This window comes from Furipterus horrens, unplaced genomic scaffold (genome assembly GCF_987537825.1).
Source record: "Furipterus horrens unplaced genomic scaffold, mFurHor1.1.pri manual_scaffold_12, whole genome shotgun sequence".
Lineage (NCBI taxonomy): Eukaryota > Metazoa > Chordata > Mammalia > Chiroptera > Furipteridae > Furipterus > Furipterus horrens.
Window position 1 is genome coordinate 38,922,306 of NW_028327182.1, and position 144,179 is coordinate 39,066,484.

A 144,179-nucleotide genomic window follows, 5' to 3' on the forward strand; every position below is an offset into this window, starting at 1 on the left:
TGAAAATTTTTGGCTATCCATAAATCAATTTTTTAAAAAAATTAGTTAAAGTGAGTCTATTGCTATACTCTCTATTCTATTCCACTGACCTGTTTCTCTATTATTTTGCCAATATTAAGCTGTCTGATTATGGTAGACTAATAGGAAATCTTAAAGGTGGATAGTGTCACTTCAGCTTTGCTTTTTCTCAATATTGTGTTGAATATCCAGATCTTTTGTTATTCCAAATAAAATTCATATTCAGTTTGTCTATATTTAAAAAAAACAGGAAAAAGAAAATATAAGAAATCCGTGGCTGGGGTGGCTCAGTTCATTAGAGTCGCATTCCAGCAACCAAAGGGTTTGATTCCCGGTCAGGGAAAATGCTTGGGTTGTGGGTTCAGTCCCTGGTTGGGGTGAGTATGAGAGGAACCGATCGATGTTTTTCTTCCTCATCAATGTTTCTCTCCCTCTTTCTCTCTTTTCCTTCTCCTCTCTCTCAAATGAATAAGAATATTATCAGGTGAGGATAATAAACAAACAAACAGATAGATCTAAGTAAATGAATAAATAAAAGGTTACAGGAATTTTGACTGAGATTGCCTTAGTGTGAGTTTTTTATTTTAATCTGGCTAAGAGTTGCATTGTGTGTTTTTAATATTTTTTAATTGCATTTGAAACTCAATATTATATTAGTTTCTGGTATACAGCATAGTGATTAAACATTTATATGATTTATGGAGTGATCTCCCCAATAAGTCTAGTACCTGCCTGGCACCATACATATTTATTAAAAAATCATTAACTATACTCTTATACTACATTTACATCCTTGTGACTATTATTTGTGGGGGCATGCCCTGGCTCAGTGGAAACTCTCTGTGCAGCAGAGGTTTCAGAATTGTGGATAAGGAGAAATGAGTTGACCCAAACACTGATTTCTGTCTGGGAGGAAGAGGGGTTGCAGTTCTCTCTAGAGGAGAAAAGCCCCAAACTCTCTTTTCCTGTGCCTTTTATTGAGAAAGGTATGTACGGGAGTGTACATTCAGTACATGTAAATCACCAATCACCTTCAAATGCTTGGACTACTATCAACAACTACTAATTATAGATAACAATGCAAGGAACACAGTGAACATTCTAGATCAGGATTCAGTGAGCATTCTGGCATCATATGACTACCAGGTGCAGGATTTCATTTTTTTCGGGCTTTGATCTCAGACATTCTATTTATGTTAAGCAACTGATAAGAAAAGCAGAGCAAGCTTCAAAGCATAGTATATATTCTTTAAGTCTATTTCCAATGGGAACCCTCAGAGTAGTTATTGGGTTATGCCTCACTTCTTTTTTTTTTTTTTTTTAACGATGAAATCTCATATATTTCTTTTATTTTTTTTTTAATTTATTATTTGTTATTCAATTACAGTTGTCCCATTTTTCCCCCATTGCTCCCCCCTCCCAGCCCATCCCTTCTCCCACAATTATATCCCTCCCCGTTGTCCACGTCCATGAGTCATTCATATACGTTCCTTGATCTGACCCTTCCCTTACTTATCCTTCTTCTCTCCCTCTCCCCTCCCCCCTTCTGACTACTATTCTAGTCTTTGCCTGTTTAGTTCGTTTGTTTGTGTTGCTCTTTAGTTTCCTGTATTGGGTGATATCATGTGGTATTTTGCTTTCTTTTCCTGGCTTATTTCACTAAGCATAATTCTCTCTAATGCCATCCATTTTGTCGCAAATGGCAGGAGTTCCTTCTTTCTTTCTGCTACATAGTATTCCATTGTGTAGATGTACCACCGTTTTTTGATCCACTCATCTACAGATGAGCACCTAGGCTATTTCCAGCACTTAGCTATTGTAAACAGGGCTGCTATGAACATAGGGGTGCATAAGTTCTCTTGAATTAGGGTTTCAGGTTTTTTCGGGTATAATCCTAGCAGTGGAATCACTGGTTCAAATGGCAGTTCCATTTTTAGTTTTTTGAGGTAATTCCATACTGTTTTCCATAGTGGCTGCACCAGTCTGCATTCCCACCAACAGTGCAGTAGGGTCCTTGTTTCTCCACATCCTCGCCAGCATTTGTTGTTTGTTGATTTGTTGATGATGGCCATTCTGACAGGTGTAAGGTGGTATCTCATTGTGGTTTTTACTTGCATCTCTCTGATGGCCAATGATGTTGAGCCTTTTTTCATGTGCCTATGGACTTTCTGTATGTCCTCTTTGGAGAAGTGTTTGTTCAGGTCTTTTGCCCATTTTTTAATTGGGTTGTTTGTTTTCTTGATGTTGAGTCGTATAAGCTCTTTATATATTTTGGAGATCAGTCCCCTGTCTGTGATATCATTGGCAAATATGTTTTCCCACATGGTTGGTTTCCTTTTCATCCTGCTGATGTTTTCTTTTGCTGAGCAGAAACTTTTTAGTTTGATGTAGTCCCATTTGTTTATTTTTTCCTTTATTTCTCTTGCCTTGGGAGATGTATCCGTGAAGATATTGTTATGTATGATATCTGAAATTTTCCTGCCTATGTTTTCCTCTAGGACTTTTATGGTATCACGGCTTACATTTAAGTCTTTAATCCATCTTGAGTTTATTCTCGTGTGTGGTGTAAGTTGGTGGTCTAGTTTCATTTTTTTGCACGTCCCTGTCCAGTTCTCCCAGCACCATTTGTTAAAGAGGCTCTTCTCACTCCATTTTATGTTCCTTCCTCCTTTATCAAATATTAGTTGACCATAGAGGCCTGGGTTTATTTCTTGGTTTTCAATTCTGTTCCACTGATCTATATGTCTGTTCTTATGCCAGTACCAGACTGTTTTGATCACAGTGGCTTTGTAGTATTGTTTGATGTCTGGTATCGTGATTCCTCCTGCTGTGTTCTTCTGTTTCAAGATTGCTTTTGCTATTCGGGGTCTTTTTTGGTTCCATATGAATTTTTGGAGGATTTGTTCTAGGTCAGTGAAATATGTCATTGGTATTTTAATAGGGATTGCATTGAATCTGTAAATTGCTTTGGGTAGTATGGCCATTTTGATTATGTTGATTCTTCCCATCCAAGAACATGGTATTTGCCTCCATTTATTTGTATCTTCCTTAATTTCTTTCTTCAATGTTGCATAATTTTCAGTGTACAGGTCTTTTATCTCTTTGGTTAAGTTTATTCCTAGGTACTTTATTTTTCTTGTTGCTATAGTAAATGGTGTTTTCTTTTTTGCTTCTGTCTCTGAGATTTTATTGTTGGTGTACAGAAATGCCTTAGATTTCTGTATATTTATTTTGTACCCTGCTATTTTGCCAAATTCACTTATTATATCAAGTAGTCTTTTAGTGGAGTTTATAGGGTTTTCTAGGTATACTATTATGTCGTCTGCAAATAGTGATAGTTTTACTTCTTCTTTCGCAATTTGGATGCCTTTTATTTCTTTGTCTTGTCTGATTGCTGTGGCTAGGACTTCCAACACTATGTTGAATAGAAGTGGGGAGAGTGGACAGCCTTGTCTAGTTCCTGATTTCAGGGGGAATGCTTTCGGTTTTTGTCCATTGAGTATGATGTTAGCTTCAGGCTTCTCATATATAGCCTTAATGGTGTTAAGGTATGCTCCCTCTATTCCCATTTTGTTGAGTGTTTTCAACATAAATGGGTGTTGTACTTTATCAAATGCTTTTTCTGCATCTATGGATATGATCATGTGATTTTTGTCTTTCATTTTGTTTAGGTGATGTATTATATTTATTGATTTGTGAATATTAAACCATCCTTGCATCCTTGGGATGAATCCCACTTGATCATGATGTATGATCTTTTTGATGTATTGCTGGATCCTGTTTGCCAAAATTTTATTGAGGATTTTAGCATCTATGTTCATCAGTGATATTGGCCTGTAGTTTTCTTTCTTTGCTGTGTCTTTACCTGGTTTTGGGATGAGGGTAATACTGGCTTCATAGAAAGAGTTTGGGATTTTTCCCTCTTCTTGGATTTTCTGGAATAGTTTGAGGAGGGTAGTTGTTAGTTCTTCCTTAAATGTTTTGTAAAATTTGCCTGTGAAGCCATCCGGTCCGGGGCTTTTGTGTGCAGGGAGATTTTGGATTACTGTGTCAATTTCCTTCTTTATTATTGGTCTGTTGAGACTTTCTACTTCTTCTTGATTCAGTTTTGGAAGGTTATATGTTTCTAGAAATCTGTCCATTTCTACTAGGTTGTCAAATTTCTTGCCATAGAGTTGTTTGTAGTAATTTCTTATAATTGTTTGTATTTCTGAGGTATCAGTCGTGATTTCTCCTCTTTCGTTTCTGATTTTGTTTATTTGGGTCTTCTCTCGTTTTTTCTTAATGAGCCTGGCTAGAGGCTTGTCAATTTTGTTTATTTTTTCAAAGAACCAGCTCCTAGTTTTGTTGGTTTTTTGGATTGTTCGTTTCGTTTCTATGTCGTTTAATTCTGCTTTGATCTTGACATGCCTCCCTTTTAGCCTTCCCGGTTTTCTGGTTGAGACTTACAGGCCTGGCTGTGGAGAGGCTACAGTTCCTGATACCACAAAAAGTGGTCCCCCACAATTGTTTTTACTTTTTTATTCATTGAATTTTTTTTTTTTTAGAGAGAGAGAGAAACACATCAGTTTGTTGTTCCACTTACTTGTGGATTCCTTGGTCGATTATTTGTATATGTCTTGATAGAGATAGAACTGTCAACCTTGCATATTGGGATGATATTCTAATCAACTGAGTACCTGAACAGGGCCATGTGAGTATATTTAACTGCCAATTTTTACTTCTTAGTCCCTTGCTTTTTTCACCTACCTCCCTAACTCCCCATCCCATATGTTCATTTTGGTTTTACTTATTCAATTATTTTATTTTTTTTTTAGAACACACATGTAAATGAAATCATATGATATGTGTGTTTCTCTGATTTATTTCACTTGGTCTAATATCTTCTAGGTCTATCCATGCAGCGGAATATGATAAATTTTCATTCTCTTTTAATGCCAAGCAATATTTCACTGTATATGTGTATTTTACCATTGTTATTCAACTATCTATCAGTTAACACTTACGTTGCTTTCAGATCTTGGCTATTGTATATGAAATGTTCTTCTTTGTCTCTTGCTATAGACTTTGTATTAAAGTCTATTTAATATGATATAACTATTAGTTCCCCAGGTTTCTCTTTATTTCCATTTACGTAAAATATCTTTTATTAGCCCTTTAATTTTAGTTTCAAGATGTCTTTTGATCTGAAGTGGGTCTATTGTAGGCATCATATGTATGGGTCTTGTTTTATTCTCTATTTAGTCACTGTATGTCTTTTGATTGGAGAATTTAATTTATTTACATAAAGTAATTATTGATAGGTATGTACGAATTGCCATCTTTTTATCTATATATGTATATTTTCTTTCTTCCTAAGAAGTCTTTTAAAAAATGTCTTGTAATACTTTTCTGGTGGGCTAAACTTCATTAGCTTTTGCATATCTGGGAAAATGTTTATATTTCCCTTGATTTAAATGATAGCCTTGCTAGGTAGAGTAATAATGGTTATAAATCTTTGCTTTTCATCACTGAATATTTAGTGTCAATACTTTACGGCCTGAAAAGTTTCTGTTAAGAAATCACCTAAAAGTATTATGGGAACACTCCTGTAGGTAACTAACAACTTTTCTCTTACTCCTTTTAAGATTCTCTCTTTGTCTGTAACTTTGGCATTTTAATTATGATGTGTCTTATTATTGGACTCTTTGGGTTTATCGTGTTTGAAACTCGCTGTGCTTCCTGGGCTTATATGAATATTTTCCTCACCAGGTGGGGGGTTTTTAGTCAGTATTTATTCAAATAAATTTTTAATCCCTTGCTCTATCTCTCTTTCTGGTACCTCTATGATGAGGATGTTGGTATATTTGATATTGTCCCATAAACCCCTTAAACTATGATCATTTTTAAAAAATTCCTTTTTATTTTTACTGTTCTGATTGGTGATTTCTGCTACTTTATCTTCAAAATTGTTGATTTAATCCTTTGCTTCAGCTAACCTACTATTAATTACCTCTAATGTATTGATTTAAGTTTTTACTGAGTTCTGCTACATCTCTTAGTCTCAGCACAGTGTGGTGTTATGTAGCAGGTGTTCTGTGGGGCTAAGTTGCATAATGTCCCTGGTCACCTGACCTAGGTGCTCCAGGTTTACCCCTTGTGTGGGTTGTGTGTACCTTCCTGTTGGAGTTAAACCTTGCTTGCTATTGGCACAGCAGTGAGTGGGATTGACACCAGACTGACTGGCTGTGAAGACTGGCCACAAACCAAATGCACAAGCTAAGGTGAAGGGCCTGATATCACAGAATGGGATTTTCTGTTTGTGGGATATTGGAGTCTGCCATCTCCACCCTTTGAGGGTGTCATAGTGAAGCTAATTGGATGGTGCTCTGGTTTTGTCTGAAGCCAGCCACCAGTGTGTTGGTTCTAGGGACTCTTGGGAGGCACTTTGGTACAGGCCCAAGTCAGCTACTGACTGTGCTTGACTTTGGGCCACCTGGTAGGAGCTACAAAGTGATCTGCATTTGGTTGCTGCCTCTGCTGTATCCAGAGTTGTCTGGGAATGGCTATGCTGCAAAACAAGAATTACTGCCCTTAATATGAGAGGCTGCTTTGAAAGAAGTATGGGGCATGCCAAGGCCAGCTGTTGCTTGTTTGGTGTTTTTGGATGTTTGAGAGATTTTAGGAAAGTTCACAGTGTGGGCCAAGTCAGGTGGCTTGTGAGGAATAGCAGCCGAAAAATGTTTGGGTCAGTGCTTGAATTGAGTAAGGAAGGTTTCTGAGAATCAGCAGGGTGGGCAAGTTTGACGAAGACTCAGATTTGGTGCCTGTCTGCACCTGCTGGCTGGGTTAGAGGAGGGCTCAGCAGTTTAGTCTGAGAGAACTGCCCTCCAACCTCATCATGAAAGCTAGACAGTTCAGTTCTTCCCTTTATGTTCCTGGCACTTTTTGACCTACTGTTACAGCACTGGAGCTCAGAGTGAGTTAAGTTCATCAGGAAGGAAGTCCATACATGGGCCCTTGCAGGGGAGAACCCTGGAATCCAGTTGTGCTCCACCTCACCCAGACAAATCCCTATTGATTTTCACAGTCAGATGTTGCAGGGAATACTTCCCTGGCACTGGTGATCTGGGCTAGGGAACCTCGTGTGGGCTGGGACCTATCACCCCTCAGGAAGGACCTCTGTGGCTAAGATATCTCTCCAGGCACTCAACTGCCACATTTGGTCTGGGACCAACCTGTTTTACATCTGTGCCCTTCCTGCAAATTTCAGTGTGGCTTCTTCTGTACATTCTTAATTATAGGAGTTCTGTTCAGTAGTCCTCAAGGTTTTTTGTTTTGTTTTGTTTTGTTTTTTAAATTTATAATTTAGTTGTAATTTTGATGTGGTCATATTAGGAGGTGAGTACAGCATTTACCTACTTTGCAATCTTGACCAGAAATGGCTTGAGTTGGATTGTGTTTAATGTTTATTATATCTGTAGGTGGCAGAGCCTTAACTTCCACTTGTGTTCTGATTTTTCTAAATCCCCTTTGTCTTTGAATTTTCCTAATTCCTTTGCCTCCTCAGATAGTCTGTCTTGCAGGCCTTTTAGCTGTAATTCAGTTATACCGAAGCCCTGTAGATGTGCTAGTAAATTGTGTGGGGAAATGCAGTGTTCTATAACCTTATGATTAAGTCTCAGTCTTCTAGTGGTTGATATCACTGAGTTCTTTCCTTCATGAGTATTTCACATAATTTGTTTATTAGCTTACTTAAAATATAAAGGCACCCTATCCAGATGGATAAATTGGTTGGAATGTCATCCTGTACACTAAAATGTTGCAGGTTCAATTCCTGATCAGGACATATGCCTAGATTACAGGTTCAATTCCTATTCAGGGTGTGTATGAGAGGCAGCTGATCAATGTTTCTCTCTTATACAGCTGTTTACTTCCCTTCTTATCTCTCTAAAATCAATAAACATATCCTTTGTTGAGAATTTAAAAAAAAAAGGAAAAAGAAAAAAGAAAGGCTAGCATGTACTGAAATAGAATAATTTTCTTTTACCCAGGTTGAATAAGATTCTGGCTAAGTCTTAGCTCTTACTGATTTGGCCTTTGTTAGGAATAATGATCTAGAACTATTTCAAAATGGTTTTTGTCCCCCTCCCTCCTTTACCCCAAAGAAGAAGATTTTTTTTTTTGGCTCTTTGACTTGAAAAACTGGTAATACCTGAGAAGATTACCTGCTTAGCTATGGGTGCTCAAATAAGACATTTAAATGTTCAATTTAAATTTCATGACTATATTAAATAAAATTTCTGGCAACAGAATACTAAATTTTATTACCACAAATCCTTTGTCTTATAAATTAAAATTCTGTTTTTATCTTAGACTTATTTTTAAAACTTTATTTAGAATGATCTACTTTTGTCCTCTTCACCTGGAATTTTCAAAACACTTATAGTACTTTATTTATGCTTATTTAATGGTGTAGAGTCTCCCAATTTGAAATATTTCTTCACAATACAATATTTAACAAAAGGCACTGATGGTGTACATTGGAACACCAATTTAAAAATTCACTAAACTAAAATTTCTATAATCAGGGATTTCAGTATTAGTCATTAAGTTAATTATTCATTTTTATCATTGCTCATTTATTTTTCATTATCAAATGTGTGATAATACAGTTTTAAACAAAGTTTTATTTCTATTTATAATCTCATATACTAAAGCATTTCACAGAAGAAAAGAATAGTGTGTCAAGTACTTTTCCAAAAAATTTGTATATGTTGACATGGTCATTTGCCACAACAAATCCGTAAGTATGCAATTTAAAAATGTAAAAATTGTGAAACATAGACCAATGGTCCTCCAATATAATTTTCCCAAACTAGACATTTGTTTAGCTAAGTAGTAAAACATCAATCCTTCTTTGAAAATAGTTACATGTATGTCTATGTAATTATGTTCTAACTAATGGAATGTAATTATTAGTAATGTGCTAAACTTGCTTAAAAGGAAAATTTTTACTATCCCATTGTTCTTTCTAATTCTTTCTGCAGGTTAAAAGCAGACTATATCAAGTCCAGTTTTGACCATGAAGAAAGGGGCAGTATCAATGTGAATAAAGGAACAAAAAGATCTTGGTACTGTGAAAGACCATATTGAGCAGATGTGCCATCATATGGACTGCTCAGTACTGCTCAGTTCTAGAATACTATGTAACTGAGAAATATAAACATTATTCTTAGTTAAGTCACTGCAATGGTTTTATGTTTGTTACCATATCTTAGCTTAGAGCCTAATATATTGCTTTAGTTTACCCAGCTAGTGAGAGAAGTGCAAATGAAAACTCAAAACACAGAAGTTTTATTGTAAAACTGGATATCTTAATTAGTACATCATCTTTTCTAAAGGGTTGATGAACAAATGATAATTCTTCTCACACTTTATCAAAGTCTGGCTCCTTCCTATTCCACTTTCATGCATATACTGACTTCTAAACAGATCTTAAAATGGATCTTAACTTCTAAGCAAAACGTGGTGTCAAAATTATAGGAGTTTGGGAAAAACATATTTCTTATAATTTTAGAAATTCCTAAAATACTTCATTGGTGGGTATAAGTCAATTTCACTTTAATCAGCTTCTCTGATTATATGACATTTTTGATTATTCAGGAACTATGAAGAGGTCTGTGGTTTTCTCACAGTGATAAAACTAGTACATCCAAATCAATTTATTGCTACAAATGTGGAAACTTAGCAGGTGCAAAATTATCTTTAAATTGGCATTATTCTTAAAGACTGGCAACATGATACATTATTTTTGAACAGATGATAAAAATAATCCTTTGGCAAATATCAAAACTTTACAATTCATACCAAATGCTTTTGTGAAATATGCCAAACTTTAACAGAAAACTAAGATTATGTTTTTATACTTTTAAGTTGAAGTTTATCTTTTTTATTTCACATACTTCTGAATATAAACAAAGCTGTAAATTTTATACAGATTCCTGTGAAAATTAATGAATAAAAATACATATTATGATTCAAATTATTGATATTATGTTCTTTGAACTTTTACAATAAAACATATTTTTCTTTACTCTTTCCTTTAAGAAATGTTTACATGTAGTTATTATACTTAATCTATGTTTTTATTTTGTTAAGACTGTTGTTTAGATGGCAATTATAAATATTTTAGGCTGTGCAGTCCACATGATATCGGTTGCATCTACTTGATTCTGAAAATAGTGTAAAAGCTTCTGTGGACAATATGTAAATGGATAAGCATAGCTGTATAAGTAACATTTTATTTACAAAAATAGGAGATGACCTGTGGATCACAGAACCCTTGATTAAGACCAGTGCTGTTCAATAAAACTTTATGCAAATTTTTTATATGTGTATTGTGCAATATGAAAGTCACTAGCCACATCTGACTGTTGAGCACTTGAAATATGGGTGATGTTACTGAGAAGCTAAATTTTAAAATTGATTTAAAGTAATTATTTAAATGTACATGTAAATAACCACATATGGCTAATGACTATTAAACAGCAAAGTTTGCAATATGTATTTGATATTAATTAATAATATTGAATGTAACTAAATAATTCAAAGTATTTTTACATTGTTTTTATTACTTACTCCCTTTTTCAATGCTTGAATTAATGAAATATTGCACATGAGATTTTTTTTTTTTTTTTCAAGAAAATGCCTGGAGTTGTGGAGATCCCTGCAAGCCTTATATTTGTATTATTTAAGGTTTAAAAGACATTTCTCTTAAAAGATTTTCTGATGCAAGTCAACGTGTCAGAACCTTTGAAAGAAGAGGAGGATATTTATATCTATCAATTCTCCATTCTTGATGTTGTTTTCTTATACTTTTAAATTTTGGATTGCAATTTTTTTGCCTAATATGTGTACAGTTATATGTATGTTGACCTTTTTTGTCCATTTAACTAGCCATGTCAACATCACTGAGGAAGCCTAAATAAATGCTACGTTCTATATTCGTGGCAATTATAGATAATTGAAGAGTTTCTTGAATTTCTCATTAACTTATTTTATTTATTTAACAGTTTCTTACATAGTGATTGCTTACTATATGTCTGGTACTGTTATAAATGCTTTACAATATCTTTAATATGGATAAAAGTTATTCTATTTATATTTAATGCTAAATAGCATTTTTCATTTATGACATTAAAACCTTTCACATTGCCTCATGCTCTCTCTAAACTAGACAGCTTAGGTTTTAATAGTCAGTTGCAAAACTGCTGGTGCAAACTTTTGAGCCCTAGGTGACTAAAGACACCATAGAATTATTACACTGGCCTGAAAACTTCAGGACGTTTTTACATGAAAAAGAAAAAGTTCTATTTTCTTCAACCCACTATTGTAATAACTCATTTTTTTCTGTTGTTATATATGGTGGGAAGAAGTAGGTTTACAGTTGTTTGTATGGAAAATAATACACTTTCATAAATCATAATATAAAAATAAACTGTTTTATGTATTCACAATTATAAACCTATTTTCCCCATCCTCTATGCAATAAAAAGTAATAAAATCATACACTTATGTAGGAAGGAGTGACTGTTCAAACTCATACAACATGCACACCACAAAGTCAAATGAATTTCAAATTCAAATATTAAAGAAATAAACCTTGAAATATGCCTTATTTTATCACATTTTTTTACTTCTAGTGCTTGCCAAATAGATATCACTAAATTACATCTTCTTTCCTAAAAACACACAAACATGTTTTATTTATAATTTAGCTCATTTTTTTGGTAATTTGTATATTGTTGATATTATTATATAATGTTTAACAATTCTCAAGTTTGAATTAACTTAAGAGTTTTACTCTTCTTGAATTAAAATATGTTATACCTCTCTTTCTGACCCACTAGTTTCTCTGTTCAGCACACTCACTGGTCTGTAAATATATTACATAATCATCTTATAAAACAACCACAATATGAATAATGCATAGAATTGTGAAGAGAGTTAATGATGAATCATAACACCACAGGGGAAAATATGATACCAGTTTCTGTGTTGGTACCACTTTTCACTCACTGCCACAAGATTTCATGTTTGTTCTTCAGTATGTTTTTCTTAAAAACAAACAAACAAACATTTAAAAATAATAACAGTATAGGGCATGGCTATGGGTATTTTACGAAAACTTTCAATTTTGCTTGTTTTGGTAACTTTTTGTTTGAATAATATTAAATATAGGTAAATTCAATAATATTTCAGGGAATTTGTATATATGTCTTACAAATTACCTTTTGTTTTTTACATTTTGCTCTATTTGCTTTATCTTCTAGATAGGTAGATAAATAGATGAAAGATACATAGAATGATAGAACTAAACATATAATATGAGGTCTATCCAGAAGTTATCCAACCATGTAACATATATTTTTTAAAAAAGAGACTTATTGAAGAAGATACAAGATACAAGAAACATTGTGTATAGGTCAATGATGCCTCAGTCCCCTTCAAAGTAGCCACCTTGGGACTTCACAAACTTCTCTCAATTGCCATTAGCTGCCCTGTCATACATCCCTGAATTCCGTCAATGGTCTGAAATTTCTTCCCTTTCAAAGGTAATTTTAGTTTTGGGAAGAGCCAGAAGTCACAGGGTGCCAAATCTGGACTGTTGTGGGGCTGAGTCACCTGGGTGATTTGATGTTTTGCCAAAAATATCTGTACAGGATGTCATGCATGAGTGAGCACATTGTTGGGATGAAGTTGCTAATCACCAGTTGCTCATAGCTGTGGCCTTCTAAATCGTCTAGATAGTTTCCATGGAGCAGTGTTCAAGCTTAATGCAAAATTTAATGCAGATTTGTTGCTCTGCTCACTCAGTCATTATGAATGCAACAGCTACACAGTACACGTGCAAACTGAATGGTATCTACCACCTCCACTGACTAGTACAGTGGAGTTATCATTGTTCACACATGCACATTTTCTGTCTACTCTCCTTGGCTGCCAGCTTACATCAATGTTGTGCAAACCATCCCCTTTATATTAGCAATGGCTGCACTTTTTCCAGACAGCTCATATTTTCAAACTATTTGAGAGCAATTTCCAGAAATTTTACCCATTTATCTTTAAATACTTTTCTGTGGATTTGCTAAGAGCAATCTTATTATTGATATAATATCATCTAATATATAGTCTATTGAAATAGAATCAAGAGTCTGAATAATTTTCTTTAAGCTATTTTTTTCTCTTCTAGAATCTAAGAATAAACATTGCATTAATGTCTCTTTGTTCTCTACTTTTTATTTTTTATTTTTCATTATCAGTTAGTCCCCTTACACTCCCCTTCCTCCAGAATCATGACACTGTTGTCAATGCCCATGAGTATTTTTTCCTTTTCCCTCAACCCATAAACTCCCTAACTTCCCTTCTCCCCTAGCTGTCATTCTGTGCTCCATCTATGAGTCTGTCCCCATTTTCCTTGTTAGTTCAATCTGTTCATTAGATTCCACATATGAGTGAAATCATATGGTATTTACCTTTCTATGACAGGCTTAATTCACTAAGCATAATGTTCTCCAGGTCCATACATACTGTTGCAAAGAGTAAAAGTTTCTTCTTTTTAACAGGCAAGTAGTATTTCATTGTGTAAATATCCCGTAGTTGTTTTATCCACTCATCTACTGATGGACACTTGGACTGCTTCCATATCTTGGTGATTGTAAAAAACACTGCAATGAACATAGGGTTACTTATGTTCTTTTGAATTTGCATTTTGAATTACTTCAGATAAATTCCCAGAAGAGAGCTGGGTCAAAAGGAAGATTCATTTTTAATTTTTTGACATATCTCCATACTGTTTTCCACAGTGGCTGCACCAATCTGCATCCCAACCAATGCAAAAGGGTTCCCCTTTCTCCCTATCCCCACTACCACTTGTCATTTGTTGATTTATAGATGACAGCCATTCTGACAGGTATGAGGTGATATCTCATTGTGGTTTCAATTTGCATTTTTCTGAAGATTGATGATGTTGAGTATCTTTTCATATATCTATTGGCCATCTGTATGCCCTCTTTGGAGAAGTGTCTATTCAGATCCTTTGCCCATTTTTTAATTGTTTTCTTCTTGGTGTTAAGTTTTGTAAGTTATTAATAAATTTTGGATACTAACCCTTTATCAGGTGTATCAGTGAATGTTCTTCCATTAGCTGAATTGTCTTTTTATTTTGTTGATGACTTATTTTGCTTTGCAAAAGCTTTTTAGTCTGATGTAGTTCCATTTTTATTTTTTGTTTTGTTTTCCTTGCCTGGAGATATATATCTGATCAAATATTGCTATTAGCAAAGTCCAAGATTTTGCTGCCTATGTTTTCTTCTATGATTATTATGGTTTGGGGCTGAACATATAAGTCTTTGATTCATTTTAAATTTATTCTTGTGTGTGGTATAAGAACATAGTCTAGTTTCATTTTTCTGCATGTTATCTGTCCAATTTTTCCATCAATATTTATTGAATAAATTATTTTAGCTCATTGCATGTGCTTGATTACTCTGCTAAATGTTGATTGTCCATAAAGGTATGGGATTATTTCTGAGTTCTCTATTCTGTTCAGTCGATCTATGTGTCTGTTTTTATGTCAGTACCATACTGTTTTGATTACTATGGGTCTTATAGTATAGTTTGATATTAGATAATTTGATTCCTTCAACTTTGTTCTTCTTTCTCAGGACTGCTGTTGCTATGTGGAGTCTTTTGGGGTTCCATATAATTTTTTGAAATATCTGTCCTAGTTCTCTGAAACAAATCATTGGAATATTGATAGGAATTGTGTTGAATCTGTATCTTGCATTTGGTAGTATGGACGTTTTAAAGATGTTAATTCTTCCTATCCATGAACTCAGTATGTACTTCCACTTCTTTGTATCTTCTTCAGTTTCTTTCTTCAGAGTCTTATAATTTGCTGAGTACAGGTCTTTTACATTCTTGTTTAGGTTTATTTCTAGATATTTTATTATTTTGTAGCAACTGTAAATTAGATTTTTTTCCTTAATATCCCTTTCTGTTAATTCATTATTACCATATAAAAAAACAACTGATTTGTGGATATCAATTTTGTATCTTGCTACTTCGATGAATTCATTTTTCAGTTCTAGTAGTTTCTTGGTAGAATTATTCGGGTTCTCTATGTACAGTATGATGTTATCTGCCTATAATGACAATTTTACTTCTTCCTTTCCAATTTGGATGCCTTTTATTTCTTCTTCTTGTCTGATTGCTACAACTAAGACTTCCAGTACTATATTGAAAAAGAGAGATGAAAGCAGACATTTCTGTCTTGTTCCTGATCTTAAGGTGTCAGTTGTTATTTCTTCTCTTTTATTTCTCATTTTGTTTATTTGGGTCCTTTTTTTTCATGATAAGTCTGGTTAAAGGTTTGTCAATCTTGTTTCTTTTCAAAGAATCAGCTCTTGGATTCATTAATTTTTTTGTATCATTTTTTAGACCTTATTTTGTTTAGTTCTGCTCTGATCTTTATTGTTTCCTTCCTTCTACCCACTTCGGGCTTTTTTTGCTGTTGTTCTTTTTCAAGTTCCTTTAAGTGTCCTTAAATAGGTTCTCAATCCTTTCCTCACTCTTTTCTCCTTCTGATACTCCCGTGATGCAGATGTTTTTATGCTTCACGTTGTCCAAAACGTTTTTTAAGCTCTCATTTTTTAAACTCTTTTTTTTTTTTTCTTCTCCGCCTGGGTGTTTTTTCCTACCTTGTTTCCAAATCACTAATTTGATCCTCTTCTTCATCTAACCTACTATTTATCTCTTCCAGTGTATTATGTATTTCAGATATTGCATTCTTTATTTCTGATTGGTTCTTTTTTACAGTTTCTATGTCTTTTTTCACACTGTTGAGTATCCTGATAATCATTACTCTAGACTCTCTATCTGATAAATTGTTTGCCTCCATTTTATCTAGCTCTTTTTCTGGAGAAGTCTCTTGTTCTTTTTGGGGGGAGTTGTTTCCTAGTCTTCCCATTTTGGCTACTTCTTTGTGTTTTTTTCTTATATTAGCTAGATCTACAAAGACTCATGTAGGCCTTTGTCAGGTGCTGCTTGTGACTGCACCTGGTCAACCAGTTTGGAGTTATCACTCCCTCAGCTGGGCCTATTTGTGTGCAGAAAGAATAAGGCTGCACACCAAGTGCAGATTTTATTAAAACTAGGACTGGGGGAAAGTTACCTGAAGTCTTCTAGAGCTCCCATTGATCTGTTTCAGTTGTTAAACAAACCAATGATATACCCTTAAGCTATAATCAGCAGTCTGGTTTAAACTCCACTATATCAGACAGGGTAATTCCTGTGGGTAGGACTATTGTTTCCCCTTTGGCTGATGCCATTCAAGAAGAGAGCTCTGACTGAGAAAGACAGCTTCTGCTGTATGGGGAATGACTCAGCATAGGGGTCCTGAAGGTTGTCCCCTGAGTTCTTTCCCCAGGACCACCAACCCCAGACTCTCCATGAGCATCTCTAGTCCACTCTGCTCTGCCTCTGCTGGAGCCTATGCTTTATGCCTACAAATAAAATTTTGTGTGTTGGTCCTTATTCTCTAAATCTCTGTAATATTTCTCAAGCTTTCTCTGAAATTTTTGAGCATATATTTTTAAAAATAATGCAAACCATTATTTTATAAAATTTCCATCAACTTGGGTTCATTTGATATTTCTCATGATTAGATCCATAGTGTATATTATTGTCAGAAGAAACACAAATGTAATGGTTTATCTTTCTCAATGCATCCTCAGGAAGCACATGATGAAGATTTTTTTCAGTATTTGTAATGACAGTGTTAAAGTGGTGCCTCCCAGTCATCTATTGTAAGGTTATACTTATTTTTTATGATTGATAATCCCTGGTATATGCTTAAGTCTAATTTTTCTTTTTATTAAACTTTCATGTAATGGTTTTAAAGTTCATTGATTGTTTTTAATTCTATATTTTAATTTAATATTTGTCAGGCAACTCTCAGGAAAAAAATTGTCTTTTTATTTCCATTTCCTTGTTGATTCATTTATTTATCTCATTTTAGATTTATGGATTTTAATTTTATCCTGAGTTTGTAATCCATTAATTATTTCAATATAATCAGTGAGGGACTCCTCAAGCTGTCACTGGTATCTTTTTGTCATGTCCATTAGTCTCTAAGACTTTGTATTCTTTCTGGTGTTATAGGATGTTGCAGGTTTATATGTTATTTTTATCTTCCTCAGTCTTAGAATCAAGTCTTTTATTCAAAGATCTCTGTTGTGTGACATATTCTAGGCCTTTACAGTGAAAATATTATATTACATACAATATGATTATATACATCCATTTCAGTACCACTGTTATGGCTACATAAGCGAGATTGAACACTCTGGAGCAGTGGATTAAAGCAAGCAAAGTTTTATTAAGCCGGCTGTCGGGCGGAGACCCTGTCTCAATAGTGCACCGACAGAGACTGGGGTTTCGGGTCAGGGTTTATATAGGATTTGGCTTTCTTTCTTTAGTGAGATGCAGTTCATTGGGGAGGGGGGGTGGCAGGACAGGGCTGCAAGAGTGTTAAACAGAAACAAAGTTCTCAAGGCCATAGGTTCCGCAGGGCTAAAAGTTATCTCCGGCAGCATAACTCTTCAGCCAGGGAGTGATTCTCTGTGAAGCAACTTATCTTCAAAGGGCTGGTTATTCTGTAAAATATAACTTTTCACAACAGTTACAAACAAGACACAAGCAAATGGAAGGTGATAGAGGCTGTGGTGCTTTTAGCTTGTAAATCACCAATTGCTACTCCTCCCCACATTCCTCTCTCTAAGGCTTTTTAGCAAGTCCCTGTTACATCTTACAAAGAATATCTGAAGCCCCTACATATTTACATATTTAGCAAACCTCTGCAACTTTCTACAAGGAATAGCTGATGCCTCTACATTTCCCCCCTCTAGTCCCTGCTAAACCTAAAAGGGATGTCTAGGGACTATAATTAGGGTTATTAAATTTTGGTTTCTGGGAGGGGCTCAGTAGCAAGGATAAGGAGTTGGGTGTCTGCAATGCTAGCTTTTAGACGCTGAATAATATACCGAAATATACAAGGGAGGACAGTTACTGCTCGCAAGAGAAGCAGTAAGGGCCCTATGAGGCTGCTCACTAAGGTGGTCAGCCATGGATTCCAATTAAACATATTTTGGTACCACAAAGAGTCTCTTTTCCGGTCCCGTTCCCGCTGCTCTATGCGGTCCTTTATGATCTGCAGAGTGTTTCGGATGACACCAGTTCGATTTGCATAGAAACAACAGTCTTCTCCCAGGGCAGCACAGAGTCCTCCTTGCTTCATAAGGAGGAGGTCTAGGCCTCTTCTGTTTTGCAGGACTACTTCAGCAAGGGACTCTATTTGAGTGGTTATTTCTCCAATTGTTTCATACAAGGCTAGCAGGTCCTGGTCAACAGCGGAAGATAAAGCTGCGAGCCCGGTGTGGCTGGTGACAAGTCCAGCCACTCCGGTAGCAAGTGATCCTGCTAGGGCAGCTCCAGCTAGTATGGGAAGAACGACTGCCCTTTTTACAAGCGACCTTTCAGAGGGAAGGAAGAGCCTGCTACTTTCCACCCCTCCATAGACAGTCACTCGGGGAACAATTTGGGCGAGTACACACGGCCCCGAGGTCAGATCATTGTTGGAGAGGCATGATAAAATACCTGTAGGGCAAATAAATCTGGAGCCATTTGGGGCTTGGAAGTAGCGGCCTGAGAGCTGGATGGTTTTAGCACAGGCAGATGCATCAAAGACAACCTGAGAAGCCCCTGAGGTCCGAGAGCTAGGGGTGTTAATGCAAGTCCCATTTCCAAGGACCTCCTCTATTAAGATAAGAGGAGCAGTGTCTATTTTTTCACATCTGTTGGTGCTGGTTAGGTTGAGTCTCACACCGATAGCAGAGTAGAAGGGAGGCCTTGCCTGGTAACAAAGCCAGCAGTCTGCAGTAATTTTGGGCTGGCTTTGGTTTAAGGCCTGGTGAGTGCCCTTTACAAGTCCAAAGAAGCCGAGTGGTTTCTCAGGAACATTTGGGGGTGATAAGGGTGACTTATTTGAGGTACTGTTATCAAGAGTTGGGCCCCGCTTCCAGAGAGCTGGCGCTTGATCAGTCTGGCGGGGCTCGTGCTGGGCTGGTTGTAACCCCAAGAGCTGCGGAATTATAAACCGAGGTGGGGGGGATCTTGCCTGGATTGTGAAAAGGAACCCAGGATTCCAGGCTAGGTCTCGCCAAAGTCGCACACCCCAAGCATGTCCAGCTCCAGTCCAGGTATCATCGGCTGGATTTGTAAGAGTTACTGTAATATAAGGATCCCAGGGCATGACAGGATGGGGTGTGTAGCGCAGGGCTACTTGAATGAATCTTTGGTTATGTTTCCAAAATCCTTTTCTGTGATTCCATAGCCCTACGTCCTCACAGCCCCAGTGAGGACAAAAGAATGCCTTTTCATCGCGGCAATTTTGGCTTGGATTTTTGCCTGAGCAAAAGTAATAACCCTGGTCTAGGTCAAGCCGGTAGTGGGGTCAAAGGTTATGAGCGATGAAAGAAAAGGTTACCTTTTGGCTTGTGGTGTTCCAGTCCTGTTCTGCTAATATGCGGCCTGATCTTGTCTCGAGGAGGCGGAATTTCAAAGGCGGCGGGGCTGCAGCAGCAGGGAGAACAAGAGTGATGATGAACCAACCCCAGACAGCCAGGACACTAGGGCGGACTTTTATTTTCATGAGGATATTTGCTGCAGCCTCTTTCTGCTCTTTCCTGAGGCGCTTTTGCCGCCAGGGGGGTCTGGCTGTTCTAAAAAGCTGGATGGAGGGCCGGCATCCTGGGGATGTTCTTTGATTGTCTCCTGAGGTGGGCTGCAAGAGGGGCTGGGCTTCACTCCAGTGTGGTGGATTCATGCTACAATGCCGGTGATATTGACTGCAGTGAGAATAACAGTATGAGGACCTTCCCATAGTGGCCCTAGGGGTTGTCTTTTCCAGACCTTAATGAGGACCTGGTCCCCAGGTCTGACAGGATGCATAGGGGTCACTATGGGAATGGGACGCCTCTCTAAGACCTGCTGTTGGATGGAAGTAAGGGTCTTCTGAAGAGCCTGTAATTGCTGAATTAATGTATGGTCACCCCTAACCTGCAAATCTCCTATTCGAGGTGTTAATGGGGGTGGCCTTCCAAACAATATTTCAAAAGGAGTCAGTCCATCAGCGTACGGAGTGCACCTGGACCGGAAAAGGGCTAAAGGGAGAAGATCTGGCCACGGAGAATTAGTTTCCTGGTGGAGCTTTCGCAGAGTCTGCTTTAATGACTGATTCATACGCTCTACCTGACCGGCACTCTGAGGCCGGTAGGCAGTGTGGAGGTTCCACTTGATTCCTAGAGCCTTAGCTACTGCTTGAACTGTCTCTGCTATAAATGCTGGACCATTATCTGACCCTATGCTAATAGGTAATCCATATCTAGGAATAATCAAGTTTAATAGGGCCCTGGCTACTTCCCTGGCCTTCTCTGTTCGGGTGGGGACTGCCTCTACCCACCCAGAATAAGTACAAATTAAAACTAATAAGTACTTATAGCCTCTGGGGGCCGGCCCTACTTCTGTAAAATCTACCTCAATGTCTTCAAAGGGAGTAGTTCCCTGCCGGCGCACCGCAAGTGGTGGGACCCTGCCAGTCTTTGGGTTATTTTTAGTACAAGTCAGGCATCGTTTTGCAACTGATGCACAAACAGTCCAAAGATTGGGTATATAATACTCTTTTTCTAAAGATGCGACAAGTGCTCCTTTTCCAAAGTGTGTGGTCTGGTGCAGGGTGGTGGCTAGCTGCAGGCCAATGCTGTTTGGAACAAAGATTCTTCCATCTGGCAGAATTAACCAGTCGTTTTTCTTTGTGGCATTTTCAGTCTTAGCCCAAGCTTCTTCAGCTGGGGAGTAATGTGGGGGCTCTGTTGGTTGTATTAACACAGGAAGAATATTTCCCCCCTCTGAGGCAGAGGCTTTACCTCGCAATGCAGCTTCTTTAGCAGCCTGATCCGCTAGCCGGTTCCCGGTTTCAATTTCCCCGGTGCCCCTCTGGTGGCCCCTGCAATGAACAATGGCTACCTGGGCTGGCTTCCATACTGCTTGTAGTAAAGTTAGAATTTCCTGAGCATTTTTAATTGCTTTTCCCTCAGCTGTAAGTAATCCTCTCTCTCGATAAATTGCCCCATGCACATGAACAGTGGCAAATGCATACCGAGAGTCAGTATATATAGTGGCCCGTTTGCCAGTGGCTTCCTCTAGTGCCCAAGTGAGAGCGACAAGTTCTGCTCTCTGGGCCGACCAGCCCTGCAGAAGGGGCTCAGCGCGGACGACTTTTTCAAGGGTGACTACAGCTGCTCCTGCATAACGTGTACCCCCATGAACAAAACTACTTCCATCTGTGAAGAGTACAATGTCTGAATGTGGGAGCAGAGAGGCCTGTAGTCCAGGCCGAGATGAACATTCCTGGTCAATGGTTTCTTCGCAATCGTGCTCTGGCCCCCCCTCCTCAGCGGGTAGGAGCGAAGCTGGGTTTAAAGCCCGGATGGCCTGCAGGCAGATCCGGGGGTCCTCAAGGAGAGTGGCCTGGTAGTGGGTGAGGCGGCTACCAGTGAGCCATTTTCCTCCCGTGCCCCTTAGGAGGGTCTCAACTGAGTGGGGCACGTTAACAGAAAGGTCCTGTCCTAGAGTGAGTTTGTCAGCCTCCTTGACTAGGAGGGCCGTAGCAGCGACAGCTCTGAGACAGGCAGGCCACCCTCTGGATACTGGGTCCAGTCTTTTTGAAAGATATGCTACTGGCCTTCGCCAAGGCCCAAGGGCTTGAGTCAGGACTCCCCTGGCTACTCCTTTTTTCTCATGGACAAAAAGGCTGAAAGGCTTGGTGACATCTGGCAGGGCCAAAGCCGGAGCCTGGGTGAGTTCCTCTTTCAGCTTTTGAAACGCTCTTTCCTGATCCTCTCCCCAGTCTAGCGGGGCACTGGGGTCTCGAGTGGCCTCATGGAGGGGCCGTGCAATTGCAGCAAAATTGGGAATCCAGAGGCGGCAAAATCCTGCCGTCCCTAGAAACTCACGGAGGTCCTTCTTAGATTTTGGGGTGGGAAGTCGGGTGATTAACCCCTTCCGCTCGGCTGACAATTTCCGGGTCCCTTCTGACAAAATAAACCCTAGAAATTTTACCTTCTGGGTACAAATTTGTGCCTTCCTGCGAGAGACTCGATAGCCTTTTTCCTCCAGCAGGGTGAGGAGGGCAGATGTGCCCATAAGACAATCCTCCTTAGTCTTGGCTGCTAAGAGGAGATCATCCACATATTGGAGGAGTGTCAGATGAGGATTTTCTAACGAAAAAGGGCTGAGGTCCTGCCCTAAGGCCTCTCCGAAAATAGTGGGGGAGTTCTTAAATCCCTGAGGCAACCGAGTCCAAGTAAGCTGCTGCTTTCTATTTGTCTCTGGATCCTCCCACTCAAAAGCAAAAATGTCTTGTGACTGTGGATGCAAAGGAATACAGAAAAAAGCATCTTTTAGATCTAATGTTGTATACCAAAGTCTATTAGGTGGCAGGAGACTCAGGAGAGTATAAGGATTTGGCACCGTTGGGTGGATAGTCTCTGCTACAGCATTTACCCCCCTCAGGTTCTGAACCGGCCGGTAATCATTGGTCCCCGGTTTCCGGACCGGCAAGAAGGGAGTGTTCCATGCTGACTGACATTCCCTTAGTATGCCTTCCTGCAGCAGTCGGTCTATGTGGGGCTTAATGCCTTTTCTGGCTTCCCGGGAAATAGGGTACTGCTTGATGCGAACGGGACTGGTGTCACTGAGCAGCGAGACTATTACAGGAGGTACATGGTTTGCCAACCCTGGAGGATTGTCTTCTGCCCATACTTTAGGAAACTCTGCCTGGAAATCCCTGGGGAGAGACTCAGAGTCCTGTTGAGGAGATTCAAGCAGTCGATATTCTTCTTCTAAGGGCAGGGAGACAGACAAAATCATCCGAGGATTTACTTGAAGCTCTGCAGCCTCAGGGGAAAAGGAGATTTGGGCTCGGAGCTTTCTGAGGAGGTCTCTCCCAAGCAAAGGGAACGGACAGTCCGGAATGAGAAGAAATGAGTGGGTGGCAGTAGCTTTTCCTAAATTTACCTTCTGAGCTTCACAAAAAGGATATTCTGCAATTTCTCCTGTTGCCCCCTGTACTCTCATTTTCTTCTTTACAATAGGTCCTGTAGGTTTTGTCACTACTGAAATCTCGGCTCCTGTATCTACCATAAAAGTCATTTTGCGGCCCCCCACAGTCATTGTGACCATGGGCTCCCGGGGGCCTAAGGAGAGGGAGCCCTGGCCCCCTCAGTCACTATCCTCCCCTGCAGCAGCCATTATTTTGGGAGCAGGACGTTCCTTTAACTTGGGGCAGGCATTTTTCCAATGTCCCTTCTCTTTACAGTATGCACATTGATCTGAAGTTAATTTCTTTCCTGGTTTTCCTTCTCCCTTCTTGCGGGACCTTTTGCTGGATTCTGGGCCTGGTTTAAAGGAGGTTTCTTTTAGGGCTGCGGCTAATATTTTAGCCTGCCGCTTCTCTTTTTCAAGTTCCCTTTTCTCATCTCTGTTTAAGTACACTTTTGTGGCGATTTCTAAGAGCTGGCTTAAATTCATGCCTCCAAATCCCTCTAATTTTTGTAACTTTCTTCGAATGTCAGGTTCCGCCTGAGTGACAAAGGCCAGATTGAGGGCACGGGCATTTTCTGGAGCCTCAGGATCAAAAGGGGTATACATGCGGTAGGCCTCTCACAGGCGCTCAAGGAAGGCGGTGGGGCTCTCAGTGGGGCCCTGAATAACTTCTGACACCTTATTCAAGTTGGTGGGTTTCTTAGCTGCCTTGATCATTCCTTGAAGTAAGGCCTGATGGTAAGCTCTAAGGGCCGCCATTCCCAGCACGGTGTTGGGGTTCCAGTCGGGTGGCTCGGCAGGTACTATTTCCCTCACGGCTGCCTCCCTTTCCTGTTCTGTCCCTATAGCCTGACTCCTGGCATTTTCCCTGGCTGCCTTAAGAATTGACTCTCGCTCTTCAATTGAGAAGAGGGTTAGTAGGATCTGCTGGCAGTCATCCCAGGTCGGTCGATGTGACCGACAAATAGATTCAAATAGACTGGTAAGGGCCCGGGGCTGCTCGGAGAATGGGGGGGTCTGGGCCCTCCAATTATATAAATCACTGGTGGAGAAGGGGACATAGACAAGAGTAGTCTGGTGTCCTGGGCCCGGTCCTACAGCTTCCCTTAATGGGAGTACGGGCCTAGCAACCTGAGCCTCACTGACACTAACAGAACTAGGAGGAGGCCTAGGACGCAGCCGAGAAGAAGGAGGGCTACTGGGGGGCAGCGAAGGAGGGGAAGCCCCGCTCGTGGAGTCTGGTTCCTCTTGGGGAAGCTGGGGATATAGGGACGCAGGGGCCCCCCGATAAGGAGGGGGCTCTAAGAGGTGGTCTTCCTCTGGGGCTGATGGGAGAGGAAGGGGATCTGGCTGACGCAACTCAGTAACTTTTGGCTTGTCTCGTTCTCCCTTGTCCTTAGGCTGGCGGGCTAGGAGGACTCTGCGGGCTTCTGACCCAACACACTTTCGGAGCCAGACAGGCGGGTCCTCAGCTAGTTCCTGCCAGCGATCAATATAATCAAACTGATCAGGGTGGCCAGGCTTCCCTGTGACAATGAGGTGGATGGCCCCGATAATATTTAGATTCAAAGTACCCCCAGGGGGCCATCCAACCCCAAAAGCAGGCCACTCTGATCTACAGAATGTTTCTAGAGTGTCAGAGTCCATGGAGGGGTTTTGTCCCCTGAACTTAGGGAAATTCTGGAGCATACAGTCAAGAACTGTATGTGTAGACTTGGACTGACGTCCACCCATGTTGGCTAAGGTGCTTCTGCACAGATTTACAAATATATTTCTATTCTGGATTACAATCAAAGGTGGGACTTTAAGGCACAAGAACAATTCCCCCCCTCACGGCGCAGACAAACACGGGTTGGGAGCTCCCAAAGGAAGCCACTCAGATGCCCGCCTGGCCTCTCCTCCGAAGAGAACTTGAGCTTTGTCTTAGCTAAGGCTGCCTGAGTAAATTCCAGGTTATATCCAGCCGTTATGCCATATGACAAGCTGAGGAACCGCAGGTTAGGGCCCACTCAGACTCCGTAGACCGAAGTCCGTGGAGCCATACACTTGCACACACACACACTCAGAGGTTAAACAATCCCACCCAAAACCCCGCCTAGGCTACTGTGGTCAGACGAGCAGCGTCGGCCACAGGCAGCACAGCTCGGAAGCAAAACAAAAGAGCTCTATACGATCCAAATGAAGCTAGCCAAGCCGGCTTCAACAAAATCCCTGTTCGGGAACCTCTGCGTCCAGAGGACAAAAGAGACCAAGTCTCAATGGCAGTGGCCCAGGCCTGCTGCCCAAATGAGCTGCCACTCACCTGTCACCGAGGCTGTCCGCTGCCCTTTGCTTGCTCTAGCCTGGGCCGTCAGGGCTCTCGGCAGCTTCCGAATGTCCGCTGAAGGTGCAGGGAATTGCTCCAAACTGGAGCGTGCGGCCGCTGTCCTGCCACAGTCAGCTAGACACACGGGACCGCACGAAGCCCCGGGGGCTCACCGAAGGCGGCACTGCTCTACAGAGGCATCTCGCTGGGGCCTCCAAAATGTTACGGCTACATAAGCGAGATTGAACACTCTGGAGCAGTGGATTAAAGCAAGCAAAGTTTTATTAAGCCGGCTGTCGGGCGGAGACCCTGTCTCAATAGTGCACCGACAGAGACTGGGGTTTCGGGTCAGGGTTTATATAGGATTTGGCTTTCTTTCTTTAGTGAGATGCAGTTCATTGGGGAGGGGGGGTGGCAGGACAGGGCTGCAAGAGTGTTAAACAGAAACAAAGTTCTCAAGGCCATAGGTTCCGCAGGGCTAAAAGTTATCTCCGGCAGCATAACTCTTCAGCCAGGGAGTGATTCTCTGTGAAGCAACTTATCTTCAAAGGGCTGGTTATTCTGTAAAATATAACTTTTCACAACAGTTACAAACAAGACACAAGCAAATGGAAGGTGATAGAGGCTGTGGTGCTTTTAGCTTGTAAATCACCAATTGCTACTCCTCCCCACATTCCTCTCTCTAAGGCTTTTTAGCAAGTCCCTGTTACATCTTACAAAGAATATCTGAAGCCCCTACATATTTACATATTTAGCAAACCTCTGCAACTTTCTACAAGGAATAGCTGATGCCTCTACACCACAGTGTTTATTTTAGTTCTCAATTTTATATCTGTAACTCAATTCTCCAAGTGTGGGGAATCTACCTGTCATTTTCCACAATACATTTATTTCTTAGCTCAAGTTTAGAATACAAAGAAAGTAGTTTCAGAATTTAGTACAGTATTCCCTCATTGATCATGGATATTATGTTCTAGACCCCCCCACCAAGTAGAAACCTTACATTTATTCTATACTCTTAAACCTATGTAACTTTAACAACATACATATACAGTACCACAAAATCCTGTGATATAGCAAAAAATCCATGATAAATAATTAAGTATAATATTTTTTTTAAATCCCGCGATACATTGAGGCCACAATAAGTGAACTGCGATATAGAGAGGGACTACTGTAATTAGATAAAGCTCAATTTTTTTTTACAATTATCTGTTTTAAGTAAAATTTTATTTAATGAAATGCGCAAATCTCAAGGTACAGTTTAAAATGTATTGGAAATTTTATAGGCCTGTAAAAGTATAGTATATTTTAAACACAACATAAAGTTCCATCTTAGCCTATATCTATCAGAGGATCAACTACTACTTACTTTTATTTGTTTTCAACATAGATTAGTTTTGCCTATTCCAAATCTTTATGTAATAATCATTCACTAGGTACTCATCTGTGTTTAGCTTCTTTCCCTCAGGTGTAATATCCATGAGATTCATCCTTGTGGCTGTATGTATCATTAGTTACTTTTTATTATCTATTTACTATTCCATTTTCCCCCTGGCTGGTTTGGCTCAGTGGATTGAGCGTCGGCCTGCGAGCTAAGTGTCGCTGGTTCGATCTTCCAGTCAGGGCACATCAGAGAAGGAAAACTCTGACTCCAAAAAACCTCCGCTGCCTTGCGGCATACCTCTTCAGGGGAAAGGCTAAGGGAGTAAACCCCAACAGAAAATCCGGAGCCGGAGTCCCTAAGGCGGTTTGACATTGTATTCAACACCGGCAACTCCTGCGGCGCACCTGAAGCCAAGCTGTATTGACTCCGTCTTTCCCTTGGACCCTTCAGCTGCGAAGAGAGGGGGGGTCTGCTGCATGGGCAACAGCAGACCCTCCATATCACCCTGCCCAGGCTCTGTAGCTTCAGCTTCACTGGAGAGGACACTCCAGCGTCATTGCAAGATGTCGATTCAACACGGGAGGAGACAGATACCGTGTCACTCCTGAGTCGGACTGCACAGCCATTCTCGGCGGTGCAGATAAGACTCTTAAGAAGCTACGCCATCGTCTCTCGAGACGGACGGTGGCTGCTGACTATTCCATTTTATAAGACCATTGGTTTATTCATTTTCTTGAGGACATTTGGTTTATTTTCAGCTTTTGACTTATGAATACGGTCACTATGAACATTTATATACAGTCTTTTTATGGAGTTTCATCCTTTTTATTTGTCTTCAATAAATCCCTAAAATCTAAATTTTTAATTTTTATCTACAATGTAGGTGTATACTTTACTATGTAAGAAACAAACAAACAAAAAATGTATAAAGTTGTGCTGTTTTATATATCCATTCTCTAAATATATGAGAGTTCCAATTACTCTATATCTTTACAGTTGTATGGTTTCATTTTTAATTTGGCCATCAAAGTTGGTAGTGGTAACCCACTTAAATGTAATTATAATTTCTCACAGGGTTAATAATGCTGAGTATTTCTTCATGTAAAATGCTTTGTAAAATGTATTTCAATTTTTTCTCTTATCAGTTTGTTATTGCTTTCTTATCTTGTTGAGTTGTAAACATTTCTTGTACATTCTGGATAGAAATCTTCTGCCCATCTTATGTTAAGAATATATTCTCTCAATCTTTGAATTGGCTATTCATTTTCTTATTGGTGCCTATTTAGTTGTTCATTTCAAAAATGTCTAAATGTTCTTGCTTTTCCTTTGTGATCATTGCCCACCATGTTCTAGTTAGATTTTTTGTTTACTCTCAGGGAGTGAAAATGTGTTCTTTTATGGTTTTTACTAGACGACATTGTTTTAAATTTGTCTACTCATATCAACTCAAATTTTTCACATGATATGAAGTAGAAGTCATGTTAATTTTTTTCCCTCAAATATATACCTAGTTTTTCAAATACAATTTTTGAAAACGAACTTTAGATTTAATATCATTTGGTTCTATAATACTTTAATCTTGTCTGTTTTAACTATTATTTTTTTGTAAATACAGTTTAAGGTATTGTTAATCTGAATACACCTTTCCTCAATCATTATGGTTCTGTACCCAAAATTTATTCCATTCTTCTCTCACTGTAGTTTCAAGCAGTTTAGGTAAGATGCATTCTATTTACTTTTCCAGCATGGGCCACAATTGGCCTAAATGAATAGGTTAATATATATTGACTTCCGGCCAAGATGGAGGCATAGACAGACACGCTGTATCTCCCTTCACAACTAAAAAGGAATACAACTACCTAAAAACTAGAAACAACCAGAAGTTCCAGAAAATCAAAGTGCATGGAAGTCCAGCAAACAAGGATATAAAGAAGAAATACTCATCCAGACAGGTAGGAGGGGCAGAGCCCAGGCGGAGAGGACATGGTGTGGTGATGGCAGCAGTGGCAACAGCAGCAGCAGGGTGGTGAAAAGAGCAGTTACACATTTTAAAAAGTCAGGAGAGACACGGTCCCAGCAACAAGGAAAATCAAGCCTCATTGCTTTTGACTGTGCAGACCATTGGGAATTGAGGTGGAGGCAGAAACTTCCAGCAGAGTCCGCTTGTTTAAAGGGCCCTCACAGACCTAGAACATCCACAGACCCAACTACTCTGGGAACCACGGCCAGGGCAGGAGCTAGAAGGGCACCAGTCCGGTGCAGAAGTGGGAGAAGGGCCTAGAAAAGGAGCGAGTGTTGGGCAAGCAGCATTGTTCCTCCTCAGACCCCTCCTCCGCATATAGCACCACATCATAGTGAAACAGGTTGCCCCTTACTGATGAATATCTTAGGCTCCACCCCTTACAATGTAGTAGGAGCGACAGCTTTCCCTGGAACATGGAAGGAAACACACACAGGAGACTTCTGGATAAGTTGGAGGCCTAGATTGACATGTTCCATCTCCTTCCACAACTAAGAAGGAATACAACTACTGCAAAACGAGCAATAACCAGAAGTTCCAGAAAATAAATGAAAGTCTAACATATGAAGTTATAAAGAAGTGATGCTCGTCCAGACAGGTAGGAGGGGTGAAGCCAGGGAAGAGAGGTCAAGCTGTGCTGTCTGCAGCAGCAGCAGCGATGGCGGCAGAACAGTGGTAAGCACAGACACCTGTATTTAAGGGGAGGTGAGAAGTGCCTGGGGAGCACCCCTGGCTGCAGACCAGACCCATCAGCTTGTGATTCCAAAGCTGGGGAACGCAGATCCCCATTGCCTTGGACTGTGAGGCCTGGTGGGGGTGGGAATGGAGGCAGAGACTCCCAGTCTCTCAGCGGAGATTGAACAGCAGGAATCCATATTGGACCCCCCACTCCCACAGAAAATGTCCGGTTGTGATGAGTGCACAGGGCTCACCCCCTACAGCATAGGAGGTGTGACAGCCCTGCCTAGGAAGCAAAGGTAAACACAAAACTGTTCAGGATAGCACAAATCATGATAGAGATCCCAGTGACACAGCTTACCAGATGCAAATTTCTAATCTAATGAAGCAGCAGATAGGAAATCTTTCTGAGGCACAGTTTAGAGCTTTGCTTATAAAAGTGCTTACAGACCTAACAGCAGAGCTTAAATAAGATGGGGAAGGAATGAAGACTAGTCCTGCTGAAATGAACAAAAACACACATGAAACTAGTGGTGAGGGCAAGAAAACCAGGGGTCAAATCAACAAATCAGAACATAGGGGAGGAACAAACAGTCAACCAATGCAGAAGGAGGAAACAAAAAGTGAGGAAAATGAGGAGAGGCTCAGAAACTTATCGGACAGCTATAAGCAGGCCAACATCCGAATCACAGGGTTGCCAGAAGGTGAAGAAGAAGAACTAGAAATGGAAAAATTATTTGAAAAAATAACGAAGCAGAACTTCACTAACTTGGGGAAGGAAATAGACTTACAGGTCCAGGAAGCACAGAGAGTTCCAAATAAACTGGACCCAGGGAGAACCACACCAAGACACATTATAATCAAAATGTCAAAAATTAAAGATAAAGAGAGAATCTTAAAAGCAGCAAGAGAGAAGAAGAGAATTACATATAAAGGGGTCCCAATAAGACTGTCAGCTGATTTCTCAATAGAAACTCTGCAGTCAAGAAGGGACTGGCAAGAAATCTTCAAAGTAATGCAAAGCAAAAACCTACAACCATGATTACTCTATCCAGCGAAGCTGTCATTTAGAATAGAAGGACAGAGAAAGTGCTTCCAGGACAAAGTAAAACTGAAGGAATTAATTAGTTCCAAACCACTGTTATATGAAATGTTAAAGGGACTTGTTTAGGAGAGAGAGGATCAAAACTATGAACATTAAAATGAAACTGTATCACAACAACCAACAGCAGAATCTAGGGAATCGAAACAAAGGCATACTAAGTAAGCAAAAATAGTGTAAAAAAATTATAGGTATGGGGAATATTACGGGGGGAGGTCATCAGGGAGAGGGAAGGGGAAAAGGGAGGGAGATGGTACAGGAATTAAGAAACATAGTAGGAGGGAGTGGAGTAGATAGGAAGATGTTGAGAAGAACTATATGCACAACCAATGGGCATGGACTAAAGGGGGGGGACAGCTGGAGTGAGGGGAGTCACTGTGTGGAGGGGAACAAAGGAAAAAGAAATTGGGACAGCTGTAACAACATAATCAATAAAGCATATTAAAAAATATATATAGCCACATTTTTCTTCTGCCACATATATTCTAGGGTAATTTGTTCAGCAATGAAGAGGTGACAATTTATTTAAAGTGCATTAAATTAGAACATATGTTGGATGAAAGAGGAGAGAAACTTTCTCTTTCCCATTTGGACCAAAAAGCATGTAGTCACAGAAGACATGTTAGGATTATGTCAATGTTCTGAGAGCAGATATAATAGGCAGGGAGAATCATGGTTTTTTATTACAACGTTGAAATAACAGATGAACTCCTACCTGAAAATGATGCCATTATGCTAAGTTTTCCAATCACATAATCTAGATTCTGCTTGCTTTTTGATTCTTGAACTTAAACCATCCTGAATGATAAAACAGACCTGCATTTCTTCTATTCAGGTCCTAGTTTCACATTATAGAAAAAAACTTATTTACATGAATACATGAACACACACACACAGAAATGGTGAGAGCTTTTTTTCCTGTAAATACTTTTCTAATGGCATAGACATTTCAGGGAGGACTGAAATGATTAACATGAAACATATTATGTATCTCATCACCTTCTTTATATGCTTTTCTTTGTATAACAGTATTAAAATGTGGCTATGTTAAAAATTGAGTAACTCAGCTTCTCTTTTTTCCAAATTAGCATCTAGGCTCACTTGAACTTTGAAAATTATGAGTTTATATTCATATCTCATCAAATGTGGCATTATCTTTAAAGCATAAACCCTTTTTGTTCTTGTAAATATTTTAGTTAATGACAGGAATAAACTTCTGAAATGAGATAATTGACTTTAAAAATAAAAGTGTAACAGTTCTAATAACTCTTCATTATAATTTAATATTGCTGGCTACATTTTTAGGTTAGAAAGATATGATCTAGAAATAATTTATTTCCTCTGATGAAACACTGACAGAATAACACATTAGTTTTTTTGGATGTCAAATTAATGAAGGGAAATTGTATTGAAGTAAAAATTACATTACAAATAAATTTCACACTGTCAATATGTACACATTTGCACACTCTTGATAATGACAAAGAAAAGATTGAAGATATCTACTGTAAAGATTAATTTTAAGGTAATACTGTTAGCTAACTGCAAGAATAATATTAATAAAAATATAAATATACAAGATGAATAATAGAATCTTAGATCTAAAAGTGTGTTCTGCTAATGAATATTCTTCATGGAAAACTGTGATTTTTATTTTCTGATATCTTTTCTGTATAAATTAATCTTTAATGAAACTTGTTATTTTCTCTGGAGGTTTATATATGTTGTTCAAGATATTAATTGATTTAGAGATTAAGTAAAATAAAAATTAACATAATAAGAGAGAAAGAGATGAGAGAGACAGAGAGATTACTATAGGAATTGGCTTACATAGTTACAGAGGCCAAGAAATCCCCACAATTTGATCTACTATCTGCAAAGTGGAGAACTAGGAAAACCAGTGGTATAATTCAGTCTGAGGCCAAAAGCCGAAGATCCAGGTGGCCACTGGTATAAGTTTCAGTCCCAAAAGCCTAATGTTCTGGAACTCGGCTAAGTCAAGTGAAGTTGGATGGCCCAGCTCAAGTAGAAAAAAAGGGTTTGACCTTATTTCATTTTGTTGCATGCAGGCTCCCAATATATTGGATAATACCAGCCCATATCAGTGAGGGTGAATACCCTTACTCATTTTACTGAAGCAACTACCGATTCTTTTCAAAAACACTCTCATAGACGTACCCATAAATAATGTTTTACCAGCTATCTGGGAATATCTTAGTCCAGGTTTACACGTAATTAACCATCATGATGATATTTAACAATTCATTCAATGAGATTAATATTCCCCTGATTCTAAAATCAAATAAAGAAATTATAAGAAACTAAAACTAAAATATGTTTCATATAATAAATATAGATGCCAGAATTCTTAGCAAAGTTTTAGCAAGTTGTGTTCAATAGTACAAAAAATGAAAACACATTTTTCCTAAGTGAGGTTTATTTCATGAATGCCATAAATACAAGGTTATCACTACTTTTGCAAATCAACCATTTAACTTATCATTAATAGACTTAAAATCATCTGAAAAAGTTTTGGAAAATATAAAATCTACAACAGATATAATCCTAGCAAACTAGAAATAGAAGGGTATTTCTTTAACCTAATAAAGGGCAATATAAAAATTGAATGTCTTCATCATATTTAATGGTGAAAGACTTCATATGGCTCAGAGTGGTGACATGACAGAAACAAGAAGGAAAAACAAATCAGAAGATAATGAGAAATAACTATGAGGAAGTATGAAAATGTGGAAAAGTATAGTTTTAATAAATGATATATAATAAATATAAAATAAATACAATAAATTGCAGAAGGAAAGCTTAATAAATTGTGATCATTTTGCCATATGTACACATCATGTTTCTAGCAGTGATATACATCTATTATACACTGTGGCCAGAGTTGTTAGTTTTGCCCCAATATAATTTACCCCTTTTTACATAGTAATAAAAGTTTAGCTATTGCTGGAAGTCAAACTAAAGATATTACCTCTAGATAATTTCTGGCTAACAAGTATGTTAGGTTTTTAATATCCATATTAATTAATGTCCTGAATTTACAGGCAAGATTTCTGAAGTAGAGCAGACTATTATAATTATTTACATATAAACAAATAGTATATGTATTATTCTCATGCCCAGTTCTTGCTCTTGAGTGGACATAAGAACTAAATGGTCATAATGTATATTAGAGGTCTACACTTCAGAATAGAAACATAAAAAATAAATTTGGATATTTTTGTATAGAGAAAAGTGACAGCTATTACTAACCCCCAAACAGTTCTGAGAAAAATCGCCTTGGAAATTTAATGGGAAGAATATTTAATACTTTGTTATATAAATAAATATCTCTAGATGAAAGATAAAGCTATATGTGTTTAGTTTTACAAAGTTGTTATGTCTACATGATTGTTGGTATCCAACTCCTTGAAATAGAAACAAATGCATCTTCATTTAAGTAAATCTCTCTGGAGTCCTTACTATCTATATAGTTGTAAATTAACATCTAAGTTTTTTTCCTTTTTGTCCAAATTCCAAGTGTCAAGAGAATTTGATCAGACCCCCAACTGCAGAAATACAAAAATATTTTATGTAATTTCTCATTTGGAAGCTAAGCCATGTTTTCAAATTTTGGGTTATTACAAATGGTGTGTGTCTTGCATTTTGCCTTTTTCCTTTTCTAGTTAACAAGGTCTGAATGTGATGGCTGGCATAACAAAAGTCAGTGGTGTAGAAGCTTCATGGTGAACATGGTTGAACAAGTTTGAATGAGTCTGGTTACTGTTCTGATTTTCTTTTCCTCCATAACATATACCCCCTAACTTGAGGTAAAACCAGCAACTATTTTATTACATCTCATGATTTTGTGGTTTACTGACATGAACAGTTATGCTGGCTAATTTTTCTGCTCTACCTGATTTTGGCTGGGTTTGGTGTGTGATATTGTGTAGGTGGCTTGGCTTGTATAATATAAAAGATTTTAGATGCTTTAACTTATATGACTGGCATCTTGGCAAGGAGGCCTAGAAAAATACTTTCAGCTCTTTTTCCATGTAGTCTAAGTATCTCTACACAGATTCTTTCTAGTAGGTAATTAAATGTCTCAGGTAAGAACTCTAAGTCTTTTAAGACACAGAAAGTGGAAGCTGTCAGCCTCTTAGAGCCAGGACAAGAGAACAGGCACAGTGTCCATGCTGTCATATTCTATTGGTCAATGCAGTTACAGAGTTCACTCAGATTAAAGGGAAGTAGAGAGTGATCACACTACTTGATGAGAGCAATATTGAAGAAGATTGCAATTTTTATTTAGTATACTACAGTCTCCATCATAGAGAAACCTCCACATTTATTGGCATGAATATGACTTTTGTATTAGATGAAAATAATATATTATATTCTTGGTAGCTACATTTATATTGAGTGTCTTTTTGATAATGAGTTTCTTTGTTATACAAGATCTCTTTGATGTATTATTTTTTTAACTGTGTTTATATTGTTTGCACTATTACAGATGTCCCCATATTTCCCCCCTCTGCCCACCTGCAGCAAGCCCTTGTTGCCCCCCCCTTCCCTCCGTCCTTCACCACACTGTTTTCTGTGTCTATGGGTTAGTCATATATGTTCTTTGGCTATTACTCTTAATATTGCCTACCTAATATCAAATTCAGAGCTAGATTATCTTAATTAAATGTTTTATATTTACTTTCTTATCTCTAATTCAGACTAATTTCCTCATTCATGTAGTACACTGTTTTCTAAAAAACAACTATTTTTTTCTTGAAATTTATATCTATGTATACACGCAACATACTTTTGTCTACAAGAGGTTGAACATTTTACTCTTTTAAATATAACAGGGTTGACAGATGTTATGTCCTGGATTTCCTCATAATAATAATGATAAACCCTCACTATTGGTAACAGCCTCAGGTTTACTATTAACATTATGTTGATATCAAGTAAGAAATAACTTAAGAAAATATTTAATATATGTGTCAATGCCTAAGATATTTGATCACATTGAATTTTAAAGAAAAATTTCAAAAGGGTCAATAACTAGTATCTTAATTTTATTGCTTCACCTATATTAAATACCTCATATCTCCTTTTTTCATGCTATATTAGACTTTTGTAAAACTTTGTGCACATAAACTGTTAATACTTATGGGAGCATCTTTAACATGGTGTAGGGCAAATGTTTTACATTGACAGAACAGCTGGATATAGAAAATGGCAAAGTTTGTAGATTTTCTATTGCAAGAGTGAAGAATCAGGGTATTATAATGATGTGAAAAATGTTTATATGATGTCCTTTGAAGAGAAACTAATAACAGATGGAAGAATAAGCTGTAGTTCAAAAGAAAGGCTCAGAAAGAAAGTGGTTACCTGCCTTTTGCAGCACTTGAGGGAAGTAATCATTTCTTTTGATTGCTTAACATTCCTGAAAAGAATATCATGCATAGAATTTCATGCTAGTACCTGGACATCTATTTTAATGAAAAAGTAATTTTTCAAGAAATCAAAACTTCAATACTTAACAACAAACTAATGTGTTTTAATAAAATCCATTCTTCAAGATGAAAGAAAAGTTTAACTTATTCCTTATAGGTTTCTTTTAAAGTTTGTCCCAAAACTTAGGCATATTTTGAGACCTAGCTAAATACGAGGAAATAATATTTACAAGGAAGTAACAACTGTCATTAGCCCTTAAATTGTACTCATTTTCAGAATATTTCTGTCATGAACAAATGTGAAAAATGAGACACAAAATTGAAGTGCTAAGTCTAAGACAACCATTTATTTAAGTGAAAATTCTATTAAACAGTACTTATATATAAATTATTATAAAGCAAGCATGACATGGGTATGGAGAATAAGCTATTAAAGTCAGTGACCTAAGACTGGATCACTGTTTTAAAAGTTGTCTCTTCAAGGGACACTTTATACATGTTTTACAAATGAGCAAGGTTAAAATTAGCATTATTTATCACACTTTGGTTTTACTGGCTTCTTTTGTAATAATACTTTCTTTTTTTTTATGTTTCATAGAAACAGACACCATTGAGCTTTATAACAGCAAATATATGTTAAATTGTAAAAAAATATCGAATTCAAAATTTTAATCTCCTTTCACATTCTAAAATATGATAGGGTTTGCCAATTTAAAATATTTTATCATGAACATCTTCAAATGTAAAAGTAAAGAGAATGGTAAAACCAACCATCATACATATACCATCTAGGTTTTACTCTACAGGAAGTGATAGCAAAGTGAGATCACAGCTTTGCAAACTTTGTTTTAGTTTTTGAAGATTGTGTAGCTCTAAAACTTTAATTTAAGTGAATCCTATAAATTATGATATGTTGTCATTTCATTTTTATTCATCTCAAATTATTTTCTAATTTTTTTAGATATCTTCCTTAACTCATAATTTATAAATATGTTTAATTTTTACATATTCATAAATTTTCCAAATACTTTGTAATTTTTGTTTTTAATTTTATTTAGTTTTAGACAGAACACAAACTTTATATGTTTTCAATTATTTTAATTTTATTGAGACTTATTTTATGACCTAATGTATTGTCTAATATCTCCTGGAGATTAGAAAAAAAAAATGTCTGAACTGTGCTATTATAAAGCAGGGGTTCTTGGATCCATGCTATTGTAAGAAATGTTTAGTCATATTTTAAGATACAAGTACTAAAGTTGAGAGTAAGAGTTTATATGCTTTGATAACAATTTAATAGTATAATTTTATGTCTGTTGACAGTAATACAACAAAATATTTTATTCTATATGTCTTTTATTTTGCTATTTTTTATTATTGACTTTTATTATATTTTTAAAAGTAATGTTTTGTGATAGGTTGGATCAATGTTTTATTTCTACATAAACATAATGAAAAGATTGAACATTACCTTTCTAACCTACAGTAGTATCTCTCTAGGTCTTTAATATTAAAAAACAAACAAACAAACAAATGGCAAAGTTGTATTTATTTCCATTAAAATAAAAATGACCTGTATACACACAAATTTAAAAGGCACAATCTCTTATGCTCAATAACCATAGTCTTCAGTATGTTAGACACAGTAATATCTGTAGATACATCAGTGGTTTGAGTAAAAACACAGTACCAAAATGAGAGAGACTCTGGGTCTCTCGGAGTGGATGAAGAAACTACTCAGACAACTCACCATATGAGGAAGGAAGGGAGGGGTTTTTCTCTGTGGAAAACCCGCCCTTGTTTCTTTATTAGCCAGGGTTTTTATCTACTTTCTACATGGGAAATGCATAGAAAAACATGCAACCCTTCACCAAATGGTTGAGAGTAATAACAAAGGGAAATGCAGATCAATACAGGGTTGAAGTGCCCAGGTATTTTACACAAGTTCAAAAATACTTACTCTTACTTAATTGTTCTGTTTTTCACATCCTACCGACAAGAATTTAAGGCTATTTAGAGACAAACAGAGCAGGTTCCCTTTTCCTTAAAAGCCACTTTGTATTTCTAGTTTATCTTTAAAATCCCCTGAAGGGTGGAATTCATAGCAAGCATGGAAGACAAAAACCAGCAGTGAAGACCCAGATCCGGGCTCCACATAGCAGTCAAAGTCTTTTGAATCATGCCTGCCTGTCTCCCACACCAAAACTTTCCTGATACAAGGTAAATCACTCATTCACATATTCTATTCATACAAAACAGTTAATATTTTTAAAGTTATGTACCTCAAAAACTACTAGCTAGATGTACAACCAAAATGTAGTAACTTTGTTTTATGAAAGCATCTTCAGATTATTATGCATAAATGATTCCTTTCAACAAACATTTTCTTCTTTTAAATAAATAAACTACATTTATGTTGTTATATTTATGTATAGCTTCCTAAGACATGATTAAAGACATACACTACTTCCTCTTTAAAGGTATAAATGTACTAGAGAATATGCTAAACTATTCTCCCCAAATACCAACACTGTCATTATTTTTTCAGATACATATTATCTAAATTCTAATTTTAGAGTATGAAATTTGCTCCTGCATTTTGAAAATTTCTTCCTCTAAAAAAAAGTTAACAGATTGTCTACCTAAGCTATCCCATATATTGGAGAAATTTTAAGTTTTTTATTTTAAATCTTAAAATGCTTTAGGTTAAAGCTGATAGTGTAATTGGAGATTTTGAAAAACACTTTAAAGAACTTCATAAAAATATTGTTTTAAACTCTAAAATATATTAAAGATTTATATAAAGTCCAAGAGAACACAAGTATTTTCATTATGCAGTTATTTTTAGAAAAGGCACCTTTATCTTTCTACCACCCCTGAATTCCTAGAAAAAAGCTAAGATCTGACATTGTAAGAATGTGGGTAGGTAAATATAGATCATAGGTAGGACAGATACACTTAAGAAATTTTTAATTTTGTGTGTTTATTCTATCCCACACCAGTTCTCATGTGTATAAGAAATTACAATGACCATGCTAAATAAAATGGATTTCTAAATTCTGATGTGTCAAGATTTGGATGAGAGGTGAAGAAATAGAGGAAATGTTTATGGACCTTACCTTAGATGCAGATAAAGTGTCAAACATTGCTTGTTTAGTACTTAAATCTATTTTATTAGGTCCTTAGTTTTTATAAAGTTTTTTGTTCATGTTGTCAGCCTTAGAAAAGCAATCAATTGAAATGAAGCAAATAAATATTGAAAGCAAAAAATAACCAGCAGACATGAGACACAGTGGAAGTTACGAGTGGGGTAAACAATCTTGAGCAGCTGGAAGGAAGCACATCTACTGTGAATGATGTAAGCACACTAGACATAGACATGAATATGTGCTTTTGCATGTGTATTTTTGTATGCTCCCTCATATATCATATGAGATTTATTCTTGAATGCATTACTCAAATGATACTGAAATTGGAGGGATACAGTTTCTTTAATGACATTATTTTTGAAACCTCATACTTGAAATTTAGATGACATAAAACACTTCACTAGGTGGTGAAAATTTGACTCATATGAAACCAAGTGATTACTTCAGGACATTTGTAGTTTATATAGTTGTTTTTCACAAAATGCTTGTTTTGTTTACTGAAATAATTTAAGTGTGCAAGAATGAACATTTTAATTTAATAATTGTTTAATATTTTATCACATTTTTTCTGTGACATCATCTGAAGCCTTAAACACTGACATATAAAGAGAAAAGTGCAAGTTAGTTTCCCATTTCTAGTTAAATATGTGAAGTGTACATATACTTTGCATTTTTATATTTTTCTTGTTTTTGGATGTTATAATCTGCATTTCAATATTTATTATCATTCCTTAAGTAATTTTAAATAAAATTTTTAAGTGATTACAGAATATTTTATCAGCACATTGTATATAAATTACCAAATACTCACATAAGTAAAAATATATGTTCTTACATTTTTCCAAAATGTATAGATTTATATAAAATAAAATGTTTTCCCTGAATTATTCCATATGGCGAATCTATATTATTATTATTTATTATCTTACACATTCCACAATAGAATAAAACATATTTATAGTGAAGAGTAAGTTTCTGTGGTAATTAATTAGGCTGTTAATATCAAATGTGGCATCCAAGATAACATAGAGAAGGCAATAAGCAATTTGAATCCCAGAGTTGTAATATTTTTACTGATAAGTTGTTACCACTATCAAAGAAGCAATGTATATCTTCTATCTAATCTGAGTTAGGAGAGGACACTTTTATAGTTTTCTTATCATTGAGACTATATCATTCAACTGTCTTCCCAATTTCTTTCAATTTGCTACCATCCCTCTAGATAACAACATATCTGATAACACAGAAAGAGTCATGAAGAAAAGCAGAAAGACAAATTAAAAAACAAAACAAAACAAATTAAAGTAGCAGGATGCTCACCTATAGGTGACTTGTCAACCTCACAAAGAAATACCCAGTTATTTTACCAGCCAAAAGAATTTATTCAAGAATAGGAAAGAATTGCAATTCAGGATCAGCAAACTGTAGCATACTACAGGCAAAGTCCAAAGAGACAAAAGGAAGGTCAGCTTTTATTAGATTTTAGGGGAAAGTGGGGAGGGTTGTTACAAACAAAAGTTCATTGGACTCCTCAATGGTTTTTCACTGGTTGCATGCAGTGGTTAGCATGTTGCTGCTGGGGCAGGGAGGGTTCTTCCCCCTCTTTTGTATTTTTTTTTAAGCAGGAGATTACATTTCTATGTGAAAAATGTTCTCTCTTGTCAAAATAATTCTTCTCTTTCTTCTTGTTGGTTATATTGGCTGCCATGAGTTGTAGGTGCATAAGAGCCTCCCCTTGAGGGGTTCCTAAGACATTTTAAATAAAGTTTTCTTTATTTTTACTATGTATTCATAGAATAACCATTTGAACTGATTTTTTCCCCTAGAAGCTCATTGCATCTCCTCATTCATTACTAATTTAGGCATAAACATTATTTTATTTCTCTGTTTTTTAAGAACTTAAAAATTTTTTTAAAATATTTTATTTATTTATTTTTAGAGATAGGGGAAGAGAGGGCAAAAGAGAGGATGAGAAACATCAGTGTGTGGTTGCCTCTCATGCACCTGCAACCCAGGCATGTGCCCTGACTGGGAATTGAACCAGCAACCCTTTGGTTTGCAGGCCAGTGCTCAGCCCACCGAGCCACACCAGCCCAGGGCAACATTGTTTTCTTTATTAAATCCTTAAGTTTGTGCAATTCATATATATCAAATAAGAGGACATGTGATCTTTCTCTTATATATCAACAAAAGTGGTAGATGATATCTAGAACAGAGAAACATAAGAGGATGAGTGCTCTAAAGAACTCTTATTCAGAAGGTACACATCTATGAAAATGAAGAGATCAAATAAAGGCTGTCAGGCAATATGTACATTATCATACAAATGAAGAGGTGCCCTATCGGAAGTTCCCTACATTTTGTCATGAGTCACCTATACTATAAATGAATGTTTTGGTTAATATTGTACCTCTGAAACACCCCATACACTTGGCAATATAGTGGAAAAATGTAAATTTTATCTCATACTTTTTAAAATTGAGGTGAAATTTTCATAACAAATGTCATCATTTCTAAGTGAATATTTAATATATTTTATATTTTCACAATGTTGTGTAATTCACAATTCACATTTTTGTGGTACATTTTTCATAAGTGCATTTAATCATGTGAAGGCATTTCCTTCATTTCCTAGTTTTCTGAATGTTTTTGTCAGAGAAGCAGTTAGATTGTTTTGAATGTTTCTGTGTATTAACTGAGATAATTGCAGTCTTTTTTTTAAGCTTTGCACTGTGTTGTTGTTTAATTTCTTAATTACCACTTATTATGATTTTTAATATTATCTTTTTGTTAATGACTTTTAGCTTCTAGCGTTGAAAATATATTAAGAATTATCTTTGGCCTAACATATGGTCTATCCTGGAGAATGTTTATTGGATATTTAGAAAAATGTTTATTCTTTTGTAACTGGGTGGAATGTGTAATATATGTCTGTAACACCTAGGAGGTTAGAGTCATATGAGTTTGCTAGGGCTTTCATAACAAGATCACACAAACTGGGTGCCATAACCAAGTCATATTTATTGTCTCATTTTTGGAGTTTAGAATTCTAAGATCAAGTTGTCAGCAGGATTGTTTCCTTCTAAGGGCTATGAAGAAAAATTAGTTCAATGCTTTTCTGTAGCATCTGGTGACTTTTGCTGTTTTGTTTTGTTTTGTTTTTTTCCCTTGCATTGGAGAAGCATCACTTCAATCTTTGTCTTCATGCTGGCATGGTGTTTTCCCTATATATGTGTCTGTGTCCATATTACTTTCTATTAAGGCACCAGTCATATTGCAACAGGGGCTCACTCTACATTGGTATAATCTCATTTTAACTCAACTAATACCATATAACTCTATTTCCAAATAAGGTCACTCTCTTACATATTGAAATTTTGGACTTCAACATACGATTTTTGGAAGGGGCACAATTTAACCCACATAAGATAGTTCTAGGCTCAATTTCCTTATTGTCAAATGTTGAGGGAGCTCATCAGCTACTTAGGTGGTTCTGCCATTAAGACATCCTTTGGGTTTTGGGAAGAGTGCTTGGTGGAGTCCATGAGCCTGTTAATAAAATCTGTAGCCAGTTGTTGGGTTCCATGCACCAGATGCTGTGACCCCTACAGGCCTTTTTCCTGATCTTATCTGTTCCCATACTATTCAGCTGTGCCAATTGACTGTGTCCTCTACAGGATGAGACAAAAGTGGCCTCCTGGGTTGTGTTCCACAAGGCTGGGGAAGCTGGGAATTCACTTTGCTTTTACTTTATTCTGTGGGAGAAATTGCAGGTCATGAGATCTCTCTTGCCAGTGAGCTGTGTAGCCTTAGGGGAAGGGTGACCCATGTAAAGGAAAACCTTTTTTATCCTCTTCCATGGGGTATTGAACACTTTCAGATGGACTCCCAGTGTTCCCTAAAGATATTCTTAAAGATATTCTTATTCATGGGTATTTGTTGAAATTGATTTTTGTCCAGGGTTTGAGAGTTACAATCTACTATTCTGCCATCTGGCTTATGTCAGTCCCTCTTCTTAAATTGTTTTTAGCATTGTTTTTTTTTTTAGTTTTCTTTATACAAGTATTACACAACCTTTGTTAAATGTAATTGTAGTTATGTTTTTCCTTTTAGATGCTATTGAAAATGGATTTATTTATTCAACATCCTTTCAATTTCATTTATTGTGAGTGCACTCAAACACAATATATTTTCATGTTGATCTTGTACCTTGCAATTTTGATTAATTTATTTTGTTAGCTCTGGTATCTTTTTGTTGATTCTTTACAATATTTTAAACATAGAATTATGTCATTTGTGAATAGAGATAGTTTTACTTATTTATTCTTGTTTAAATTCTTTTGTTTCCTTTTTGTGCTGAATTATTATGGTTAGAAATTTCAATGCAAAGATGAATAGCAGGGTTAGAAGTTGGTATTTTATTCTTGTTCTTGAATTTGAGAAAAATCTTTCATCCTTTTATTATTGATCATGATGTTAGTTACGTACTTTTCATAAGTGTCCTTTATCATGTTGAATAAGTTCTTTAGTTTTCTGAGCTTTCATCATAAATGGGGTTGAATTTTATTAAATTCCTTTTCTGTCTCAATTTAGATGATAATGTGTATTTTCCCTTGAGTCTATCTATGTGGTATATTATATGGATTATATTCTTATGTTGAACTACCCTTGCATTCCTGGAATAAATAATCCTTGGTCATAGTGTATAATATTTTAAATAATATATTGAATTTGTCAGTCTTAATGATTTTTGCATCTATAATAATAAAAAATATTATTCTGAAATTGTCTTTTCCTCTAATTTTTTATCTGTCTTGATAACAAGGAAATCCTGACCTCAAAGGGTTAGCAAGTGTTCCCTCCTTTTCAATTTTCTGAAGGTTTTGAGAATTGTTAATTTGTCTTTAATTTATTATAGTACCTCTGGCTGGTTTAGCTCAGTGGATTGAGCGTCGGCCTGCGAGCTAAGTGTCGCTGGTTCGATCTTCCAGTCAGGGTACATCAGAGAAGGAAAACTCTGACTCCAAAAAACCTCCGCTGCCTTGCGGCATACCTCTTCAGGGGAAAGGCTAAGGGAGTAAACCCCGACAGAAAATCCGGAGCCGGAGTCCCTAAGGCGGTTTGACGTTGTAGTCAACACCGGCAACACCTGCGGCGCACCTGAAGCCAAGCTGTGTTGACTCCGTCTTTCCCTTGGACCCTTCAGCTGCGAAGAGAGGGGGGGTCTACTGCATGGGCAACAGCAGACCCTCCATATTACCCTGCCCAGGCTCTGTAGCTTCAGCGTCATCGCAAGATGTCGATTCAACACGGGAGGAGACAGATACCGTGTCACTCCCGAGTCGGACTGCACAACCATTCTCGGCGGTGCAGATAGACTCTTGGGAAGCTACACCATCGTCTCTAGAGACGGACGGCTGCCAACGATTATAGTACTTACCAGTGAAGTAATCTGTTCCTGGACATTTCTTTGTTTTGATATATTTGATTACCTATTAAAGTTGTTTACTTGTTACAATATGCAAAATTTTTCCATTTGTTCTTGAGTCTATGCTTCTAGATATTGATTCGATTCATCCACAAATTTAATTTGTCAGTATATAACTTTATATAATTTTATAATCCCTCTTATTTCTATAAATTTTGTAGTAATATCCCAACTTTCATTTCTTATTTTAGTTATCTCCATCTTATTTATTTTTCTTTTGTCTTAATAACTAAAGTTTTATTAATTTTCTTGTTTTAATTGTTGTTTTATTACAGTTGTTCCAATTTCCCCCCATTGCTCTCTCCTGTCCCACCTATTCCTCTCTCCCACAGTCAATCCCCACCCACTGGTCCATGTCCATTGGTCATTTATGCTAATTCTTGACTAGAACCTCCAGTCCTATTGTGATGCAAAACTCTCCATCAGAAAACCATCTTAAATAATCTAAAGCACAACAGCTGTCTCAACAAAGTCTCTTTCCTGTCTATTCTAGGCTCCTATCCAAGAAGATCCATTATACATTACTGTTAGGTCTCATAAATCTGTTTATTTCTGGGATGTTTCTCTCCAGTCTTTCCTTATTTTTTATGATCTTGACAGTCTCAAACAGCACAGGCTTGCTGTTCTGCAAAATGACCATTTATTTGTTTACGACAGTGTTTTCTCATGAACAGACTTTGGCAATATGCTTTTAGCAGGAACACTGCAAAATGATTATTTTCTCAGTGCATGATATCACATGTATGCTATGTAGACCATTCTCATCTCTGATGATGTTCACCTTAGTCAGTTGTTTGTTTTTGTTAGAATTCTCCATGTAAAATCACCATCCCCCCTTGATATTTTGAAGGAGATATTCTGATTGTACTATGACAGCAAGTTAGACATTTTAATGCTCTTGAAATATAAGTGGGAATAAAAGGACTAAAAGCATCCCTCCCTGTCTGAATGTTGTTTTAGGATTAAGAAAGGGAAAGCCTACAATATAACGTGTCAATGGATGGTCACTGGTGCAAATACAGTGCCAAAGGAATCTCTAGTTTGGGGTGCTGTGAAGAAAGAAACTTTAGTTAGTACAAAAAGCTCAACTGTGATACCTGGGGCCAGGCACCTTTCCATCTAGGCAGCTCAGCTGCTCCTCTGCTCCATTCTGCTTTGTTTCACTCTGCATTGGTCTGCCTTTCTGTTCCTGCACTGGGTCTGCTCTGCTACACCATGGGTGAGATGTCTTTGGTGTTTCAGCTCTAGTCCTAGCAGCCGTAACTGGGGAAACCAGTCTTCAGTCTTTGGTAGAGAGCTGGCTTATTATCTGGTCCCTCTTTGTTACCTCATACATATTTGGACTCTACATCCTCTCACTTTGATTGGTTCAAAATACAATATTCTGATTGGTCAGAATGGAGCCACTCTGGGTGGTCAGAGCTGGGAAGCTCTGATTGGATGAGGAAAACCTTAGTCCTATTGGGTGAAATAGGATTCCAAGAATTGCATTAGAAGATCTGGCTTAGATGGCAGAAATGGAGTGCAGACTGGCAGTTCAGAGCAGAAGCAAGAAGTTCAGTGCAGGCTTCTCCCTTAAGTACAGTTTTCAAGAGAGACCACTGTCTAGAAATGTCTGCTAGATTCTAATGATTGATTGATGTCAGAGAGACAAAGAGAAGAAAGGAGAGAAAGAGGAGGGGGGAGACAGGGGGAGAAAGAGGGAGAGGAAGGGAGAGGGAAGGAGAGGAAGAGAGAGAGAGAGAGAGAGAGAGAGAGAGAGAGAGAGAGAGAGAGAGAGAGAGAGAGAGAGAGAGAGAGAGAGAGATTTTGTTCTTCCATTCATCCATGCATTCCCTGGTTGCATCTTGTATGTGCCCTGACTGGGATTGAACATACAACCTTGGTTAATTGGGATGACACTCTAACCATTTGAGCTACCTGCCCAGGGCTTCTGTTAAAAGAATTGACCCCAGTTAGCCACCAAGAGCACTTCTTTCTCAAAGATCACACAATAAGTTATGCATTATGTTAGGTATTTTTAACTTACAAAAAATAGAAGACCAAGTTAAGTAGAAAGGTTAGGTGATACAACTGAGTTCCAGATTTGAGTTGTTTTTTTATTTGTTTATTTGTTTTTTTTTAATGGCTTTTTTTGGGTTATAATCCACAAACCATACAGTTAACGTATAAAGTGTGAGATTAAGTACTTTTTCTTATATTCACATAACCATTACCTCAATCCGCTTTAGAACATTTCATCCCTCCAAAAGAAACTCCCTACTCTTTAGCAGCAATCCTCATTTTCCTCCAAACACCTTCTAGACCAACGTGATCAGTAATATATTTTCTACCATTATTTTCTATATGAATGTCCCATATAAACAGAATCACACAATATGTAGTTTTTGTGCCTAGCTTCTTTTCTATAGCATCACTGTTTCAGGTCTATTCATGCTGTAGTATGTTTCAGGAATTTGTTCATTTTGTTAATGAAAATTGTTATATTTATTATTTCATAACATTATGGACATTTGGATTATTTTTAGTTTTTGGCTATTATGTACAATTTGGTTATATAATTGCTACATAAATTTTTACGTGAACTGGATACATATTTTCATTTTTCTTGGATATATATGTAAGAGTGAAATTAGTGGATCATATAGTATCTCTGTGTTGAATTTTTAATTTAATATTTATTATATTTTCTCCATTACCATTTAGTCTCCTTATACCCTCTTCACCCCAGCAATCACTACACTGTTGTCCATGTTCATGAGTCCTTTTTCCTTTTTGCTCAATTCCTTCCCCCCCGAACTTCCCCCAAATTAGCTGGCTTTTTTGAACAACTGTCAAATATTTTTCAAAAAGAAGCACCATCATACATTCCCACATACAATCTATAATAATTTCAATTTCTCCACCTCCTCACTAATCCTTATTACATGTGTCTTTTTTAACTATCCATAGCCTAGTGTATGAGAAGTGGTATCTCGTTTTGATTTTAGTTGCATTTTCCTAATGGTTAATGAAGTTAAGGATAATTTTAGGTGTTAACTGCAGCTTTCATATTTCCTAGGGGGAATGTCTATTCAGATATTTTTCACATTTTTGTTAAGTTGAAAAGTCTTTTTATTATGATGTTGTAATGATCTTTTTATGTCCTTGTATATTCACTTGCTTTGTTGTATTTTAAAAGCAAACTTTGCTGAATTCTGACAAAATACAATTTTATTTTATTTTTCTTTTGTCATTTTTGCTTTTGGTGTCATATATAAGAAGGCTTTGCCTAAATCAAGATCACTGGATTTAGTTCTACATTTTAATTTAAAAGTCATATATACATAGCTATAAATTCATTATACATTTAAACTTATTTCTTTGTGTATGGGGAGGAAGTGATTTAACTTTATTCTTTGCAAGTGGAAATCAGTAGTCCCCAGAATCATTTGTTTAACAGACTATCCATTAATAATTGAATTATCTTGGCTTTGTAAAAAAATAATCAATTGGCCATAAATGTGAGACTTCTATTATGTACTCTCATAAAAGGCCGCTGCAAAAGCCAGTTGAAATTTTTATCAATCTGTGGGTCAGTTTAGGGATTATCTCCTTTTTAATTATATTGTGTTGCAGTTCATGAACATAGAAGTGGCTTTTATCATAAAAGATCTTTATATAGTGTTACAATGCTCTCTCTGTATCTATTGCAATGATATTTACATATATGTATATATATAATTTATATTATATATAAATGCTCTCTCTGTATTGCAATGATCTTTATATATGTGTGTGTGTGTATATATATATATATATATATATGTATATATATATATACAATTTATATTAGGTCATTACTTTTCCTTCCTTGTGATATCTTTGGTTTTGATCTCATAATAATATTGACCTCCTAGAAACCTAAGATTTTTTCTGCTGTTGTTCTCCTCTGTATTTTGAAGAGTTTGTAAAGTATTGAAACTACCTCTATTTAAAAGTTTGTTAAGAGACTTCTGGCCAAGATAGAGGCATAGACAGACATGCTGCATCTCCCTCCACAACTAAGAAGTAATACAACTACTACAAAACCAGAAATAACCAGAAGTTCCAGAAAATAAATGGAAGTCCAACGTATATTTTCTTCTAGGATTTTTATGGTTTTGTGGCTTACACTTAAGTATTATAAACATTTTGAGTTTGTTCTTGTGTATGGTCTAGGTTTGTGGTCTAGTTTTTTTTTTTTTTTTTGCATTTACTTGTTTAATTTTCTTAAATCATTTATTAAAGAAACTGTCTTTACTCCACTGTATGTTCTTGACTTCTTTTTCAAGTATTAATTGACCAAAAAGATATGGGCTTATTTCTAGGTTCTCTGTTCTGTTGCATTGATCTATATGCCTGTTTTTATGCCAGTATTAGGCTGTTTTGATCACAATGGTCTTGTAATGTAGTTTGATATCAGGAAATATCATACCTCCAACTTTGTTCTTTCATCCCAAAATTGCTGAAGTTATTTGGGGTCTTCTTTGGTTTCATGTTATTTTTGGAATAGATCTATGAAATATACCTTTGGTATTTCAATAGGAGTTGCTTTGAATGTATAGATCACTTTGGGTAGTATGAATATTTTAATGATGTTAATTCTTTCAATTCATGAACACGTTATATGCTTCCACTTATTTGTTTCTTCCTCAATTTCTTTCTTCAATGTTTTATAGTTTTCTAGTACAGGACTTTTATGTTCTTGATTAAATTTATTCCTAAGCATTTCTAGGTATCTATTTTTTTGTTGTTGTTGTTGCAATAGTAACTGAGATTTTTTTTTCGTTCTGATAAATCATTGTTGGTGTATAAAAATTGTTACCATTTCTGAATATTAATTTTGTATCCTGATAATTTGCCTAATTTATTTATTATATCTAGTAGTGTTTTGGTGAACTGTTTAAGGTTTTCTACCTACAATATTTTGTCTGTGGATAATGACAATTTTACTTCTTCTTTTCCAATTTGGGTGCCTTTTATTTCTTCTGGTCTGTTCACTGTGGCAAAGACTTCCAGTACGATGTTGAATAAGAGTGGTGAAAGAAGACATTTCTGTCTTGTTCCTGATCTTAAGGAAATATTTTAGTTTTTGCCTATTGAGTATAATGTTGGCAGTAGGTTTTTCATATATGACCTTTATTATGCTGAGGTATGTTCTCTCTATTCCCATTTTGCTCAGAGTTTTTATTATAAATGAGTGTAGCATTTTATCAAACTTTTTTCTGCATATATTATGTTACGGCTACATACACTCTGAAGCGGTGTATAAAGTTAAGCGAAGGGTTTTTAATAATGGCCAGGAGTTGGGCAGACCCTGAGCAGGACTCTAACATGCTCCAACCTACAATGGAGTTTAAACGCTGGGTTTTTTTTTTACTGGTGCAGTCTCTTTGTTTCTTCTTTGGCAGGAAACAGCCTTAGGAAGAGGGGGCTGGGCAGGACTGCAGGAATGTCTTGGCAGTAACAGGAACAGAAATTCGCAAGGCTATAAGGTTATCTTTGGCAGCAGCATAGCTCTTCAGCCAGGGACGAACTCCCTGTGAAGCAATTTATTTTCAAAGGGCTAGACATTCTGCAAAGCACAACCTTCACAAATGTTATAAACCAGACACAAGCAAGCAAATGGGGGGTGATAGAGGCTGAGGTGCTTTTAGCTTGTAAATCACTAATTGCTATAACAGTCCTTCTTACATTCCTTTTTCCAAGGGCTTTTAGCAAGTCCTTGCTACTTCTTACAAAGAACATTTAAAGCCCTTATATACTTACATATTGAAACTTTTTACAGGGAATATTTGCTGCCCCTACAATTATATATCATGTGTTTATCTTTCATTCTGTTATCACATTTACTGATTTGCAAATATTTTACTAACCTTGCATCTCCAGAAAAAAATTTCGCTTGATCATTGTGTATAATATTTTTAATGTAATGCTGGGTCTGGTTTGCTAATATTTGTTTAGGATTTTACCATCTATGTTCATCAAGGACACTGGCCTATTATTTTGTTTCTTTGTAGTGTTTTTATCTGATTTTGAAATTAGAATAATGCTGGTCTCATAAAAATCTTAGCAATCTTTTCATCGCTTGAATTTTTTTTGGACTAGTTTGAAAATGATAAGTCTTATTTCTTCTTTAAGTATTTGGTAAAATTTTCCTGTGAGGCCATCTGGTCCAGGTCTTTTGATTTTGTTTGTTTGTTTGTTTGTTTTTTGTTTTAATTACTGCTTCAATTTCATTGGTTGTAGTCTGTCTATTCAGATTTTCTCATTCTCCTTGATTCAGTTTTGGAATATTGTATGTTTCTAGGAATTTATCCACTTCACCCAAGTTGTGTTTTTTGCTGACATATAGTTGTTCATAGTATTTTCTTACAATTCTTTGTATTTGTGAAATGTCAGTTGTTACTTCCCCTCTTCCATTTCTGATTTTTCTTATTTGGGTCCTCTCTCTCTCTCTCTTTTTTTAAATGAGTCTGGTTAAAGATTCATCTATCTTGATAATTTTTTCAAAACTCCCTCTTGGTTTCATTGATCCTTTGTATTGTTTATTTTAATCCTTATGTCAGTTTTTTACACTGATACGCATTATTTTCATTCTTCTATTTACTCTGGGTTTTATTTGTTGTTCTTTTTGTAGTTCTTCAGGGATAGGTATGATCAGATTGTTTATTTGGGATTTTTCTTGCTTCCTGAGGTAGGTCTGTAGTGCTATGAACTTCCATCTCAGGACTGGTTTTGCTGTGTTCCATAGATTTGGGGTTGATGTGTATCGATTTTAATTTTTTCCAGCTATTTTTTATTTCTTCCTTAGTATTATTGATGACTCATTCATTGTTTAATAACATGCTATTTAACCATAATGTGTTTGAAATTTTTTATTGAAATTGATTTTTAGATTTATGCATTGTGATCCAAGAAAATGCTTAATATGATTTCAATCTGCTTGAATTTGTTAAAACTTATTTTGTGTCCTAACACATGGTATATATTAAGGAATGTTTCATGTGCACTTTAGAAGAATGTATTCTGCTGCTTTGGGGTAAAATCTTCAGTAAATATCAACTAAATCCACTCAACCCAGTGCGTTGTTTAAATGTGCTGTTTCCTTGTTGATTTTTTGTCTTGATGATCTCTATCCATTGTTGACAGTGGTGTGTTAAAATCCCCTTCTATGACTGTATTCCTGTTGATCTCTCCCTTAAAGTTCACCATGATTTTAAAAACATATTTAGGAGCGCCTATATTGAATGCACAAATGTTTTCAAGAGTTTTACTCTTTTGTTGGATCAGTTCCCTAACATTATGTAATGAGATTTATTTTCTTTTGTAATGGCCTAAGTTTTGAATCCTACTTTTTCAGATATAAGTATTGCTACTCCAGCCTTTTGTTTCTTTGTTCACTTCCATTTGCATGGAATAGTTTCTTCCATCCCTTCATTTCCACCCTGTGTAAATCTTCTGTTCTGAGGTGGATCTCCTGTAGACAGCATATATTAGAAATGTTTTCTTATCCATTTAGCTACCCTATGTCTTTTGATTTGAGCATTTAATTCATTTACATTTAAGGTTATTATTGGCAGGTACATATTTATTGCTATTTTTTCTTCTTAAAATAGCTCCTTTAACTTTTCTTGAAATGCTGATTTGGTGGTAATAGACTCCTAGTTGTTTTTTTGTTTTGTTTTTGTTTTTGGTCTAGAAAGGCCTTTATTTTACCTTCAATTTTAAATGATACTCTTGCTTGATTGAGTATTCTTGGTTACAGGTCCTTACTTTTTATCATTTTGAACATCTTATGCCAATCTTTTCTGGCCTGAAATGTCTCTGTTGAGAAATCAGCTCACATACCCTTAAAGTCACTGATGGGTATAGCCAGAAAACCCCTCCGCAGGACCCAATTACAGCAGTGTGGCATCACCAGCAGATGGAGTCTGGACCATAAGTTCCCCTGGCTGGTGCTATAATATGCAGAGCTTGTCCTTGGAAGGGTTTTGTCTTAGTCTCCCAGGTGAACTGAATCCCACAAATTTTTATCACCAGATGTCACATAGGCTTAACTTCCTATCTCTGTTACTTGGGGTTGGGGATCCCTGCATGAGTTGAGACCCTAATATTTTAGACCAGCTAGCTTCATTGGATTTTGAGGTTGACTGGTCTGTAATTGATCTGCAAATTTTGTTTGAGCCTGAAATCAAGGGGGTGCGGCTTCCACCTACTCTATAGCCATCTTGGAATTCTCCCAACATTACTTTGAATTGTTTATTTCTTCCTTCAATTCTTTTAGTTTATGTCTCATCTATTTTGGGACAACTTTTAGGTGTATATATGTTTGCATTTATATCTGCCTAGCAAAATGAAATTTTAATTATTCTACAATGTTCCCCTTTCTTGAAGAAAAATATTTATTTAAATTTTTGTCAGATACATTGCTTGCTTTTATCTTATTGCAATTTCAATAAAATGTTTTGTTCTATCAATTTCTTTTCAACCTGTTTGTATATTTAAATCTATGTGTGTCTTGTGTATATGTCAAATAGTTTGTTTTATATTTTTATCCAGTCTGATAACACTGCATTTTCATTGGATTACTTAATTAATCAGTAATTAAACTAATTACTGATGTTTTATTTACCTCCACTATTTTGCTTTTTTTCTAAATGTCTCACTTTTTTTCCTTTCTACATTCTTTAGCTTTATTGTCTTGCATTAAGTAAATACTTTAATTAAATTTTACTGTATTTTTTATTTATGTTTTAATGGTAATGTTCTAAACTTACAATTTACATTCAATATTATCAGAATTAATTGTAGAATTAATTTCAACCTAATTTCAGTGAGACATATACTATTTTTATATAATTCTATTCTATTCTCCTATATCCTTTATTGTGCCATTATTTTTATAAAAGTTACACTTATATATTTTGAAAACAATATATCATTACTATGGTTATATAAGTTTATTTTTTTAAAGAAGATGAGAAAAGAAAGAACAAATATATATTTTTTATTTTTAATTTCTTTTAATCCTTGCCCAAGGATACATTTATTGATTTTAAAGAGAGAAGACAAAAAGAGTGAGAGAGAGAGAGAGAGAAAGAGAGAGAGAGAGTGGTGTAAGAGAGAAACATCGACTGGTTGCCTCACATATGAACCCCAACTGGGGTTTGAACAAGCAACCTAGGTATCTGCCCTGACTTGGAATCAAACCTGTGACCTCTGGTGCATGAGATGATGCTCCAACCAATCAAGCCACACTGGCCAAGGAAGTATATGCTTTATTTGTTTCAGTGGTTTTGAGTTACCTTCAGCTGTTCTTTTCTTATTCCAATATGACTGTACTCTTGCCAGGATCTTTTGTGCAGTTATTGTCAAATTTTATTTTATATATATTATTGACCCAATAATGCACATTGTTATATGCAATTATTTTATTTCAGATTAAAAATAATAGACTTATACACTCATACTGTTTTATACTTACCTGCATGATTACTGATTGTTTGTTATGCTCATTTGAAATGCTATCTAGTATCACATTATTTATTGTAATAAAAGTTTGCTTGTAATATATTTTCTCTATTTTTGTTTATTTAAGGTCTTTTTGCCTTTATTATTGAAATATACACTTACTGTCTATAATATTCTTGTTTGATGGTTTTTTTTCATTCAATGTTTTAAATTAATTTAGTTAAATGAGTTATTGATACTCTCAAGATTTTTTATTTCTCTTTCAATATTTTTACTATTATTAATATAGATATGAAGCTTTCTGATTTCTCATACTTGGATTTGGTTGAGATTCTTAGATATGTAGATTAATATTTTTATATGATTTTGGAAGCTTTTTAAATTATTTTCTCAGATAGGTTTTCTATTCTTCTCTTTCTTTTCTATATTGCTGTCATGTTGATGTGCCAGTTGGTCTCTCACATTGCCCTGAGTCTCTCCTCATTCATATTTATTCACTTTTGCTGAGATTCAGATATCAAAATCTTTATTAATCTACCATCAAGTTTCTCAGTTCTTTCCTCAGTGAACTCTAATCAAACTTTGAGCACCTCTCATACAATTTTTTTTTTAGTCATAGTAGTATACCTTATCTCTGGGGGATATGTTCCAAGACACCTCAGTAGATTTCTGAAACCATGAATGATTCAGACCATACACACACACACACACACACACACACACACACACATATATGTTTTTCCTGTACATAAATTTCTATGAAAAAGTTTACTTTATAAATTGAGCCCAGTAAGAAACTAACAACACTAACTAAAAATACAATGCAGCGATTATAACAATATACTCTAATAAAAGTTATGTGAATTTTACTGTACTCACCTTTTCACCTAAAGACAACACATTACTACTTCTTTTTGGCATATCTGAATGGCCAGAATCACTACTTTTGTGCTTTGGGGTCATCGTAAAATAGTATAAGGATTGCTTGAACACAAACGCTATGATACCAGGAGAGTTGATCTAATAATAACAGATACAACTGCTTAGAGACTAATGACTAGAAGCATATACAATATGGATATTCTGAACAAAGGGATAATTCACGTCCTGGGGCTGACAGAGAGATATAACATAAGATTTTATCACACTCTTGAAAAATGACATGCAATTTAAAACTTATGAACTGTTTATTCCTGGAAGTTTCAATTCAATATTTTTGAACCATGGAAAGTAAAACCACCATTAAGGGTGAACTACTGTATTCTATATTATACTTTTCAATTCCAAAATTTTTATTATTTAGAAATATTTTCTTTCTCTTTATTGATATTCTGTATTTGATGAGACATTTTCATTATACCTTATTATACTTTTATAAGAATGATTTTAGTTGTTTGAATATATTTAAAACAGTCATTTTGTTGACTTGTCTGCTAAATGCAACATTTGGGCTTTCTCAAAGGCAGCTTCTTTTGCATGCTTTTGTCCTTGATTATGGGTCACACTTTCTAATTATTCTGAATTACCCCCCACTTTTTGGCTGAAAATGGACACTTGAAATAATATATAATAGTAACTTTGTATATTGACCCTCAAACTCTGGGGCTTTTTATTGCTCTTGTTCCTTTGCTCATTTATTTAGACTTGTGTGGACTATTTTAGTGATGTATATTTCCTTTATAGTGTGCAGTTTCCAATGTTACTTCTCAAATGGCATGTGGGCATGACTACCCTAAGATTAAAGTGGTTTATCCTGTTTTTTTTTGTCTCTTTTTTTTATCTTTGTTGAGCTGGCTGCTTCTATTAATTTTACATCCAGGTATTCACTTGTACTAATTGCTAGATACTTGTTCTATTTATTTTTTATTTTTGACAATGCCCAAGGTTATAAATTACAAAGAATTATATATTATAGTATACATGAGTATAATTGTTATGTTAATTTTTATAACTTAAAATATAATGCATTATATATAATATTATATAATGTTTATATTATAATAATGTAATGTATATTATTATATATTGATTATATATTGACTGATACAATTAAATGCAGGTTGCTTACAGGGGTAGTATTTGAGGATGATATTTGGAATTTATTTTCAACCTAGGAGGGGCATTTCTAGTAATTTATTTTGCTAGTTCTTTTTAATTAAAGTTTTAGATATTTTATGGTCTTGTCATGAGCATATGTTCATGATACAGTCTTTCCTATAAGTCAGCCAGGCAGCTGCTCAGCTAGCTACCTGCTGAGCAGCCCAGCACCAAGGAATAGACAAGGGTCACACACGGTAACTATGCTATTCACTCAGCTCTTATTGAATGCAGGTTCACTCAAAGTAGAACATCAACATGGATTAATATCGTATTCACACTCTAACAGTCTAAGAGAATTATAATATGCAAACAAACAGCAATCAATGGGGGATAACAAACTCAAGTTCCAGAGTTTCAGTCTGCAGGTCTGAGAGACAGCATGGTGAGCTAGGGAGGTGCCAGTGTCTTGCAGTGAAGGATCTCTGGAGCCAGATGGGCAGCAGAGCAGGAGAGGTCCCCAGTCCAGCAAGGCAGAGCCTCCAGCAGCCTTTGCCAAGAGAGTTTAGTGTGGCATGGAGCTGCACTCTGGTATGTGGAGTTCAGCTGTCTCAGCAGTGGTCTAGAACCTGCCTCAGTTATACCTTGAAAGTGGTGTACTCCACCCTTCTGAGTCCTTTCAATAAATGTCTTGGCACTCCTGATGCCAAGGTTGGAATTTGTTCAGGAACCTATAGGTGATACAGGGATGGCTGTTCAGCTTGAAACCACTGCTGGCAAGAGTGGAATTTCCCTAGGAGCCTCTCTATGTGTGGTTCTTCTGCAGACATGACTATTTGATCACATATGCAGGTATCTTAGCTGTGCCTGTTCTGACCATGTGGGTAGATATCTTAAGTGTGTCCCCTTGCCAGATGTATCTAGAGTGACTTAGGTATTTCTCCTCTTGAACCAAAGTGTCATTGCTAACTGAAAGCCATTTTAGTTGACATGAGTGACACCACTTTTTTTTATATGCTTTATGTTATCTTAATCAGACCAGTGCCATTTTATTGGAACTGCTCTCCACAGGTATAGACCATTACCATTTTCTTCTTAGTTGCTTATTACCAATAAAAGCATTATTTTCAACAGTACTCTTAACTTAGGTTTGAAATTCCCAAATTATTTTCCTAAGGAATTTTTTCCTAAGGAGAGGGTTATGGAAGTCTCTGTTCTTATGATCTGCCTCTCCCCATGCAAACTTTTTAATAGTCTTCAGACTTAGGAACAGGAAAAACAGTTGCTTCTCTTGCCATGACAACATTATTTTACAAGTGGAATCTTGGATAGACTGATAGTATTTGGGTTACTTGCCTTGCTTCATCCAGCATGAAACCTCTATCTACCAAAAAGCTGAAGCAAAGGTGATCAGAACTCAGTGTTCTCCATCTGCCACCCCAGAGAAAGAGTTTCTGGCCTATATATGCAGGCTGGTTGGTAGAGAGGGATCCTAGATCTCTTAGCCTTTATTTTTTGGAATGAAGCTAGGAACTAAATGGAGATGGAGCCCTATGTCCTTGTGTACCATGAGTTTCCATAAAAAAATGTGGGGGAAGTACATAGGGGGAGTTGATCAAGGCTCAAGTGGTATAGACTTGCACTTTTTTTTCCCCGAGATTTATTAGATTTTATGGAATAAAAATTTCTGCATTTATTGTATTCACTTAGGCATATAGCATTTAAGAAAATATCCTGATACTTTAAATATTGTCCTTTAAAATAATGTTTTATAAATTATAAATTATGGTTGTTTTGCTGGGGATAATGTTTATGTAGCTAGTCATACTACCAGTGTGGAAATATCATGTAAATTTTTATAAATGTCATCACTGTGTGCTTCATTTAGCAGGTGACAGATGAGCAAAAAGTTAAAGAAATGAGAGAACTGATTCAATAAATATCTTGAGGAATAACAGACCAACTTGAAAGAATATCAAGCAGAGTTCTTAAATTAGTATATTTTCTGATGTATTGACAGAATAGAAGGATTCCTGCATAGATGGAAAGGAGTGACCAAGAAGTGGTATTTCACCTAGCATGCTTTTGATTCCTTCTACTATGTTCTTCAGTTCAGAAATCACATCCTTTATTTTCTCCTGGCTCTGATTGATAGTTTACCATGTCCTTTTGAATGTTGATATAGCTTGAAGTAAGTTCCTTGTAACTTCCTCAGAGTTCTTTTTAGTTTTCTCTGAGCTTGCTGAGATAATTGAGCTTCTTTATAACTGTTATTTTGAATTCCATATCTGATAGTTTGCTGTCCTCTATTTCATTTAACACTCCTTCTGGGAATTCCTCCTTTCCTTTTGATGAAAGGTTGTTTCTTTGTCTTTCAATTTTAGGTGATTCTTCTTGTTTGTTTCTTCTTCTTTGCTTCATTTGCTTTGATTTATTGCCTTTGTAGTGTGACCATTGTGGTAGGAGTCCTGTGGGATTCAGTGGTGTAGACTCCTTGATATTCTGACCTTGATGCTCTTGAGATGTCCTTTATGCCATTTATTTGGGCTGTCTGGTTGTATTTCTGTTTTGGCTGTTGTTGTGTTGCTCTCTGGTGGGTCATCCCCTCTGTCTAGCTGACTGAGAGTTATTCTGCCCACCATGTCTTTTATACTGTTGTTGAGTTGCTGACAAAACAATACCACAGAACCCAGGCAAGAAATCCACACCCACAAAAATTACCTCCTCACACAAAGATAACCCCCACCCACAATCACACTAGCAAGAGCAAATGAGCCAGTATTAATAAAGATGTACAGAGATTAATACTATTATAAGAAAGGAAAAACAAATAAGAGTTGACTAACAGAAAGGGAAACAATTATTGAAAGAGGAGAGGGAGGAGCAATAAGAGTAGAGAGTAGGGACAAGGCAATGAAAGAAATAAAGTAAAATATTCATTGTATATAAAAAGGGAGGGAAGAAGGAAGAATGAAGTAAGATAGGGGAAGTGTATAGTATTAGGCTTAAACTGAAGTTTATATATATATATATATATATATATATATATATATATATATATATATAAAATATATGTGTGTGTGTGTGTGTGTATATATATATATATAGTGATTGAGAGAAGAAAAACAAACAAAAAAGAAGAATAAAAAGAAAAAAGGAACCAGCTTATAGAAAAAGTTTCACCACAGCACTGTTTACACCTATGAGCTAAGATTAATATAGGTGGAATGGGTGTAAGTGATAAAGAAAAAATAAAGAGAAGCTTATGAGATGTCTGGAGAAAAGAGAAGTGATTTTTGAAATGATAGAGGGAGAAGGAATACTAAGAGTGAGGAATTAAAACCATGCTAAGACAGGGAAGATTCAAATTAAAAATAAGAGAAGGAAAGGGATGGAGGAAGGTATAGTGGAGTAGGAGAGGGAGGACAATAAAATTTAAGGTTGCAATACCAGAATAGTGAAGATCTATGAATAAAGTTATAGAAACGCCGCAACAACCACCATATCCACAATCAATGAGCAAGGATAGATCAAGTTAGAGAGAGATTAAGTGTATTTTATGAATGAGAATAAGAATGTAAGGTGACTAATGGCAAGAAAAATGGTTTTGAGAGGCTGGAGAGGAGATAAATAGTAACAGTAGGAATGAAAGTGAGTCAAATGAAGAGAGAAGATAGAATTTAAAACAAAAATAAAAACAGAAAATTAGATGGTAAAATTCAGTGAGAGAAGAAAGGAGCAAAATATGAGATTTGAAATAAACTACAATATAAAAACTAGGTACTTAAAATGCACAAACTGGGAGGACAAGAAATGAATATTAAAAAGATGTACAGAAGAAAAATAGCTCATGTAGAAGACCAAGGTGGAATTCATCTGCATAGTATCTGGCATTTATCACTTAGAAGTACATTTTCCTTTTTTCTTGAATCTTCCCCTGGTGATGTCAGATCATGTCTCAGTTTGGGTCTAGGCAGTCTGTTCAAGACTATCAGCATTCTACTGCCTGTGGCTGTCTCTTTCAGTTGTTAATTTAATCACTCTGTAATTTGCAGCTATCCCCTGGCTGGTTTGGCTCAGTGGATTGAGCGTCGGCCTGCGAGCTAAGTGTCGCTGGTTCGATCTTCCAGTCAGGGCACATCAGAGAAGGAAAACTCTGACTCCAAAACACCTCCGCTGCCTTGTGGCATACCTCTTCAGGGGAAAGGCTAAGGGAGTAAACCCCGACAGAAAATCCGGAGCCGGAGTCCCTAAGGCGGTTTGACGTTGTAGTCAACACCAGCAACTCCTGCGGCGCACCTGAAACCAAGCTGTATTGACTCCGTCTTTCCCTTGGACCCTTCAGCTGCGAAGAGAGGGGGGGGTCTGCTGCATGGGCAACAGCAGACCCTCCATATCACCCTGCCCAGGCTCTGTAGCTTCAGCTTCACTGGAGAGGACACTCCAGCGTCATCGCAAGATGTCAATTCAACACGGGAGGAGACAGATACCGTGTCACTCCCGAGTCGGACTGCACAACCATTCTCGGCGGTGCAGATAGACTCTTAAGAAGCTACACCATCGTCTCTCGAGACAGATGGCTGCCGACGATGAATTTGCAGCCAGGCTTAAGCACCATGGGGTGGGGCCAAGTAATTACTGTGGATCGAGCTATAGCTTCCCTTTAGGTTGTTACTACTTGGATGGAACTGCTCTGCCTGAGCAAGATCATTCTTGCAGTATGGAGGTTGAGTCAGCACTAGGGTCCCCATCTGGCGCTCCCTCAGTTCTCTCCCCAGTGCCAGCACCCCAATCTCTCCTCTAGTGTCTCTAATCCACTCTGCCCTTCCTCTGTCAGAGCGTAGATAAGTGGGTGCAAAGCAATTTTGTACATTTTCCCTTTAAGAATCTTTGTGTCTCCAGCCATCTCTCTTAGGCTTGCAAAAAAACAACAATGCTGCTTTTTGCTTTTCACAGCTGAGTGCTATTTGGCTTACTCTCAGTTCTGCTGCTGTAGGCTGGTGGGCCCATCTTGGGGTTTAGACCCCACACTTCTCAGGGAGACCCCCTGGGCACTGAAATATTTCTCTATACCTTCCGCTGCTGCTCATGGGAGCCCAGCTTGCCCTCTCTCATTTCTTCTGCAATCTATACCAGACATATTGTGAATAAGCAGTTTCTTTTGTCTGTCTATGGTTATAAGGCTTCTCTCCAGCTAGTGTTTTGTTGGTTATTCCAGCTAATTTCTCCACAATTTAGTTGGAATTCCAGATTGGTCCTGGGAGGAGGTTAGTGTAGCTTCCACGTACTCCTCCACCATTTTGGACCCTCAAACCACAAATGTATATCTGTTAAAGAGTCTTTCCAATAAAAGAGAAAAAAAATTTTTTTTAAGTTTTTTAAATCAAGCAGAAGCTGTGATCATTTATGTCCAGCAAAATTATGTTAAAAGAAACAATAAAACTTTAGGTAAACTTTTTTAGGCTTTCTAAAAAATCAACTTCAAATATAATTGATAAAGAAATAATAATGCATTATAGACTGAAAAACATAAATAAAATGTTTATTTCTATTTATTTTGTAAAAATGCATTCTGACATTAGCACTAAGCATAGGAAGAAAATGGAAGTATATTTTTGAAGCATTATCACCCCCCAAAAAATAGAACTTATTTATAAAAAAATTATGTATTTATTCTTTAGTAGCCTTCAAAGTACTCTCCATTTAATGGAATGCACCTATCAAGATGTTTTTTCCACTGCTCAAATATTTTTTAACTTGTTGATTTTGATGCCTTTTAGTGCTTCTGCCATTTTTTTGTTTCACCTCTTCCCAATGAGCAAAATTTTTCCCTTTGAGGACTTTTTCACCCAGGGAAACAACAACAAGAAAAAAGTCACTTGGAATGAGATCTGGTGAATAGGGAGGGTGGGGCACCAGGGTCATGCTGTTCTTGGTCCAAAACTACTGGACACTCAGCATGGTATGGACAGGTGCACTTGTAAATCATACCTCATGAAATGAGCAAATACATTGAAAGAGTCTTCAAAAAAATTCACTGAAGCTGGGCATAGCCTTTCACAACAGTGCCAGACAGTACACTGATACAGATGGGTTCCTAGAACACTCACCTGGGGAGGAGAAAGCCTGTACTGTAAGGGACCTGCCCCCCCAGAAGATAATCCAGAAGAAAATAATGCAGATGATCTGAACAATATTATCAATTTAATGAAACACCCCACCCAATGGTAGCACCAGCACAATATGTATTTTTTATTAGCATGCATGACCTTCACAAAGATATACCATCAAAAACTTTACCACATGTAAAATTATAATCATATAAAATATATTTGACAAAAAATTAAACTAGAAATCAATAATAAACACCTTGAAATCATGAATAAATTTCTAAATTCCCTCTGAGTCAAAGAAATAACAAGCAAAATAGAAAATATTTGAAATGAAGAGAAATAAAACCAAACATAATATTTGTGAGTTATAGTCATAGTCATTCCTAGTTGGAAATTCATGGAATTAATTGCTTGTCTAACACACACACACACACACACACACACACAAGCATTTAAATCAATTAAGCTTAAACATTAAAAAATAGAAAAGTAAAATTGATGTTAGGGATTGATTTAATACAGAAAATTAATAAATTTAACATAAAAATATGAGTTTTATTTAATTAAATCTACAAAACATTTGTAAGAGTAATTAAAGCAGAACAAAATATATGGAGAGAGCTGTAACAGGTACATGGATTAGAATAATTTGATATAAAGATTCAGTGTAATCTCCAGTAATATTGGTGAAGTGTTATTATTTCTTTTTTGTAGAATTGACATTCTGATATTAAAAATTTATATAAAATTTCAAAAAAATGTATAAAAAAAGAAAAATTTAAATTTAAATACTTCATCAGAATTTAATACACATTATAAAGCTACCATTACTAAATCAGTGTATTGGAATATAGATACATATATAGATCAATGCAAAAGCATAAAGAGACTGAGAGAGAGAGAGAGAAAGAGAGAGAGAGAGGAGGAAAAATATTCAACAGGTAAATATATATGGTCAACTGATTTTTGATAAATTTGCTAAGCTAATGCAATAGAAATAGTACTAGAAAAATTGGATATCTATATGAAAATAACTGTCCCCTTACCTTTATCTCATACCTTTAAAAAAATAATTCAAAGTGGATCATGGTCAAAAACTAAGGGCTAAAATGATAACTTTCTTTCAGAAATATAAGAGAATGTTTGCCATTCTAGGTTAGACAAAGATTTCATTGAAAAACTCTATAAAATGTAAAGATATGCTACATATAGTTGAAGCATTTGGAAAGCACATATATTTGTTAAAGGATCTGTACATCACAAGAAGACAATTCAAATTTTATACTAAGCAAAAATTTGAGTAGACACATGACTAAGGAAAAGACAGATTATAAAGAAGCACATGAAAATATGCTCAATGTTCTCAGTTTTTAGATAGAGACAAATTGAAACCACAGAGATATCACTATAAACATTTCATTGTATATAAAATGATGATAATAGATGATAGGTAGATAAAGAATCAATAAAAGTATGAGTTCAATTTTGCACAGACACTTTGCCAAATGGTTGGAGAGTTGCTTATAAAATTAACTTTATGTTTTTAATGTGATAAAATAATTCTACTCATAGATATTACACAATAAATATAAAAGTATATATCCTCACAGACATCTGTACATAAATGTGTATAGCAACTTTCTTCATGACTATCAAATTGTGTAAATATTACTAATGCCCATCAACATATCATGATATGTATAATAAAATAAATAGTGTTCATCATGAACTGAAGAATACCCACCCCAAATGGAGGGATCTTAAAAATTATGTGTGATTGAAAAAGTGGACTGAGGAAGGCATGCTATTTGTTTCTATAATAATGGAAAGGGGAAAGGAGAAGACAACATATATTTTTTCTTTTTCTTTTTTTTTTGAGTTTGTGATAACATTCTATATACTGATGTTGGTATTGGTTACCTTACTGCATAAATTTGCCAAAATCCACCAAACCATATACCTAAAAAGCATGATTCCTTTTGTATGTAAATTGTATATTAATAAACTTAAAAAATTTAAAGTTACAGGAAATACAAATTTCAGAAAACAGTTATAAATATTACAGGGACATATAGGTTGTTTCATTTTTTGAGGGGTAGCCCTGTAAATATATTTCTCTGCCTATATTCAAGAACCAGTATTTTCTGGATGACAGTCAAGCATATTTGGGATACATTTTCTGAAACTAGATTGGGAAGAAATAAACCTGTTTTATGATAATCTCCAATGATAGCTAGAATCCCCACCAAATTAGAGGCTGCTGAAATTTAGCAATCTAGTTTCCTTAGATACTGTTGAAGTTAGTGAAGTGAAGACAGAGGGAATTAGCAAGATTTATAGGAAAAAAATTACTAAAAACAATAGCTCCACTTAACCAAGGAGGTAAAAGACCTGTACTGAGAAAACTACAGAACACAGAAGAAAAAAATTAAGGAAGATATTAATAAATGGAAGCATATACTGTGTTCATGGATTGGAAGAATTAACATAATTTAAATGTGCATACTACCCAAAGCAATTTATAGATTCAATGTAATCCCTATTATATACCAATGCATATTTCACAGATCTAGATCAAATATTTCAAAAATTCATATGGAACTTAAAATGACCCCAAATAGCCTCAACAATCTTGAAAAAGAAGAACAAAGTAGGAGGGAATCACAATACCTGATATAAAAATATATTACAAGGCCACTGTAATTAAAACAGTCTGCTACTAGCATAGGAAACAGATACATAGATGGTACACAATAGAGACCCCTGAAGTAAACCCAGGTCTCTATGGTCAGTTAATATTTGTCAAAGGGGGCAGGATCATAGAATGGGGTAAAAGTAAACTCTTCAATAAATCATGATGGGAGAACTGCACAGGGACAGGCAAAAAAAAAAAAAAAAAAAAGAAAGAAAGTAGACCACCAACTTACACCATACACCAGAATAAACTCAAAATGGATAAAAGACTTAAACATAAGCTGCGGTACCATAAAAGTTCTAGAGGAAAACATAGACAGTAAAATTTCAGATATCCCATGCAGCAATATTTTCACCAGTATATCTTCTAAAGCAAGGGAAATAAAGAAAAGAATAAATAAATGGGACTACATCAAATTAAAAAGCTTCTGCATGGCTAAAGAGACCATCATCAAAATGAAAAGGAAATTGGCCGCAGGAGAAAACATATTTGCCAATGATACCTCAGACAAGGAATTGATCTCCAAAATAAAGAACTCATACAATTAAACAATAGAAAGACAAACAACCCAGTTAAAAAATGGGCAAAGGATTTGAATAAACACTTCTCCAAGGAGGATGTACAGTTGACCCTTAGTTAAAGGAAAGGGTGTCCAACAGCACTTGCCATCAGAGAGATGCAAATTAAAAGCACAATGAGATAACACTGCTCACCAGTCAAAATGATTATCATTAACAAATCAACAAAGAACAAGTGCTGGTGTGGATATGGAGAAAAGGGAACCCTAGTACACTGTTGGTGGGAATGTAAACTGGTGCAGCCACTATGGAAAACAGTATGGAATTTCCTCAAAAAATAAAAATGGAACTGACTTTTGATCCAGTGATTCCACTGCTGGGATTACACCCTAAGAATTCTGAAACACCAATTCAAAAAAACTTATGCACCCCTACATTCATAGCAGTGCTATTTACAATAGCCAAGTGCTGGAAATAGCCTAAGTGCCCATCTGTAGATGAGTGGATCAAAAAACTGTGGTACATTTACACAATGGAATACTATGCAGAAGAAAGTAAAAAGAAACTCCTACCCTTTGCGACAACATGGATGGAACTGGAGAGAATCATGCTTAGTGAAATAAGCCAGGCAATAAAGACAAATACCATATAATATCACCTATACAGGAAACTAATGAACAACACAAACAAATGAGCAAAATTGAACCAGAGACATGTAAACAAGGAGCAGACTAACAGTGAGAAGGGGAGCTGGGAGGGAGAGAAAAGGTTAAGGGGAAAGGTCTAGTCAAGGAACTAGTATGAATTACCCATGGACATGGACATGAACAACAGGGAGGGGATTGACTGTGGGAGTGGGAGTTGGGCTGGATAGCAGAGGCCAAAGGGGAAAATATTGGGACAACGGTAATAGGACAACAATAAAATATTTAATAAAAAAAAAAAGAACAACATTTCCACCTCAGAATACAACAAGGAAAAAAATCACATAGTTTAGCTTGCAATTTGTCATGGGTGCCATTTCATAGAATTTGACAGTGATGATAATGTGGATTAAACAATAAATTTACCTAGGTCTATTTTGTACCTGGCTTCCAAAAACTATTTCAGTGAAATATTTTCTTTATATTTTAGAATTATCTTCTGTGTACTCTTCAGCAGAAGGTATATTGTACAACTCTGAAATTCATTTTGAATGAAGTTATTTCTTATATTGTGAAATATAGATAGAAATCAGATTTTATCTATAAAGAAAGGAAGTCCCTATGGCTAATATATTTTACATTTTTCTGAATATGAATATGTATCTATTTTTCCCCTTAGATTTAGATATTTACATCCATATAATACAATTGATTTGTGTTTTCTTTTCCCTTTTTTTCCCCTTAACTATGGTAAATTTTATTCATTTCTTTGAAATAACCGAAGCCTCAGACATGCACAACATTTACTCCAAATCAACGAATTTTCATGTTCTATTTCTACAAAAATGAATAAATTTTATAACAAATAAGTAACATTAATAGACAAAACATAGGTAATTATCACAATGTATCAAAATAATAAAAGCCCATTTTAAGCAAGTACTTTTTTCATAGTTTTCATGCTTGATTAACCTCTAACACTTTCTTTAGATTTCAGATATATCTATCCTCTAAAGGCAGGCTATAATTTATAGCCTAATTGTATTCCAAACTTATTTATCAGTACTTAATAAAAATCCTGCAATGTATTTTTCCCATATGAACAATGCTATCATATAATGGTTAATTTCCTAAGCTAAACTTCTATACTCAATTACCATTATGTAAGTAAAATACTGCATTTAAAATAGAAAAGAATACCAAAATTATAATTAAAATAATTTTTCCTGGAAAAAATAGTGTGAAAGTCTCTCATTCTCAAAGACTTCTAATTAAACTGACTAGAAGCACACTTTCATGTGTGTGCAGTGAAATTGAAGTGTGTATTGTATGATGTACAATTCTTATTGGGTCGCCTTTGGCTGGACTTGCTTGGAGATTTGCTTCAAAAGCTACTCTACAGGACTGCCAATATCAGATCTAACATGTCACTGTTCTTATGACAAGGAAAAGCTAAACAATCTGAAACCCTGTGGCTTTTCTAAGACCTATCAGATAATTGATGTATCTGGACAAACCACTATACTGGTATCTTGAAAGATAGGCTCATTCAAAGGGATACTGATCCTGAGATTTTATTACCGGCAGCCAAACCAATAGAATGATAGGGAAAAAAACCGGAAGTTTACCAGAACTTCTGTAGGCTGAGGGTAGAATATTGTGAAAGTGAGAAACTCCTAGGTTCCATTCTTATAAGCAGATCACTATACATATGCAGAATGTTACATAGGAGTTCTCAGCAGTTTCTCATGTGAGGGTCGGAGACTGTTTCAGGGCCCTGGCCAGGATGGAGGAGGGAGAAGATAGCAATCTGGAAAGCTGCCCCAAAACTCTTCTCCCTATAAAACTTCTAATCTTCAGGGGGAATAAATTCCTCAGAAGGGAATTCTGAAGTCTGACTCTAACTAGAAAAAAAGAATTCTGCCCTAAATTCAGTCTTCTTGTCTTAACAAAGTAGGGACGCATCAATAGAAACATTGTTTCAGAAAATGGATCTGAATGCTGCTCTTAGAAAATAGAATAGATGTCTGGGGGTACAAAACCCTACACCATTGGAGGAGGGACACGTACACTTGTGAAAGACAAACCCCAAGAAATAGACCATGAAAAGACTGAGACAAAATCATAGAATTATAGAATACTCCCTTCCCTACCTTCTACCACCATACCATGAGCCTCCAAGATTCTAAACAAAAATTACAGCCAAAATAGTTGTCAGATACAGGCTTTCTCTTAGGGTCTGTTTAAAGGGAAGCCTTAAAACATGAGGTAACAAAGATAAGAACAATAAAAAATTTGATGTCTATTATACCTATCGTCGTCGTCGTCGTCGTCGTCGTCGTCGTCGTCGGCAGCCGTCCGTCTCGAGAGACGATGGCGTAGCTTCTTGAGAGTCTATCTGCACCGCCGAGAATGGCTGTGCAGTCCGACTCGGGAGTGACAATCCCTGCCACACTTGTTACAGGTGAAGGCAGATGGCCGTTGTTGCTGCTGTTGACGCTGCTTCCGCCTCGATCTTTTCTGGACCGCCTCCTCGTTGCGCGCAGCCTCTGCGCGTGAAGTACCTTGCCTGACCGCGAGCCTCCAGGCTAGGCGGTCGTCTGCTTGAACTTCCCATGTGTTGAGATTGATGGAGCATTGTGTCATGTCCTTTTTGCAGATGTCTTTGAACCGCAGTTTTGGGCGCCCTGTCATCCTCTTGCCTTCTGCTAGCTCGCCGTAGAGGAGGTCTTTGGGGATACGGCCTGCATCCATTCTTTTGACATGGCCGAGCCACCTGAGGCGTCTCTCGCTAAGAACTGCATGCAAACTGCTCATATTGGCTCGCTTCAGCACCTCGGTGTTGGGGACCTTATCCTGCCAGGCGACATGCAGGACGCGTCGCAGGCACCTCATGTGGAAGCTGTTGAGTTTCCTTTTGTGCCTTGCGTAGGTGGTCCACGTCTCGCTGCCATAGAGGAGAGTGCTGAGTACGCAGGCTTGGTAGATGCGCAGTCTGGTTTTCTCAGTGAGGCTGGAATTGTTCCACACTCGCCGGTTCAGTTTGGCCATAACTGTGGCTGCCCTGGCGATTCTCCGGTTGACCTCCAAGTCAACTGACAGAGAGATCGAGATGGTGGACCCAAGGTAAGTGAAGTCGTTGACAACCTCCAGGGTGTACCCATCGATGGTGATGCATGGGGGAGTCCCCGTGCCTTGAGCCATAACATTCGTCTTCGTCAGGCTGATGGCTAGTCCGAACTCCTTGCATGCGTGGGAAAGGCAAGTGACTAGCTGCTGGAGTCCCTCTTCGGAGTGTGATGTCAAAGCTGCATCGTCGGCGAAGAGCATCTCACGGATGAGCACCTCTTTGACTTTGTTCTTGGCTCGTAGACGGGCCAGGTTGTAGAGCTTGCCATCGGATCTGGTGTGAATGAAGACACCCTCGCTGCAGTCCTTAAAGGCGTATTGGAGGAGCATGGAGAAGAAGATTCCGAACAGCGTAGGCGCGAGGACGCAGCCCTGCTTTACTCCGCTGCTGACTGGGAAGGCCTCAGAGGTTGCGCCGTTGTAGGACACCGTGCCGTGCATGTTGTCGTGAAAGGACATGACCACAGCAAGCAGATGTGGTGGACAGCCAATCTTCCGTAGCAAGCTGAAGAGACCGCTTCGACTGACCAGATCAAACGCCTTCGTAAGGTCGATAAAGGCGAGGTAGAGTGGTTTATGCTGCTCGTGACACTTCTCCTGCAGCTGGCGTAGGGAGAAGATCATGTCCACTGTTGATCGGCCAGCTCTGAAGCCACACTGGGACTCTGGGTAGACGCAGGAAGCAAGGGTCTGCAGGCGGGCAAGAGCGAACCGGGCGAATACTTTGCTGACGACGCTGAGGAGAGAGATGCCCCGGTAGTTGTTGCAGTCGCTGCGGTCTCCTTTGTTCTTGTACATGGTGATAATGTTGGCATCTCTCATATCCTGGGGGATGTAACCCTCCTTCCAGCAGCGACAGAGTAGATGGTGGAGCGACTGTAGCAGGACTGGTTTCCCGCTCTTTAGGATTTCTGGAGGGATTCCGTCGCTTCCTGGTGCTTTCCCACAAGCGAGGCGGTCGATGGCTTTGCTGAGCTCTGCCGCAGTAGGTGGGGTGTCTAGCTCCTCCATGACTGGTAGGTCTGGGATGGCGTTAAGAGCAGTGTCTGTTACGGTGTTCTTCGTTGCGTACAGCTCGAGGTAGTGCTCGGTCCACCGCCGCATTTGCTGTTCCTGGTCAGTGATGACCTCACCTGTCTTGGACTTAAGGGGGGCGATCTTGGAGGGGATTGGGCCTGTTGCCTTCTTGATACCCTCATACATTCCTCGTGCGTTGCCTATATCGGCGGCTTCCTGAATGCTTCTGCACAGGTTTAGCCAATAGGTGTTGGCACAGTGGCGGGCGGTCTTCTGGACTTTGCTCCTGGCAGCCCGTAGAGCTTGAAGTGTACTGGGAGTGGGCGTGGCCTTGTAAGCCAGTAGGGCCTTCCTCTTAGCCTCGATCACGGGTTCCATTTCTTCCCAGTGAGCCTCGTACCAGTCAGCGTTCTTCCGCTCTTTCTTCCCGTAAGCAATAATGGCGGAGTTGTATATGGCGTCGCGGAGACGTGGCCAATTGGATTCGATAATGTCATCTGCCGCCACTCCCTCACCGAGTGCGTCTTCCATCTTGTTGATGAATTGCTGGGTCTTAACTGGGTTGCTGGCACAACTGGTGTTGATGCGTGGGCGACCCTTCATCTTGGAGTGGTGCAACCTCTTTGGCATTATGCGCACCTTGCTTACCACGAGGGCATGGTCCGTGTCGCAGTCTGCACTGTGGTAGCTGCGGGTGAGGAGGGTGCTGCCAATATCCGTTCTTCTGGTGATGACGAGGTCAAGCTGGTGCCAATGGCGGGAGCGGGGGTGCCTCCATGACACCTGGTGGATCTCTTTGCACTTGAAGAATGTGTTTGTCATGCACAGGCCATGGTGACACGAAAGCTCAAGCAGTCGCTGACCATTCTCATTGATCTTTCCTCTCCCAAAGTTTCCAAGGCAGGTGGGCCAGGCCATGTGGTCGGCTCCTACTCTTGCGTTGAAGTCTCCAAGGAGATAGAGAGCGTTACTTCTGTGGATCTTGGATAACGCTTCGTCCAGTGCATGGTAGAACTGTTCTTTCTCTTCGATGGTGGCGCAGAGGGTTGGGGCGTACGCGCTAAGAATGCTGACTGGGCCGAAAGTTGTTGACAATCGGAGGGTAAGTAATCTCTCTGTGCCTCCTGTGGGTGGCTCTATGGAGTTAACAAGCGTGTTCTTCACAGCGAACCCAACACCGTGCTGTCTTGGTTGGTCCGGAGACTTCCCTTGCCAGTAGAAGGTGTAGTTGGTTTCTCTGATAGTTCCGTTGTCGGCCAATCGGGTCTCCTGTAGAGCCGCAATGTCGATGTTTAGTCGTGCCAGTTCCCTATCGATGACAGCGGTTTTCCTGGCACCCTTGATCCACGGAAGGTCTGCAGTAAGTCCGGGGCACATGGTCCTGATGTTCCAGCTAGCGAGGCGAAGAGCCGGAGGCTTCTTTCTTGTTGTTTGCTTGGAATTAACTGGTGCGGGTGTTTTGTGGCCCACTTTTCGAGAGGCGCCTCTCTGATCCCCACGCACCCAGTGGGGCAGGCGAGCCATGGCGAGACGGCACCTAATTGGCTGGGGCTGCCCAGATTGAGGCGGGTGGTAGCTGTCCAGTGAGGTGCGATGACCTCTCCCACCGTCAGAGGAGACCCCTGGCGCTCGTTTCCTTCGCCAATCGGATGAACTTATAACCGGTATCTGTCTCCTCCCGTGTTGAGTCGACATCTTGCGATGACACTGGAGTGTCCTCTCCAGTGAAACTGAAGCTACAGAGCCTGGGCAGGGTGATATGGAGGGTCTGCTGTTGCCCATGCAGCAGACCCCCCCTCTCTTCGCAGCTGAAGGGTCCAAGGGAAAGACAAAGTCAATACAGCTTGGCTTCAGGTGCGCCGCAGGAGTTGCCGGTGTTGACTACAATGTCAAACCGCCTTAGGGACTCCGGCTCCGGATTTTCTGTCAGGGTTTACTCCCTTAGCCTTTCCCCTGAAGAGGTATGCCGCAAGGCAGCGGAGGTTTTTTGGAGTCAGAGTTTTCCTTCTCTGATTTTAGAGATGTCCTTCCTCTTTCCTCCTTTACAGGAGTAAAGATGGCCCACTTGGTGTCTGAGCCACCTGCCCCTTCCAGGACCTGATTCCCTGATTCTGATCAGAGGGGGATGGGTGAAAGGCTTGGGCTTGATCAGCTCTCAGGAGTCAAGGTGGTGGTTGTATGAGGTCTCCTGGCCCCAGAGGGCATAGGTGATTCCAAAGTGCACAGAGTTCCCTTCCCACTTTCCTTGCCTGCCTTATCCAAATCATATTCCTATTTATCTGTGGCTTCTGCCTTCCTTTCTTCATAATCTGCGTAAAAAAAAATCAATAAGTGTCCAACTTTGGGACCTCTGTGAAGGAAATATTTCCAAGTGAATTTGGTTTCTCCAGGTGATTGAAAGGGAAGGGTCGAGCAGTGGAGGTGAGAGCGGCGGAATGGCCGCAGTCACCCCAACCTGGGCGTGGGTCTCCCAGCCTCTCCTGCAGGCGCCTATACCTATAACATAAACCAACATAACCCAACTCCTAGTTAGATTAACATAAATCCTAACAGTGAAGGCCTATTTATAAACTCAAAATAGATCAAATGAAACTTCCCAAAAAAGAAATATTAATTTAAAAAAGAACGGAACATTTGAGAACAAATAATTGGTATACTAGAAAGAGAAGAAAGAGAAAAGGTAGAAGAAATATATAAAATATTATGGCCAAGTACTTTACTAAATTAATGACATGCACTAAAACCTAAATTCAAAAATCTCAGAGAACCTCAAGCAAATTTAACAACATCCAACAAAGAAAAAACCAAACAATTAAACAAACAAACAAACAAAAAACAAACAAAAAAAAGGCTTGTATTCAAACTACAGGAAAAAAGAAAAGAAAATATTAAAGATTAAATAAGAAACTGTTACATATAGAAACAAGGAGATAAGAATTTCAGCAGATTTGCCATAAAAAAATCATGCAAAAAAGGGGTGTGTTGAAACAGTTCATATGCTCAAAGGAAAGAAAAGAACACCTAGATTTATATTCAATGAAATTATCTTTTGAAATTGAAAGAATAAAGATTGAGAAATAAAAGACTGAAGTAATTTCTAGCAGACTTGATCTGAAAGAAATGTTAAAAGTTCTTCAGGGATGAAAAATAAGATATAGGTCAGAAACTTGGAACTACATAAAATAAAATAGAAGGTTATAACGGTATAAATAAAAACAAAATAATTGTTTTGTGTTTATTTTTTGTTGATATAAAAGGCAATTGCTTATGTAAAACAAGCTAATAACAATATATTCAGTATGCATAATCTATGGATAATTGATATAAATGACAGTGATGTAATAAGGTAAGGGAGGAAGGAATTAAGGATACTTTTGAAAGGCCGCTGAGGACTTTGGCTCTTGATTAAAAACATACGTGAGATTTTTCAGGCCTGACTACAGGCAATTACAATTGCTTTACCTGTTATGTTTTACAGAGGAATCCTGCCCTCCCCATACCAAACTTAGTGAATAGCCCTTGCTTTGCAGCCTCTGAATAGAGTTGTAGTCAAGGCCTAAGGCCCCATGGACCATGCTGTTAACATATTTAGATTTCTAGGCCCAACACCTTCATTCCAAGACTTCATCTGTGGGTCAAGGTCTTTAGACTTTTCTGCTGGGACTATCTTAAAGGAACCGAAGGGGACAGGAAACCGTAAGGACACTTCCCGGTTCTGACTCAGTACTTATATTTTAACATTCTTATCCCTTCCCTCTAGCTCTCCTCAACATCAGGATACATAAAGTGTCAGAGTCTTTTTGTTTGGTCCTCTCTAAACAGTGAGGCAACCCCAGCCTCTGCAACTACCCTTGACTTGTGTGCTGTTCCATGGAGGAAAATGGAAAACAAGGGAATTGGGCTTCCTTGCTTTAACCTCTGGCTGATTTCCCATTGCAGGAAAAGATCAAATACTTAACGTACTTAACTCTTTTTGTTTTCTGGCTTGTTGCTTGAATTGGCTCTGACATCTGACAGCTTAGCTTTCTCTCACACAGCTCAGCTGAGGTCCTGCACCAACACATAAAGTGTTATAGTAAAATGTGATGGTACACGTACATTATTTAAACACACATTGTACTTTATAGGACAACAACTAAAATCGTTTTTTTTTCTAAAAAAAAACAAAAACAGAAAGATAAATAATACATGAAGAGAAAATATGAAATAGGATAAAATAAAAAAGGAATCTGAAACTTCTCTGTTATAAATTGATAGATTTAAGAGGAAGAAAATCAGTAAAGATAGAGTTTACTTGAACAGAATTATAAATTAACTTCAATGAATTAACATATGTAGAAGAATCCATTCAACAACAGAAAACATATTTTTCTAAAGTACACATAAAAGATTTACTGAATTTGACCATAGCAGGCCATAAGGGGAACTATCTGGGCAAGCTGAAAATGAAGCCCTACTGCTCCCCACTTTGGCAATCATGGGAAGTTCAGGCCACCTAAGCCCCGCCCTTAATCTTTACAGATACTCAGCTGGTCTCCCTTTTCTGATTTATTAAACCATTTTATATCAGCTTGGGAATCAACCCTGGTCTCCTTAGAAAAACTTTTTATGTTGGTTGGTGCAAAAGTAATGTCCAACTTTTTTAAAAGAAAGTTTTAGATAGCATTTATTAAATTCGTGCCTCTTCTTATAATTTTTTGATGTCACAATGACTAATTTATACCTTATTTTTTTAGATTATCAAAGTATTGTTCATAATTGTCCACAATATTTGCACCAATGTTCCTCCCATATGAAGACCACACTAGAAATGTTTTACTCTATGAGTTTCATAAAGGTGCCAATGCAAGTATAGCAGCAAAGTTTATTCAGAGCACTTATGGGGGCAATGCAGTGACTGAAAGAAGTTGCAGGAGGTGGTTTTCCCATTTCCAAAGCGGGGCTTTCAGTTTGCAAAATGAGCCAAAAGAGGGTCATCCAAAAAAACTTGATTCCAAAGTGTTGGAAACGGTTGTCACAGAAAACCCCACCATTACCTCTAGGGAACTTGCAGAACAATTTAATGTAGCCCATACAAACATGCTACGCCAACTGAAAAGGATTGGAAAGGTTTCAGTAGTTGAAAAATGGGTCCCACGTGAACTGTCTCCAGAGAATCTGCAACAGTGTGTTGCTTGTTGTGAATCATTGCTTTTGTGACACTTTCAGGCACCATTTTTAGATAGGCTTCTTACAGGTGCTGAGAAGTGTATCCTTTACCATAACGTCAAATGCTGCTTATCATGGATCAGTCAAGGAGGAAGAAGAGTTCAACAACCCAACCAAGAGGAGGACTTCATCCAAAGAAGATCATGTTGAGCGTATGGTGGAATATGGAAGGAATTCTCTAATCTGAACTGTTAGACAACAATCCAACAATTACTGCTAATCTTTACTGTGAACAACTTCGTTTGAAAGCAGCTTTGAATCAAAAGCGACCCTCCTTAGTCAACAGAAAGGGTGTCATCTTCCATCACAATAATGCTCGTCCTCACACACCTCAACTCACCAAGAATTTCTTGAAAGAGCTTGATTGGGACATATTGCTTCATCCTCCCTATTCTTCCTGACCTTGCTCCTTCTGGTTATCACTTGTTTTGGGTTCTACAAAACCATTTTGATGGTCTTAGGTTGACATCAAAAGAAGAGATTGAAAATGAGTTGGATTCTTATTTTGCTCCAAAATCTAAAAAATTTTACAATTGTGGCATTTATAAGCTAGTTGACAGATGGAATGAGGTTCTAGAAAAGAAAGGAGGTTATGTTAATAAATAAATATTTTCATAATCATGGGCTTTTTCATTTTTAAAATAGACCTCAAAATTAGACATTATTTTTGCACCAACCTTATACCTTCTTGGTGCATGTGTGGTGTCATCAGTATCCACATCCAGACCATACGCATATGTATGTCTGATTTATACACACTGAAGGTAAATGTACAATAAAACACAATAAGACATAATAGGTAATCAAAAATACTATAAGAAAGGTTTTAATGTTTAGTGTAGTTCAAAATAATTATAACTGAGTATGTTTGATGTTTTGCACATTCTCTAATTAGAAAGAATTGTATTTTATTTTTAGATTTATTTAATTTAGGTGAGCTTATAGTTCAGTTTAAGAGTAAACAGTTCTTTCTAATTTACTGAACATTTTCAGATACTGTTGACCCGCTCATCCCATCTCGAGTCTGTTTTTTCTTTCTACCACCCACTGTTTCCAAGATATATAAGAAAATCTACCTGTAAATCTGAAAATAAAAATCTTTCTCACCCAACACAGATTCTTTGAAAATCTAATAGAAAAGCAAATGGAAAAAGAGACAGGGGTTCTTCTTTACTTTTCTCTCATTCTTCCTGTTTGATATCTTTTCCTCATGGCTTGAGTTTATTTTGGTCTTGGTTGTGATCACATGCTAATTTGCACAGCTCAAGTCACACAAATGAAACATATAGCTACCTATAGGGGTAAGAGCATATTTCTTTAGACTCACTAATGGTTTATCTATCCCCAGGACCAACTTTCCTAAACAGCATTCAGTAGGAAACTTCACCGATTGATAATATTAGTGTTCCGTGAACTCTGTGTCTTAACATTATGTGGCTTACTTCTATTTAATAGCTGTTATATCCTAATAATTCTAGCTATCTCAATAACTAAAAAAAATCAGTTTTTGGATAAAAAGTATACCTGTGCAGAAGTTTGTAGAATGTATGGCATTTATGTTTTAAGCACAATTTAGGTTCTGTGTGCATTCCACATTCCATTTATCGTGTCACAAGATTTACTACTTTGAGTACTAGTTTTTGATTACTATCTGGAAAAGTAAAAATTGTCTTTCATGTGGACTGAATATTCTTAAGAGCATATCTAATACCTCAGCCATTTCCTCTCCCTTGTGTATGTTTGCACATAAGTATAAGACAAAGATCAGTTTGCCAGTGACTTAAAAATTAACTTGGAAGGGATAATCATTTAAGGGTAATATATTTGAATTTATTATCTGGGACATATGAATATACTAAATAATTCTGCTGGTGTAAGTGGGTCTTTACCTTTTCAATGAAAGGGAGTTGATTTTTGAGGAAACGAGTGTCACAATTTCACTCCGCAAGCTCACTTGCACCTCAACTCCTATTAGGTCTTGCCCCACATTATAACATCCTCACCTGGATCAAAGCAGAAACAGAAGCATCGATGTTATTCAGGGTAGTCTGATTTTGTATTGTGAAATCACTCTTGAAAGTGTCTTTTATTTTATTTTATTTTATTTTATTTTATTTTTATTGAGAGTTACTACCTTAACAGAAATTAGTATAAGTGTAAAGAAAAAAGTTTTAAAAATGTCATCTTCATGTAGGTAGCAGAATTAATGTTCTGCCTTTTCTACTTTTCAGTCATGTTTCAGACAATTATACTTTTTTATTCCTCTGGGGTCTTAGAATATTTATTGTAATTTGTACATTTACTAGCAGGGGTTGTGATTCCTTGATGCTAGGTGCTCTTTTTGTTCTCCCTCTATGGCTTTATTTGTCACTCAAAAGTTCTTCATATTCATGGTAACAGTCAGAGTAACTTTTTAAATACAGTGAAGCTTTTCAAGAAATATTAGCTGTTTTAACTATTAGTCAATTATATAATGATTAAAGAAACTTGATCAACTAAAACTGTTTGCTCAAGATTTCACAATAGGCCAATAGAAAAATGAGACTAGATACTGGTTTTATGGATGTGCACCATCTATGTCTCCTTTCCCGTGCATGCTTCTTTGATCACTTTATTTATATTTATCTGCTACTGATAGTCTATATTCATATAGAATAGTATTTTACATACTGCAATTAAATGATATTTTTATTTTAATATCTTTTCTAAATGGACTGTACCACTACAAAAGGAAAAACACAGAGGAATAATGAGGCATTCATTTTAAAAACTCTAGTGCCTAGCATATGATCACAGCTCTCACCTCACTCAATAACTAATTGGTGGACTAAATGAAAGTGCTGTATTAATAGCATTATTTATAATGTATGTATTGAGATGAAATTAATGAGATAAGTTAACTAAATGCTAGATATAATCAGAGTATATTAATCTAGAGTCTCACAAAAATACTATAATTTAAATCATGCTATTTCTCTTCCTCTTACAATTAACATTTTCTTATTTTCACGATAATAGTGCCACTATAAAAAGCAAAAACAAGTTATCAAAGTCTTCCTTCTTTTTTAAGACTTTATTTATTTTAGGGAGAGGGAAAAAGAGAAGTAGAAAAATGTGAGAGAAAAGCATTGTGTATCTTGACCAAGGACCAAATCACAACCTAGGCATGTTCCCTGACTGGGAACCAAATCTGTGACCTTTCACTTTCTGGGAAAACACCCAAATCATTGAGCCACACCAGTCAGTGCTCAAAGTCTTCCTTCTAAAGGTTATCTTTAAAGCATGAACTCATTATAATTATTTTTGATACCTGTATGTGTAGTCAAATAATACTCATTTTTATTAAATTCTGTTCTATGGAGATATATGCTGTATTGACTTAAAGCTTATAGAGTTTACACAATATATACATAGGAAAAAGCCAGTAAATGATATCTTATAAAGCACTATGCATAAATAAAAGATAAAGGTTTTCCCATACCTAAATTTCCAGAATCATATCCAATTACTTCAGCAGAGAGGGCATTGTTTATCTTTGAGCTAGAGGCTTAGAAAATTGGTTATTTTGGGAGTGAACATATGAATTCAAGTAACTTCCTGGATTCAGTGCAATATGGAAGGCAAGGACATAGTTTAGTGTGGAGAATTGGAATAAAATATTTGAAACTGTAACCACAGTTTAAATCTTAGCTCCACTTTCTTTTTTTTTTTAAGTATATTTTATTGATTATATTGTTACAATAGTTCCAAATTTTTCCCCTTTGCTACCCTCTACCCAGCACCCCCCTCAGCAATCCCCCCCGAAATCCATGCCCATGGTTCATACATACAAGCTCTCCTGCTTCACCCTTTCATATATTCTTCTTCTTTTTTAATAAATAAATGATTAATTAATTATTTTAATAATAAAAAATAACGATCCTTCCCTCTCAGATATTAAGACCCTTTATAATCTTATAAAGAACAAGGTCTCAAACTCCTCTAGCTGCTTTAAGCTGGACATGGTCGTCGTCCTACCTACCCTTGGGTCCAGAAATCCCTAATAAGACTGGGGGTGTGGAGGGGAGGCTGGCCTTCCCACATGGGGAAGGATCGTGCAGACTCCAGGTCAGTTGGCTGTCCCCGGACAATGGCATGCTTGGTTTAACAGGCTGGCATCCTTGTTGTATTCTGGGGGCAACAGATTTGGCAAAAGGGTTAAAAGACATCATTCAATTCATAACTACTAGATGACAAAAGGCAGGGATTAATTTTTCTATGTCTGACATTAGGGAAAAGAAGGGCTTCTTTGGAGGAAGGTGTGCTAGGCACATCTCGCCTGTCCAAAACCCTTTTGCCCATTATACTTAGTTTGGACTGAGGGAAATATTTTAGGTTTCCCCCTCTCAGACCTCTGGGCTCTTTCTGTCCAAGCCATTAGGATAGAAAAGAGAAACCAGTTTTAAAGTGAAGCCCACAGACCACCTCATTCTTCACCAACCTAGCCACTTAGTTCAACCAAACCATTGAGTCTCAGGAGGCAGCAATGCAGACAGAATTAAGTCAGGCCTATACATACAGACAATCACTCAGGTAATAAGATCATAGGCTTATGCCCTTTGAAAACAGAAAACACATGTTAATTTATGTAACATAACCCACATAAAAGTGTCTAAATCTGTAAGACTGTCTTGTTGGAAAGACATCCAGTTGCAAGGCATTTGACATTCTTCTTGCCTGTAAATTAAATATCTTTGATGATACCACAGACATAGTTTAACTTTCAAGTGAAAACATATTTTAAATGAAAAGAAACTTTAAAGATGGTTAGCTGCACTATTAGCTCCACTTTCTATGTACTTTTGACATCAGTATATGCCAATCTCTTTAGAAGTTTTTAAATGATGATAATTTTAATAGCATAAAAATGTAAAATTTGAGGAAAGTAAATTTTAAACATATATCTCAATATTTTACTAATGATGGTTTATTTATAATTTATTTTCAATTGCTTTAATATGATAGCATAGTAAATTAACATTTTTAACTTTTATAACGTTATATTTATTCTTGCTTATGAGCATTATATTACTTATTTTGTATTAGCAGTAGAATATAGAAAGGACTTTTTGAGCAATTATATATTCCCAACAAAATTGAGAGGAACAAGCAGAGATATCCCACATATCTCCTGTTCCCACACAGGGAAAGCTCCCCAATCCATTGTCAACTTCCCTCATCAGTATGGTACATTTATTACAATGGATAAACTGATGATGGCACATCATAGTCACTCAAAGTCCATAATTTACATTAGGGTTCACTCTTAGTGTTGTGCATGCTATAGGCTTGGACCAATATGTGTCTCCATAGACTTGATTTTGCAGAATGTCATATAGTTGGAACCATATAGTATGTTGCTTTATCGGATTGGTTTATTTCACTTAGAATATGCATTAAAGGTTCCTACATGACTTTCATGACTTAATAGGTCATTTCTTTTTAGCACTAAATAATATACCACAGTCTGTAAATACTATATTTATCAATTCACCACTCGAGGGGTATCTTGGTTGGATCTAAGTAATTGGCAGTTCGAATAAAGCTGTTGTAAACATGCATATGCAGGCTTCTGTATGTACATAAAATTTCACATCTATTGGTTACATGCCAAGAAACATGATTGCTGTATCTTATGAGCACATTTACCTTTGTAAGAAACTGCCAAATTGTTTTCCAAAGTGTCTCTATCATTTTGTGTTCCCACCAGCAATAACTGAGATTTCCAGCTGAGTCACATTCCTGGCATGATTTGGTGTTGTTATATCCCTGTTTCAAATTTTGACTCTTTTAATAGGTGTTTTTTAATTTGCATTTTTCTGATGACATACGATGTACAGCATATTGTTATATGTTTATTTGACATCTCTATATCTTCTTTGATGAGGTGTCTATTAAGGTCTTTGGTCCATTATCTCTGACTTTCTGTGATTTGAAAATGATTGCCTAAGTGTAGTTTTTTTGTTTGTTTGTTTGTTTTGTTTTTTGGCGTTTATCTTACTTGATGTTCTCTGAGTTTCCTAAATCTGTGGCTTAATGTCTGATGTTAATTTGGCAAAATTCTTGGTCATTATTTTTTTTTAATTTATCCTGTTACTTTATGTCTTTCTTGCCCTTTAGGTATTTCCATTATGCATATGTTATTCATTTTATTGTTGTCTCATAGTACTTGGATAGTCTGTTCTATTTTGTTCAGTATGTCTTCTCTTGATTTCCAGTTTGGAGGTTTAAATTGAGATACAATTAAGCTCAGAAAATTTTCCTCAGTCATATGCAGTCTACCAATAAGCCTGTCAAAAGGCATATTTTTTATTTCTGTTACAGTGATTTTTATATCTAACATTTCTTTTTACTTTCTCTTAGGGTTTCCATCTCTATTTTTACAATGCTCAACTGTTCTTGCATGTTATTTTTTCCATAAGAACCCTTAGCATAGTAGTCATAGTTGTTTTAATTTTTTTTTTCTGAGAATTCCAACATCCCTGTCATGTCTGCTTCTGATAACTGTTCTCTATAAATTGTGCTTCTTTTGTTTCTTGAATTTTTTCCACTTTTTGGGTATGTTTTACATGTTTTCCAGATCCAGATACAATGGATTGGGTAAAAAGGAACTGCTGTGAACAGGCCTTGAGTAATGTGGTGGTGAGGTGTGGAGGGAGGGGCAGTATTCTGTACTGCTATGATGATGCTTCAGTCTTTTAGTGAACCTGTGCCTCTGGACTGTGAGCTTCACAAGTGTTTTAATTTTTTTTCTGTCCCCACCCCTTAGGTGGGAGAGCCTGACTACAGTGGTTTGGAATTGGGTTTATCCCTTCTCCCAGGGCAGTTAGGTTTCGATAATACCCCAGGTTAGGCCCTGCTTAACTAGTTTCCCAAGAGGGCAGTCTTTTTGTGAAGAGAGGACTCCGGTGTATTTCAAAATGATGCCTTTTCTTCTCCTCTGCCTGAAGCAAGAGGGATTCTCTAGTCTTTACTGTGGAAATTTGGTTGAACACTGAAGGTAAATCTTTCATTGATAGAGCCTGCTTAAGTACAGAATCCTGATGGAGTTTTTAATTCTTACAGTTGTCCACACCAAGCTTATAGAATTTTGGTCATTACAGTTATGGTTTTCCTACCTTGGCACTGGTTCCCACTGAAGTTTGGGCTTATAAGTCTCTGCTCTGGTTAGGTGTTATTCTCTGTTTGTCTATAGGTCTGATGTCTCATAGAGGTAGTGGTCTGCTTTGCGTCTTCATCTTTCTTAGGGATTCTAGAGGACTTGGTGATTTCAGCCTGGTCAGCTTTTGACTTGTTCAGACAGAGCGGTGGCTTTCAAGCTCCTTTTGTGCAGAAACAGAAATCTCAGAATTATTATTTATTTAGTAAATGTTCACTAAAATTTTTCTATATGTCAGGAATCTACTATAAGAGGATTCAATGCAAATAATACAGATACAGTTTATTTCTTAGGTGCATATAATTTACCAATGGACAATTAAAAAGACATTTAATAGTACCTGATTTAATTTTATAGCTAAAAAGGGAAGCATAAGTAATTAATGAGAGGCAAAACCTAGTGTTGCCATTGATGAATACCTTCTAAATAGCTGGAATTCTGATCTTTACATAATCTAATGGGTCTCATAATAAACTTGAGAGAAAAAGATGTAGTATACTAGATTAAGATACTGAGAAGCAAATCAGAGTGAGAAGTAATTTCCTTATAAGCAACCAAATATAAGGCAAATGAGAACTCAAATTCCAAAGCTTCTAGTTTTTTTTAGTTAAGTAGATGCTATGACTGTGATCTAAATGTTGTGTCTCCTAAATGAACATGTTGGAATCCTAACCCCTGAAGTGATAATATATTGGTGGGATCTTTAGGATGTGCTCAAGTCATGATGGTGGAGCCCCCATGAATGGGAATTGTGCCTTATAAAAGAGGTTACAGAGACATCCTTACCCCTTTTATTATGTGAGAATAAAATAAGAACTCTCACTTGATCATGCTGACATTCTGATCTCAGATTTTAACACTTTGGAACTGTGAGAAATAAATATCTGCAGTGTACAAGCTACTGGGTCTATTGTATTTTGTTATAACACCTGGAATAGACAAAAACTGGAGATGACTTGTATAAACTTAAGTAAATTATTCTAATAGCATGACCTTTTTCATACTTGCATATAATTCATGAATCTTGGTACTGTAAATCAATTGAGTATCAATATTAAAGGGAAGTAAGTGCTTAACAGCAAGAAAAGAAATTTCATCTTTGTTATGTTTGTATATGTCATTGAGACTTTCTGCCTGACCTCAGGCAAATTATTAATATGTTATGTTTGTGTGCCTACTTACTGTAAAATAAACTAAATATTAACATTGACCCCCACCATGTAGACAGTCTATATGATTCAGCCAATAAACTTATGTTAAATGCGCAGAATACAGAAAAAACCCCACACAAATGTGGTAGAAATAAACCCTGAATTATATTTTTTCATCAAGAATGGAGACTTTATCATATACATCTTATACAAATTTATTATAAAGGCACTAATACTCTCCAGACCTCTCATGACAAAGATTTTTATTTTGAAGACAAATACATTATCACACTGAGACTGGTGATAAGAAAAGAAAGAGGAAGGAAATAAGGAAGACAGAAAGGAAGGAAAGAAGGAAAGGAGGAAAAAAATAACCCCAAAAGACCAAGCAGTGTGATATCAGAATACATCACTATATAGAAATATAGAAGTTAAAAAAATTAACAAAGACACCTATGTTAAAAGGGGTGCCTATGGTATAACAGATTTATAGTCAGAAAATCTGAATCCAAATCCTCATATACAGTTTACTCTGTTTGACTTTGATTAGCACTCTTTATGTTTCTATACTTCAAATTCTTCATTTGAAATGTTGGTTGTTTAATGAATCTACAAAACTGCTGCAAAGATGAAAAAAATGAAATGTTTGAAAAAGTCATTAGCACATTGTGTAGCATACAGTAGAGACTCTATAAATGCTTGGTGATTTATTTTGTAAATAGTATAATAAACATGAAAGAAGCTGGAACTTGAGAAGATAAGAAAGAAGACAAGACCAAGGAAAAATAAAAATGAAAAGATAAAACTCTGCATTATTGTATTGTTTTTGACAAGTAAATTTAGGGAAACTAACGGAACATGATAGTTTAGAGCAGGAGTTGACTGATTGATATCACCTTGCCCTGGATAAGAATCTTCTTGGAATTGCATATTATGTAGAGTTTTTCATCAGTTATATATTAATAATATTGTCGGCAGCCGTCCGTCTCGAGAGACGATGGTGTAGCTTCTTAAGAGTCTATCTGCACCGCCGAGAATGGTTGTGCAGTCCGACTCGGGAGTGACACGGTATCTGTCTCCTCCCGTGTTGAATCGACATCTTGCGATGACGCTGGAGTGTCCTCTCCAGTGAAGCTGAAGCTACAGAGCCTGGGCAGGGTGATATGGAGGGTCTGCTGTTGCCATGCAGCAGACCCCCCCTCTCTTTGCAGCTGAAGGGTCCAAGGGAAAGACGGAGTCAATACAGCTTGGCTTCAGGTGCGCCGCAGGAGTTGCCAGTGTTGACTACAACGTCAAACCGCCTTAGGGACTCCGGCTCCGGATTTTCTGTCGGGGTTTACTCCCTTAGCCTTTCCCCTGAAGAGGTATGCTGCAAGGCAGCGGAGGTTTTTGGGGTCAGAGTTTTCCTTCTCTGATGTGCCCTGACTGGAAGATCGAACCAGCGACACTTAGCTCGCAGGCCGACGCTCAATCCACTGAGCCAAACCAGCCAGGGCTGCACCTAAAGATACAGCTTTGAATTCTGGAGCTATGAAGAAAACAGTTTTAATAATTTAACAACACATAGATTTCAGGAAGACTCCCTCACTGATCCACCTTCCACTCAGTAATAATATGGGGACTGGATGCCTAATTATCAATGGGATTAGATATGTAAGTATTTGAAGAATTTGTAGACATTTATTTTTCTGCTAATTTTCTTTTTCCTTTACAGCTAGTATGCTTGTTTTGGGAATATAATTTGAGAAATATAGGCCTGAGGAACTAGTTTTTCACCTTTCTAAATTTAGTTGAACCAACTGGCAAGTTCAGGGTATCAGGGGACCACTGATTTCTTCCAATTAAATCCCACACTATACAGCCTTGTGAATGTTTGTTATCTATTTAAATAAATATAAGGAGAAATATTTTGATATTTCACTTACAGGGTTTAGAGTTCAAAATGTAAACTTAAACTAGAATACATGGGGAAGATTTTCTCATTTTAGTTACTCTCCTAAAATTATATAAATATTTTTTTCTGCTAATTTTAATAGTAACAAATTAGGGTACATTGTTTTTATTTAAACATTGTTATTATTTTCAATTATGCTAAATTATAAAAATTAAACAGTCCCTTTAGTGTGTACCAGCATCTTTACTTTGGATTACTATTTTAAAACAAGGAGAAAAGAAAAGAAGGAAGAGAGAGAAAATAGGAGGAAGAGAAAAGGGAGAGGAGGAAGGAAGACAGGAAGAAGCTCAATGTATAAAATTAAAACTTGACCTTCCTCTCCCTCTCGTTGTCCTACTCAGAGGTAATCCATATGGGGGGAAAAGTGTGTAACATTCACATTCTTAAATGATCTTTACCAAAAATACTTAAATTCTTACTAAACACAAAATTCTAAGCACCTGTTTTGTCTTCTTCTTGGGCCTTTTGCTATGTTTATTTCTGGGGAATTTCTGACGATCTATCTGGAAGATAAATTCATTTTCTGTTATTCAATGGGTTTTAATAGAGGTAAAAAAATTCACATAAGTTGGAGTTTCAGAAAATTGTGTACTCAAAATAAAAAGAATAAATTTTATAGTTATTTTCCTAGTTAATTTAGGATGTATAATCATTGTGAAGCAGAGAAGGTTTCATTAAAGGAATAATAGTATTCATGTGAAACATCCCTTTATTATTCATTAGTGTGAGTTAAAAAAGAAAGGTTGTATCTTGCACAGAAAAACATTATTGACCTAGGAATCAGGTATCTTGACTTATTCTCTCAAACCTTTCATTAAATAACAAGCTTCACAGAGACAAGTCAGCTAACTTATTCATTTGTACTGAAATGAATATTTTTATAGATCTTTCATAGCTTTAAAATCATATCATTCTGAATACTTAGATTTTATTCTCCTTTATCAATTGCAAAGAAATAAAAACTATAAAAAAGTATTGATTATATTTCATCTGTGCATAATTAAGTAAAGATCACTAATAAAAAATATATATTGTATTGGGCATTAGATTATTTATTTGCATTGTACCTTGAGACCTAATTTTTTTTTTTAAATAAAATCAGGATCATGGAAATCTATTAACTCATAACATTTATACATGTTGTATTTTATACTTAAGGGTGAAGAGTTTCATTGAACTTGTCATAATTTAAGTTGCACTATGTCAAGAAATATTAGTCATGATGATTGTTTGTGACATATATTTCCAGGTCCATTTTGTTTTAGTTATTCAAACTACAATAATATTTGATAAAAACCATTTATGGTAAAAATAGGAATTCAGAGTTTTCCCTAAAATTATAGTTTTTATTTTGCTTTATTATATTATATCATTATGCTAACTGCAAATCATTGAGTGAATTCATAGTTCTTTGCTTAGTAGCCCAAACTTATGCTAATTCCTTATCACAGAAAAGCATAGACCATTAAGTCATACTTTAACTTAGAATAAACAAATAACAAAACAAAAAAATTATAAAATCTGAATTAACCTTTTGACTGAAATTTATACAATATATTTGATCTGAAATTATAGAATAATTAGAGATGTTCATTTAAACAAATCTAAGAAATTATTTTAAAAATAAATAATTTAGAATCCATTTAGAAATATATAAAATATTACATCATGCCTGTATTAAATACTTTGCTTAGCCATACCTAATCATTGTTGGGACATAATGCCCTAAAACTTTTTTTGAATCATGAGTTATTCAAAAATATTTCTTTTGAACCTCATTGTTTGGACAAAATTCTAAATATTTTAGAAAGTCATACCTCTCTGCTAAGAAGACCTTCTCTGTGAATTGAGCACTCTCACCCAGGAATGGAAGATTCTGATTACTCTGTACTTTTTGGGGACAGTCCTGCAGCCCTAGGAAAAGGTGCTCAGGCTGGTGTGCACCAGTCCACACCTAAATTCTTGAGATAACCAGAGTGGAGGAATTATAGACAGCAAAGGATACTGTATTCCTTCTCACTTAAGGAACACAGAAGTTTCAAAAATAGTCTAGAATAAAGACAGTTCAGGGTGGAGTTTTACTGAAGATCAGGATGTATACAGCAGTTTTGGGTCCCGTAGTGATTCATGGAGGAATGTCTAGCTTCTTTAGTGCTTGCGGTAGTGGATCAAGGGGAAGGTTTGATAATCATGGATGAAGTGTCTGTGCCAACATTGGCAGCATGTTGAGAAGTGGTGTGGGGATTTGAGCATGGTGATGAAAACAGTTACTGGTGTGAAAAATCAGATGAAAATGATTAGTCAAACTCACTGCCATAAACTGAACACTTGGCACAGAAACACTTTTCTGGAGATAACACTGAGATTAGCTTGGAGAAATGGCATTTCAATAGAGGCAACAGACAGCTGTCCCCCACATATTGAAAGTTTCAGTGATGTTGAGATGGGATAATTATTATGGGAAACTCTGAGTTTACTTGTTATTCTCACCCAATTCCAGTGCAAAAGAACGCTACTCCTATTATCAAAGATAAAAGACATTTGATAGTTTGTGCCCAAAAAATGTTTGGAAAAATTGTACCATTTTTGTTGCCCATCTTGGGTCAGACATTCATACAGTCCAGGTGAGACTCTGAGGACCGTGAAGAAAAAAGGAAGGTATGGGTGCCACACATAATACTCAACCTATTTGGAATTAACAACAAGAAGATAATTAGCAACACTAATCTATAAAGAAGCCAGACATTTTCATACATATCTAGAATTAGTCTTTGCTTTGCTTATGGTGGTGCTCATGAGATTTAGAACATGGATGTCACTTGTTAGTATCTTCTCCCAGGCACAGGTTTAATATGATGGAAAAGAAAAATATTGGATTAGACTTCAACAAATACTTGGTATGGGGTTTGAAAATTAAATAAGTAGAATACATAAAACGATACTATGCCAACAAAGGAAGTTCACCACACCAAGATATTTACTGCTCTGAAGGAAACAGATGCTTCCTCATCATTTCTTGGATGAATATATCTTTATGATTATAGAAAAATTTGATACACCCTCTGAGAAGATCACACAGACTCAGTCATTGCTGCTTTGCCTCCTACATGCAACAGGTGAAGATTCACTAACCTTACTCTTTGTGGAGACCAAAAGGAGTACAGATTCTCTTGAGGGCTTCTTATTCCATAAATGATATGCTTGTACTGGTATCAATGGAGACCAATCTTGAGAGAGAAAGAGCAAAGGCCTTCACCACTTTCTCTCAAGAGAAAGCCCAATTCTATTGTCTACAGCAGTAGCAAGGGCACTGGACATTTCAAATATAAAACAGGTTATCAAATTTGACTTAACAAATAATACTGAATATGTACATCACCTTGGCTGTACATAATGTTTAGGAAATCTTGTTCTTACCTCCTGTTACTTAAAGAGAACATAAATATTATCAAGGATTTGTTGAAACTTCTTGTGGAAGCTAAACAAGAAGCACCATCTTGATTAAAATATGGCATAGAAACACCACTATAAGTGTAGCAGACGTGGACATTCTAAGAGGACTAGATTCTGTGAAGGATTTGGTGCCAGAAGCTATCAACATAGTAGCATGTCAGCAATTCCAGCTTCAATAGTGGCTGTCATCTCAGTGGTCTCATTGGTGGAGATAACAACCACAGCAGGAGAATTGGGCAGAATTAACTATGGAGCGGTATAAAACAATGATGATAAGGGGGACATTATAACTCCCAAGTTGACTAATGTGGCAGCGTGATATGCTTTCCAGTAGATCATCCTGCCAAACAAGATAACATGGAAAGCACGTGAAACTTAGCCAGCCTATGTCTTGAGCAGCCTGAAAAAAAAAAAAAAAAAAAAAAAACACTGCGAATTACCAACTGTGTTACTCCACTAATTTTTTAAAAGGAGCTCATGGTCACAAAGAGAGATGAAAGGAACAATCAGCGGCCTTGTTGGGAGGGCAGTTTGAAGACTTTCTTTGTTGTAGTTTAGATTAACTCCCCTCTTGACTATCCCCGTTCTAAACTGCATTTATAATTTTTGTAACTAATTTGTTATTAATATTATGCCTTTAACTTTACATGATGTTTTAGTTTGACATTGTCTTCACTCAGTAATGCTCATGATATTATTAGTTGACAAAATAGTTTACTTAATTTGGACTAATTTCCTTTTAATTCTGTACATTTTAAACTTAAGCACACTCACACATAAAATTCTATTCATTCTTAAACTATTTAAGTAGATGGATTTTATTATAGTAAAATTCTATCTTAAAGATATTTTTCTTCCCAAGTATGTCATAGAGATTTATACACACACACACACATTTTTTTCAGATTAAACCATTGGCATGGCAATTCAATCTTTTCTCCTTAATATAAAAATGTGTTTTCCCTTATGCTTATAAGGAGGCCTGATTCAAATGAAGCAAATGCCAGACATATAAGAGGTACAGAAAATTACTAGAGAGACTCAGTGAGTCTTGATGAATCTATCTATTCAGTACAGGAAAATTAAACAGTACCTGATTACTGTTTGCTAAGACTGGGCTCATCTGTGCACAATTAAATTTATGGTTTTAATTTACCTTTAATGTAAAATATAACTTGAAAGGATTTAATATTTCATTTGTCCTTAATAAATCTGTCATAAATGTGAGTTAGTCTTATATGATTTTTAGAAGCAATCTTAGAGTCTAAGAAAAATTTAACTAAATCATATTTTTTAATGTTGCTATATATATAAAATATGCCTGCAATAATACTTCAGTATTTAATGGTGGCATCTGCGTTGAATGGAAAGAAGCAAAAGATTAAAAAAATATATATTTCCCTTATAATTTTCTATATTAGCATATTTTACTAAGGCATGACATATGACTTTTGAAATGGCTAATCTTCTGGATATTAAATTTCAAGTGATTGGTGTTTACAGAATAGAGTTCAAGGAGCAAAATCTAAGAGGATGAAAAGAAATGAGAAGTTTATTGTAAAACTCAGGACATAAGTTAAAAACTCTTAGTCATAAGCTAAAAGCTCACAATATCTGCTTATTCTGATCACATGCACCCTGTTAACCACATTTAGAAATGCTAATGAATTTTCAAAATCTTTTTGTAAATGGCGCTTCAAAAATATTTTAACATTGGTTTTTATTTTATGTGTTTAAGAAAATATTCCACAAAACATACATCTTAAAAAAAAGAGAAGCAGCTTCCTGCAAAGTGATAGATATGCTTTACTGACTTATCTTGCTTCTATATTATCCATAAAATCAGAAGATGAACCCCAACAGGCCCACTTCAAGACACATCATAATTAAAATGGCAACATTCAAAGACAAAGAGAGAATCCTAAAAGCAGCAAGAGAAAAACAGCAAATAACATACAAGAAAGCTCCAGTACAGCTATCATCAGATTTCTCCGCAGAAACACTACAAGCCAGAAGGGAATGGCAAAAAATATTCCAAGCAATAAAAAACAAAGGCCTACAACCAAGAATACTCTACCCAGCAAGGCTCTCATTCAAAATGGAAGGTGAAATAAGGAGTTTCCAAGACAAAAGAAGGCTAAAAGAATACATCTCCACCAAACCAGCATTGCAAGAGATGCTAAAGGGTCTGCTTTAAGAAGATGAAGAAACAGAGAGAGACAGAGAGGAACACGAGTACAAAGGGGGAAAATAACAATGAATAAATACTGAAAGAAAGAAGAAACTTCTACCATTTGCAACAACATGGATAGAACTAGAGAGAATTATGCTTAGCAAAATAAGCCTGGCAATGAAAGCAAATTACCTTATGCTATCACCTATTACAGGAAACTAATGAACAACACAAACAAATGAGCAAAATTGAACCAGAGGTATGTAAACAAGGAATAAACTAACAGTAACAAAGGGGGAGATGGGAGGGAGAGAAGTGGTAAGAAGGGGAAGGGTCTAGTCAAAGAACATGTATAAATGACCCATGGACATGGACAACTGAGTGGGGACTGAATGTGGGAGAAGGAGGGGAAGGGTGCAGGGAAGTAAGAGGGGGAAAAATGTGGGACAACTGTAATGGAAAAACAAACAAACAAAAAATTTTAGTGGGGGGAAAAATGAAAATATAAAAAATGCAAATGCAAGTTCAGTGAATATTAGAAGGATAAGGATTTTCCTTCATACTGTATATTTTTCTCTTTATGTGATTGCTCCAGAATTTGGCATTCTAAAGATGTAAGTAATGACATAATTTTCTTTGCATAAAACTAATAAGACCAGTTATTAATAGAGGTTTTTTTGACTAAGACTTTGACTGGAATGTCATGCCTAAAGGAGACATGCTTGGGCTCTGGTTGTCACCAAAAAGCCGTGAGGAACTGGGATTAACTTTCAAAGGTAATAAAAGCCCATGAGATAAAAGGCCTGGTACCTTGGTTGGATGTGTGGTCTGTGACGATCTTCCCAGGGAAGGAATGAAGGTTGTTTTCCTGAAAGATGTCTAGAAAGAACCTTAAGGCACATTGAAAAACCAGAAGGAGTTGGAAAAGACAGGTGTTTATAAGCAAGGCTGAATGCCAGGTATGTGGTTCTGCTTCTGTGCCCTGAAGGGCAGACTGAAGGTCACCCTAAATGTTTCTTGCATAAGTTCCAGCAAAGCAGAACTAAAGATCATAAGTGATCATTTGCTGCTTTTGTTGTATTTATGCAAATGAATAGGATAAATTAAAAATGGACTTAATGCAGTCCCTTTAATGACAAGGAGGGTAATCTTAGGGAGAAAAATTGTGATTCAAGGAAAATCACAATGCTCAGTGGTAGACCATAAAGTAGTGCAGCTTACTGTCTTAAAAGTTTCTTTTCATTTAAAATTTGTTTTCATTTGAAAGTTAAACCATGTCTGTGGTATTAGCAAAGATGCTTAATTTACAGGCAAGAAGAATGTCAAATGCCTTGCAACTGGATGTCTTTCCAATAAGACAGTCCTACAGATTTAGAGACTTGTATGTGGGTTATGTTACATAAATTAACACGTGTTTTCTGTTTTCAAAGGGCATAAGCCTATGATCTCATTACCTGAGTGATTGTCTGTACATGTAGGCCTTGCTTTATCCTGTCTGCATTGCTGCCTCCTGAGACTCAATGGTTTGGTTGAACTAAGTGGCTGGGTTTGTAAAGAATGAGGTGGTCTGTGGGCTTCACTTTAAAACTGGTTTCTCTTTTCTGTCCTAATGGCTTGGAGAGAAAGAGCCCAGAGGTCTGAGAGGGGGGAAACCTAAAATATTTCCCTCAGCCCAAACTAAATATAATGCACAAAATGGTTTTGGACATGTGAGATGTACCTGGCACACCTTCCTCCAAAGAAGCCCTTCTTTTCCTTAATGTGGGACATCAAAAAATTAATACCTGTCTTTTTTCATCTAGTGGTTATGGATTGAATGATGTCTTTTAACCCTTTTGCCAAATCTGTTGCCCCCAGAATACAACAAGGATGCCAGCCTGTTAAATCAAGCATGCCATTGTCCAGGGACAGCTAACCGACCTGGAGGCTGCACGATTCTTCCCCATGTGGGAAGACCACCCTCCCTTCCACATCCCCACTCTTATTAGGGATTTCTGGACCCAAGGGTAGGTAGGACGAAGACCATGTCCAGCTTGAAGCAGCTAGAAGCATTCGAGACCTTTGCCCATCGTCCTTTATAAGATTATAAAGGGTCTTAAGCCTGAGAGGGAGGGCTTGTTCTTTTTTATTGTTTAATTAATTAATTAATTTTAAAAAGAAGAAAAATAATATATGAAAGGGTGAGGTAGGAGAGCTTGTATGTACGACCCATGGGCATGGACTTGGGGGGGCGTTGTTGGGGGAGAGTGGATGCTTGGTGGAGGGGAGCAAAGGGGAAAAATTGGAACTATTGTAACAATATAATCAATAAAATATACTTAAAAATAAAAAAAGAAAAATATGGTCATATATTAACCTGCTCCTGCAGACTTTATAATATAATGATAAAATTATATAGCTATATTTATAAGATTAAGAAAGTAGCAATACTAAAAATGTTACTCAAAATTATTTTATACTATAAAACCAGTACCTCTAATTACAAATGAATTTAGCCTATAAACAGATAAATAAAAGATGAACAATGAAAATTAGGAGCTATATTATAACAACACAAACAACATATGAATATGTGAACATGTCAACTCACTGTAGGAGAGAATTATCTACTAAGATTTTGAGTCTGCAATTGCATTGGAAGTAGTCATTAGAATACATAAGTAACCTACATTATGCTCTTATACTTAGAAAATATAATACCTTGTTATGAGTAATAAAAAATAATTAATCTAATTTTATTTAAATATTCCGTTTGTGGAAAAATTTCAATTTTGGAAAAACAAAGATCAGAGGAAGTTTTAAATGTTTCAATATTATCACCTTCACATATAGAAAGAATTATCATTTTATTCCACTAAGAAAGCTTTAAGTAAAATTTAATCTGGGCATTATTAATTTTAAGTGATAAGATATAATTACAAAATAATTAATCAGAAATATGCATTACGGGTATTTTGATAGTCTGTCAACTGTACACTTTTCATATAAACATTAAGGCTTTAAAATTATATTATTTATCAAAAGTACATTAATTTTTTAAATGTGTTTTATTGATTATAATGTTACATTTGTCCCAATTTCCCTTCACTCTTCTCCCCTCCACCCGGTGGCCTCCCTCCCTCCAGTTTTCCCCCCCTTTTAGACCATGTCCATTAGTTGTGCATATAGTTCTTCTCAACCTCTCTCTGTCTATTCCATTCCCTCCTACCATGATCCTTAATTCCTATATCATCTCCCTCCCTCTCCCCCTTCCCCCTCCCTGCTGACCTCCCCCCAATATGCTCCCCATACCTATAGTTCTTTTTCCACTCTCGTTGCCTGTTTAGTTTGCCTTTGTTTCAATCCCCTAGCTTCTGTTGTTGTTTCTTGTGATGCAGTTTTCATTTTAGATTTCATAGTTTTGATCCTCCTTTTTCTAAACCAGTCCCTTTAACATCTCATATAACAGTGGTTTGGATCTAATGAACTCTTTCAGTTTTGTTTTGTCCTGGAAAAACTTTCTCTGCCCTTCTATTCTGAATGACAATTTCACTGGATAGAGTATTCGTGGTTGTAGGTTTTTGCTTTGCATTACTTTGAATATTTCTTGCCAGTCCCTTCTTCCCTGCAGAGTCTCCCTTGAGAAGTCAGCTGATAGTCTAATTGGAACCCCTTTGTACATGATTCTTTTCTTCTCTTTTGCTGCTTTTAAGATTCTCTCTTTATCTTTAACTTTTGACATTTTGATTATAATGTGTCTTGGAGTGGTTCTCCCTGGGTCCAGTTTTTTTGGAACTCTCTGTGCTTCCTGGACCTGTAAGTCTATTTCCTTCCCCAAGTTTGGGAAGTACTGCTTTATTATATTTTCACTTAATTTTTCAATTTCTAGTTCATCTTCTTCGCCTTCTGGCAAACCAATGATTCTTATGTTGAGCCTTTTATAGCTGTCCCAGAGGTTTCTGATCTTCTCATCATTTTCCTTGCTTCCCATTTTTTCTCTCTGCACTGGTTGACTGTTTGTTCCTTCTCTGTGTTCTGGTTTGTTGATTTGAACTCTGGGTTTTATTTCCTCACCATCTGTCTCGTATGTGGTTTTGTTCCTTTCAGTATGAATGTTTTTCGATTTTTTCTCATCTTTTTCCAGATCTTTTGTAATTCTGTAAGCCACCTGATAACAATGGCCCTGAACTGAGCCTCTGACAGGTTTCTTATTTGTTCATCTGTCAGATTATTCATCTGTTGCCTGGTGAGCTGCGCCACTGGAATTTCTATAGTTGTCTGACTCATTTTGACAGGTGCATTTTGTTTTCTTGGGCCGACTATAGGGGACAGTGCCTGTGTACTCGTCACAACCCAGCGACCGGCGGTGGTCCAGCAACCTTTTTAGCCACGCTGTTGTGCTTTGTGGTCACAACCCAGCGACCGGCGCCAATCCACAACCTATTTTGCAGCGCTGTGGCGCTTTGTGTGGGGGCAGGGGTCCAAGATGGATTCACACAGTTATTCCGTTAGGAGACCAGGATCCGTCCTCCCTCCCTCTGGGCCTCACTGTTCAAGGTGATGTGGTGGCTGCTTTCCCCAGCGTTGGGGTTGCAAGCTGCTGGGGTTAGACTGCAGCCGGGATTGTTCTCCCTGCCGCTGTCCTTGGTGCGACTGCAAACAGCACCACCCACTTTCGCTCTTCCTACCTGCCCAAAGGGCGCCGCTGGTTTATAACTTCATACGTTGGGCTTCTGTGTAGTTTTATTTTCTGGAATTTCTAGTTATCTTTTGTTTTGAAGTAGTTGTATTCCTCTCTAGTTGTAGAGGGAGACCGAGCGTGTCCGTCTAAGCCTCCATCTTGGCCAGAAGTCCTGAAAGTACATTAATTTATTTCAATAAAATATGTTGAGCCAATTACAACAACAACATACTGAAAATATGATTCTTAATATTGTTACTTGAAAAATATAGTAAAAGTTAAAATCAATTGCAATAAAATAAAATTATATCTACAGAGAAAATAGTTATATATATTATATCTGGACACTAAGTATAATATAATTATTACTTGCCAATATAAAATATAACTTCACAAAATAGAGAGAAATTATATCAAATTTTCTAAAAAGAAATTTGTGTTGGTGTCAAATTTTATTTAAAAGAGGATAAGACTAAACAGTTTATATAATGTAACAATGCTCATGGTGGGGAGTAAGAAAAAGTGCCAGCATATTAGATTATGCATTATAAATTCATTCTGATAATCCAGAATTCAGTGACTATGGCAATAATACATATATTTTATATTATTTATTCATGGTTATATAAAATACAAACTTTCTTAAAAAGAAAATAAGTAATATAATTTATTGGGATATAAGCAGATTAAAAAGTTAAATATAAATTCAAACTAGAATAGCCCAAAGTAAAAGCCTGAATGCATATTGACATCTATAAGAAACTGGGTGTTTAATAGCGCTTTTCCCATTGAAGCTGAATTGGGGCCAAAGAAATGCCAAACCTAACTCACATTTATAAAAAAATAGTCAGTGGGAATCAGAAAATTTCACTAGAGCTAAGAGTTGATCATGAGGCACTCCCTAATTTCCAGGCTCTATAAAACTACTAGGAAGGAGAGAAGGACACAAGGGAGTGCGGAAGAATAAAAAGACACAAATGCATCCTCGGTGTAGTCAAACTGTGAAGGTGACAAAGCCAAAAATTTGGGGAGGAGTGGTTTTCTCTTGCATTAGCCAAATGTATGTCTGTGAGTGAGGATGTGTGTTTTCTAAAAGAAAAAGTCTCAGGTGGATGTTTGCTTAAGCAAGAGGTTTACTGATCTTCTCCTGTGCATCTCTGCACAATTTAAAAAATAACTGGAAGTAGCCAGCTTTGTGTTGCATTTCTAGGACAAAAGAAGTGAGATTTTCATAGGGAAAAGGGGCACTCCAGAAATCATAGAGCTTGAGCTGCTGTTGTTTCCCCCAAGAGGATTGCCTGCCAGATGATGAGCACCAGCAGCATGTTCTGTGGATGCACCAGGTAACAGGAAGTATGGGGATTTGTAGAGGAGCACTAAGTAGAATTTGGTCTCCATACTATGGAATCCCACGGCCCTCTGGAGAACTCACACATTAACTCTTTGGGCAAGCAAGTTCTTGAACTTGTTTTGCACAGATGATATTAATGATTAATCAGTGTCAGCCAGTGTGTCAAAAAACAGCAAAGTAAAATAAAGCATCAGTTGGGTGAAAAATATGCTTTCTTCCTACCTTTATCTTTCTCTTCAATAATGTGGAGGAATCAACTTCAAAGATGGAAAATGGAAACAGCTACTCAAAGCTAACCATAAGCTTAATTTTTTTTTTTTTTTCCATTTAGAGTCCCAGGTAAAACATGAACCGGGGTCTGGACTTGTAGAAGGGAAATGATTTAATCAATTTATCCTTAACTAATCTTTAAAATCTGTAGTCACCAGAGAATTGTGTAATCAGCTCAATATATAGTTAAGAAATAAACAGAGATTTGACAGAGACCAATTAAATTTGGTGAATGGAAAAGAAATGTGTGATCTATAGCCTTCTGATTTGTGACTCCTTAATATACTAGTTATCATATTTTGAACATTCATGAATAGCTATGTTTCTTTTAATAGAGCTGTATATTTTTAACATACTACGAAGATTCTTGAATATATATATTTGACTTTTAAAAGTGTGTATATATGCTAAAAAAAAAAAGCCTTTTTTTTTTTCCTTGAAAGGAAGCAGTAAAATAGAAGCACATGTGGAATGAGACTCACTTAATGGCTGTTCTTCCTCCTAGAGCTGTAGATATTTCAGAGGTTACAATGTCATGCCTAATATCATTTTCTTACATTATTTCATAAGTGGGTAGAAGGGGAGAGTGAATAAAATTTAATTTTTTCTTTATGTTGAACAGAAAACATGGGAGGGATAGCACCAAAAAATGTCCCCCCAAAATCCTTTTTTTCTTACCTACTCACAAAATATTTTAAAAGATATTATTTATTTATTTTTAGAGAGAAGGAAAGGGAGGGAGAAATAGAGGGAGAGAAACGTTAATGTGTGATTTCCTCTCACGTGCCCCTAACTGGGGACCTGGCCCACAACCCAGACCTGTGCCTTTACTGGGAATCGAACCAGCGACTCTTTGGTTCACAGGCTGGCTCTCAATTCACTGAGCCACACCAGCCAGGGCTATTCACAAAATATTTATTGGCATAGGAAAGTTTTACAATGTTTAAAAAGTGACCCTTTTAAGTAATGTTTATATTTTAATAAATTTTTCTCTTAAAACAAGAACCCTTGATATAAATAAAAATGTGTATTTCTAATCCATATGATTTGCTTTTTTTAAATGAATCACCTAAAATATAAGTACTAACACTGTGACAGAGAATGTTGTATACATTGATAAGTTAATTCTTAAAAATCCATTGAATTCAAGCTAATTGTTCAAAGGTAGAATTTTGTTCTCTAATTTTTGTAAAGTGTCTTATTCAGCAAAACCCATGATTGACACTTTTTACATAGATGAATGATAGTTAAGTAGAAAATTAGATGGATATATTTTATTGGCATAAAATTTATATGAAATCAAGAACATCTTACTCAGCCCTGGCTGGGTGGCTCAGTTGGTTGGAACATTGCCCCATACACCAAAAGGTTGTGGGTTTTATTCCCAGTCAAGGCACATACTTAGGTTAGGTTGCCCAAGTTTGACCTCCAATTGGTGTGCATACAGGAGGCAACTGATAGATCTCTCTCTCTCTCTCTCTCTCTCTCCCTTCTTCTCTCTCTAAAGTCAGTAAACATATCCTTGGGTGAGAATTTTAAAAAAATTTATTTAAATTTTAGTATCAGAGTTTTTGAGTATGAGTCCTAAAGTAAATTTCATTCTAATATACTTCATGAATAACATCTAATTTTGTATAGAAATTTAAAAAAAAACCTATTTATTAGAAATAATGTTTGAAATTTTATGAAAACGTGAGGCTAAGTAAATGTGAAAAACGTTTTTCAACTTCTGAATTAGAGAAAATAATTTTTGCAGCGTGAATTTTTTGAAAACTTATTAAGCTTTTATTTTATAACATCAAATCAAACAAATTCTCTGAGGGAGTTTAGAGGAATGGCCTGGTTTTTGTTTGTAAAAGCCAATTCACTTTGAATAGTTTACAAAAGTGGGCATCTAAAGAGTTGAGAGATGTGGGTGAGGGGAGATAAAGGAAAATCCTAGAGAAAGAAAGAAAATACTTATAACCTAGTTCTGTGGAAGAATCTAAGGAGGATGGCAAAACTCCAAGTATTTTGTGGGATGTGATGGTAGAATGTGTATCTGTAAGCAAACAGAGGTCCGGCGACCTGCTGTAATGAAAGCCAACCTCGTGAAACAGGTACTGATGAGAAGGAAAGTGGTTTATTCAGGTGCTGGCTACCTGAGAAGATGGGGGATGCTTATCCCAAATCCCCTCTTAATATCCCAGTGGAGACAGAGGCTTTTGTTAGGAGGGAGAGAGAAAGCAGAACAAAGAAATCAGGGGGAAGGAGGTTGAAAGTTCTCTATGTGTAAGTCAGCACAGTCCATTCCAATGATTATTTTGAAAGCAGCCAAGTGGAGGTCCAATTTTTATGCTTGAGAGTTAGTAGGCTCCTGGAACCACAAGGCACAGTTGTTGGACTCAGCCTCCTTCCCCAGAGCTAGTTTCTGGAACCTTATTCCCAGGTTATATCATATTATATGGAGGGCCTTCAGAAATAACTAACAACCACTTTGAGAAGTTTGAGGTCCTGTTTTTACTCATTTAGGAATTATCACTGCAGTAGATACTTGACACGGTATCTGTCTCCTCCCGTGTTGAATCGACATCCTGAGTCGGACTGCACAACCATTCTTGGCGGTGCAGATAGACTCTTAAGAAGCTACACCATCATCTCTCGAGACGGACGGCTGCCGACGACGATGAGATACTTGAAATATAAACATTTTGGTTCTTGTTGACAAAGTAAGTTCTTCAGAAGATTTATTTATGTACAACTGTTCTTGCCCAGATAAAGTTAGTAGTTCCTTACTATTCTGGATTGTGACTGCTATATCCAGAATTTGACATATTTCAACCAGAGATGATTTACGCAAAGATCCACATCCTATATTTTAAGAGAAGTTATTCTCTGAAATAATGACACAACTCCTACTTGGTGATTCCATCCAGACCTCTTTTCATTGGAAATTCTAGTCCTGAGCTCTAAGCAGCTTGGTCCTTGTTGATTCTCTGTGGGCCTTCTGACAACCCCTTTAGCCTTCTTGAATCAATAGTTCTACTTAAGCAGAGAATACAAAGCTCCAGGCCAAAATAAGATAGAGAAAAGGAAATTAAAAAAAATACACCTTTCTCCCATGTGATTCCTTTTGCTTCATTAACTAAATCCCACATATTCAGTTTTTTTAAGGGTCAGGAAATTATGATGGTAAGGAGAAAAAAACAATATAATCTCATTTTCTGTAAGTTAGGTATCATTCCACATTTGTCCAGTGATTGCTGATCTATCTCATCAATACATTTTGGTGGTGTTTTTAGATTATGTTGTAGTCTTTTCTCAGAACCATTTTTTGTTGTCCACACTAATTGGTTCCTCCTACTACCTTAAAGAAACAGGAATACTTTAGGTGAGTTTGGGACCAGGTGTTATTTTGCCCTCTCATCATCTCATTTCCATGATAATGTTTACATTTTAGTAATATATAATTGGTTTAAACTATAATTTGCTATACATAAGATATCTGCACTAAATACATCATATACTTGGCAATATACTTAAATGTGATACTTATTAATTATTATTGATATTAGCATATAAATATAAAGTGATAGGTTATTGAAGAAAAATTATGGTGTTGTCTTGGTTTAAAGTAATGGCAATAGAGTTTGAAGAAATAAATGGCTCTATATGATTAGTAGAAGGAATTCTTTTTTGGAAATTAATTAAGTATGGACTATAAACAAAAATGAATTTAGTTCTGACTTAAAAAACTTGTTTTGAAGAGTGGGGAAATTAGGTTGTGTATGCTAGGATTGAATTAGATACTCAAATACATTAAAAATATAAGCAATTGCTATATATATATATAAATATTTAAAGTTTAAAAACATTTTAAGAGAGCAACACATGTTTAAATGCTAGTGTAAAGTGGCATTAGAAATCACAGAAATAGATAGTTTCCTAAAAAGAGAGAATGAACAGAAATGAGTAGATGCCCAGAGGTTGCATTCATAACTGTACCTTGTGATCATGTAGATGTTGCCTGCTAAGACTGTAGTCTCTTTTACACAATTAAAATTTGGAGGATACTCAGATCATATCATCTTTTTTTAAAAGCGCTTGCTTATTTTTACAGAGAGGGGAAAGGAGAGAGGAAAAAGAGGGAGAGAAACATCAATGTGTGGTTGCCTTTCACATACCCCCAACTGAGGATCTGGCCTGGAACCGAGGCATGTACCCAGACTGGGAATCAAACCAGCAACCCTTTGGTTCACAGGCTGGCACTCAATCTACTGAGTCACACTAGCCAGGGCCATATCATCTTAAAGAATCAAAATTATGAGTTATTTTTATGTTTGAAAATTATTTTATTTAAATGTTACCATTTTCTTCAAAAATAATAATCAGGTTGATTTTTACATTAGAACAATCAGGGAGAAACAAGATGGCGGAGGAGTAAGTGGAAGCTACACTAACTTCCTCCTAGAACTAGTCTGGATTTACAATGTAATTTTGGAGAAATCATCTGGAATAACGAACCGAACACCAGCTGGAGAGAAGTCTTATAACCACGGAGAGACAGAAAAGGCCGCTACATCACAACGTGACCGGTAGGGAGTGCGGAGACGTGGAAGGGCTGGCTGGGCTCCCACGGGTGGCAGCTGAAGGGGCTGAGAAACAGCTCAGCAGCCGGGGATTCCCCCTGAGAAGGGCAGGGTCTAAACCCCCAGCTGGGCTTCCCAGCCTACAGCGACAGAGTGGAAAGTAAAATAGTAGCAGCTGTGAAAAGCGAAAAGCCACAGGCTTTCTTGCTAGCCGGAGAGAAACAGCAGGAGAAAAAGAGCTCTTAAGTGGATCACATACGAAAATATTTTGGCCACCACTTACCCTGGGCTCAAGCAGAGGGAAGGCAGAGAGGACTGGAGACACTTGGGGAGAATTTGGCACGGTGGCTTTGAGGGGAGAACTGGAGGAGCAGCTGACTGGGTCCCAGTGCTGACTCATCCCCAGTACTGCGAGTAGACCATTCCCCTCCAAGTGGCGTCAGCCTGAGGGGAAGCAAAAGCCCTGCCTACAGGAATTAAGCTGCCACACCCACAGTCCTTAAGCCTGACAGCTAATCACAGATTGAATAGATTAACAATCAAAGAAGATAGACAACAGCAGTAGATCCCTGGAAGTCTCCAACAGGCTGCCTAGGGCCAGACTGGTACATGATCTGACGCCACCAGAGGCAGATCCAGGAAGTGCAGATCATTCCAAGAAGCACCAACAAACAATAGGAGTCAAAAAAATGGGGAGACAGAGAAACAACCTCCCATCAAAAGGAAAGGTAGAATCCCCAGAAAGAGTGCTAAATGAAATAGAGGGGAGCGAACTATCAGATATGGAATTCAAAACATGGATTATGGAGAAGCTGAATGAGCTCAGCGGAAACTTCAAAGAACTCCAGAAAAACTACAAGGAACTCACAGAAAATTACGTGAGCATGAAAAAGGACATAGAAGCTATCAATAAGAGCCAGGAGGAAATGAAAAATATGATCTCTGAATTGAAGAACACAGTAGAAGGAATTAAAAGCAGGCTAGAGGAAGCAGAAGATCGGATCAGCGAGCTGGAGGACAACCTACACAAAAACTCCCAGACAATGCAACAAAATGAAAAAAGACTGAACAAGACTGAAGAGGTTCTAAGACAGCTGCAGGACAACATGAAACGTAATAATATCCGTATCATAGGAATTCCAGAAGGAGAAGAAGAAGAGCAAGGGATAGAAAACCTCTTTGAAAAACTAATGACAGAAAACTTCCCTAACATGACGAGAGAAAGAGTCACGCAAGTCCAGGAAGCACAGAGGGTCCCAATGAAGATGAACCCCAACAGGCCCACTTCAAGACACATCATAATTAAAATGGCAACATTCAAAGACAAAGAGAGAATCCTAAAAGCAGCAAGAGAGAAACAACTAATAACATACAAGGGAGCTCCAATAAGGCTATCATCAGATTTCTCAGCAGAAACACTACAAGCCAGAAGGGAATGGCAAAAAATATTCCAAGCAATGAAAAACAAAGGCCTACAACCAAGAATACTCTACCCAGCAAGGCTTTCATTCAAAATGGAAGGTGAAATAAGGAGTTTCCAAGACAAAAGAAGGCTAAAAGAATACATCTCCACCAAACCAGCATTGCAAGAGATGCTAAAGGGTCTGCTTTAAGAAGATGAAGAAACAGAGAGAGACAGAGAGGAACACGAGTACAAAGGGGGAAAATGACAATGAATAAGTACTGAAAGAAAGAAGGAACTTCTACCATTTGCAACAACATGATTGGAACTAGAGAGAATTATGCTTAGCGAAATAAGCCAGGCAACAAAAGAAAATTACCTTATGCTGTCACCTGTTACAGGAAACTAATGAACAACACAAACAAATGAGCAAAATTGAACCAGAGGTATGTAAACAAGGAATAAACTAACAGTAACAAAGGGGGAGATGGGAGGGAGAGAAGGGGTAAGAAGGGGAAGGGTCTAGTCAAAGAACATGTATGAATGACCCATGGACATGGACAACTGGGTGGGGACTGACTGTGGGGGGGGCCAGGGTGCAGGGAAGCAAGAGGGGGAAAAAAAGTGAGACAACTGTAGTGGAAAAACAAACAAACAGAAAATTTTTTAGTGGGGGGGGAATAAAAATATAAAGAATAGAAATGCAAGTTCAGTGAATATTAGAAGGACAAGGATTTTCCTTCCGATAAGACAGTCCTACAGATTTAGAGACTTGTATGTGGGTTATGTTACATAAATTAACATGTGTTTTCTGTTTTCAAAGGGCATAAGCCTACAATCTCATTACCTGAGTGATTATCTGTATGCATAGGCCTCACTTAATCCTGTCTGCATTGCTGCCTCCTGAGACTCAATGGTTTGGCTGAACTAAGTGGCTGGGTTGGTGAAGAACGGGGTGGTCTGTGGGCTTCACTTTAAAACTGGTTTCTCTTTTCTATCCTAATGGCTTGGACAGAAAAAGCCCAGAGGCCTGAGATGGGGGAAACCTAAAATATTTCCCTCAGTCCAAAATAAGTATAATGGGCAAAAGGGTTTTGGACAGGTGAGATGTACCTGGCACACCTTCCTCCAAAGAAGCCCTTCTTTTCCCTAATGTGGGACATTGAAAAATTAATACCTGTCTTTTGTCATCTAGTGGTTACGGATTAAATGATGTCCTTTAACCCTGTTGCCCCCAGAATACAACAAGGATCCCAGCCTGTCAAACCAAGCATGCCGTTGTCCAGAGACAGCCAACCAACCTGGAGTCTGCACGAACCTTCCTCTTGTGGGAAGGCCACCCTCCCCTCCACACCCCCACTCTTATTAGGGATTTCTTGACCCAAGGGTAGGTAGGACGACGGCCATGTCCAGCTTGAAGCAGCTAGAGGAGCTCGAGACCTTCGTCCATTGTCCTTTATAAGATTGTAAAGGGTCTTAAGTCTGAGAGGGAGGAATTGTTATTTTTTATTGTTAAAATATTTAACTAATTAATTAATTAATTTTAAAAAAAAGAAGAAGAAGAATATATGAAAGGGTGAGGCGGGAGAGCTTGTATGTACGACCCATGGGCATGGACTTGGAGAGGGGATTGTTGGGGAAGGGGGGTGCTGGGCGGAGGGGAGCAAGGGGGAAAAAAAGTTGGAACTATTGTAACAATATAATCAATAAAATATACTTAAAAAAAAAATAATAAAGGTGGGATGAGCCAAAAAAAAAAAAAAAAAAAAAAAGAACAATCAGCATTTTATAATTGCTTAATTTTCAGTTTATCGGTTGCCATAAAAAATTTGCACTTTTTATACTTTTAGATTCAATCATACAGCAGAAAAATATTTGATAATTATTTATAAGATGTTTTAAGATGTATTTTATTTAATATAAAATAAATTAATATAAATAGATTTACTGATAAAATAAGTTAACCTGTGTTATCAGAAGCAATTAGATAACTGAATACACAGTTCTGTCTGGATGTTGATGAGATTTATTTTAAAAATGATGTAATGTATTTTAAGAAAAATTTTCAGGAACATCCCATAGTCTCACAATTGTGCTCGGATTACTGAGAGAGTGACAATAACTAGTAAGAAGGAAAATATATCTTTAACATTTGGGGATATGGCAATAATGATACAGAGAGATCTGATTAAGATCACTGGGGGTAAGTAGGAAGGGCTGTAGGAAGAATTTGCTGAGGCAATGGAAAGCAGTCTGGGATGGCTGAGAAGCTGTTGTCTCCAGAGCTAATAAAAATAAAAAGAGGGCTGGCTCTTTGGTTCACGAGCTTTTTGGAGCTTTTTTGGCTCCTGAGCTGGCTCTCTCTCAAGCTCTGGCTCTGGCTTGGGTTCTTAGGCTCTTCTTCCTTGAGGACACCTGCATGATGGTGTTGCAGCTGTCTGCATTTCCCAGTGAACAGTATTTTGTATGGGAAGGAACTCCGGGCACAGTCTAGGATCAGGCTGGCCTGGCAGAGGGTGGCAGGTTTTTCTTTGGGTTTTCTAGAGGAACAGGCTCTGAGACAGAAGCCTGCCATTCTTCTGGAGTTGTGTAGCTTTTGTGTATTATGTTGTTTTAGGTTGTAAACTAACCCTACAGAAACTAACAGGAGAAAGCTAGGAGAACTCAGGTGTTAAGAGTTTAGCCTTAATTGATAAGCTTGAATAATTAAAACCGCAGTGACTGCTTTTGAATAAAGACTCCTTTCCTTTATTACCAAACCTTTGTCTCTGGAATTTTGTCTAGAGGGTGGCAGTGAGCAGTGGGACCCCAACTTGCTGTTAGGAAATAGCAACACATGACAGACTTTAAGTAAAGTAGATATATTTGTTATTAGAGATGTTATTAAATAATTTCCTTTAGAATGACAGAGTTATTCCAGAAATTCCCTAGCTAGTTTCGTGTCACTCATGGCAACTTGAAACCCTTAGTATTTAGTAGGAGTTCTGGTTAACCTTAATAGAATCAATCAAAATAAATATTCATGAAAACCAGTTTTACTTAAAAAAGATTTTTCCATGGTTATAAGAGCATAGGAACAACAACAGGAATTGAGTTTAATTTTTCTGTGTCCTCTTCTGTAACAGAACCCCTGGGCTTCTCCAATTGAAACAGATCCCACAAGCTGTTTAGTTAGGGACCCTATTGCCTGCCGCCAGAATTATAACTCTCAATACCAGAGTTTAGTGAAAAGAAAAAGAATTGTTTATTTGCACATAGTTCTGCCTCCCCCTCCCAGACCTGGCCAGTCTTAAGAAAGTCAGAAACTTTGTTTCCCTACTTCCTAGGCACAGTTCAGCTTTACCAGTAGCTGCCAATCACTCAATTCTGATTGGGGAGGTCCTTTCTGTGCTGTGGTGCCCTCCAGCTCTCAATGCAGAACCTCCTGGATTCTCAGCCTCCTTGTAAACTGCCTTCTTCCTGCAACCGCATGGATCTCCTCTCCTCAAAACCGCATGGCGAGAGCCCTTCTTAAAGCAGCCTGGAGACCCCTTCTCCAAGTCACCTGGAGGGAGCGCACGAGCTAAAGTGTCCATAGCTGCTTATATATCCCTGACTGCGTCCTCTGATGCAGTGGGTGTTGCAAACAGTTCTGACCATTCACAGAACCCTATGCAGGCTCTGTAGGCACCTTCCGTACCATCCCATGGTCCAAAGCCCCTCCCATCTTCCTGGGCCTTGGAAATTTCAAAGCGGATCTTTGTGCAACAAAGTTTCCAGCCACCAGCTCCAAGCATGTAAAGGCATCCTGAAAGCTGGTTCCTTTTTCCTATCTCCCAGCTGCAAACTCTGGGGTTTGGTTTTGGACTCCCCTGTTTCTGTAACACTTCCCCAGTTCTAGTCATGGAAAAAGGGACATTTTATATAGAAACTTGTAACTCCAAAATAGGGGTGAAGTAATTAAGTGTTTTTTGTACCATTCATTTATATTTAGCTTTTCAGAGGGCTTCCCATAGTTAAATTTAGGAAGATGAAAATATAGATCAGAATTACCTCTAAACTACAACTCTAGAATAATGAAAGTTACCTATTTCTCTGGTCTTACTTGCTTGGTTTTTTCTTATCAGGTTTCATGGTCTTGATGCTTTGCTTCTAGCTCTTAGAAAAGTGAACATTCAAATTGATGGATTTTTGTATCCAGATAACATACTCTCTCTTCTAAGACAAATCATATATTTACTGACTTTTTAAACTTTTGGCTATCTTTAATTTTCTTTGATAGCTATAAATTTTCTATTTAACATACATCTCACTAACAATCCCTAAACCTTTTTATTTGAATATTGATAATTATTATATATATATATATATATCATTCTAATGCAGGACATTCTGGAATATGGCAAAATAATAATTGGTTGCTTGGTTTGTACTTACTAAAACTTCCTATTTTATTTTTATAGCAAATACTATTTCATTATTTTATCTGGGGGACAAAAGCATCAATAGAGAAAACACTGAAAAGCAGCAGTGAGTTGTAAAATAAGTGTTGGTTGCATGATTTCAGTTAAGTTCTTCATAATATTTGAGTCAAGAAAATCAAATGACAAAGAAAGTCACATAATGAAAAAATATGAGCTATAACTTAGCTATTTCGAATGTCTATATATATAGGAATGTATGTGATCTTTTTAAAGTAGAGTAGGTAATACAATTGTAAAAAATATACTATTAAATAAATGAAATAAGTTTAACTAAAACTGGAACTTAATATGGTGCTTAATATCTAAATCACAAATTTTATTTTTTGAATTATCATGCCACTTATTCTATACAAAACTTACTGTAAACAAGCTAATTAAAGATAAAGATATTCAGCTCATATTATTTTAAGTTGATACAAAGTTTTAAGAAAATTTGTTGTTGGTCATTAAAATTATAAAGGAATAAGTCAAAAAGTAATATTCTTATTTATAATGTCACTGTAGCTTAGTTTTTTTCACAATAATATAGTATATTCTCATAAAAAGTTTACACAAGATTGGGGTATAAATAAATGTGAAGTTTGTTCATACGCTAAAGTTTAAGTTTTAAGAAATTTTAATTTGTTAACATTTTGTTACATAGGTATAAAGTGCTATATATATATGCACTACTTTACATATATGTGTATACACACACACACATATACTTATCTGTTTAGTGCTATACAACCTGGATAACTATATACATATTGGTTTGTACCTTCCTTTTTCAGAAGATTATTATTATTATATTCAACACTAATATATTTAGGTATACATGTAAAACTTATGCAGTACACCAAAGCAAGTTCCTCAGGAAAAAAATATTTATTACCATAGAAATCTGTTAATTGTTAAATAGGTTTTATTCTATTATGAATCACACCAGAATAAAGTAAGTCATAGTATGGGCTTCAGAGGAGGACTGCATTTACCAAGTTATTTTATGTTTGAGATTTTTTTTTTAAGACTACAGTTTACTACATAGAAGAACTATAATTCTATTTTCTAGAAGTAATATTATTTTTATAATAATTTTCACATTTTAAAATTTGTTGTATATTTTCAAAATAGTTCCATAAAAGTACATATATTTTAAAATGCTTGCTGTTGATATTGCCATATATTTTAATAATTGAAAGGGGTTATGACCTAACCGAGTGGCTCAGGTGGTGGAGTATCATTCCCATACACCAAAAGGCTGTGGGTTTGATTCCCAGTCAGAACACATACCTAGGTTGTGGGTTTGGAGTGGATATGGGAGGCAACCAATTGAAGTTTCTCTCACTTGTCTTCTCTTCCCTCTCCCTCTCCTCTCCCTCTCTTCTCTCGCTCTCCCTTCTTCTTTCTCTAAAATCAATAAACATATTCTCATGTGAGGATAAAAAAAGTAGTCAAAATATTTTATAATATTTTATTCGTAATTATTATATTGCTATTTAACATTTCAATGTTTGTTTTCCATATTTTTGTTTTTGTTTGTAACAAGATTTAAAGCTGTAACTATGACCACATACCATAATTTTTCCATAAAATATTTCTTATTATCTTTACTTTTAAAATATATAGTAACTATAACTTTAATCTAGTATTTAAATTAAGGTTTATTTAAACATATATTATTGTAATACACAGGAGAATATTCTCATTAGGTTTTTATATTATGTAATAATTTCTTTTGTGTGTGTGTGTGTGTGTGTGTGTGTGGTTGCCTCTCACTCACGCCCCCAACTGGGGACCTAACATGCAACCTAGTAATCTGCCCTGACTGGGAATCGAACCAGCGACACTTGGCTCGCAGGCCGATGCTCAATCCACTGAGTCACAGCATCCAGGGCTATTATGTAATAATTTCTAAATTAACTTCATTAAGATCCCATGTTTTGAACAATTTTAATATTATTTCTGGTCATAAAAATAAATTTTATAAAATATTTCTGTGATGCTTAAATCCATAATTTATTATTTGCAAGCTGTTGATTTCAGTACATAACAAATGCTATTATTAATATATTGATATATTCAGAGAAGGAAAACTCTGACTCCAAAAAACCTCCGCTGCCTTGCGGCATACCTCTTCAGGGGAAAGGCTAAGGGAGTAAACCCCGACAGAAAATCCGGAGCCGGAGTCCCTAAGGCGGTTTGACGTTGTAGTCAACACCGGCAACTCCTGCGGCGCACCTGAAGCCAAGCTGTATTGACTCCGTCTTTCCCTTGGACCCTTCAGCTGCGAAGAGAGGGGGGGTCTGCTGCATGGGCAACAGCAGACCCTCCATATCACCCTGCCCAGGCTCTGTAGCTTCAGCTTCACTGGAGAGGACACTCCAGCGTCATCGCAAGATGTCGATTCAACACGGGAGGAGACAGATACCGTGTCACTCCCGAGTCGGACTGCACAGCCATTCTCGGCGGTGCAGATAGACTCTTAAGAAGCTACACCATCGTCTCTCGAGACGGACGGCTGCCGACGACGACGACGACGATATATTCAGATTTTTAAACTATTATTTATTTGTATTTCTTTAATATGTCAAGGATTAAAATGAATTTATTGAAATATTTTAGTACTAAAATGTGTCTTCTGTTATCTTTTTTATTCTTTTCACTTTGCTATGTGTATGTATGTGGGGGTGTATATGTTCATTATTTCTTATACAATTTCAAGGAAATTAAATTTTTTGATTAAAGCTTTTAAATCATGACTCATTCTTTTTGGTGAAAAAGGTGTTAAATATTTTTTTAATTTAAATTGTCTTATGATACATTTATCAATTAATATATTTTTTTGTTTTAATTATTGCTTCTGTGGACATCAAATAGATATGACTTTTGTTTTCTCTTATATAATCCAATATAAGAAGACTCTTCTTTTAATATATATTATGTAAATATTTAAATTGGTAAATTCTGTATAAATGCTTTTTAATTGTTTTGTTGCTGCTGGTGGTAGTATTGTTTTATGATTCCTTTCTTTGAATTTTCTTTTTCTTATTAGAAAGTTATATTTATAAAATTGTATTCCATGTGTTATATTTTTATTATTATGTTTTAAATTACAAATAAATTTCCTCATTTCCTACTTATCTCAACAAATCCAAATCAGAAATGAAACAGTACTTGTTGACTTCAAGCAATGAAAGCAGAAAAGCAGTGCACTAATTTTCACAATCTGTCACTTTTTCCCACTTTTATTTTTTCTAAAGTTAAGTATTTTTGTCGCTGCCTATTAGGGTTACAGACCTTCAAAGTTTATGTTATCATTTTTAAAAATTTCATAAGTTTAAATCTTCTTTTTAAGCATAATTATTTGTGATTCATGTTATGAAGAAATTGAATTGATACCAATTTTTCTTTTGTTATAGTAAATTTCAAGTTCATTTAATCTTATTCCTATTCATAAATTAGCCATTCTCTGCTTGGTATTTTATTTTGTTTTACTGAAATTTTCATCTTGACACATTTTTTTTTAAAGTACACATTAAGTCTGGATATTTCAAAAATATTTCTGTTGGAATTATGTGCTAATGTCATTATCAATGGTATAGAATTCTCATTTGTAACTTTTCCTCTAAATACTTAAAGTTAATCTTGTTTTCTGATAATTTGCATTTTGAGATCAGGTTAACTCTTTCTTTGTTGTCTTATTTCTCCCTCTAATATTAGGATTTATTTTGTCTCTGAAATTATTTAAATTAATGAGGATATGTCTTTTTTAAATTACCTTTTATAAGTTACGATGGGTAAAAAACAAACACTTTATTGCATATTAAGTATTTCTTATAGTTCTGAAATAGTTGTCATGTGGCATATCTTCAAACACATTTTAGAAAATTTTTCACTATCTCCTTTTACATTGCCTGTATGTCATTCATATGAACAATATAGTCTACTTAATTTTTTTATTATAGGTTGGAATTTGTTTAATTTTCTCAAGGGACATTTCTATAGTGCCAAATTTGGATTTTCCTTCTCCTACTGTGAATTTCTAATTTGGCTTCATCTTTTATGCCGTTATTTTTTTCAGCTGCTGTTTTAGTCATCTCTTTCCTTAACATCTTACTTTTCATTTGATACTTCCTAGAGTCCATAGAACAATTTAAATTATTAAATTAACATCATTTAAATAACAGCTTTCTAATTTTATCAATGAACACATTATATCTGTAAAGTGGCTCTATGTTTTACTACTTCTTTCCAGAATTTATGGCTAGTGAAATTATTAGATTTCCTCCACCTCTGGCTTCTTCGTTCAACAAAGCCTATTTTCCTGCCATTGTGTTTCATTATTTCATTTATTTTCTTTTATAGGGATGACAAAATTGTTCAGTTTTTCTATAGTCAGAGATATTACTTATTTGACAGTTTTACAATTGTTCAAAATTCCTAGAAAAAATTCTACTACTGATTTATTAAAGCAAAAACAAAAGCAAGTACTTAGAGGCAATAACCATAAGGTGCAGAAAAAATTGGTGTTCATCCAGATGTAATAAAGTAGCTGCTTCCTACTTGGGTTAAGGGACCAGTCCACACGTATGGAATGATCAACCTTCACTTACTGAAATCTTCCTCCCAAACAGTATTAGAACTCTTGATTCAGAACATATATAAAATGCAAATACGAAAAAGTATTATTAGGCCTTTAATAAGTTTAGAGCTTTTTACATAATTTCATGCAATATTTCTAATGTCAACGGTCCAATCTCTAATTAAATTATTCCATTAAAATTATTGAATAAAATTATCATAGGCATATTCAACAGAAGTATAATCAATGGATATGTCTATTTTTAATGGATATTGTCAGGGCAGCCTTGCTCTGAGAAATCACCCTGAGACCGTTGTGGGATTAGGCAATGGGTTTATTGAGGGAAAAGGGATGGAAGGGGAGAGGCAGCTTCCGGACCAACTCGAGGGCCTGTAGGAGCAACAAGGGGAATGGGAAACGGGGAATGGGGACTCCTGGTCCTACTCGTGGGCCATAGGAGTCCCACTTGCATTTCTGCAGGCACCTTTTTTATACTTGTCAACCACATATTTTGGTGAGAGTGAGTTTGCTTATCAACATATTCAGTAGATCATTTACATCTGATTGCTTGCCCCCACCCCCAACACACACCAAGTTACTTAACATATCAGGCTAGGTTCATTACCATTTCCCCTGGGAATGGTTTCAGTTCATTAACCTGTCTTTTGGGAACTGCTAAGTCCATCAACATATCTTTGGGAATGGCCAAGTCCAGGGCCAGGATGATTAGCATATACCAAAAGTCCAGGTATGCATTCTGGCTGCCTCCATGTTCTGACAGGTATATGTATTTAACTTGAAATATCAATGTAAAAGTGATGATAAAAGTTTTGACATTGACTTTCTCATAGACTAGGTTTTATTCACACAAAAGTATCAATAGTTACAAGATGAATTTGAGAATGAGTGGAAAATAAGTTTTATTTGATCTAAATAAACTACAGGAAACTTAATATTTTACCATTTTTATGGGGAAAAAAGGAAAATTATATAAGCACAAGGAATAATAATCTCTTCCCATGAGAGTGACTCTAGAAGACATGCAATCAGCATCTGGGTCCAAATATCACTCAGGGAATTTGATAAGTACATACGAATAATTATCTGTAAATAATTAAAAATAAATATTTGCAATTCCATTTTGTGTGGAACAAAATAAAATTGTAAAAACAGTTGTGGGTGATGTTTAATAAATAAGATCTTCAAGAAGACTGGCATTTGTTCTTAATTTGAAATGATAGTAGCACAATAAAAACACCCATTTTATTTAAAGAATTCAAATTTGTACGTTAAAGACAAATATTATATATATATATATATATATATATATAATTGCTAGGTATTTGTCTAAGCTATGGCATTAAAACATGATATGAGAGGCTCTTGGGTCTGGCTTGGGCTCTCTGGCTTCTGGGCTCGTTCTTTCTGTGGTTCTCTAGCTTTCAGGCTCTTCCTCAAGGATGCCTGGATGATTTTGCTGCAGCTGCCTGTGTTTCCCAATGAATAGTATTTTGGATAGAAAGGAACTCTGGGCACAGCCTAGAATCAGGCTGGCCTGGCAGAGGGTGACAGATGTATTCTTTGGGTGTTCTAGAAGGGACAAGCTCTGAGGTAGAAGTCTGCCATTCTTCCAAAATTGTGTAACTTTTGTATCTTATGTTTTTTACTTTGTAAACTAACCCTGTAGAGATAAGATAACTAAATCTAACAGGGAGAATGATAGGAGAACCCAGGTGTTAGATTTTAGCCTTAATTGATAAGCTTAAGTGATTAAAGCTATAACTAAAGAGTTTAGCATTAATTGATATGCCTAAGTCACTAATTTTTGTGGAGAGCTGTTATTCCAAAATTGTGAAGCTTTTGAATAAAGACTCCTTTCCTTTATCACCAAAAAATGTTACAGAATGGGGGTGTCCAAAAACCCCCAGAGCTTGTGGCTGGGGGATGGGGAAAAAGAAGCAGCTTTCAGGATGCCTTTGCATGCCTGGGGATAGTGGCTAGTGTCTTTGTTATGCCAATGGTTTGATACTTTCAAGGCCCAAGAAGAAGGCAGGGGTCTTGGACCATGGGATAGTATGGAAAGAGCAGACAGAGCCTGCGTGAGGTTCTGTGAATGGTCAGAACTAGGTACCATGCCCACTGCATCACAGGACACAGTCAGGGATTAAAAAATAAGTGGCAGACGTTTTAACTACACACACCATGCGGTTTTGAGAAGGGTACACTATGCTGCTTTGGAAAGGAAGGTACTCCATGCGGCTTGGAGAAGGGGACACCATGCAGTTTACAAAGAGGCTGGGAAATCCACAAGGTTCTCTATTAAAAGCTGGTGGACACCACAACACAGAAAGACCTCCTCAATCAGAATTGAATGATTGGCAGCTACCAGTAAAGTTGAACTGTGTCTAGGAAGTAGAAAAACGGTATCTCTAACTTCTAAAACTAGCCTGGTTTGGTAGGGGGAGGCAGAAATAGGTGTTTGTGAGTGTTTTAAGAAACTTAAGACTTAACAGCCGAAATCCGCAAATAATCTAAATCTATATAACTATTAAATAAACTATTCTTTTTCTTTTCACTAAACTCTGGTATTGAGAGTTATAATTCTGGTAGCGGGCAATCAGGCCCCTAACAAAACAGCCTGTGGGTTCTGTTTCAGTCGGAGAGCCCAGGGGTTCTGTTACAAATATATATATGAATTTTTAATGTTATATATAGCCATTTATTTCTTGATGTTCAAAATCCATAACAATGTACTTCCTGATGACTTTCTGAAAAAAATAATCTAGTTGAGAATACATAAGAAACAAAGACATTATATTTATCTTAAATGAAATTATAATTATTACATAGCACCTGAGTTCATGAGAATTTGATTTTTAAAATGTTTTTCTCTCTCTGTTTATGTGTGTATGAATACATGTGAGACTACCTATTTACTTCAATGTTTTGGTGACATAGTATCAAAGTTAAACCCACAAACAGAAGTCAAATATGAAAAATTTAGTTATAACATTGTTGCTAATTTAATAAAACAGAGTTGACTAGAACACTGAAACAGAACATACACTATCTTCTTGCTTTTGCAAAGGTTAGAAGTTAAACTGTAGTTTCTGAAGACCAGTTCTGTAATAGTTTTTGGGCCCTTTCTCATCTAATGGGTGCCTGATTATTATGGATTCTCAAGAATTAAAAACAAACAAACAACAACAAAAAACTCTGTCAAATGTAACCCCAAAATTCTTTAATTTAGAAAAACCTTCAATTCACCCAAGCTTTAAGAATAATAGAGAAGGCTATATAATGTATGATTCAAACTATATTTCAACTATATTCTGTTAAAACAAAATTATGAAAATAGTAAAAATATCTGTGGTTGACAGGGCAGGACAAATGGATAAATAGATGGAACAGAGAAAATGTTGAGGACAATAAAAATATTCTGTGTGCCCATTTAATGAATATTATCTAAGTAAAATATTGACATAAAATCAGGCTTATTAATTGCATCATTCATTGTTTAATTATTTTCCCTTTATGACAATATTATTTTTAAAGAGGATCCCCTTTAGATTACTGAAGTTGTGAAACACACATAATATCTGATTTTAATATTTGATAATATTTTCCTTTTATTTATGCATAATGTATAATTTTGAAGTATTTATCTAATGAGAGTGAAGAGATACATTTTTAAAGTAACTTTCTATTGTGAATGTCAATAAATACAACTAAGAGATATATTGCTTAAATTCTCTTGCATTGTGGTTTTATAGATCACTGGTCTTATTTTATCTGCCTCTGAGCATAAAACAAAAATGAAAAGATAAGAGGGTACATAAAAATTAAAAATCAAAAAACAAAAATAAAAACACAGAATATCATAGCTAATTGTAATCAAGATGAAATAGGAAAAATAATCACCATCAATGAAAGCTTAATTTTCAAAGCAGTTATCACTTTAACAGAAGTGTTGTATTTTTCTATTCTTTTGAGAATGGAATTTATTTATTTATTTATTATTAATATTTTTATGCATCTATTTATTTTTTTTATTTTTCCTTCATTTGTTTTTTTGTATGTTTTATTGTTTATACTGTTACAGTTGTCCCAATTTCTTTTCCCTTTGCTCCTCTCCTCCCAGCATCACCTCTCCCTCAAGCAGTCCCATCCCCCTTAGTCCATGTCCCTGTGTCGTGCAAATAAACTCTTTGACTTTACCATTTCCTGTACTATTCTCAACATCCCCCTGTCTATTCTGCACCCTCCTACTGTGTTTCTTAATTCTGCATCATTTCTCTCCTTCTCCTTCCTTCCCCCCTCCCAGCTCATACCTCTCCACATGTTCCCCATTCCTATGATTTTGTTCCCACTCTGGTTGTCTGCTTAGTGTGTTTCTGTTTTTATTTTCTAGATTCTGTTGTTGATGGTTGTGATTTTGTTTTCATTTTAATGTTCATAGCTTTGACCTTCTTTTTCTTAAATAAGTCCCTTTAATATTTCATATAATAATGGCTTAGTGATCATGAACTCCTTTAGCTTTACCTTGTCTGGAAAGCACCTTATCTGCCCTTCCATTTTAAGTAATAGCTTTGCTGGATAGAGCAATCTTGGTTGTAGATCCTTGCCTCTCATCACTTTGAGTATTTCCTGCCAGCCCCTTCTTGCCTGCAAAGTTTCTTTTGAGAAATCAGCTCACAATCTTATAGGTGGTACCCCTTTGTAGGTACTTCTCTTCTCTTGCTGTTTTTAAGATTCTCTCTTTATCTTTAACCTTTAGCATTTTAATTATTACATGTCTTGGCGTGGTCCTCCCTGGGTCTTGTTTGGGACTCTATGATTTCTGGACCTGTATGTCCATTTCATTCCCCAAATTAGGGCAGTTTTTCTTTATTATTTTTCCATATAATTTTTTGATTTATTGCTCTTCCTATTCTCCTCTGGCACCCCTATGATTCAGATATTGGCACATTTAAAGCTATCCCAGAGGTTTCTAAGCCACTTCTCATTTAAAACAATTCTTATTTCCTCCTTTTGTATTAGTTGACTGTTTATTTCTTCCTTATGTTCAAATTTATTGATTTTAAACCTGGTTTCCTTTCCTTCACCACTAGTTTCATGTGGATGGTCCTTCATTTCACTTAGCATAGCCTTCATTTCTTCCCTGTTATGCTTAATACTTTCTGCCAAGTCTGTGAGCATTTTTATCACCAGTGCTTTCAACTGTGCATCTGTTAAGTTGGCTATCTCTTTGTCTGTTAGGTTCGCTAGCTCCTTGTCATTTAGTTCTACCACTGGAACCTTGATCTGTCCTACCTTTTGGGCTGTACTTCTCTCTCTCCTTATCTTGACAGCTTTCTGTGTTTGCCTCTGTGTCTTAGGTAGAGCTGTTGCACCTGTTCTGTTGTAAGGGGCAGAGCCTTAGGTATTCATCAGTGCTGGTGACCCATTTCACCATGTTGTTACACTGTATGTGAGTGAGGGGTCTGAAAGGGAACAATGGCGCTTGCTCAGCACTCACCCCTTTTCCAGGCACTTCTCCCACTTTCTGGATTAAAGAAGCTGTTTCTGTTGAGAGACTGGCAGTTTCTTCCTCCATCCCAATTCCCAACTGGTTTCACAGTCAGAACTAATGTGGCTCTACTTTCCCTGGCACTGGCACTGCAAGCTGCATGGTCTGGTCTGGGACTGGGATCAGTTTGGTTTGGGGATGGTATTGCTTCCCAGGTTTAAAATGTATGACTGCACTTTTTGCCACAGCTGTAGTCACTATGCCACTAGCCAAGCTGCCAACCCCATTGCTGCTACCAATCACCACCTCCACAATTGCTGCCGCTGCACCACACTTCGTTCTTTCAGTCCCAACTTGGCCCCTCTTACCTTTCAGGCTTAATATTTCTTCTTTATTCCTTTGCTGAACTTCCCTGTAGTTTTTGACTTTCTGGGTTTTTTTGTTTGTTTGTTTTTTGTTGTTGTTTTTAGTTTTTAAGTGGTTGTGAATTCCTTCTAAGTTGTGAGGCAGATGTACTGTGTCTATCCATGCTTCCATCTTGCCCAGAAGTCTATTTATTTTTATTGTTGATACTATTACAGATATTCCCATTCCCCCACCCCTTCGCCTGGCTCCATTTACCCCCTCCCTCTTCCCTCTGGCCATCACCACAATGTTTTCTGTATCCATGCATGTAGGTTCTTAGCTAATCCTTCACATTCTTTCATCCAGTCTTCCCCCCAACCCCCAACAGTGTCAGTCTGTTCCATGTGTCCATGGCTCTGTTTCTATTTTCTTTTTCAGTTTATTTTGTTCATTAGATTTCACATAAAAATGAGATCCTATAGCATTTGTCTTCCTCTGACTGGCTTTAAAAAAAATTAAACTAAATTTAATGGAGTGACATTGATTAATAAGATATATAGGTATCAAGTTTCCATAATATGTGATCTGCATATTGCATTGTGTGCCCACCACACAAAGTTAAAGCATCTTCCATCATTATATATTTGCCTCTCTTTACCCATTAGTGTCTCCCTTTCCCTCTAGTAAACACCATACTTTTGTCTATGAGCATCAGTTTTATATCCCACATAAGTTAAATCATATGGTTTATATAGTTCTTAGCTTTTTCTGACTGACTGATTTTGCTTAGATTAATATTCTCAGGGTCCATCTGTGTTGTAGTAAGTGACAGTATTCATCTTTTCTAATGGCTGAGTAATTAATATTCCATTGTATGTAGGTACCACATCTTTATTATCAATTAATTAATCTATCAAAGAACACTAATGAAATTTCTTTAACTCTGTTTAAATGTAAGAATGTAAGGAACGGTAAAGGTGTGTAGGGAAAAAATAATAATAAGAAGAAGGAATCTATAAATAAAATTTAGACTCTTGAAAAACTTTTCTTCTTAGACTTATTTTTATATGACATTTCAATATGTGGCTCTAGTGTCATAAAATAACTTGTATAACAGAATTACACAAATTGTCATTTTTATTTTCACATTGAGGAGTGTTGTTACAATAGTGTATTAAAAAAGGGAATATCTAGTCTCTTTAACTCATATGTTTTAATGGCACCTCATTTTCTGATCCATACGATGTATTAAATAAATGTATTCATTTAAGAGCAAGTAATATTTGTGTAATTAAATTCACAGAAAGATAAAGATGTTCAACCCATAGATCATCATATGAGTGATACTATGTAGCAATTTTTATTTACAAATATATATATGTATATATGCATATGTGTATATATATGTTTGAACTACTAAGCAAAGTAATCTATATCTGGGTCATTGATAGAAAAGGTAATAAAAAGTAGCCCAGTTTATGTATTGCTTAAAAAATGAACAAATCTGAGACAAGAGTCTCTCCAGCTTAAGTCTGAAGTAGAGTTTTATTGGGTGAAAAAGGCAAGATGACAGACAAAATCTCCTGCCTCAGCTCCAGCAGGATGGAAAGCCTGTGCAGTAACAAGCTGAAATAAAACTTCAGTGATGCCTATAGTATGGGAGCAATAACTCTAAATATGTTTTTGAAGTCAAATAATGCAACCAAATCATGCACATTAAGATCTACTAAACTGGGCAGAAATGCTTTGTGAAACAAAGATCAAAGGATGCCAAATCATATTATCAAATTATTTGGGGAAGCTGCTAAATAGAAACTGTGTAAATTAAAAATAGGAACATCTTAATGATCACAGTAATATTTTGTACGTGGATATGCAAATCTGCATATGACAGGAATCAGCAAAATGGAGTATTCTTTTTGCTCCACAAGATTTCATATTTTTAATATAGTAAATGGCATGATCATTTTCTTGGTATTGTACATGTATCAAAATTATCTCTGGTTCTACAAGTAAATTTATTTTCCTAGCAATTGCTTTCTTATAGTATTCACATTTTGTTACAATTATATTTTTTATGATTGCTTCACTAAATACTGCATAGTTGCCTGTGACCAGATGAGATGAATTATGAACAGAGCTACTCAGTGAGGTATTTGTAGAAGCCATTCTGAATACCTGCTTAGAGAACTAGCATATTCTCAGGTGAAAGATTTACTAGAGCCATAATAAAACTGTGGACTACTAAAGTAAGTCAAAGTACAGTTGAATGGGGGAGGAAGTAATTGAGAAATCTGAATAATGCTGATGAGTACTGAAAAATTAGCTAGGTAATCTTATTCATAGTGTCATAGGGGATTTGGTGTATTATTTGACATACTCTGGTTAAATAATTCTGTTGAATCTGACAATCAGCAGACCTTCTGTGGTACTAAGCGATCAATTTACTTACAAATAGACCCAGTTTTCATTTCGAAATCTAGGTATAAAATCCTGATTTTGAGGAAAGATTGTGACAACAGAGAAGATAAATTATAGGATTACAATTAAGCTACCTGACTATCCTCTCTGAGAGTCAGGGTCACAGGAATTAGTGCAGCATGGCATCAACAATGGAGACCTGCACTTCAGATTTGTTAAAATGCAGACAATATGGATACATTGAGATAAGGTGGTGATATTTTTTCTGTTGCAGAACACCCACACCAAATACATAAAAACTGTAGTGTCAATTTAAATGCAACGCATTGTCCCTCACTGGTTGATGTAGGCTGAATTCTTCTGGTTACATAATCATTTCAGAAAAAAAATTGTTTCTGGAATTATCCTTAGAGTGAAGAATCTGTCTTCTGACAAGACTATAGTTGAGCTGGATATATGATATAATACACATACATGGAAATCTATGATGATTATTTGACTATAGAGATCAAATAGAGTATTGAGAGTTCAAGAAATAGAAATCTCTGGTCAAGCACTACATAATGCAAATATATGAAAAGATAGAATCTCCCTGTATCTGTGCTGTGCATTATTATAGTCTCTAGCCATGTGTTGCTATTGAGAATTTGAAATTTGATTAGTTTGACAGAACTGAATTTTCAAGGAATTTAACTTAGTTTAAATTTTAAATAGTCACATAAGACCAGTGGCTACTTTTCTGTACAGAGCAGCTTTAGACCATAAGTTAAAACAGCTAGAAATGAGCTTGTTATCAGATAATGGAGTTAAAAGGCAACAGTTTAATACTTATACATAAATATAAAGATATAAACATATACATATGTTGTCTTGACCAGAAGTTCAACGTTAGGTATTCAGGTATTGTTTCAGGAGTTCATCAATCTACGCATAAGCCTAAGTACTCATCTTTTGGCTCCCTTATCATCAGGGTTCCCAAGTGAGGCTCTTTATGAACATGTTTTCAGAATCTCTCCGATTCAGATCCTCATTCAAAACATCTAGAAGGGAAGGGGAATGAATGAGGTTGTCCCATATCTTGATCTCTATATGAGAAAGAAAAACCTTTAGTAAAAGATATCCACATAGTTTATTTGTTTTAGTAGTCCACATGGTAGAAATAGCTGTAGAGGTTAAAAGGAATGTGACTGTCAGTAACTTTTTCAGACTGAATCATGAGAGCATGATAGGCTTATGGCTTAATTTTTGCAGGTATTTGTTAAGTTTGGCCTCTAAACAACATAATTAGTATTACAACCACCACCTTCTATAACCTAGCAAATATATATATAAGAGTAAAGTTTTGTCAACAAAGTATTTTAACACGTAATTTTTCTTGTTTAACATTTATATTGTGGTTATTATTCTAGACATTTGCTAAATAACAATTTTGTATCTTTGGTTCACTGCTGTCTACCCACGTTAAGCATGTGGCAGTTTCCCTATAAATATTATTTGAAGGAATGTATCACATTCCATATTAATTGTATGCCTGTAACTACCCCTATTTTACTAATAAAGTTCTTAATTCAGGAATGTTATGTTGTTTGTTTATTTCAGGTTTAACATTTTATGTTATATAAGACTCATTCAAGTAATTGGTTAATATGTGAATTGTATTAGCAAACTCAGCAAACTAGTAATATATGGGAACATACGTGGTCCTGCTATGATCTCTATTTGGCTATGAAAATATTGACTTAAAAATAAATTATTAACCAATATTTAAAAATAAGTGTATTTGAATAAGTAGCAAAGCTGAGTCTATTTTCTTTCATGATAATAATCAGTTAATGTCAATGTTAGTTGCCTAATCTAGAGAGAGCATATACTTGATAAGTAAAAATAGCTCCCTTCCCCAACTCACTTCATTTACTTACGTTCTTTTATTGCTTTCTCAATATTTTAGTTTTTAACCTGAGGCATAATTAATGGAAAACTTGAAAAGAATGAAAAAATATTATTTTCAACAAGTATTATACTCTCCTCAGGGGGACTGGTTTTAATTATTTCTATTTAAAATAAAATATTACCCTTTGTTGATAGAACTTTGCTCTTACTGTATTGTGCATATTTTGATAATATTTGTGATTATTTTAAGTTTGTAATGTCAATATATTAGCAAGTCCAATACACTAATTAATGTTAGCTCTCTAATTTAATTAAATCTAGAGCATCACAGAGTCCTGTTGTTTAATTAGTGAATGCTTTAAGAAGACCTGGACAAGAAGCAAAGGAGCATAGCAACAGGACTGAGAGGCTTAAAAGCACAAAGATTGATCACCTTGAAATATTCTTTAGTGTTTGTGTTTATTTCCAACATATTTTAGAGGGAATATAATGCTATGACAGTTTTTCTGAGTAAGAAGAAACGCACTAGAAGGAATTTGAATTTGTCACTTTGCACTACAGTGAAAATTTATTCACCCAACAAACATAAAGGTAGGCCAACACTTTCCTTGGCTCTAACCAAATTCAGTGTCTTTGTATTAGGGACCTTCTAAGACCTTGACTACATCTTCAGAAGTTGGAAACATTAAAAGATGTGATTTAAAATTTACTGTGCATCTGCATGTTTAGAAGTATGTACAATATTTGAAATTTGTTGATGACACTAATCTTATAAAAAAGAAAAAAAGAGTAATTAAGGGGACTATATATAGAATCAAATGTCCTTAGGAAGTTGAGCACAGATGATACTAAAGTTCACAAATGAAGATAGTTTCAGACATTAATTAAGGGACAGAGTAAGGAAGGTAGAGGATGTGGATGAGATGCAAGTATTTTGATAAATTTGTTGCATGGAACATGAAGTTATTTCTATGCAATTAAGTTTATATTTGTAATCAGTATGTATGTAGACACTTATTATGATATCTATTTTAGATAAATATAAAGCAACATCAGACACTTAGAGTGCAAAATGAAAGCATTAGAGTTTGAAGGGAAAAAGGTAGTGTAAAAATAGATTTTGTAGAGTTGGAAGAGTAGAGATTATAGTGAAGAACATTAGGATTGCTGGGCAATGTTGAGTTACTATTACAGATTTTTCGTGAAGGATTAAGGGAGATCACACAATGTGACTATGTGTTTTCCCCCAGCTCCTATCAGTTGTACAGGTGCTGCTCCAGACTTTGACAATATTCATATCAACAATCAATAATGATTATTGCATCAAATGTCATACAAATAATTTAATATATAAACTCATAAAATAACACCATGCTCAGAGAAGTGTGACAATCAATCCAGTACTACCATAAGATACAGAGTTGAATTTTAAAAAATATATGGGTTTGTCCAATCTGAGAGATAAAGGGAAGAAAAAGATATTAAAAGTGTGGAAAATGGAGTACTTCTTAGAGCAAGTGAATGATAGAATCTGATAAATAGGAAAAACTGGGCAAAAGATATAAAACATAGGGGTGAATAGGTTTTTTTAATTGGTGTTTCAAGATTCTTCGGGTATAACCCTAGCAATGGAATTGCTGGATAAAAAGGCAGTTCCATTTTTAGTTTTCTGAGTAAATTCCATACTGTTTTCCATGGTGGCTGCACCAATCTGCATTCTCACCAACAGAGCACTAAGATTCCCTTTTCTCTGCATCCTCACCAGCACTTGTTGTTTGTTGATTTGTTGATGATGGCCATTTATAATAGCCAGGTGCTGGAAACAGCCTAAGTGCCCATCTGTAGAAAAGTGGATCAAAAAACTAGTACATTTATACAATGGAGTACTATGTAGTAGAAAGAAAGAAGAAACTCCTACCACTTATGACAATATGGATGGGACTATAGAGAATTATGCTTAGTGAAATAAGCCAGGCAATAAAAAACAAATACCATATGATATCATCTAATACAGGAAACTAATTAACAACACAAAGAAATGAACTAAATTGAACCAGAGGCATGTAAACAAAAATCAGACTAACAGTTACCTGGAAGGAGGGGAGGAGAGAAAGAGGAGGGGTAAGTAGGGCATGGGTCTAGTCAAGGAACTAGTATAAATGACCCATGGACATGAACAATGGGGTGGGGATTGACTGTGGGAGATAGGGTGGGCTGGGTGCGCAGGAGTAATGGGGGAAAAGGGTGACAACTGTAATAGAAAATCAATCAAATAAAAAAAGATAAAAGAAAATATTGTAATTATATATAAAAAAAGAAAGAGATACTTCATATCTAGCTATCAAATGTAGCATATTTATTAAGGTTTCCCCTAAAATAAGTAACTAATGTGAAATACTGTAGATATTTAGAGGTAAGCCAGTCAAGGAAGAGTGAAACCAAGAATAGCAGAAAAAGAAAAGAAGTTTGTGGGTAAAGAAGGGTTACCTTCGATAAGTGTGGAAGAATAATTGAGAAATCATCAGAGTGTTGCAAATCAGGTTTATAATTTATTTAAATTTTGAATCACAAAATAAACTATATTTAAGATGAAATGTTTTACAACTCAGTAGTTTTGCAGATTCCTTCAAGATTGTTTAAGTTAATGAAATATGGTAGCATTATGTGTGAATACCACTAGATAAGTTGATCATAATCATATCTGAGTGCAGATAAATAGCTTATCAACAGTATTATGTTCTGTAAGAGTTATATTTCTCTGGCTCAAGGAAACATAAAATAAGATACAATGTTCTGACAAACTATGTGAAGTTTCTTGAATCAAAGGTAAGGCTGAAAATTCTCTGTGAAAAAAGTAAGACCCAGGCAGTTCCATGGGGTCTTAGAATTAGAAATAATTCATCATTTTGCCTACATATATCCACTAACTTGAAGACATTTCAATTTTATTTCTATTTTCTTCTCACTTTCCTCAAAATTAAATGTCTTAAATTTTACCTGCCTAATAGCTGGCTAAGCCATGTTTGTGAGACGAAGGGTCTATGAAATGGGCCACCAGGACCCTAGAATGTCAGAGTAGACTATACAATGCTAAAATAAAAATGAACTTAAAAATCTCATGGCTTAATATTTAAAAGTATACATCTCACTTATATGTTATGACCAAAGAGCATTGACAATGAGCTTCTGCTGATTCTACTCACTCAGGAGCCAAGTTCACAGAAGACTCACTATCGTATAACTGAAGTTGCCATATACAACTTACAGATTTGTCTTGGCAGATGAAGAGAGTATGCAGAATTTTGTACAGGCATATAATTTTATTTACAAGGAAATACAGCATGTTCCATCTACTCATATTTAATTAGCTAAATCATCAAATTGGCCTTAACATCAAAAAGAACATTTTCCTGATAGGAGAAATCTTCCTGAGAACCAGTAATGTCTACCACAAACCCTGTACTTTTAAAGGTGACCAGAGTGAGCTGCTGTGTTTTGGGGAAGGGGGTTGGGGGATGACAAATGCAGAGAACTGTTTACTAAGCAAATATTATAAGAAATTAAGATTCAGACTTAATAAGTGCTTGATGCAAATATCACATGTTTATATTCATTTTATAGAGTTGGAAATATAAAAACATTAATCTGCCCAAGGTCATGAATAACATAGTCCATACTTTCTTGAAGAGTTTTCACTGCTCATGGTCAAAGTTTTTTAATCCTTGAAGTCCAAGCTTAATGGCACAAATTCAGGGTAGTATTTTCCAAACTCCTTATCTATAATCTGTTCCCTGTTCTTTCATCACTTTCACATACATATCTAGCATTTGGCACTTATAACATGGTTGAGTACCACTTATTATATTCTAAGAAATAATGTAAAATGTCTAAAAATATCAGAATGGATATTGAAAGAAGAAGCATGTGTATTTAATTAAACAATAAATACATTATCAGACTTTCAATTTCAGTCTTGACTCCAAGGTACTTACAGAATGCCTCTGGAATGTTACTTTTTTGCACTGCCTTCAAATGACTCCAATTTTATTCAGTTATATTCACATAACTAACTGTAAGTAGACAAATATCTCAAATAGCAAACTTCTCAGATACTTGTAAATATGCAATAAATCTCATTTTCTAGTGTTTTATTTTAAAGATAAGTAATTCAAAGATTTAAAGATGTATCCTTTATTATTAAACAAACATGAGAACTAATAGTTTGAATATTCTTTTGACAATGTAAATAATATTTTGTTTATATTTTCAAATTTTTCTTTTTAAGTTTTTTTAAAAGTAACAATAAATCTCTTTAATCAATATATAATTTATATAAATCTATGCATCTACAAATTTTATATAAGAAATAATCATTTAAATGTTTGCAATTGATAAAATGTCACTGCAGGAATGGTACATATATATTCCAAAAAAGCTTTTCATATCAATAACTAAAAAACTCAATATAGTTACTTTCTGTAAGCCCTTTCTCCAAGCTATCATGTAAAACATTGTCTGATCAACATGACAAGAAAATACTTTAAAGAATATATGTGGTCTCATACAATGGATATTTTATCTATTGTCATAGAAGCCCCTTCCTTTTATTTCCTTCAGAACTTGAAGAAGGAATCATTTTAAAAACCTCTTTATATAATTGCAAACAATAACTTTTTTACATAGATCTACCTTGTATAAAATAGATACAGTTCTGTCAGTCTTGTGATCCCCATCCTTTTTACAAATGAGGTTTTATATTGAGTTCTACAGAATATTTTACATTTACAACAGTTTAAAAAGGTGTTTTCTTAACAAAGTACAACAGTTCAATACTTGTATAACATATTTTTCCTTTTAATTTTGTTGCCAGAATCCCTATTGGCAAGCTTTCACACACTTCATCTCATCTATGGTTTCATCATGTCCCAATATTATTTTATCATTGATATATGAGTTTAAATTTACTTTATATTTTTTAATCTGAAACTGATACATGCCTCCTTTGATTTATTTAACTTAAAATTGTTCTTCTCCTCTGGGTGTATTAACTAAAGTAAAAACATATTGACCAACCATCAACCAAAAAACACTTTCTCAACTTTCCATAATAACTCAAACTCAACATTCCTAACTTTTTGTAAAGTCAGGTTCTAGTAGTTCTGCACATTAAGCTCTACTTCACTGGGCAGAAATACTTTGTGAAACAAAAATCAAAGGATGCCAAGTCATATTATCAAATTATTTGGGGAAGCTACTAAATAGAAACTGTAAATTAAAAATAGAAACATCTTAATGATCATAGTAATATTTTGCATATGAATATGTAAATCTACATAGGACATGAATTGGCAAAAGGGAATATCCTTTTTCCTTCACAAGATTTCATATTTTTAATATAGTAAGTTACATGATCATTTTTGTGGTATTTTACATATATAAGTCAATATTATCTCTGATTCTATAAATAAATTTATTTTCCTAACAATTGTTTTCTTACAATATTCACATTTTGTTACAATTTTATGTTTCTTTTTTCTGATTGCTTCACTAAATACTGCATAGTTGCCTGTGACCAGGTGAGATGAATGATGAACAGAGCTACTCAGTGAGGTATTTGTAGAAGCCATTCTGAATACCTACTTGGAGAACTAGAATGTTCTCAGGTGAAAGATTTGCTAGAGCCATAACAAAATGGTGGACTACTAAAGTAAGTCAAAGTGCAGTTGAGTGGGGGAGGAAGTAATTGAGAAATTAATGATGCAGATGAGTACTGAAAAATTAGTTGAGTAATCTTATTCATAGTAAAATAGGGGATATGGTGTATTATTTGACACACTCTGGTAAAATAATTTTGTTGAGCCTAACAATCAGCAGACCTCTGGTGATACCCAACAATCACTTTACTCACAAATAAACTCAGTTTTCATTTGGAAATCTAGGTATCAAATCCTGATTTTGAGGAAGGATTGTGACTCACACAAATGGAAATATATTTTAAAATAATGCTATATTTATATAACATTGCTAACACATTATTTTTGGTTTAGAAACAATATCCATCATTAAATTATCAACTAAGCAAAATAGTATGTTAACAGAATGGAATTCCATGAAATTAAACTTCATGATGAAAGAAAGCAAATGGGGTGTTAGAGGGAAAGAAGGATGGGGGTAGGTGGAGGTTGGAAAAGGGGAGAAAAGGGGACAAAAAGACTGTATACTTGTTTTAATATCTCGTCACCACAGTACATGATTGTTGTTAAGGTCATATTATGCACACACACACAAAAAACCCCACTATATGTGTGTGTGGGAGAGAGATTAAAACACCAAATCTCCAAATGTCTTGACACAGAGCTACCTAGGACTTAATGATTAAGTGGGAGTACAATAATAGACCAAGTCATGATCAGGGCAGTAACTTTTTGCTATTTCAAATACAGCATTATGCTATTTCAGATACAACTTTATTCCTTACCCCAATGGAATTAGCAACTGGCAAACATAGCTCAGAAGCAGTACTGTCATGGTGGCATAAGAAGTCATTAGTTTCATCTCAGTCCATCTACTTCATTCCAAATGTCCTCAGGAAGAAAGCTAGTCTGTTTTGTGACTATAACTTTAAATACAGAATAATTAACAAGTACTTCCACTGACTTTCTCTTCATTTAAAATTATTGAATATTGTCCTCAATATTTTTAAATTCTTTATACTGATTTTTAAATTTATATAAACAATGTAGGTATAAAATATATAAATTTTAAAATATTTTATTTATTTATTTTTAGAGAGAGGGGAAGGGAGGGAATAAGAGAGGAAGAGAAACAGCAATGTGTGGTTGCCTCTTGCACACCCCCAACTGGGGACCTGACCCATAACTCAGGCATGTGCCCTGACTGGGAATTGAACTGGCACCCCTCTGGTTTGCAGGTCAGTGCTCAATCTACTGAGCCACACCAGCCATGGCTAAAATATATAATTTTGTAGAGCATATCATCCTATTAATAAAATAATAAATGACTTCAAACCATAGCACATCTTTTAAAATACCACAATAGAAAACTAGTCAATGTGAAATAACAATATGGGGAAACTATTTAAATATGCACAGCAAAAAGTCATATTTTTATTATGATATAAATAGGAGCTATGCATAAGAACTAGGAAATTCATACATGAAAACAAAATTACATATGTAAAAATAGTTACATAAAAACTTGATCTTATTAAATATCAAAGAAATACACATTTAAATAAGCACTATTTTGCTCAAATTTCTAAAATTTTGTTTATATATGAATATTCTAAATTATATTAGATGGAAGAAGCTCTTATACAGTCATACAAGTATAGATTATCATAGATAATGATGGTAAATCTCATAATTAAAATTATGCTTTAATCTATGTGATATTTCTATTACTTCATTTACAACATATTTAGAAATGTTGAACATGATATATGACAAATCATTATCGACAGTCATGATAAATGTTAAAGAGCATGTAGTGACTACTTTGAATACTTTTATTTTATAGGCATTGCCCCATGTACAGTCTCTCTCCATATCTCTCTCTCTCCAAATACATATATAATGTACTAATTAGCATAATAATATATATCAGTGGTTATAATCATTTTTATATTACAAAAAGACAAACAGCTTTACGAAATTTAAGTTATATGCTTATATTATAGGTGCGGGAATCAAAAAGATATCCAGAATTTGCAAAACCCTAAAACTTGTGCTTTTGGATATCCCCAATATTTCCATTTTTATATAAGATAAAATCAATATAATTCTAAAAGTTGTTTTAATGAAGTATTTAGAAAAATGTTCACAGCATATCAGATAAAAGTAAACAATTTAAATATTTAAATATATTACTTAAGTAAATAATAAAATATAACATGTAAATTTAATCCTGCTCATGTGTTTATATTTAGAAATATGTCAAAATATTTTTGTTATTTAACTCTGGATATCTAGCATGGTTGGTCTTAAATGTTATCATTATAATAAAACTCATTATAAAATTAGATATTATATAAATATTAACTATTATTACATTTGATTTAAAAAATGTATACAATGAATAAAAGATCAAATGCCAACTAGTATCTGAATCAGGGAAAGTATTAGTCAATTTTTTCAACAGTGAATATTTATTCTGCTATTTGGGTTAAACATTTGTTTACATATGATGACCTTGGTGTAAGTTGGTGCTCTAGTTACACCATACACCAGCATAAATGCAAGAGGGATAACAGACTTAAATGTAAGCTGTGATACCATAAAAATCATAAAGGAAAACATAGGCAGTAAAAATTCAGTTATCCCAAGTAGCAATATTTTTGCCAATATATCTCCTAGGGCAAGGGAAATAAAGAAAAGAATAAACAAATTGGACTACATCAAACTAAAGAGTTTCTGCTCAGTGAAAGAAAACATCAGTACGATGAAAAGGGAACCAACCATATGGGAAAACATATTTGTCAGTGGTACCTCAGACAATGGTTTAATCTCCAAAATATATAAAAATATTTATATGATCCAACACCAAGAAGACAAATAATCCAATTAAAAATGGGCAAAGGACCTGAACAAACACTTCTCCAAAGAGGACATACAGAGGGCCCATAGGCATATGAAAGAATGCTCAACATCACTAGGCATCAGAGAGATGCAAATTAAAACCACAATGAGATATCACCTCACACCAGTCAGAATGGCCATCATTAACAAATCAACAAACAAGTGCTGGCAAGGACGTGGAGAAAAGAGAACCCTGCTGCACTGTTGGTGGCAATGAAGACTGGTGCAGCCACTATGGAAAACAGTATAGAATTTACTCAAAAAGCTAAAAATGGAAATGCCTTTTGATCCAGTGATTCCATTGCTAGGATTATAGCCAAAGAATCCTGAAACAACAATTCAGAAGAGCCTATGCACCCCTATGTTCATTGCAGCACTATTTACAATAGCCAATTGCTTGAAACAGCCTAAGTATCCAATAGTAGATGAGTGGATAAAAAAACTGTGGTACATTTACACAATAGAATACTATAGAGCAGAAAGAAAAAAGGAACTCCTACTATTTGTGACACCATGGATGGAACTGGAGAGAATTATGCGTAGTGAAATAAGCCAGGCAACAAAAAACAAATACCATATGATCTCACCTAATACAGAAAACCAATGAACAAAAAAACAAACAAGCAAAACAGAACCAGAGGCATGTAAACAAGGAACAAACTGACAGTGACCAGGGGCAGAGGAGGATTTAATGGAGGGTGCACTGGGTGTGCGTTCTGGGCCCTGACTTCTGAAGGGCCTCGCAAAATCCCAACTTTACACTTTTTTCTGCTGACACCAATTTTGGTTTTATTACTATGCTGTATAAAATATGGTTAGCATGTATTTTTATTTTCCTTGTCTCTCTCTTTTTTTTTAAGGGGCCCATTATTTTCTTCTGTGCCCAAGGCCTCATCTGACCTTAATCCCCCTCTGACCAAGGGGAGGGGGAAGGGGAAAAAGTGGGGATAGAATGAGAAGGGTCTAGTCAAGGAACTAGTATGGATGACCCATGAACATGGACAATAGGGTAGGGATTGAATGAGGCAGGGGCAGGATGGGGAGGAGAAATGGGGGAAAAAGTGGGACAACTCTAATAGAAAACCAATTAAAAAAAAAAGATGACCTTGTTTCATTAAATCATTACTATATGTAAACAGTGTGATTATTTTTACAAATAATGTAGAATGACATATACTATAAATTTCACAAAAGGACTCCATAATCATTGCAGAAAGTATTTCTAAATTGAACACTATTTTTCTCAATAGAACTGCAAATAGACAAATGAAGAAATTATGAATAAAAATTTCTTCTGTATAAGAGAAGTAATGTTAATTTATTATAGTTTAAGAATTTTATCTCTTGAGGAAATTTCTGAGCAAAAAAACAACTGTATTTACTTAGAAAGGAATGCACAGTACAAAAACTAGGATAAATATTTTAGCATTACACTAAGAAATGTATTATTTGCCAAATTTTTAACCTAAATATTTACTTGTGAAATTTTAATATGAAACTTTTATTGAATTATACAACTATATGTTCTTCTCGACTTTAATAAAATGTGATTAACACATGGATTTTCATAGAAACTTCACTTTGTAGAATGTATATGCCAGTAGAAAACATAAATTGTAGTGGTTAGAATTTTAAAAAGTAAACAAGAAAGTAAGTTAAAGAACAATGTCTATGTCCTTTGTCTCTTGAAAATGTTTTCTTTTAAATTTGCATGATGTTAAAGATAGATCACTTTAGAAGAAAACATAAAATTATTTTAAAATAATTATAAAAATAGAAATATTTAGTAAAGTTTCTTTAAGGTAAAGTGAAAAACAACATTGAATTATAAGATAAAAGAGTAGATGATAGAGATAGATAAATAAATGGTGAAGGACAGTGCCCCTTTTATTTATTTAGTTTTTGTTTTATATAACTATTTCAACCATTTCCTTGAAAAAATATGAGAAAGTTTACCATTTGGAAGAAAATAGTATTTTTCCATGAACAGCTATGAAGGATCTGTAATTTTCTCTACTAGCAATCTAACAAGTTAGTGTACCATTTCATTGATGTTGACAGAAGATAGGAAACTCCTTGGTCAGAGAAAAAGATTATTACTATCAGAAATAGAAGTGTTAGATTCAGTATCAACATTTTTGGTGCCAGTTTCTCAACCCTCACTTCCTATGTAGTGACATGTAGAGGATGAGATGAAAGTGACCCCTGAACACTCAGTAGGTGATGACATTATGTTTGGAGAGTCCTAGTCTTAGGGAACACAAAATTTTTATACTGGACAGTAAGCATGCCCACTTTTTGCACTGGAGGCAGGCATTACTTCCATCTTCCAAGCAGTTTGCTATAAAAGTACCCTGATAAATATAATTCACAGTAATTAGTACCTCTAATCACTACAAGTGCTGACTCATGAAAAATTGCCTCCTAACTTCTATAAAGTTAAAAATATCTATTAAGATTTTGTATTATACAATGAAATCCATTAGGTAAGAGTTTACCATTTGGGGAAAATCATTAAATTTGGTCAAAATATACATATTTGTTCTGATTTAATTTTATTCAAAAATAAAATGTTTATAGATTTAATAAGTAAATATATTTTATTTTACACATATTTACATTTTAAAATATAATAATATTTTTATATTACATACATGATAAAAATGGCAATATAATATACTTGGCAGATCATCAGACTGGGTATGAGAATATGTGAAATATTGACCAGCTCCAACATTAACTAAGAGTGTGCCCTTTGACAAATCACAGAATACAGCTGTGTTTTATTTCATCTGTCTATAAAACATAAAACCTAGACAAGATGATCTATAAAGACCTTTTAACATCAAAGAGGTAATAAAAACTATAAAGTATGGTTAAAGTTTACAAAGAGTTTTCTGCCCCCCCCATGAAATTTGTTTTATTTCAACTCAGTAGAAATATCTTGTGTATATCTATATCTATCTAAATATCTATATATCTGTATTTATATGTTAGTATGAATACATTAAGGAGAAAACTATGAATATTTTCACCAGAAAATTTAATATATGTAGAAACAAAACTGCCATCTAATTGTGCAGGTTGTATATCACATAAAGTCAGAGTGTAATATAAATGGGATTCTCTATTGTGCATTATATAACCTTAACAATTTTATAACCCAGTCTACATCAGTTTTCTATTGCTGTATAACAAATTACTATAAGCTTAGCAGGTTAAAGCGATACATTTATTGTTTCATACTTCCTGGCTCAAAAGTCCAGACTTGGCTAAGCTGAGTCCTCTACTTCAGGGTCAGTTACAATAAAGATGCTACCCAAACAGTGATTCCACCAGAAGTTCAACTGAGAAAAAAATCTCCTTCCAATCTTTTTCAGTTTCTTGGCAAAAATAATTTCCTTGTGGTTGTTGAACTTCGGTCTCCATTCTTTTCAGACCATTAACTGGGGTTCACTCCCAGCTTCTAGAAGCCACACAGTTTCTTGCCATTTGATATCTCCATAAGTCCTCTCACAACAGGTAATTTACTTCTCAAGCTGGCAAAGAGAAGTGGTATACTTTGGGAGTCTTATAAAACATAATCACAGGAATGACATTCCATTGCTTTACACATATAGTTTATCTTAATCAATTGTTAACTTTTTTTCATTTTATATTGGTTAGGAGAAGCTCACAGATCCTACCCATAATCAAAGGGATAGATACAAAATTATGGAAACTAGTAAGCAAGAATTATTGAGGGTGGGAGTCACGCTAGAGTGTGCCTAACACACAATCCTAAAAGGAATAAACTGGAACTTAAAATAATGTGTATATGTTATATATATTGAGAGTCTATGGCACAATACCCTTGACTATATAATGTATAGGCATTATAATTAACAAATTATTAACTAATGTGTTGATATAATGTTACTGATATTAGTTTCAAATAAGTTTTAACACATACATAAATGTATATATTCATAAGATACAAAGAGGCATAAAACTTTTCTGAGAGAAGCACGTACAAAGTGAACCAAACTAATCTATTTTTGGAGTTGTGAAAATAAAATGAGATAACACATAGAACTAGGTTGTTAAATGAAGTTGATTACTAAATAGATAAGCAGAAAGTCACTAAATATGACAAGAATCATTACGCTTTCTCTGAAAACACCAATTCTCTTTATGCTCAATATAATTGTTTTGCAGCACCTATCATATTTTCAGTTCAGTTTTTAGTATTAAAAAGTACTCTGATTACTGAGTTAGACAAATGTGCAAAGATTATTCAATGGAGAAAAGATACCCTTTTTAAGATCCTGGAACATTTATAAAATAACAAACTTCAATACATAATTCATACTATACAAAAAATTAACTCAATATGAATCATAGACAAAATTATAAAATGTAACACTATGCAACTTCTAGAAGAAAACAAAAGACAAAATATATGTGAGCACAGCTCCAGTGATACATTTTTATAATACCAAAAGCCCAATCCATTTAAAAAATTAAATGTTGTAAAAATCATAAAAAATTGATTTATCAAAACTAAAACAAGACCTAAGCCTAGTGAAAGTCACTATTTGCAGAAAGTAAAATCAAGCCACAAAACATGCACAAAAAATTGGGATCACATGTCTTATAAAATACTTGTTTACAATGTATGAAGATCCCTTAAACATAATCAATAAAAAACCATGGGGAAAATATCTGAACAGACCCTTTGTCAAAGGAAATGTAATATTGGCAAACTAGTACATAAAAAGACACTCAACATAATTTATTAGTATGTAAATACAAATTAAACCACAGTGTGACACCACTATTCATCTATCTGAATGACCAAAATCCAAAACACTGACAATAGCAAATGCTAATGAACATGCAGAGTAACTAAATCCTCATTAATGGCTGTGGAAATGCATAATGGTACACACTTTTTAGCAGAGAGTATCTTACAAGTGCAAACATCGACATCAGATGGCACAACTATTGCACTTGTATGTAACGAAGTGAGTTGGAAAGCGTGCTCACAGAAAATTCTGTAAATGACTGTTTATAGAATCTTTATTCATAATCACAATAAACTAGAAGCAACCAAGATCTTCTTCTACAGATAAATGACTAAAAAATGCATCCGTACAGAGGAACATTACTCAAAAAAATAAAAGGACTGAGCATTCACAGAACCACATGAATTAATTTAAAGGAAATTTGCAAAGGAAAAGAAGCCAAATACCAAACACTATATACTATATGTTTTCATTCATATATCATCGTCATCGGCAGCCGTCCGTCTCGAGAGACGATGGCGTAGCTTCTTGAGAGTCTATCTGCACCGCCGAGAATGGCTGTGCAGTCCGACTCGGGAGTGACAATCCCTGCCGCACTTGTTACAGGTGAAGGCAGATGGCTGTTGTTGCTGCTGTTGACGCTGCTTCCGCCTCGATCTTTTCTGGACCGCCTCCTCGTTGCGCGCAGCCTCTGCGCGTGAAGTACCTTGCCTGACCGCGAGCCTCCAGGCTAGGCGGTCGTCTGCTTGAACTTCCCATGTGTTGAGATTGATGGAGCATTGTGTCATGTCCTTTTAGCAGATGTCTTTGAACCGCAGTTTTGGGCGCCCTGTCGTCCTCTGGCCTTCTGCTAGCTCGCTGTAGAGGAGGTCTTTGGGAATACGGCCTGCATCCATTCTTTTGACATGGCCGAGTCACCTGAGGTGTCTCTCACTAAGAACTGCATGCAAACTGCTCATGTTGGCTCGCTTCAGCACCTCGGTGTTGGGAACCTTATCCTGCCAGGCGACATGCAGGACGCGTCGCAGGCACCTCATGTGGAAGCTGTTGAGTTTCCTTTCGTGCCTTGCGTAGGTGGTCCACGTCTCGCTGCCATAGAGGAGAGTGCTGAGTACGCAGGCTTGGTAGATGCGCAGTCTGGTTTTCTCAGTGAGGCTGGAATTGTTCCACACTCGCCGGTTCAGTTTGGCCATAACTGTGGCTGCCCTGGCGATTCTCTGGTTGACCTCCAAGGCAACTGACAGAGAGCTCGAGATGGTGGACCCGAGGTAAGTGAAGTCGTTGACAACCTCCAGGGTGTATCCGTCGATGGTGATGCATGGGGGAGTCCCGTGCCTTGAGCCATAACATTCGTCTTCGTCAGGCTGATGGCTAGTCCGAACTCCTTGCATGCGTGGGAAAGGCAAGTGACTAGCTGCTGGAGTCCCTCTTTGGAGTGTGATGTCAAGGCTGCGTCGTCGGCGAAGAGCATCTCACGGATGAGCACCTCTTTGACTTTGGTCTTGGCTCGTAGACAGGCCAGGTTGTAGAGCTTGCCATCGGATCTGGTGTGAATGAAGACACCCTCGCTGCAGTCCTTAAAGGCGTATTGGAGGAGCATGGAGAAGAAGATTCCGAACAGCGTAGGCGCGAGGACGCAGCCCTGCTTTACTCCGCTGCTGACTGGGAAGGCCTCAGAGGTTGCGCCGTTGTAGGACACCGTGCTGTGCATGTTGTTGTGAAAGGACATGACCACAGCAAGCAGATGTGGTGGACAGCCAATCTTCCGTAGCAAGCTGAAGAGCCAATCTTCCGTAGCAAGCTGAAGAGTCCGCTTCGACTGACCAGATCAAACGCCTTCGTGAGGTCGATAAAGGCGAGGTAGAGTGGTTTATGCTGCTCGTGACACTTCTCCTGCAGCTGGCGTAGGGAGAAGATCATGTCCACTGTTGATCGGCCAGCTCTGAAGCCACATTGGGACTCTGGGTAGACGCGGGAAGCAAGGGTCTGCAGGCGGGCAAGAGCGACCCGGGCGAATACTTTGCCGACGACGCTGAGGAGAGAGATGCCCCGGTAGTTGTTGCAGTCGCTGCGATCTCCTTTGTTCTTGTACATGGTGATAATGTTGGCGTCTCTCATATCCTGGGGGATGTAACCCTCCTTCCAGCAGAGACAGAGTAGATGGTGGAGCGGCTGTAGCAGGACTGGTTTCCCGCTCTTTAGGATTTCTGGAGGGATTCCGTCGCTTCCTGGTGCTTTCCCACAAGCGAGGCGGTCGATGGCTTTGCCGAGCTCTGCCGCAGTAGGTGGGGTGTCTAGCTCCTCCATGACTGGTAGGTCTGGGATGGCGTTAAGAGCAGTGTCTGTTACGGTGTTCCTCGTCGCGTACAGCTTGAGGTAGTGCTCGGTCCACTGCCGCATTTGCTGTTCCTGGTCAGTGATGACCTCACCTGTCTTGGACTTAAGGGGGGCGATCTTGGAGGGGATTGGGCCTGTTGCCTTCTTGATACCCTCATACATTCCTCGTGCATTGCCTATATCGGCGGCTTCCTGGATGGTTCTGCACAGGTTTAGCCAATAGGTGTTGGCACAGTGGCGGGCAGTCTTCTGGACTTTGTTCCTGGCAGCCCGTAGAGCTTGAAGTGTACTGGGAGTGGGCGTGGCCTTGTAAGGCAGTAGGGCCTTCCTCTTAGCCTCGATCACGGGTTCCATTTCTTCCCAGTGAGCCTCGTACCAGTCAGCGTTCTTCCGCTCTTTCTTCCCGTAAGCAATAATGGCGGAGTTGTATATGGCGTCGCGGAGACGTGAACAATTGGATTCGATAATGTCATCTGCCGCCATTCCCTCGCCGAGTGCATCTTCCATCCTGTTGATGAATTGCTGGGTCTTAACTGGGTTGCTGGCACTACTGGTGTTGATGCGTGGGCGACCCTGTATCTTGGAGTGGTGCAACCTCTTCGGCATTATGCGCACCTTGCTTACCACGAGGGCATGCATGGTCTGTGTCGCAGTCTGCACTGTGGTAGCTGCGGGTGAGGAGGGTGCTGCCAATATCCGTTCTTCTGGTGATGATGAGGTCAAGCTGGTGCCAGTGGCGGGAGCGGGGGTGCCTCCGTGACACCTGGTGGATCTCTTTGCACTTGAAGAATGTGTTTGTCACGCACAGGCCGTGGTGACACAAAAGCTCAAGCAGTCGCTGACCATTCTCATTGATCTTTCCTCTCCCAAAGTTTCCGAGGCAGGTGGGCCAGGCCATGTGGTCAGCTCCTACTCTTGCATTGAAGTCTCCAAGGAGATAAAGAGCGTTACTTCTGGGGATCTTGGATAACGCTTCGTCCAGTGCATGGTAGAACTGTTCTTTCTCTTCAGTGGTGGCGCAGAGGGTTGGGGCATATGCGCTAAGAATGCTGACTGGGCCGAAAGTTGTTGACAATCGGAGGGTAAGTAATCTCTCTGTGCCTCCTGTGGGTGGCTCTATGGAGTTAACAAGCGTGTTCTTCACAGCGAACCCAACACCGTGCTGTCTTGGTTGGTCCGGAGACTTCCCTTGCCAGTAGAAGGTGTAGTTGGTTTCTCTGATAGTTCCGTTGTCGGCCAACCGGGTCTCCTGTAGAGCCGCAATGTCGATGTTTAGTCGTGCCAGTTCCCTGTCGATGACGGCGGTTTTCCTGGCACCATTGATCCACGGAAGGTCTGCAGCAAGTCCGGGACACATGGTCCTGATGTTCCAGCTAGCGAGGCGAAGAGCTGGAGGTTTCTTTCTTGTTGTTTGCTTGGAATTGCCTGGTGCGAGTGTTTTGTGGCCCACTTTTCAAGAGACGCCTCTCTGATCCCCACGCACCCAGTGGGGCAGGTGAGCCATGGCGAGACGGCACCTAATTGGCTGGGGGCTGCCCAGCTTGAGGCGGGCGGTAGCTGTCCAGTGAGGTGCGATGACCTCTCCCACCGTCAGAGGAGACCCCTGGCGCTCGTTTCCTTCGCCAATCGGATGAACTTATAACCGGTAACTGTCTCCTCCCGTGTTAAGCCGACATCTTGCGATGATGCTGGAGTGTCCTCTCCAGTGAAGCTACAAAGCCTGGGCAGGGTGATATGGAGGGCCAGCTGTTGCCCATGCAGCAGACCCCCCCTCTCTTCGCAGCTGAAGGATCCAAGGGGAAAGACAGAGTCAATACAGCTTGGCTTCAGGTGCGCCGCAGGAGTTGCCGGTGTTGACTACAACGTCAAACCGCCTTAGGGACTACAGCTCCGGATTTTCTGTCGGGGTTTACTCCCTTAGCCTTTCCCCTGAGGAGGTATGCCGCAAGGCAGTGGAGGTTTGGAGTCAGAGTTTCCCTTCTCCTTAGCCTTTCCCCTAAAGAGGTATGCCGCAAGGCAGTGGAGGTTTTTTGGAGTCAGAGTTTTCCTTCTCTGGTGTGCCCTGACTGGAAGATCGAACCAGCGACACTTAGCTCGCAGGCCGACGCTCAATCCACTGAGCCAAACCAGCCAGGGGGTCATTCATATAATACTCTAGGTAAAGCAAAACTATAGAAAGTGATTTAAAAAAAATCAGAAGTTCCCAGGGGTTGGGAGAAAAGTTGGTTTTCTATAAAGGAAATGCACAAGTAATTTTTAGAGTGATGAAAACATAATTCTATACATCTATAAAACCCATATAACTGTCCATCATGAAGAATGTAGTTTAAAGTATGAAAATTACACACACACACACACACACATACACACACAGGACAATGTAGATTACATGATGAAATATGTGAAAGAGTAATCTGTCTCATACATTTATGTCATAACCTCACTCAAAGGTATTATGGCTAAATAAGCTGATCTATTTGACTTTTGGAAAAATGCTGATGTTCTGCAAATTCTAAGGCTAAAAGCTAACAGAACAGTACTCTAGTTGGTAATTTTTTCACTTGAGTACAGTTTAACAATTCTGAATGTAGTCTATACGACTATTAGTGCTAAAAAAGTGGGGGACGGGGATAAATGGAACAAATGGGAGCCAGGTTTCTCACTGTCAAAAAAAGACATAAAAAATAAGCGAGAGAGGAGACTAGGATGAACTCTGTCATAGTGAATTAAAGACTGAGATATCATTATGTATCTGTGTTTAGTTAAATATACACTCAGATACATAGACACAGTAATAATTATAAATGTGTGTATATATGGGTTTTTAAATTAAAATATATTTTCTACTTCTCTCTGTTAAGAGGGCCTAGAAGCAATGACACACCAGCAACAACCAAAATACCCAGCACTCAGATATGGTTTATAAATGCAATTCTATGATAAACAGAAACTGTTCTTGGAAAACGGCTTATTCTAGGGCTAGTGCAAGGAAAATGCAATATGAACCTAGATCATCTTATCATGTTAGAAGTAAGGAATGTCTCATAACCAAGGAGATAGCAAGTCAAGAGAATACAGGAACCAACCTGAAAGAGCTCTCAATTTGTCCAATAAAATAAGTTCTCTAGTATTGAATTATAACACTCTTAGCTTTATATTACTGCTGTGAAAACTTAACACATATTTAGAGACTTAAAACAACACAAATACCTTAGAATTCTGTTGGTCAAAAGTCCAACAAGCAGTACACCGGCTGAAAATCAAGGCTTTAGGAGGGTTGTATACTTTTTAGATACGGTAGGGGAGAATCTCTTCTCTTGTCATTTCCAACTCCTACAGTCTTCACTCACCTTGAATAGTTTCCCTGTTTCTCTGTTCTTAAAGCCAGCAATGTTGTATTCCACTGACTATTCTTTTGTACTCATATCTTTCTCTGTCTACAGTCAGGAAAAAGTACTCTATTTTTAATGACTTCTGTGAGAATGAACTCACCAAGATAATCCAGGATAATCATTCCAACTCAAGATCCTTAACCTTAATTATATTTGCAAAGTCTCTCCTGCCATTAAAGTAACATTTATACATTCTAGGAATTAGGATGTGGACATATTTGGGAAGTCATTATCCTGTCTACCATAAACATAAAATATAACATGCACATGCATAATTACATACTTATATGAAGGGACATATCTTTCTTATAAAAGAAAGTCAAATATTATATGTAGATAATTCCCTTTCTAGCAGGTAGAGCCTTTCAGTGAGATGTACTTAATGACTTATTTTTGAAGAATAAAGTATACAGAGGGGAATATAATAACTGTAGAGTGGAGAAATCTATCAAATACTATCTTAACAAAGTGATCATATTTAACATCACTAGTTATAAGTCATATTTATATCATGTGCACCTGGTATGATATGTTGGGAAGACATTTCACCTCTGTGGTATTCTCTAGTCTAATCATGACAGAAAAATGTAAACAAACAAAAATAGAATGAGAGAATTTTTAAAAATTTCTGACCAGTGTTCACCAAAGCATTCATGTTCATCAAAAATAAGCCTGAGAATTTGTTAGAGACCAGATATGATGAGGAAGACATGATAACTAAATTTAAAGTGGTATTCTGACATGGATCATGGTTTCTATTGATCTACAGCCTGTCTGCTAAAATACTAATAATAATAGCTAACATTAACCATGTGCCACCCATTGCTGAAGGATACCTTGCATTTTCTAGTTCATTTAATATTTACAACAATCTATTTTATCCCCATATTAAACCTGGAGAAACTTGATCAAGTTTGTGATTCTAATAAATAGCAGGGTTGGGGTTTTAACCAGGGCTGTTTGACTTAAGAGTAGGTGCTCTTCATCATTTGGCTACACCGCCTCACTCAGAAATAAAGGGACTTTGTCCAGATGCTTTGGAAGTACAGCTCACTCCCAGTGCATCCCTTTTCCCTCTGTCTTCTGGTAAAGACATTTTCAGACACAGCCTCTAACCTGTAATAATAATAATAATTTTGTATAACAGCTTTATCATAACAATCTCTATTTTAAGTGTATACAATGAAGTAACGTTTAAAATATTAACAGACTTGTACAAACATCACTGCTGTCTAATTTTAGAAAATTTTAATTATCCTTGGAAGAAACTCCACTACATTTATAGTCCTTCACTCTACCCCTTCTTCCTCTAGCCTTTGGCAATAACAAATGTAGTTGTGTTTCTGTGGATTCTCTTGTACTAGCCATTTTCTGAAATATAATCATATAATATGTGGTCTTTTGTGACTAGCTTTTTTCACTTAGCAAAATGTTTTTCAGATTCATGTATATCATAGTGTTAGTACTGTATTAAATTTTTACTGCCAAGTAATATTGCATTGAGTGGCTATACAATGAACATTGTTTATTAATTCAACAGTTGATGGGCAATTGAATTGTATCCACTTCTTGTTTTTAATAAGGCTGTTGAGAATATTTATGTACAAATTTTGTATGTTAATATGTTTTGATTTGTCTTGCTTTATTGGTAGAAATTAAGTCACTGGGTTATATGGTAATTCTACATTCAACTATCTGATGCACTGCCAAACTGTTTTTGCCAGTGTGGTTGTACCATTTTACAGTTCTCCCAGCAGTGTATGAGAATTCCAATTTATCCACATCCTCAACAATTATTATTATACTTTTGATTAGAAAAATCTAGCGGGTACAAAGTGATATCTCAATTAGATTTTGGTTTTCATTTCTCTAAAGATTAATAATGTTAAGCATCTTTTAATGTGTTTACTTGTTATTTGTATACATTCTGTGATACATGTTTACTCAATATTTTTGTTAATTTTAATACAGTTTTTGTATTTTTATTTTTGAGCACTATGAGTTCTTTATATATTCTATTATATTAGATGCTTGTC

At 36.4% G+C, this 144,179-nt stretch overlaps 1 protein-coding gene and 1 pseudogene across 1 annotated transcript; one reads left to right on the forward strand and one right to left on the reverse strand.

Moving 5' to 3' along the window:
* Positions 1–18,016: 18,016 nt before the first annotated feature.
* Positions 18,017–19,372, reverse strand: LOC149996039 (endogenous retrovirus group S71 member 1 Env polyprotein-like). The gene has a single exon (XM_090258199.1). It carries the CDS (start codon positions 19,370–19,372, stop codon positions 18,017–18,019), a length of 1,356 nt encoding a protein of 451 aa, XP_090114325.1.
* A 6,029-nt stretch (positions 19,373–25,401) lies between these two features.
* LOC149996040 (ATP-dependent RNA helicase DDX3X pseudogene) lies at positions 25,402–89,660 on the forward strand (annotated as a pseudogene).
* The last annotated feature ends 54,519 nt before the right edge of the window (positions 89,661–144,179 follow it).

Excerpts from the sequence above, each read along its gene's own strand:
- LOC149996039 (XM_090258199.1), bottom strand. The coding sequence starts at position 19,372 with ATGCCCTGGGATCCTTATATTACAGTAACTCTTACAAATCCAGCCGAT.